The sequence below is a fragment of the Zeus faber genome (genome assembly GCF_960531495.2).
Source record: "Zeus faber genome assembly, chromosome: 1".
NCBI lineage: Eukaryota > Metazoa > Chordata > Actinopteri > Zeiformes > Zeidae > Zeus > Zeus faber.
Window position 1 is genome coordinate 46,270,356 of NC_137193.1, and position 126,384 is coordinate 46,396,739.

At 44.0% G+C, this 126,384-nt stretch overlaps 6 protein-coding genes across 6 annotated transcripts in view; 2 read left to right on the forward strand and 4 right to left on the reverse strand.

The window, feature by feature from the left end:
* The window catches only part of ankrd24 (ankyrin repeat domain 24), a gene marked incomplete at its 5' end in the record, with an annotated part of 14,732 nt that extends 8,427 nt beyond the window's left edge, over nucleotides 1–6,305 (forward strand). The window contains 8 exons of the mRNA XM_079996735.1: nucleotides 589–752; nucleotides 1,220–1,983; nucleotides 2,114–2,430; nucleotides 2,664–2,897; nucleotides 4,348–4,524; nucleotides 5,150–5,350; nucleotides 5,574–5,639; nucleotides 5,931–6,305. Coding sequence (XP_079852861.1) covers nucleotides 589–752; nucleotides 1,220–1,983; nucleotides 2,114–2,430; nucleotides 2,664–2,897; nucleotides 4,348–4,524; nucleotides 5,150–5,350; nucleotides 5,574–5,639; nucleotides 5,931–6,005 — 1,998 coding nt within the window. The 3' untranslated portion in view covers nucleotides 6,006–6,305. The remainder of the gene's footprint in view (nucleotides 1–588; nucleotides 753–1,219; nucleotides 1,984–2,113; nucleotides 2,431–2,663; nucleotides 2,898–4,347; nucleotides 4,525–5,149; nucleotides 5,351–5,573; nucleotides 5,640–5,930) is intronic.
* A 4,071-nt stretch (nucleotides 6,306–10,376) lies between these two features.
* On the reverse strand, nucleotides 10,377–41,756 carry shc2 (SHC (Src homology 2 domain containing) transforming protein 2; the record flags this gene model as incomplete). The annotated part of the gene is made up of 12 exons (XM_080002989.1): nucleotides 10,377–10,505; nucleotides 11,544–11,899; nucleotides 12,386–12,553; nucleotides 13,132–13,225; nucleotides 13,762–13,942; nucleotides 14,958–15,084; nucleotides 15,954–16,005; nucleotides 16,185–16,238; nucleotides 16,373–16,492; nucleotides 16,804–16,864; nucleotides 36,326–36,396; nucleotides 41,019–41,756. 12 exons carry the CDS (start codon nucleotides 41,754–41,756, stop codon nucleotides 10,377–10,379), a joined length of 2,151 nt encoding a protein of 716 aa, XP_079859115.1.
* A 4,531-nt stretch (nucleotides 41,757–46,287) lies between these two features.
* On the forward strand, nucleotides 46,288–49,299 carry cks2 (CDC28 protein kinase regulatory subunit 2). The gene is made up of 3 exons (XM_080003787.1): nucleotides 46,288–46,459; nucleotides 47,988–48,115; nucleotides 48,705–49,299. Exons 1-3 carry the CDS (start codon nucleotides 46,401–46,403, stop codon nucleotides 48,746–48,748), a joined length of 231 nt encoding a protein of 76 aa, XP_079859913.1. The 5' UTR covers nucleotides 46,288–46,400; the 3' UTR covers nucleotides 48,749–49,299.
* Nucleotides 49,300–49,405: 106 nt separating this feature from the next.
* On the reverse strand, nucleotides 49,406–51,620 carry cimap1d (CIMAP1 family member D; the record flags this gene model as incomplete). The annotated part of the gene is made up of 4 exons (XM_080003776.1): nucleotides 49,406–49,901; nucleotides 50,168–50,281; nucleotides 50,731–50,841; nucleotides 51,572–51,620. 4 exons carry the CDS (start codon nucleotides 51,618–51,620, stop codon nucleotides 49,414–49,416), a joined length of 762 nt encoding a protein of 253 aa, XP_079859902.1. The 3' UTR covers nucleotides 49,406–49,413.
* Nucleotides 51,621–56,226: 4,606 nt separating this feature from the next.
* On the reverse strand, nucleotides 56,227–111,067 carry cpamd8 (C3 and PZP like alpha-2-macroglobulin domain containing 8). Its single transcript, XM_079998780.1, has 43 exons — nucleotides 110,914–111,067; nucleotides 108,054–108,205; nucleotides 107,547–107,569; nucleotides 106,621–106,786; nucleotides 105,846–105,898; nucleotides 105,177–105,194; nucleotides 104,431–104,485; nucleotides 104,066–104,179; nucleotides 103,727–103,811; nucleotides 103,407–103,515; nucleotides 102,963–103,190; nucleotides 102,697–102,867; nucleotides 102,360–102,488; nucleotides 101,725–101,923; nucleotides 101,135–101,313; nucleotides 99,696–99,845; nucleotides 99,418–99,579; nucleotides 98,869–99,011; nucleotides 97,974–98,036; nucleotides 96,455–96,686; nucleotides 95,249–95,402; nucleotides 91,712–91,842; nucleotides 91,470–91,521; nucleotides 90,983–91,281; nucleotides 89,799–89,867; nucleotides 89,555–89,711; nucleotides 89,144–89,320; nucleotides 78,236–78,317; nucleotides 73,791–73,947; nucleotides 73,398–73,472; nucleotides 72,530–72,695; nucleotides 72,321–72,407; nucleotides 72,083–72,219; nucleotides 71,741–71,896; nucleotides 70,921–70,983; nucleotides 67,098–67,375; nucleotides 66,183–66,270; nucleotides 63,659–63,733; nucleotides 63,395–63,500; nucleotides 63,098–63,208; nucleotides 62,272–62,481; nucleotides 60,749–60,823; nucleotides 56,227–56,705 (listed from the first exon to the last, which is right to left on the reverse strand). The coding sequence occupies exons 1-43, from the start codon at nucleotides 110,997–110,999 to the stop codon at nucleotides 56,473–56,475; spliced, it is 5,655 nt and encodes a 1,884-aa protein (XP_079854906.1). The 5' UTR covers nucleotides 111,000–111,067; the 3' UTR covers nucleotides 56,227–56,472.
* Nucleotides 111,068–111,853: 786 nt separating this feature from the next.
* On the reverse strand, nucleotides 111,854–120,658 carry LOC307227435 (uncharacterized protein). Its single transcript, XM_079996746.1, has 13 exons — nucleotides 120,578–120,658; nucleotides 120,299–120,360; nucleotides 119,718–119,776; nucleotides 119,326–119,452; nucleotides 118,135–118,245; nucleotides 117,952–118,055; nucleotides 117,595–117,753; nucleotides 117,320–117,461; nucleotides 116,901–117,042; nucleotides 116,349–116,471; nucleotides 113,517–113,946; nucleotides 112,906–113,188; nucleotides 111,854–112,715 (listed from the first exon to the last, which is right to left on the reverse strand). Exons 1-13 carry the CDS (start codon nucleotides 120,640–120,642, stop codon nucleotides 112,249–112,251), a joined length of 2,274 nt encoding a protein of 757 aa, XP_079852872.1. The 5' UTR covers nucleotides 120,643–120,658; the 3' UTR covers nucleotides 111,854–112,248.
* Between the last annotated feature and the right edge of the window lie 5,726 nt (nucleotides 120,659–126,384).

Below are 126,384 nucleotides of genomic sequence, written 5' to 3' on the forward strand. Positions count from 1 at the left end.
CTGAGCCACTGAAGCGGTACCATCCAGACGGCTAGAAACAGAAAAGAATGAGGCATGGTGGCTGTGATGTGGATGTTCATTTCTAACTGGGTCAAACGCTTTTGTCAGAAACTTTTGTTGTGTTTTTGTGTGATGGCTTATTCAAACTTAGCTAGAATTTGTGCTTTAAAGTAAAATATTTGTGACTGTGGGATTTCCACAGAGAGGAGCACAATTGTCTGGCATGAGAGCAGAGGAAGGGTGTTTATAAAAGAGGTCATTGGCCCAGTAAACCGAAACCACAGCATCTGATGTGGTCTCTTTAAAGGACATAGGATGGCCAGGATTATTTGTCTCCAGGAAGACTTCCAGAAAATGGGATTTATCCAGTTCACAGCCTAATAACAAAAAATATACTGTTTTCATTTATTGCATGTGTGCATTTTAAAGGACCATACTGGTGTAAAATTGGGTTTTAGTGGTCAGCAGACACACTTTATATTACCCCTGACCCTTTTCTTGATGATAGCTTGTATTTTCCAATTTATTTTAATATTACTTTTAAAATTTAAGTCAGCCACAATGTATCCTTCATTGTGTCGTTTGAAGATGCTGGAAATGTTTGAGAAGGACGACACCGACATGCAGGGCTCCAGTCCAGACTTTGTCTCCATAGACCAGTACGAGACCCTGAGGAAGGAGTTTGAGAGCCTGCAGGAGCGCTTCGCCCTGGCTCAGGCTTCAGAAGAGACCTCCAGTGTGGCAGAGGAACGGTAATGCACACTCAAATGTGTGTTCATTTTACTTAATTCATGTCACCAAGATTCACTTAAAACTCATCAGAGGCCATAGTTATTCTGGTTCACTGACTAAATCTCAGCTTAATAACACATTTATAGCCTTCAAAAGTTTGCCTTGGTGGTTTCCTCCGCTGTTAATAATGAAAGTATCAGAAACACCTTATGGTATTTGCACAGAAAAGGACTAGACTTTTCCTGCTTAGTTTGAATGATGGTCCCACTATGTGCAGTAAATGTTTGCAGGTTTGGCATCCCAACTCAATCATTTACTCTCTCTCTCTTGACAACTACCCTCGCAAGACCCTTGAATAGGATGCCTAAGCTTTGAGCTGCTTCAGATGAGCGATTCAGTAGCTGATGGACAAAACATCTTTCCTTTGGCTTTCTCTGTATATGATTGATTGATGGATTGACAGACGTTGATGAAATATACTTTGCAGGGGAGATGAGAAGCCTCAAGTGGCAGATGGAGACAGCGTCGAAGTTCTAAGGGGGAAGTTGGTTGATCTGCAGGAGCAGCTGGCCTTCTCCCGGTCTGCGCTGGAGGACCTGAAGGAGCAGATGCGTCTTAGGGTCCTCTCTGTGGAGCCTGATGAGGGCGACACCCCCGAGGGTGAAGCGTTCAGGGTGGAGGGGGCAGACAAAGAGGCGCAGCAGCAGCTGCGAGCAAGGGTGAGGGAGCTGGAGGCGGAGCTAGCCCAAAAACAGGGGGAGGCAGGGGGTCAGAGCGACTGCGACAGTGATACGATCAAACAGCTGACGGGGAAAGTCCAGGAACTCCAAACCGCTCTGGCCGAGAAGCGGCTTTCGAGCGAGGACGGGGAAAAGGACCACGGGGGAGGGGAGGGGGAGAAGGTGAGCCACCTCAGGGACAAGGTGACGGTACTGGAGGCCGCCCTGGCGGAGAGCAGGGAGCGAGGAGAAGGAGCAGGGGATGTGGTGCGTCGGCTTCAGGGCCGCGTGGGTGAGCTGGAGGGGGAGCTGAGGAGGCGCGTGCCTCGGTCTGAGCTGGAGGAGATGCAGGTGACTCTGGGGCTGCAGTGTGAGCAGCTGGCCAGGGAGCGGGCCGAGGTGGCCATGAGGCTCAACACAGCGCTGCTGGAGCTGGAGGGGCTCCGGCCTACCTCACACCGCCAGGGAGAAGAGGAGGAGGAAGACGAGGAAGAGGAGCGCTCAGAGTGCTCGGAGCCTTCAATCACATTCGGTGAATGACAGTCCTGTGTTTGTTGTGTTGGAGGAAGCTGTTGCTAAAGTTATACCACCACAACCTCCATAATCTGTAGAGTTTCCAGTTCTACCAGCTGTTTTAAATTATTTCTGTTTCATCCAATCAGAGCCCTCCAGACGCTCCCTGGCGGCGGTGAGGGAGGAACTGGAGGTGGCGCGTCAGGAAGCCGCTCAGGCGCTGGACTGTCTGTGCGCTGAGCGGGAGGGCCGGGCGCACGACGCCCTGCAGTTGAAAGATGTAGTGCCGCTCTCCAAACACAAGGAGGCGCTGTCTGCAGTGTCAGAGCAGCTGGCCCAGACCCTGCAGGAGCTCCAGGAGGAGAAGATGGTCCGAGGCCAGGCCCAAGACCAGGTCGCCCAGCTGGAGGCCCAGCTGCAGACAATGCAGGACTCCATATCCAAGGAGGAACACGAGACGGTCAAGGTAAACAGGGGGATATGACAGTGATGAAAACAAATGGTTTGTCTATTTTTCCAATTAAAAGTGGAAATAATCCATAACATTGGCTGTTTACATCCAGTATAAGCTATACAGGGAAGCCAACTTCTATTAAGAACCATTTATGTGTCCAAAGGCTACAAGAAGTTGAGGGTCCCTGACTTATATTATACTCAGAAACTCTCTCTCAAGCTACCACTGTGCATTCCACTCTACAGGCAGAGCTGCAGCGCTCCCTGCAGGCCAGCGGGAAGAGCGCAGCGGAGGCCCAGGAGGCTCTCGACGAGAAGGAGGTTCAGCTGCGGGAGCTCAAGTCCCAGAAGGCTGCAGAGCAGGGTCTGATCTCCAAGGAGGACCACGAGGCCCAGAGACTATCCCTGCAGGCGGACATCAACACCATCACTGCTCGCTTCAACGACCTGACCCGTAAGCACGAGAAGACCTGCACCGAGGTGAAGCTGAGTGGAATGAAGGGTGTGGTATAATAAGCTTGTATGTGTTTTTCTTTGTGTGTGTGTGTGTGTATATATATATATATATATATATATAAAATTCTTATTATTATTTAATTTTTTCCCTCAATGTGAGCCTCAATTTGTTCATGTTCACTGTTTTTGGTCCTTTGTTTATGATTTTGGTAGTATGTGTTTGTTTGCATGTGTATAGTGTACTTTTAGTTTTCCGCTATCCACATGATGTAGAAGAAAACAGGATTCATCGGATCAGACCACCTTCTTCCATTGCTCCATGGTCCAGTTCTCACGCTTAAGTGTTGTAGGTGCTTTCAGCGGTGGACAGGGGTCAGCATGGGCACTCTGACCGGTCTGCGGCTACATAGCCCCATACGCAGCAAGCTGGGATGCACTGTGTGTTCACCTTTCTATCATCATTAACCTTTTCACCAATTTGTGCTACAGTAGCTCTTCTGTGGGATTGGACAATACAGGCTAGACTTCGCTCCCCACGGCATCATTGAGCCTTGGGGCGCCCATGACCCTGTCGCCGGTTCACCGGTTGTCCTTCCTTAGACCACTTTTGGTAGGTACTAACCACTGCATACCGGGAACACCGACAAGACCTGCTGTCGTAGAGGTGCTCTGACCATGATGTCTAGCCGTCACAATTTGGCCCTTGTCAAAGTCACTAAGATCCTTATGCTTGCCCATTTTTTGCAACACATCAACTTCAAGAACTGAGTGTTCACTTGCTGCCTAATAAATCACACGCCTTGTAACGAGATGAGCAATGTTATTCACTTCACCTGTCAATGGTTTTAATGTTGTGGCTGATCGGTGAATGTCCATAAGTGTTTTTGCTTCTGTTTATTCTGTTATCTTTTCCTTCTCCCGTTCCTTCTATTGTCTTACAAAGAGAACCATGCTTCAAAGAGAGGTCTCAGTTTTCCTTTCTTCTTTTCTTTCCTTCTACATTATTCATGCGTATATAACTTTCTCTCTTCTGTACCTCCCTGGCTTTCTTATGAGCCCCTCTCTGTTTGTGTCCACTCATGCATTTAACAATATGTTCCTATTATCCTCTGAAGTCTGCTTTCCTGTCCCCCATGGCATGGTCTCCCTGCAAAAATAGGAACTTGAGGTCATATCTGTGGCTTACTTTTTGACTTGAAAATACTTGCATTTAACATCACACAGTTCCCCGTAATTGAAACCAGTGAGGTCAATCAACTCTGTTCTAATTTCCTGGTGTGAAACATGGATTTGGCTGTTTACTGCCAGTAGGTGTCAATTGTTTACACCTACATTCCCCCTTGTGGCTCAGCACCGCTCACTGCTCACTTATCCTACGTCAAGCCAATTTTTCATCCATGTTGGTTAGATAGCTAGGCCGAGCAACAAGCTCCATGTTTCTGACCCGGCTATACTGCTGGTTTGACCGGTCCAGGTGTTCCAGGTCCAGAGGGAGGCTCTGTTCAATAAGAGCGAGCGTCAGGTGGCAGAGGCCCAGTTGGCAACGGTGCAGCAGCAGCTGACCAACCTGCAGAGCCAGTCCAGCCACATACAGGAGCTCCACAAGGACATCCAGGACTCCCAGGGGCTGGTCAAGGAAAAGGACCGCAAGGTACTGCTCTGGGTACTGCTCAGGTTAGGCTCATCGGAGACTATACTTCCCCCTTTATGCCCTGTATTTCCAGTAATAAGTGTGTGCGTGTGTGCGTGTGTGTATGTGTGTGTGTGTGTGTGTGTGTGTGTGTGTGTGTGTGTGTGTGTGTGTCTGTGTCTGTGTGTGTGTGTGTGTGTGTAGCAGGAAAGGTCACAATTAATCAATTATTATTCAAATGTCTGAAAAGATGTGAGAGGTCAACAGTTTGACTCCCTGGACGGGCTGCATTGAGAAAACCCTAGAGCAACACTTCATATCTACTGCGGCACTAAGGTGCTCCTCAGCAAGGCACTTTACCCAGTTTACCCACAAGTGCTTTTAATTCCTCATTGCATCGCAAAAGTGCCAGGAATATAAATTCCCAATCATACAGAGCAGCCCCCATGTGTAAATGTGTGTAACAGTATGATTCTGAAGCTATTTAAACAGAAAATGTCTGTTCAAGCCCTTCAAGCCTTGGTAGGAAATTAAAGTGATGAGATTTGTTTTACATATAAAATCAGCATTGATTTTTTTCCATGACAATGGTAGTTGGTTGCTTCACCTCCTGAGGTCCATGTTCAACTTTTTCCTGTATCCACAGATAACAGAGCTGTCCAAGGAGGTGTTCCGCCTGAAAGAGGCTCTGGGAGCTCTCTCTCCTCCTCTCGGCATCTCTTCCTCTTCCTCCTCCCCTCTCTCCTCCTCCTCGGCCACTCATCATCACGGTACTATTCATCACGGTAACCCGGGTCAACAGGTGGCACTACAGAACAGAGTGGCCATACTCACACAGCAGCTACAGGTAAGACAGTGAGAAGCATTTTATCCTTTTAGGTTAATAAGGTATAATGTAAATCACAACCAAGCGTGTTTAATTTAGTATAATTGTCTTCAAATGAGTGTCATAGACAAAGAAATATTGCACATACCTGTACGTACTTGAAGGATATTGTAAACATTTGGTACAAATACCAGTGTGGAATTCAGCAAGAACAAAATAACACGATATTATGAATTGTTTGCAGGATTGGGAAAGAAAACACAAGCAAGTGGTGACTGTTTACCGCTCCCATTTACTGGCAGCTGTACAGGTGAGTTAAGAAAGAAAGAGTCTTTATCACGCAACACACCACACTATAACACATGCTTGCACACACACACGCACATGCTTTGATGGTGGCCGGTGAAATGGATTCTCTGCTTTTGACCCATCCTGGCTTGTCCTTCCTCCGGGGGCACAGCCAGGAGCAGTGGGCAGCATACGTGGACGCGCCCGGGAACCGTGCCACACAGTTACTGTATGTGCAAATCAAGTCGCAGACCAATGATTAAACTGTGTTATGCAAACGTGCATGTGTGCTTTTTCGGTGTCTTCCTGCCAGGGACGCATGGATGAAGAGGTCCAGGGCTTGTTACTGCAGATCCTGAGGATGACCCACAAGGAGCAAGGCCCCTGACCTCCCCCGCCATACCTGTCAAAATCTGCTTCTAATTCCAACCACAGATCAGGGAACTGACACGCTACGACTCCAGTCTAGCAATCTGCTGCACCTGAGACGACTTATTCGTAAAAAACATAAATTAAAATCCCAATGTGAGCCGTCAGTAGCTGCATGCCGACAGTCCAGTGATCGTACTACAGCCACAGAACCTGAATAGCAAAGCAATATAATTAAAGAGTGCCTTCATGGCTGCATCGTGTGAGGCAGCCAACAAGTCTGTGTTTCTGCATGTTTCAAGCTGGATTAGATGATGATGGAGCGATCAATCAGGGTATTGATTGTCTTCTGAATCTTCTTGTATAATGTTGTTATAATAAATATGAAGAACAAAAACTCTCCTTTGTGGGCTGTTCTTTGTTCTGTTCTCTGCTCGCACAGGGATGGACTGATGATTGTAGCCTTTAACAGGGACAGCTTCGCAACTCTGCCCCCAATCTATTTAAGGGTAATGTATAGTATATGCAAGTTACTACCAAATTAAGACTTTTGGTATTGTATAGTCTATAGTGTACAGTATAAACCTATTAAAGTAGTAAAGTGGAAGTCTTAATTTGGCAGCAGCATGTGTGGACGGAAACCTAAACCTGTGCTGGAGCTGCTGAACTTTAGCTGTTGGTCACAGATACAAATAAGCAAAATGTCCTTTATTTCAATATATTTTATTGTCAAAAAACATTACAATTACTCAAAGAAAAGGTACGGTAAGATCCTGAGACAAAGTAAAAAGCGGTGACATAAAGCCCCTCTGTTTATGTCAAGGCAAAGTTGAAGATGATCTGTTGTGTATTTATATGTGTATTTATATTTACACCGATCAGTCACAACATTACAATAGACATTGACATTGACAGGTGAAGTGAGTAACATTGCTCATCTCGTTACAAGGGGTGGGATGTATTAGGCAGCAAGTGAACAGCCAGTTTTGGAAGCAGGTAAAATGGGCAAGCGTAAGGATCTGAGCCACTTTAGCAAGGACCAAATTGTGATGACTAGACAACTGGGTCAAAGCGTCTCCAAAACGACAGGTCTTGTGGGGTGTTCCCAGTATGCAATGGTTAGTACCTACTAAAAGTGGTCCAAGGAAGGACAACCGGTGAACCGGCAACAGATCATGGGCGCCCAAGTCTAACCTGTCTGGTCGGATTCTACAGAAGAGCTACTGTAGCACAAATTGCTGAAAAACGTAATGTTGGTTATGATAGAAAGGTGTCAGAACACACAGTGCATCACAGCTTGCTGCGTATGGGGCTGTGTAGCCGCAGACTGGTCAGAGTGCCCATGCTGACACTGGTCCACCGCTGAAAGCACCTAGAATGGGCACTTGAGCGTGAGAACTGGACCCTGGAAGAATGGAATAGAAGAAGGTTGCCTGGAGAGTCCGATCCGATGGAGCATCTAAGGGATGTGCTGGAACAAGAGGCGATTAACACCTTTCCTACTGTCAGGAGAAATGCCGTTTATTTTTGGTGCGTAACGTTCAACGTCATGAGCACGTCGGGAAAGGGGCGTGTCATGGTGCCAGTGTGATTGGGAATAGAACAGTAGAGGTGACAGAAACTTAAACAAACAACGACATAAAACATGGATACTCCATCCTGCCGGCGCACCGGTACTTCGGTGGCGGGGAGCGGGGACCATGCCACAGTGTGATCCCCACACTCACAACATTTCATGGTGCCCCATGCGGGAAAAAAGTCAATAACTTCTGATTTTGGATTCTAAATGGGATATGAAATGGTAGAATGATACATGGTGTTCCTGTCTATTTATGTGCCAGCGTCCGGAATTTCAACATGCGTCACATTGTGCAGGTAAAGTGGCTAAAATGAGCGGGTCGACCCAGGTGTCCTGTTCACATCAGAGCCGATTAAAACCCGGGTCTACTGTATGGCTGGGTAATTTGATCTGAGACTGAGACCCGGGCTTTAGTGTCGCTTCCAATGTTGTGGCTGATCGGTGTATATACATGGTGCCAAATAAAATGAAAAGACCAAAAACATTCAAATTCAAAGTCCATTTTAACACAAATCCTATCTGGACACTTTGAGATTGAAATCTAATTCCTGGCTTCCAGTATTTCAGAAAAAAAAGGCATTTGATTGGTTCAAATAGTAATTTAAAGCAGACAATGGCATTCCTGTTATAAGAGGACAGCGATTACTACACTTTATTCACACTCCAAAACAAGAGCAGCTTATAGTATTTTATAGGAGCTTCTTCATCCTGAAGACATTCATTGGCATGTCTAGAAAAATTAGGCATATGCAGAACAGGCATGGACACACATTATGTACAGTTTGTCTTTTCCAAAGTAGGAAAAGAGTCATTTTAGTCATTAAGGCACTAAACACGGAGGGACGGGGACAGGAGGCTTATAGATCTGGCTGTGCTGTGGAGGAAAGCAGAGGAGTATAACAGTATTACTTTGACCACAGAATACAAACTCTATCCAATTATCTGCCACTGCAGTAGATATTCCTTTAGTGATTTATGATGATCCCATACAAACAGAACACAAAAACATGGATATTATGACGAACACAATGTAATGGTCTGCTTTCAAGACTATGTACATGGAAGGGACAGTCTTGGTACTGCTCAGGTTAGGCTCATCGGAGACTATACTTCCCCCTTTATGCCCTATATTTCCAGTAATAAGCGTGTGTGTGTGTGTGTGTGTGTGTGTGTGTGTGTGTGTGTGTGTGTGTGTGTGTGTGTTTGACATGTACGGTCCCCTCAGACTACACAAGTTTTTAGTCGTATACGATTTACACATGTAAGACAATTGGACTGATATCGTGTAGCCTGATGGGGCTACTGCCAAAAAAAAAAGAAAAAGAAAATCCAGCAATTGATATCTTAAAGACTGCCTGGTTTTTCCCCACCGATACATATTCTGTCAGAGCATCGTTTTTTAAAAGACTGCATAATGTGGTCCTGAGATCTTGGTAGAAATCATACAATGCCATGCTGAAAGGGGTTCTATGGCCATGTTTTTCACTTTTCAGTCAGAGGGAAGGATAAGGTTCTAGCACTGCTTCACCTACATTATGGATCAATTGTGCCATCGCTCAGTCAGGAACCTCAAACCTGAGATTGTGTACCAACATGCAGGTTGTACATTCCCAGAAACCCCAAAACATACCTCTGTTGTAGCTGGTCAAAGTTTAAATATGACCGTGTTACCGTTGGTCATTCCATTTGATCTGACATATTGATAACTATTCAGTCGGTCCTGGATTTCTTCTGTTTTGGTTGTAAATTTAGTGGAGCATCATTGAGGGTTTTGTTCTGGTGAAGGTTTCCTTGTGGAGGACTCCTGACTTGAAGTAGTAGAATTTAAGAAGTGTGTTGAAGTCACGGACTTAGGAAGAATTCATTGTCCTATGGATTTAAATCACTGTGAGACTCAAACTTGTTGAACGCGTGTGTCCATCTCTTTAACGGTTTATCATCGAAGCTCTGACATCACTCGCCAAGTGTCTGTGGTCGGTCAGGCGGTGGTTCTGGTAGAAACGGAGGTAGGTTTGCGTAACGACAGCATGCTGAGGAGGTTGGGGGCGGATTGGGGCCAGTTTAGTTTATTTATGTCTTGTTGCCAATGGGGAGAGGAAGTCGATGGATCCATGAGATTCCTGATCAGCCTCAGCAGCCATGTCCCTGGGAAGACAGTGGCATCGGAGTCCAAACTACAGTAACACCCAAACGTCTGGTTTCTCTGAGGTTTGCATGGACTGATGGAAATTCACCTGTGGATCCGGCTGGTAAACAGATGGATGGGTAGATGGATAGATGATAGATAGGCCGTAGATAATAAACAAATAGAATTAAAATAGAAAATTTCCCTATCCCAATATGCAATAAACCAAAAAAGTAACTACAAAATAGAATACACTTTGCAATATACAAGGAACAATTAAATAAACCTAAAAATTAATAAGAAATAAGTAGACGTAAAAATAAACAAGAAACAAAATTGGCAATGTACAAAAAACCTAAAAGATGAACAATAATGCTCTCAATCAACAATTCACACTCACACAATAAGAAATTAACTATGGCAATCCCCCAATAATTGTACTATTCATTGATTAAAAGTCAAAACAGTCAGTCTTCTTCTATTAAAATTATTCCTACTGTCATGGAAAAATATTATAATGAGATACAGTTGGTCATGGTTATTAAGCCCATTCAAGACCCGCTGTTAAGACTAAGATAAGATAAGAAGATAAGACTAAATAGTGAATGGATATTTATATATGATGATTTTCTTCCTCATGCTCACCCTTGTATTTTAGACTCTCTCCCTGAGGCCTGGACGGTGAATCACTGTTTCCTTCTTACCACCTGCTTGAGGTGGAGCTCGCTCTCCGCTGCCACGATGGGAAGCTCGTTCTTCAGGTGGTAGGAGATCAGGTGGCTGATGCTCTCGAACAGCATGTCTTTGGTGCGGACCTGGATGGAGAGGAACAGTGGAGGAGGACAGGGAGCGAGGGAGGGATGATGCTTGGTCAGAGACAGCAGAAGACTTCAATAAAATCCTTTATATTCCAATTCACATTACACAGAATTGGTGTTTTTTAGAAAGTCACGGCAACGAGTTGCTGCAAATCTTTTACAAGGAAAAGCATTTCAGCTTTTTGGGACCGGTTCAATTTTCTACATCAGGAGATTAGAGGTGATTAGATGATTAGTTTACTGATAATATCTATATACAGTATGTCTCAAAGGGCTTTACAAGACCACATTAAATTTTTTTTGTCATTTGTACTTTATTTAATAGTTTACAAATGTGACTGACTTTTGATCGAAAGTAAAACTAAACTGATATTACGGTAAAACCAAATCATCCAAACCAAACTGAAATACCATTAACAGGAACTGAAATTGAATTGACACCGTTCTTTTCTTTTTGTGGATGACAACCAGGAGCCTGAAAGTCATTCCTCCTGCTCCCAATCTGAGCATTATTGTTCATTGTAAATCTTTTTGGCGATGATAAACATTGCCAGCCTTTTTTTAACTTTTATAACAAAAAAACTCTCACCATGTCGTCTCCCTAAACCCCTACCTGCTGGCAGAGACTCCCACACTTTTACTTCCATGTTTTTGTTTCATTCTTTTTTCAAATCTTTTTGCCAGAAATAATTTTTGAAGATTGAACAGTCACTTTACGAGTTGAGATTCATAAAACAACCAAGCTTGTTTGACCTTTGACAATTCAACTTTCATTTATTTTTCTAAAAAATACATTTCTAAAAATACAAACTAACTGAAATAAGTTACAAAGAAAAATCTATTTTTAAATAGAGCTCTAAAACTAAACTGAAACTAAACTGAATATAAGAGTAAATCTAGAAAAAGTAAATAGAGGGGAATTATTAAATAACCTTGCTTTGAATTAAAGCCATTTTCCAGGATTTTTTTCCTGCTTCCCCTGATTTGGAGTGACATAAACCTTTAATGCTAGTTGGATTGTCTTTATGGACTCACCACTCCCTCTGGGTCGACCAGCAGCAGGTGCTTGGGCAGCCCGCAGTGCATGCCCGTCAGGACGTACTGTCCTGGGTTGGTGCTGCTCTCCCGCACCAGGAAGTCTCCGTCCCGCAGCAGCAGCTTCTCCGCCTCGCGCCGGCTCATGCGACCGTGGTACCAGGCCTCCCGGCGGAGCTGCTCCTCGGTGGGGGCCACAGGGGCCCGGCGGCGAGGGGGGCTGGGCCACTGGTCCTCTAGGACCACCACGCCCCCCACGCCTCCTCCGAGGCACTGAGGGACAGAGCCCACAGTCGACCCCACGACTCCCCCGCCGCCGCTGGCCTCATGGAGCTTCAGAGCATCTTCAAAGGGCCCTGTTACCATGACAACAACAACACACAGTTCAAAGACTATTTAATAATTATCTTAGAAAAGTAGCTTAGATAGACAGACAGATAGATAGATAGATAGATAGATAGATAGCTAGATAGATGGATAGATAGATAGATAGATAGATCGATAGATCGATAGATCGATCGATAGATAGATATAGATCGATAGATCGATAGATCGATAGATAGATAGAAATGGGTACTTTATTCATCCCCGAAGGAAAATTGCGATGTAACAACCACTCACACAAACATATATAATAGAAATAAATTCATTATTTTTATATTTTTAACAATATTGTAAGCAATAGCAAGAAAAATAATCCTAAAATAAATGATAACAAGAACAAAAGTCTGCAGCTGCTGAAACAGGCTGTCAGCTGAGCCCACAGTGGAAGTGTTTACAACTATTTAGAGATAAAGAAGTGGTTGTGTCTGTGCACATGAGGTCATTGTTATGTCTCATACTCATGTCGAATATGTCTTTCTTGGGGCTCTCGGGTCCTCGGGCCCCTCTGTGTCCGTCGGGCCCCAGGGCCAGTGAGTCCATGCAGTCCAGACTCCGGGTGTTGACGTACAGATGCTCCTCGTAGTCCCTGCTGCCTGCCGGCTGTCCATCTGCGTGTAGGTAACCGTCTGACGCCGTCCCTGAGGGACAAGTACTCAGACATTTTACTTAAGTAAAAGTACAAATAACTTGACACAAAATGAACCTTTGCATGCATGAGCAGATTAGTGCTCATGTATATTCTGATTATAATTTAAAATAACATAATAGAGGTGGTGTCATGGTCATTTACAAATATATACAAATATAAATATAAATAAATATAAATCTAACACAATCGTTAGAAAGATAAGATAAGAAAGGAATAGATATAAATGTAGTACCTGTACTAAAAGGTGCGGTGTGTAGAGTCTAGTGGCGTCTAAGGATGAGGTTGCAAATTGCAACCCCCTCACCCCTCTCTTTCCAACAACATAGGAGAAGCTACGGTGGCTACAAGCTTAAATTAGCGAACTAATACTAAAAAATTGTATTCTAGGCGTTATGGCTGATAGCAACATAGTCGCTATCAGACATCACTGTATATTCCATTTCTGCAAAGTCCATTCCAATAGATGCCACTAAATTCTACACAATGGTCCTTTAAGCACATTTTTACCCTCTCACCACTATATGTACCTACTAGTGTCACCACTAGATGTCTCACCTGAGCCGCTGCTGGTCTCAGTGTCCCAGTGAAGCTCGTAGCACAGCTGTCCTGAGGAATAGGACACTGGCTCTCTTCTGGCTGGTGAGCATGTCTGCAAAACAAAAAAAAAATAATTATATTTATCTCTAACAGAATGATACGTTTAATGTACATTGTCCCCCACATAATGTTGTTTTGAAGCACTCTTTGAAACTCAAGATACCATGATGTGACAGGAACAAGCTGCAGTGAAATAGGAGTGATTCTTTGCAACCATTAAGCCACGCAGCGGCCAGGGCCTCCGTTGTAATTCTATTTTACACTCTAAATTACTGTGCAGGCACTGTACAGAAACAACATCAGGAACAAACATGAAAATTGACATTGACATCTGTTCATAGCGGAAAAGTCAGAGGTGCATTACATGATTTATTATTAGATATAAGTCATAGACCAAATTATGTTTTAATATACCTTCAATGATGCATTGCACATCAAAATTTCCTTTAATTAGATTAGATTGCATTTTTTGTTCCCTTTCGAAAACGCACCTGCAACCACGAATGAGGGAGGGTAGAGGCGAAAAAAAGGACAAACTAATGTGAATAATGTGACTTGAAGGTAAATCACATTTGTCATCCCTGTTACCTGTGTTGCGGCCTTGCTCTGCGGCTGGGTGTGGATGTGACCCAGGAAGGACCCACTGGGCCTCAGCCTGGAGTCCACCACGCCACCGACGGGCGGCTCCTTCCCGGGGATGCTGTTGTAGTAGTTGTGCTCAGAGGAATCCTCATCGTCTCCCCACAACGGCTCCTCCAGCCTGTGGTTCCTGGGTGAACGGGGGGGGAAAAGTCAAAAGAACCCCAAAAACTACAAGCAAGATGCAGGAAGTCAAGAGAATATTTCTCACGATATGAGGACTGAAACATTACAGGAAATTCTTATTGAAAGTAAGCACACTTAAAATGACCCTACAGTCCAAGGTAATTCAAAGTAATTAGGATTCGGCTGGATTACTGTGTAAATGACTCTGTGATTGTTGTTACAATCAAATTAATAGATACTGAAGCCTCTGCGCCCCATTATAATAAAAATAATTATTAATTATTATTATAATTATTATTATAATTAATAATTATGTTTTTTTTTGTTTGTTTGTTTGTTTTCCAAAAACAACAACTTTGGTTTCTCAGATGGATTTGCGCTTCAGATCAACTTCAGATCAAAAACGATCCTTTGTCGCCGGTGAATTCATGAACCCCCCCTCCCCCCGCTTCTGATGTTGAAAAGCATCAAAATTGAAAGATGGATTTAATGGAAATATGAGAAGAGCAGAGTATCACATCTCCTTCTCATAATCCCGGGAGAAATGAGAGATCTTTGTTTCGGGCCTTTGGTGCCGGAAAATGAAACTGTGCACTTTCTGCAGGATGTGTGCCAGGACACTGGCAACATTTTATTTACCAGCCTGATGGATAGATTAGGTGAGCACTGGAGAGTCTTGTATCTTTCGTTGATGTAAATATTGTTGAATCTTTATTTAATAAAAATACAGATCAAAATTTCTTCTCATTGGTAAAAATGATGGATGTAGGACGTATTCCAGAATACTAAGTAGGATTTTACATTGATATGGAGTAAGTTTTGTGGAGAAAGTTATCATGTGTCCCAGTGTTGTGAAGGCTGAGGAAAAGCATTAGTAGTATAGTAGTAGTAACATTAGTAGTATATAGTAGTAACAGTATATAAACACATGTTTTATGCTATTTCACAGAGGCCGTTGTTTTGAGATGATCCTCAAAATGGAGTGCCCTCAGCTTCAGTACTATGTCAACTGATCTCACCTCTCCATGGACGCCATGGTTTTGGGCGGGCTGTGGAGGTACTGCTTGAACTGCAGCTCGAAGGCTTGGCCGATGGTGCTGATGACACTCTGGGCTAAACCGTCCGAGCACTCCAGGATGTGGCACGCTGCAGGAGACACGGATTAAGACTTTTTGCCGTTTAGAAATCGGAGGAATGAGGGCTACATTTCATGGATCACTCCTTCTAATATAAAAACAAATTCTGTCAAATATCAAAGCAGTGTTATTTTTAAATCGCCATTATTAATCTATCTAAGAGACCACGTTCAATATTAAAATCGAGGGAATAACTAGAACTCGCTTTTTGAGCTGGAAACAAAAATATATGTTCTCTTATGACTCAGATATTAAATGGTGCGGCGCCATCTGCTGGTTGAAATCCACACATAGGTGCAAAGGAGGTTGTTGACGTAATTAGTACTTTTAGTGGCTTTCTACGTCAGAAAATAAAAAGTGTACAAGAAAAAAGAAGAGCAGGGACAGGCCATATTCGGCCTTGACGGAAACTGTGGCCATTTTCGGAATTCACACCCTGCTCAGCACGATTCCTAGCCCACTTCTCTGCATTTTGCCGAATTGTGCTGTGGGTGGAGTGAGGCTCAAACCAAGCAGTGAAATTACTCTTTAAACATAAATATTGCCATTTGATGTATAGTAGATTCAGCTTCAGCTACTTTTCATTTGTAGCCTCTTGGCAGGTGGCAATTTATACATTTATAAATATGCAGTATATGATAGCCAATCCACAATAACAGTCAAAATACACACCACATGTTATAAAATAGACACTGAGGATACAAAGGCGTACACACATGATGTGTGGAAACAGCTGCCTCTTTTTTCACACTGCTTAAGTATTGGTTTCAGAATGAAAAAGGAAAGGATTGTAGAAATCAGTGGCAGAGGAAGTGTCATTGAACCGGTGTTGCACAGTGTTGCTGTTGTTGTCTGGGGTGAAGGAGCAGCCTCAGATACCTCGTTGATTGACCGGATCTTTGGCCACGTATGCAACATAGTCAGGTGTGTCCTGTAAACACAGATGAGGAACAAACTCAAGTGCTGAGGAATTACAGGAATATTACTAAATTAAAGATTTTATTGATTCTTAGGTCATGACTGATGAGAAAGGGATGGCGGTCAAACTGTGACCTGGTCAAAAGTGCAGTCTGCCAAAACAGTTCACTTGAACAACAACATTGCACTCACTGTGTCTCCACCGGAGGCGAAGGAGATGGACTGCATGGGATGGTGGGCGATCACCTGCAGGAGAGATCACCTGACTAATTGTATTCTCTTTAATGCATATTTTTCCTTATCCCAAGACAAGCTTAAGTTGCAAAGGTGAAATCATATTATTATAAATTATATAATTTCTATGTAAAGTGTTATCCAACCTGTCGTGTGGTTGGGATGAGCAAACTCAGGCCCTCGATGGAGATATTAACTGCGATACTCATGCCAGCGAAGCGCAGGTTGCTCTTGCCCATAACAGACTGAAGAGCTTTGTTCAGGATCTGCATGCCAGAGACACAATAAACAATCATGAGTAATAGAAATAAGAATTCACAAAAAGAAAGAATCACAAAAAGTTGTTTTTGTGATTAGTTCCCATAGGATAGAATTATGAACAAAAAGGTTATTATCACATTTACTTTTCAAATAGTCCAGCTTTCTGAAATCCATTGAATTAACCTCTGAATTACCCCCCGCCTGTTACCCCCAGGAGGTTAAATAAATCGAGTTTAAGTCAGATTAACAGGTAAGAAGTGCTATATTTACATTAATTTGACTCAATTTCATGCATAAACTGCACAGAAGAACTAACCTTCTTTCTCCATGCTCCCTTCCCACCGGGCACAGATTCACACAGCCTGTTGATTGCTTCTCTGGTTGGAAAGAAAGAGGTCAAACATGAGAATGGATGGAACCACTTGTTGATCCACGGAGGCAGTTGAAATGAACAGATTATCTTGAAATTGATGCACATTGACGGTGGGCATGAACCAGGAAATTACTTTTCATGTGACTAAAGATATTGCCACCTAATCACAGCATCACAGTTATGGAAAATATTTATTGTAATTAATAACCAAGGTGAACAGCTGCTCTTTGTTCCCTCCCTCCAACTAGGGTCACAGGTCACAGATCCACCACCGTTATAAGGCAACGTTTTCAGCTGCTGTCTTGGGTTAACAGCCAATGACATTGATTGATGTCCTCCACAGTCGGACTGGCCATGGGGCGCACCAGACAAATCCCAGTGGGCCAGTCGCTCTGTGGGCCGCCTGAGCAGCCCATTATACAAAAACAAGAGTGGGGGGGATCAGAGAGATCTGCGTCGCTGGCCTACTTTGATTATACACCAGCCCTCATAATCAAACTGGGCCGACGACACGCATCTCTCTCACCCCAGCACACACACACAATTTCAACAGTCAACCGGAGCTAGTGAACGGGTGGATTCATGACCAAGTTGGTAAAAATGGACAAAAATCTGAGTAAAAAGTGGAAGGGCGGCGCTGAAAAGGCTAGAGATGAATAAATGAAGTCACTTCGAGCTGATGTTACAACTTGCATGCAGATCACAAAGAACTGATATGTTTGCGAGCACGAGCTGCAGCACTGCTGGCGGCACACAACAACATTTGTTTTTCCAAGTTGGGAGGGATTTTTTTTCAAAGGTAGCGCCGCTAGTGTGCTGCTTTACAAGCATTGGAAATATAAATTATCTATAATTTATGGACTAGTGACCTAGTACTAGTTCAAATATATAGAAGCTGGTGTTTCTTCATTTAACTATTACTTTATTGTTTATAAACCAGCAAATACCCTGGCCAGTAGTAATGGTCTGTACCTTAGTAGCAGGCCAAAAAATGTACAGTACTTATTGTATGTTAAATTTTAAGATACTAAGCTCCGGAACTTATCTATTATTCCATCCGGAATAATAGATACATTTTGCTACAATGTTCCAGGATTTTTAACGTAAAAGAACCCCTTCCTTTCACCTGTTGTTTCCGTTGATTTCTTATTATCTATATTATTTTTGCCATTTCTTTATTTAACCTTTTTATTGCCAAGCATTTTAGCTAGAAATAAATGTTTCAACTATTTCTAAGATCGTTGTCTTGTGATATTTTGGTTCTGAGGGATCCCTGAATGAGAGTTACTTAGAGCACACTTTAGGTTATGTTGTGTTGTTTCTTAACCCGCTGACCACAAGCCGTTTGTCTAAAACTTTGTAAACTAAGCTTAGTGTGAATCAGTGGAGTCTATTTATTGCGGCGCTGCACGTGCGACTTAAAGGCCTGATATTGACGGGTTATCGGTTGCTGTACAGCGCCAGAATCTATTTCTGCTTTGCTGCAGACTGTATTATTGTTAAGAGAGAGGAAAGATTCCCCATAGTCGAACTGTAAGAGTGGGAGAGTCCTGCAGTGAGAAAATATTGGACAGCCGGGGCTTGGAGCCAGAGTTCTGTGTTTAGTGAAGTGGACCACTGTAGTCACTGTTCGCCTGTGAAGTCGTCCCCTCTGGGTCGAGAGCGTCACCGAGCTTGAGAGCCTTCAGGGGGCGGAGCTAAAACACCCACTTCCCGATGAGTAAGACTCGCCTTTGACGGTCTTGAATGTGCATAATCCACAGTGCCCTCCCGTGGATTATTTGTTTTAACTCAGTTTGACTAGTACACAATTAAGCTTTGTTGGTTGGATGCAGTGTAATATTGTCAACTTGGATAAAAAGTATAACCCGTCAGGTTAAAACTATTGGATGTTTCAATTAACACAGAATATTGAATGAATTCTGTATTAACCCCGCATATGACTTTACAATGTGATTTACTTTAAGTGTTAGTCTAGTTTAAGATTCCACACATACTTTATACCCTGGTTTCTTTCATGGCTTCAATACCACATCAAACTAAATTCCCTTTTCGTTTGGGATTGATAAAAATTATAATCCAAATGTATTACTTGTGATCAATGTGACAATCAGAAAAATCCAAAAAGGTTCTTTAATTTGTTGTGAGGGATTACTTTAATAACCACGAATTTCTTTAACTATTTAGATATTAATAATTGTTTTTATCCACGAAATTACTTAGATTTTTTTTGATTGATTATTTTTATGATCCAAATCTCTTTAAGCATTTTTTGTTTCACTAGTTTTAATAGTGTAAATTACTTTCATGATTTTTTAACTGATTAATGAATAATCCAAATGTATTTTTCGCTTTGATTCAGCGTTTCTTTTTAACTATTTTTTTTATTCAATCGTTATTAAGGATTCAATCCTATGACAAATTTTCTCTCATGTTCCACTAGTAGAAAATCATTCAATTTATTATTTCAGATTCACGGTGATTAGACTGGCCTGTGGTTAGACTGGCCTGGCTCCAGCCCGTCTCCGCCTACAATAGTGCTCTTCCCCTGCGCCTTCCTCCGGTAAGACAATCATTCAAGTCCGGCGGTGAGGACTTCAGGAACATGCTGCCCGAGCCAAGTTTCAAGAGGCTGCGAAACCTCAGATTAAGATGGCTTTAATCAACGCAACATAAAATCAAAATAAATCATTTATTCTACAGGACCTCCTTGCGTCTCGTGATCTTGACTTCTTGTTTATAACTGAAACCTGGTTGAAATGTGGAGACAACTCGGCCTTGACTGAACCGTGTCCCACGGACTGTGACCTTATCAGTGCGCCTAGGATGTCCGATCGTGGAGGAGGTTAGCATCTGTTATTACCAAACAGCTGCCGCTCCATGGACATCTGTGTTTTCAACACTTTTGAGGCGCTTATTTTCATGATTGGATTGGCTAATCCTCTCTTCTCTGTGTTGATTTCAATCCATCAATCGCACTTTCCAATCTCGCACTCCAATTAGCCACTCTGCTGACAAATTCTCCTCTGTCTTTGCTTAGTAAGGATATGGCTTTCCTGGTCCAGACCAATGATTTAGTCTGCTCCTTTAACAACCTCTGTTTGTCAACCTCAGATTTGGTTGCTCCTTTTAAAAACAAAAAAATACAAACTGTATTTTGTAACATGTCTTTTGTTCTCCAGCCATTCAAAACCATAATGGAAAAGATTGGCTACTACTCTAAGTGTTGCTCTAGCCTTCTCAATTATAGTCCATCCACGTGCTGGAGTTATTCACCCCTTGTGTTTTCAATCCATTTGTTCCGATAGAAGAAGTAACTGTTACCCTGGACAAGTAACAATTCCTGATATCTATTGGTAATGTGGACACATGGCGTATGCACACCAATTATGTTAGATATGCCAATTTACATGTATAATCTGACCAAGACCCATCGAGATGTGCGTGTAAGACAATCAGGAATATATATGTCCGTGACATCGGTTCCAGCTGAGTATAGGATTGTAGGTGGAGCAGAACAATTTTTTACGTCTACATTACCACCGTAGGTACATCTACAGCTTTTAAGTGGTTAAATATCATACATTATAGGTTGTTACTGTTCATTAATACACTATCCTAGCAGAAGAAGCTGTTAAACAAGAATTAACTTAGATCCGTTTGATGGTTCTCCAGATTCGCATGGTACTAGACATAATGAGTGCGGCTCAAGGAGGTGTATGTGCTATGATAGGTGAGTCATGCTGTACATACATTCCTGTCAATGATGTAGAATCAGGAAATTTGTCTTTAGCCATACAAGCTATGAAAGAGTTACGTGATTATTTAATGAGTGATCAAGCTAATACTTGGGACCCTTTTGCTTGGCTAAGAAATGCACTGGGGCCATGGATTTCTACGCTCATAAGGATATTGATACCTGTAGTGGTAGTGTGTTTAATGCTATGTTGCTGTCTAACATGTATAGTACCTATTCTTCGTAAAATGTACCAGCAGATGGGTGGAACCCACCTTTTTAATAACGAACAGGTTGAGACGCTGAGATGCTGAAATATGGAGATGTTTTGTCTAATCATGTTTATCGTTACTTATAGCATTTGTTAGTCATTACGTGCACAATGCATTTCGCTGTTGTCATTATTAAGTGATGACCATTGTATGTATTAGTGAAATCTCTATGTTTGTTTTGTTTATTTCATTATGTGATTCATGATAATTTCCTTCTGTGTGTGTGTTTTCTGGTTAGAATTATAAAATGGCCACACAGGATTTTTCCTCTGTATGACCAGGGGTTTTTGTCCTGTGCATTGTCATAGTATAGTAGATAACCCTGACTGGTCTTTTACTTTCCTTAGCCAAATGTGAGAAGAGAGGTTTGGCCAATTTGAGGTGGAGATATCCTTGAATTATATCTGGAATTGGTTATGAGTTATTTTTGGTAAATTTAGTATTAAATGCGGATATTTATTTTTTTACTAGTAGATTTGAATAAGATAGAATTGAACGATATCTCTGAAGTATAATTGTATTGTATCCAAATTACATTATATGGAATTTAGCATTATTACATTTTTCCTTATGGTGTTGTTCCAGTAGGAACAAGAGGAGGAAATGTTAGAGAAAAATGATTACGATCAACTATTTTGAATGAGGACAAAGGCCTCTACCTCCAAAAGGGGGTTTTAAAACATTTGTGTCTGTCCCCCCAGGAACCCCCCAGAGTTATGTAAAGAGAAATATTTTGCTCCATCAATTCCAATATGAAAGAATCCGATCACACTTGGCCTGTTTACCTTCTATAGAGATGAGGGACACTCGACAGGGGAACCTAAAAGTACATTGTCATGCCGCCTCTGCAGGGTCAAGTTTGCAAGTACCTGTTATTTCCATTGTCTAGGAAGGGGGGGGGGCACCCAGGAAGACAGTTAGGGGGGTGAAGCACCCAGGAAGACAGTTAGGGGGGGGCAGACTCGTCGGAGACCTGACCCAAACCATGTGATATCAGATTGATCCGAGCGCTGCTTTGTAGCAGAACTGAATCTCTCTCTTTATTCTGCAGAATAAATATCTTGAATATTCTCGGTTGTTGTTTTCTTGTAGCGGGCAGATTAACCTCACTGATCTTTGCAGAAGAATTTCCTTCACAGTTTTGGCGTCACAAACCGGATTTGTGTTTGGCTCTGTTGGACCTTTTCGTGCCCAGGCTGTGTGCACAACGGCAGGCAGGAACGGACCGGAAAGACATCCGAGAAGGATTCGTCTGGACATGATTAGCAGATCCAGCAGAAACAACACGAAATTCCCGAACAAATTTAGCTAAATCACCCGCTTTTGATGATTTCCAGGAAGGTTTTTCTGAATATGTCAAAGCACTAACCGCAGTATCTCGAGTTTTGTATTCACAGGTCAAGAACACTGCCCCAGACTGCCCCACACCCGTCATGGTCAGCCCCGGAGACTGGGTCCACATCAAGGTCCACAAACGAAAGTGGCCTGAGCCAAGGTGGACTGGACCTTGGGAGGTAGTGTTGGCCACCTCACATGCAGTAAAGGTCAAAGATAAAACTGGTGCTCTCTGGTACCACCTCTCCCACTGTGTCCCTGCCACCCCACCCGCAAGAACTCTCAGAGAAATGAGGATCCAGCTGAAAGACACAAGCATTCTGTAATTAACCATGTAAAAAAAATAATAATAATAAAAATAATTTTTTGTTTTTTGTTTTTGTTTACCCTAGTAGAAGTCCTGGACCCTACACAGTAAACATATTCTTACCAAGTGGGACCCCAAATATCGTATGACCAGTATATGACAAAGGTCGCAGGCCTATGAAGGACAAATCCTGGCATTCAAAGTTGATTTCTGTTCCATAATAAAGTGTGATTCCACAGGGTAGGAGCAGTACCAGTCGAATGAGAAATATGTGTGGTCCACCAACCCCAGACTAACGAGTGACTGGTGGCTAGATGATATTAAAGGTATCCATATTTATTGTGGGACATGGAGTAATGTGCTTATAAACACAGGAACCAGTAGGAGGAATTGCTACTCCGCTCATTGAGCGTAGAACTACAAGAAAATGCAGGAATAGATGATCACATCACTGGTTGGTTCGACTCTGTTTTCCAAATGAAAAGGCCTCATTTTATCATGCTTAACCAACGTTGCTCTCATTGCTGCTCTGTTAAATGTATGTGGATGTTGTTGTATACCATGCATTTGTACTCTAGTAAAAAATCCATCATGACTGCGTTGGAAAACCAGAAAAACAAGTGTACATGGCATTGAGACAGGAGGAAGGTGGCGACACCTATGTTGCTGTAGATATGGACCCCTTTTTCCCCAGCACCAGGACCCCGACATCCTCGTCCATGATGACTGCATTTAGTTGACCAGGGTTCAAGAGCGAAAGATCACAACGGCCAAGTCAGCACACCTCTCATGAGATTAAGAGCTAAAAAGCTGCGAGATCCAGTATCACACCCAGGGAGACACTGCTCCTAAGAAATTACTCTGTGCTAGTTTGCTCTTTTATTGTAAATGGTCCAGGTGGTGAGTGAATGACATCCGTGCGTTCAATAATACGGATGTTGGCAGGTTTTCCTGCTGAGACAAATGGGGTTTTCCCTACCTTCACTTCCTGGAGCCATACACTGTGCACATCATGCTATGCAGAATTGTTTCATTGTACTATACATATTTTGTTGTGGACACCTTACGGTGTCCAAGGAGGGAATTGTGAGAAAAAAATATATTAATATATACATATACTATAACTATAACATACTACGTATAACTATACTACTATAACTATAACATTACAGCTTGAACTAATCCTCGATAGCAAAACTATATGTTTGTATACTACAGTATACATTACATAAATTTATTTATGTACATTACTATCATTCATATTTTGGGTTATTATAAAATACATTTTCATTGATCAGTCAGAGCCAAAATTAAAACATGTATAAAGACACTGGGTGTAACTACGCAACCAGTTAGAAACCAGCACTGAAACGGTTAATCTGGCGCACACACAGCGGGGAGTCTGAAACTAGATACTCGGGGGAGGGGAAATAGCAAAGGAGGGACTGCCCCGCAAAGGGCGGTGTGTCGCTTGTACAAAGTAACAAGGAAACAAAGTTTGGGTGGACTTCTGGGTGAAATGTCTTCTAAATGAGACATGCAGCTCAGGACTCACTACGTCGACGTATACGTTTTATTTTTTATTTTATGAGAGAGGGAAGCCATGGATTAATGTGCATGTATTAATCATAACACTCTGTGTTTTACTAAATTGCAGAAGAAACTTTTTGAAGGTTTGTCAGATTGCTGATAAAACTGTTTAAAGAGTTGTAGTTTAGTAGATTACTAAATTGCTGATAAAAGTTCTGAGAACTTTGAAGTTTGCTAAATTGCTGATAATATTTTAAACAGCTATGTAATTTACTAAAATTGCCAATAACACTTTTGAAAGCTTTTGTGATATACCAGATTGATGATAAAGGTTTTTGAAGGCTTTGTGATTTATCAAACATTGCTAATAAGGTTTTTGAAAGCTTTTGTGGTATGCTAAATTGCTGAAGATATTTCTGAAAGCTCCATGATACATTGCTGGTGGTATTTTCGAAAGCTTTGGTTTATTGCTGATATTTTCATAAGCTTCGTGGTTTATTGCTGCTATTCTTTGAAAAGTTCTGTGGGTTTATTGCTGATAGTATAAAAAAAAAAGACCTGTGGATACCGCTTTATGGGTACAAATTAGAAGAAAGGTACTAATAAGGACTGCATGGGGAGGTCCCTAAGATAATGCCTCAGAGAAGGGTCTCTTGAGGGTCTGAATGGTTAGGGTAAGTTGTACTTCTGTGATATCGCTTTAAGGAGATAAGTCTAGTTAAAGGTCTGCTTGGTCAGAAGTGTTCTGAAATACTGCCTCACATAGAGAGGGGTCTGCTTGGATAGAATGATCGGTTCTGGCACTAATGAGTTATCCCATGCGGGCTCATAGAATGACGCATCTAACTCTGCATGAAATGCTCACCGGTCGACCCATGCCTGCCCCTACCATTCAAGGACCCCATAAGGGACCTCCGTTGGAGCAATTGCAAATGGAAATAAGGGAATATATCAAACAACTAATTGCCATACATAAGCTTGTATTCCAACAGGAGAAAAACAGGATTCCAGAACCAGAAGAAGGGGGGGTGGAGCCTTGTGAACAGACATGAGTGGGACAAGCCCAGGAGAGAAGGACTATACAAAGTAACCAGAGCAACGCCAACAGCCATCCAGGTGGAAGGGAGTACCACCTGGGAGAAATTGACTATACGTTTAAAGGAAATGTAATTATTATGCACTATAAATATAAGGAAAGTATAATCATTATCTTGCCTACATGCTATATGAATAAAATAAGTGTGGAAAAACAGTGAGTCACCTATATATCTCACCTATATATAAACCTTAGACATTTTGTGGAAAAAGATGTTCCTCTGTTTTTTAAACTCTCAGGTCCAACCTAATACAAAAGAATGTGTGTGTAGTTTTTACAGAGGTGAAAGATAAACTACAGCCATGTACAGAACGTATGTGTAAGTTTCACAGAGGCAAAAAAGATAAACCACAGCCATGTGCAGAGCATGTGTCTACATTTCACAGCAGAAAAAGATAAACATATGCCCAAACAAGGTCAGAGTGCATGGGATGATATGACAACCTGTAGAAGATGGATCTACAGAGCTGAGGATAAGAGTTGTAGCCTGAGTGAATGATATAGCTCTTCTGCAGAACCACTTCTTTGGAGCTCAAGCAACTTTAGAGTCACTTATTGCTGTGGCAGGGGATTGTGGGGAAGGGTGTTATGGGACCCTCCTGCAGGGACTGTAGCATCAGAACAGTTGTGTGTTACACAGCTGAATAATCTCCCATATTCTAGGAAAGGATCAAACCACCTTTGAGTTTATTGACTTACTGTAAACCTCATTTAACAGTAAACCACTCACTCTGTTGTTTACACCGGAACCCTTTTAATTCTAACACTAATAAAGTCATCCAAATAAATGAGAAAAAGTCTATATAGGTTTTATATATTTATTCACACACTAACGTGACAATCACGTACATGCCTATTCAGTGCGCTCTCTGAATTAACAACTGTTTGTTTTCTTTTTGATGTGTAAATAAAAAGTTAAACTCATTAACCAAACCATCTAATACTCATAGCTTATGAAATCAAACATGGTGGACGCTGAAAGCGTGTCTGAACTTTTGAGTGGGGGAGACCCCCACTATGACCTAAAATCATTACTGGCAGATGTGACCCAAGAGTTGATACCTGGCTTTGCAGATGAAATCCAGAATACCGAGCATTCTCAACTTGAATCAGTAATGTCAGAACTTATGGCCACAGCACTGACTAAAACACTGAAAGATAAGAAATTTGCCTTTTTTTTTTGGAAATATGGCAATTGTGAAGGCTGCACAACTCAAACACTAATCAGAGTTGTTAGAACAAACAAGGGCTCAACTGAAGCCCCTTGAACATGAGGCTACACGACTTCAAGGGTAAACCAGAACCCGCTAGTGAGTGAATTTTGATGATGCAGTTGATCAACAGAGGCTAGAACTGTCCCTCCAGGAACGTGAGCAGGACCTAGCAGCAACCCAAACTCAACTTGACAGGGTGACCAAGAGACTAGTCTGAGCAACTCCTTAAACTGGCGACATCGGAACTAAAGAGCTTGAAAGCCCAGGTCAGAGCCCAGACTAGACCAAAATCAAAAATCAGATCATTAGATCAAAAATGCATACAAGATACAGAGCAACAACTAGTTGAAGCTAGAGACAGTATGGAGGAGTGCCAAGGGCAACAAGAAACACAAAGGGAAGACGTTAGATGGGAACTGCAATACTCCCAGGAGCAGGATCAAACCTGACTAGTTCGGCTTGACAAACCTCTCTCCCTAACTCCACAACCCTTTCCACTGTCCCCTTTGGAATGGGGTTCTTTTTTTTCGGGATAGCAGGACCCTACCTGAACAAATAAGTATTACCCCTATTCAACAATCTCATCCATCAAGACCCGGATAGGATTGCCCACAACATAACGCACTTTGAACCTTATACAGGTGGCAATCACGACACCAGCTTCTACCTGAAAGAAATTGAGTACCACTTGCCTAAATTTCTGAACGCTACGATTAAAGAAAAAATCTACCTGATCAAGGAAACCTCGAGTCGGGACGTTGGCAGCTTCTTTGAGCACCAGGCTAACTACGGAGCCGACTATGGCCTCCTCTGTGAGCCACTGATCTTGAAGTTCTCCGACTTTATATCACAGACAGGCTTAACCGCTGCTCGAGCAGTCAAGCAAGAGAGACAAGAATCGCCTCAACAATACTATAACCATCAGCCTACTTTGGTTCCCGAAATGAATCAGTGATGGAGGAAGGCTTGAACTTTAAATCTCTCTTTATTCAGAAACTCCATCCCACCACCAGCCATCATCTTGGCATTATGGCACAATAACTAGCCAACACCAAAGTGAACTAGCTGTAAAGGGTTTTGCAAAGCAAAGGCAAACCATGTTTAAGCATTCGGAACTCGCTGTCTTGAGCCTTGACACTAAATCCTGGCCTATGGCGCTAGAAGGGGCTTCGGGTGTCGAAATCAAAAGAACCCCCTATGCCCCCTTCGCAAACTTATTGATGTAACCAGGATCAGAGAAACTCGCTGTCAGGGCTCGCCCGGTTCCTACCAGCATCAGCCACTAGATGCCGCCAGTACTGCCTTTTCAAGGTTGCTCTGCTTCACCTATTTCTGTTCCTGATTACCCTGCCTCATTAGGTTATATGTTTCACCTGTGTCTCGTTTGGTCGTCCCTATTTAGACTCTGTCGTTTGTGTCCTCAGGCACTCAGTCTTGAGTTTGTCTAACCTCATGACAACGCTCTTGTCCCAAGCTCCCGAGACTTCTTATTTGTTTTTTGCCCAGTTTTTGTACTTGTTTTGAGTAAACCTCTATTTTTGCCACCTCGCCTCTGCCTTGTTCTCTGCACCTGGGTTCACTCAGCATACCCCCGTAACAGCAAGACTGAGCCAACAACATGGACCCAGCAGAGAGTCGTCCTCCAGAGGTGGAAAGCCTGCGGGTGGTCTTGACGCACCAGGGGGAGGACCTGGACACGCTCATCGATGCAGCGATTCGGGTGGACAACCGCCTCCGGGAGAGACAAGGGGAACGGTCTTTCCCCGCTTCACCAATACCAGCGCGCAGAGCGGCTCTGGGGACGAGGCCTCCCGAGCATCTCCTGGCTATCCCGAGCTCGCCTCCAGCATCAAGGGAGGAGCCGATGCAAGTAGGCAGCACACGGCTCTCTCGGTCCGAACGTGACCGGCGGATGAGAGAGCGCTGCTGCTTGTACTGTGGGATCCCGGGGCATTTCCGTTCTTCCTGCCCTGAGCTCTCGGGAAAAGCCAACTCTCGTCCAGGGTAGGGAGAACTGCGACGAGGCCAACCTTCTCTCCCGAGCTCGAGGCGACCAGGGTCCTGCTGGCTGCCTCCCTCGCCTGGGGAGATCAACATCACTCCCTCCAAGCTATGGTGGATTCCGGCGCGGCAGGTAGCTTCCTGGATGTAGGGCTAGCAAAGGCCCTAAAGCTCCCTGTGGCACCTCTAGAGCACCCTCTCACGGTGACAGCCCTGGATGGAAGACCACTGGGTTCCGGTAGCGTGTGCCATCTCACCGCCCCCCTTTGGCTGTCACTGGAGGGAAAACATTCAGAGGTAATCCAGCTCCACCTCATCCACTCTCCTGAGTTTCCACTGGTCCTGGGCTACCCATGGCTAGCCCGTCACAACCCACATCTGGACTGGGCCTCCGGGCGTCTCACCGAATGGGGCCCTGCCTGCAACAACACCTGTCTTCGTTCTAGTCTGTCTTCTCACCCTCTCTAGTCTCCAGTCCGTGTCCAAGCTTGGGCCCCTTCCCAAGCCCCTGCCCACTCCGGAGTTCCTGTCCGTGTCCTGGCTCCAGTCCGTATTCAAGGTCCCATCCATCCCGAGTTTTCGCGAGTGCCCCACGAGTATGCCGATCTGAGGGAGGTCTTCAGCAAGAGACGGGCCACCACGCTTCCTCCCCATCGGTCCTATGACTGCGCCATCAACCTTCTGCCTGGCACCTGCCCTCCTCGAGGACGTCTCTTCTCTCTCTGCCCCTGAGACTACAGCCATGGAGGAGTACATCCGGGGGGCGCTCACCTCAAGTTTCATCCGCCCTTCTACCTCCCCGGCGGGCGCAGGGTTTTTCTTCGTGGGTAAGAAGGATGGCGGCCTGCGTCCCTGCATTGATTACCGTGGTCTGAACAAGATCACGGTCAAGAATCGCTACACCCTTCCTCTCATGTCCACATCTTTCGAGCAACTGCAAGGCGCCACCATCTTCACCAAACTCGATCTTCGAAACGCATAAAATCTCGTCCGCGTCCGCGAGGGGGATGAGTGGAAGACCGCCTTCAACACACCTACCGGCCATTATGAATACCTGGTCATGCCTTTTGGATTGGCCAATGCTCCCGCTGTCTTCCAGGCCTTTGTAAACGACGTCCTCCGTGAGTTTCTCAACCGCTCCGTGTTCGTCTACATCGATGACATCCTCATCTTCTCCAGGACCCTTCCCGAACACATACAGCATGTGAGACAGGTCCTTCACCGCCTGCTCGCCAATGGCCTCTATGTGAAGCTGGAGAAGAGTGAGTTCCACGGCACCACCGTTCAGTTCCTGGGGTTTGTCATCACCGAGGGTCACGTCCAGATGGATCCTGCCAAGACCGAGGCCGTCCGGGACTGGCCACCACCCACCTCGGTCAAACAGGTGCAGCGCTTCCTCGGGTTTGCCAATTTTTACAGGCGATTCCTTCGGGGTTTTAGCACTGTGGCGGCTCCCCTCACCGCCCTCACTAGGACATCCACAGCCCGCTTCGCCTGGACTGCGGAGGCTGAGGGGGCGTTCAGGGCTCTCAAGACGCAGTTCAGTGCTGCCCCTGTCCTGGCCACACCAGAGCCTACCCTACCCTTCGTGGTGGAGGTGGATGCTTCCGATGTGGGAGTGGGGGCCGTTTTGTCCCAAAGGACTCACGATAAGAAGCTCCATCCATGTGCTTTCTTCTCCCGTCGCCTCACCCCAGCGGAACGGAACTATGACATAGGGAACCGGAAGCTACTGGCAGTCAAACTGGCGTTGGAGGAGTGGGGGCACTGGCTGGAGGGGACCCAACACCCATTTGTCGTCTGGACCGACCACAAGAACCTGACATACATTCAGGATGCCAAACGCCTCAACTCCCGTCAAGCCCGATGGGCCTTGTTCTTCAATCGGTTCAACTTCATCCTGTCGTATCATCCCGGGTCCAATAACCTCAAGCCCGACGCTCTCTCCAGACAGTTCGACCCTCCTGAGCTGGTTGAACTCCCCGAGCCCATTCTCCAGAGCTCCTGCATCTTGGCTCCGGTCCGCTGGGGAATCGAGACGCAGGTCCGTCAGGCCCAAAGGAGGGAGGCGGATCCCGGCAACGGGCCCCCGTGTCACCTGTTTGTCCCGAAGGCTGTCCGATCACAAGTCCTGCAATGGGGGCATTCATCCCGCCTCACTGGCCACCCGGGGATCTCCAGGACCCTCGAGTTCCTCCGCAGGCGTTTCTGGTGGCCTACCATGGAGCAGGACGTCCGGTCCTTCGTCGCTGCCTGCACCATCTGCACCCAGAACAAGAACCCCCGGTCACGTCCCATGGGGCTGCTGCATCCCCTTCCCATCCCCAGTCGGCCCTGGTCACACCTCTCAGTGGACTTCATCACCGGCCTTCCACCGTCTCGGGGCCACACCGTCATCTTTGTCGTTGTGGACCGGTTCTCCAAGGCTTGCCGCTTTATTCCTCTGCCCAAGCTCCCCTCAGCTCTGGAGACTGCTGAGCTCATGGTGCAGCACGTTTTCAGGGTGTTCGGCCTGCCCCTGGACGTGGTGTCAGACCGCGGTCCGCAGTTTGCATCCCGGTTCTGGAAAGCATTCCACCAGCTCCTCGGCGCCTCCGTCAGCCTGTCCTCCGGTTTCCACCCGCAATCCAATGGCCAGATGGAGCGGGTCAACCAGGACCTGGAGACAACACTGAGGTGCCTCGTGTCCTCCAACCCTGCCTCCTGGAGCGACCATCTAGTGTGGGCGGAATACGCTCACAACACTCTGCGCTGCTCTTCCACTGGCATGTCCCCGTTTGAGTGCCAGTTCGGGTACGTACCTCCTCTGTTTCAGGAGCAGGAGGCGGAGGTGGGAGTGCCGTCAGCCCAGCGGTTCGTCCAGCGGTGCCGACGGACCTGGCAGAGGGCTCGTCAGGCCCTGCTGAGGACATCCCGGCAGCAGCAGATCCAGGCCAACCGACCGCGCAGACCAGCGCCTATGCTCCGTCCGGGCCAGAGGGTCTGGTTGTCCACCAGGGACCTTCCATTACGGGTGGAGTCACGCAAGCTCGCGCCACGGTATGTTGGGCCCTTCAAGATCGTGCGGCGGGTCAATCCTGCCGCATACCGTCTTCTGCTCCCCAGGTCCATGAGGATAAACCCCACCTTCCGACCGGTGGTCACCAGCACCTTGGCGCCCACCACGAGGCCTCCTCCGGCGCCTCGCATCATCGACGGTCAGCCCGCCTACGCGGTCCGCCGGCTCCTGGACTCCCGCCGGGTCCGCGGGGCCCTGCAATACCTGGTGGACTGGGAGGGTTACGGGCCGGAGGAGCGCTCCTGGGTTCCGGCCCGGGATATCCTGGACCCCTCTCCGATCCAGGATTTCCGCCGTCGCCACCCGACACTCCCTGGAGGAACGTCAGGAGCCGTTCCTAGACGGGGGGGTCCTGTCAGGGCTCGCCCGGGTCCTACCAGCATCAGCCACTAGATGCCGCCAGTACTGCCTTTTCAAGGTTGCTCCGCTTCACCTATTTCTGTTCCTGATTACCCTGCCTCATTAGGTTATATGTTTCACCTGTGTCTCGTTTGGTCGTCCCTATTTAGACTCTGTCGTTTGTGTCCTCGGGCGCTCAGTCTTGAGTTTGTCTAACCTCATGACAACGCTCTTGTCCCAAGCTCCCGAGACTTCTTATTTGTTTTTGCCCAGTTTTTGTACTTGTTTTGAGTAAACCTCTATTTTTGCCACCTCGCCTCTGCCTTGTTCTCTGCACCTGGGTTCACTCAGCATACCCCCGTAACACTCGCAACCACAGCAAACTGTCATGGTGGTGGAAGAACTTAACTTGGGCCCCGATGAACCTGAAGGTGCGCTGCCCCAAGGTCAGGTCCCAACAGTCCAAACCGGCACATCTGAACAGTCAGACTCAGGGAAGGAGGAGTCTGTACCTCCTAGTGTAGTCTTGGTGGTTCAGTTGGAATCAAAAGAAGGATCTCCCCACCAGGATCCTTTATTAATTCAGGGGGGTCCACCTTTCCAACAGTTATTGTGGAACCTTGCTGAGAAAGGTGTTTTACGGAAATTCGACACTTGAAAACGAATTAACACATGAAGTCCTTCTTGATGCGACCGCAGATATCACCTTGATGTCATCAGCACTTTTCAATGAGCTGCAGGCAGTGACACGTCGATCAAACAGGGACCTGAAACTGAAGAACTGTGGGCTGTGGACTGCAGAAATTTGGGCGCAAGTCCACCGCCCCTTGCCTATCTCTCTTTCCCAACACACTAAAGCTCAGTACTATGTCCTCAAGGCCAAAATCCGGCACACAAGGCACCGCCAGACCAACTACTTATAATAGAGGTAGGAGAAACACCAGGCACGGCTACCAACACATCACCAATGCCTTCATGGCCCCAAGATGAGCTTTTGATACAATGAGACACCATCTTGTGGGCCTTCATGGCGTCCACTGCAGCAAAGGAATGTTGTCCACAGCTGGTAAAAGGCATCACACTCGAAGAGAAAAGTTGATGATGTGGTCTTGGCCCTCCGGGCTGACAAATCTGCCATCAGTCGAGAGCTGTATGAGTCCCTATCACAAGGGGACCCTAATCTTCCGTTTGTGAAGACATTCTGAGGCTTCCCCTTATACACCATGCCTCAGGTGACATTGATTGGCAATTGAATCTGCGCCTTGAAGGTGCGATGAAACCAGAAGGAACTAATTCACTTCTGTCTCATAATTCCCGATGTGCCACACCCTGCCTATGTTGGCAGTGATATACTTGATTGTATGTTCAGTTGGACAATCAACAACCTCCTGTGGTCTCTGGCAGGAGCATGGGGGGACTCCATCGCTCCTGATCCTGAGAACATGAAATCAAGCACATAATTACTCAAGCTTGCCAGGTGGCCGATGAACACGACATTGTGATTCCTGCCAACACCAAAGAAGTGTCCACGTGCTTGTGTCAGGATTCATCGGTTCCAGCACCGAAAAACTGTGAAACAAAAAGAGCTTTTTGTGGCCTGCTATTATCTGGTAAATACACACGACTTGCAGATCTACTGGAAGAAAGTCCGAGGTCACACAAACAAATAATTGAGACCGGGCTGACGCTTTTGCAACACAGTCTTTCCCTGACCCTCCCGGCCCCAACAGTCTGTCTAATCGGAATTGAGTGAGTACAATACAAGGTCCAAACGGTTAATTGAGGACTGCTAACTGCAGTGATGGCCACGGTGTCTCTTTTTAACATGGACTCTCCACATTCAACACTGTTAGTCTATCCACTGTCAAACGCCACGTTGGGGAATTGCAAGCTGAAAGCCCTAATATCAAGGCCCAGCTAAACAAACAGCAGATCCAGAGAATATACTTAAAGAGATCGCTTCTCAGGACAAGGCCCCGAGTCAACCCATAGCTTATGCTTGGTCCACCCCTAACACAGTGTTAGCATTCACTATCGATTTACAGTACCTTGAACTTTGGCATTACTTTACCTTAACGCTTAGCTTAACTTTTTTTTTTTTAGTTATGAAAGGCCAACTACGTAACTTGCAAGTTTTTTTTTAAACTAGTTAGATATAAACAGTTAAAGCCTCGCTCTCCACCTACCAACCAAAACATCGAGGCTACCTACGGTGTTCCACCACCCAACACTGTAGTAATGCCCCCAAACGGGACGAAGGTAGACCCGAAATCTGCACCTCTCCAAACCTCTGACTCTATGTTCTGGTGGATTTCCCCGCTGAAATGTATTCTGTCCCAGGACGGAACCAAGCTACAACCAGAAGGCTTCCCCAGCAGCTTAGCAACCAGGAGGACGACCCGTTACAAGTAAAACCCACAAAAGATTCTTCTGCTGGTCTTTGATTTAGAGTTGGTGTCAGAATAGTTTTATCATTAGATTAAAACCTAGAAACTCCATTTCGTCTTTCATTTCATTCATTCTTTACAAGTCACACAACCACCATCACTGCCAAATCATTGCCGAATGGTTTACCGTTGAGAACCCCTTCCTTTTACCTGTTGTTTTCGTTGATTTCTTATTATCTACTTTCTTTATTTAGCATTTCTTTATTTTATTTGGGATGGTAGTTCAGGCGGTAGAGCTGGAGGTCTAGTGATCTAAAGGTTGCTGGTTCAATCCCAGGCTCCTCCTGCTAGCATGCTGTAGTGCCCTTGAGCAAGACACTTAACCCCTAATTGCTCCTGATGGCTGCGTCTGTCGGTGATTGAACAATTGTAAGTTGCTTTGGATAAAAGTGTCTGCTAAATGTAATTTATTTTTTCATTGCCAAGCATTTTAGCTATACATAAATGTATAATATATTTCTACGGTCATTGTCTTGTGATGTTTAGCTTCAAGTAGTTTCTGAGGGATCCCTGAATGTATGAATGAGTAACTTCACACTTTAGGTTGAGATTGATGATTGATTTGCCTCAAGTAAATTTGATTAGGCCCCCCAGGCAAAGGGGGTGGTGCCCTGACGAGACAATTATTAAATATTAAAGTAGGTATTAACGCTACAGTGGCAACACCCGCCCTTGCCCCTATCAAGTGACTGGTATATTTTTAAAAAGCTGTCATGGCCCAAATCTTCATTCAAGGTCTTCTCTGGGATTTGATGGAGATGAAATGGGCAGTAATTGCATGGCAGCTTTAATAACCCTTTAACACACCGTTGCTCTTGTTTTCTTGCACTGTTTTATAGGCATCTTTGAATTGTGTTCATTTGCAAATTCAAGCATAAAATACGCTGTGATGACAGTTTGCTCTGCGCATCTTGGATACAGTCCTCTGGGCAGATGAGATGTTCTTTGTTTTATAACGGATTCGGAGCCTTGTGCCCTTAGGATCAGTGGGAAACTCAAGGGTTCTTTTGTAAAGAAGCCATTGCGAATAGGCTTATACAAGCTGCTGAACGGAAAAAGCTTTAATTAACATGGAATGAAGGCAATCGTTCCAGGAAAAATAACTAGAGAGATGTTTTCGAGACAGAGCGCTGTCTCGCAATCAACAGCCTCCTCCAACCGATTTACTCCACCATGTCGACCCATTCTTCTTCTTCTGATAAAATGAGTACAACTTAGATTGTAGATATCAAAAAGCTATTCTCAGTATGTCCACAAGATAATCCAATGTGTTGAAGTATATTTTTCTGTCTTTAGTTTCACCCACAGGAGTCGTTCTGCAGCAGGGAGCGTCCTGAGGACCGGCCGCCCTCCAGCATCATTATCCAACATCATCAATAATACATCTCTAGCTCTCCACCTCTGGTGCCTCCACCCTCTGCACTTAAGCCCCGGCTGCACGCGGGGCTTGGATTACCGCCGATCAATGGGGGGGGGGGGGGGGGTGAAATAGAGACTAATCAGGCTTTCATAACAATAACACCACGTGTACTCCCCTAAAACACACACACACACACACACACACACACGCACACGCACACGCACATGCACACACACAAACTTTTAGAAATCTCTGAGATATGATCCCTGATCTGTCCTAGCAGAGACCCCACACATGCATCAAATTTGTCACTTTGATTTATTTTAAGGACATTTTGTGAAGTTTGGCCCTGAAAAACCCATTTACAATACATAGAACAAAAGGAAAATAAAGACATGTAAGACGAATGCACAGATGTCAGCAATAAATTACATTTTCTTTTGTTTTGTTTTTTATCTTTTCATCAGCCAGACATGTGGTGACATCATGTGTTTTTAATTATGCTTCTCAATGTGGTATCACTTGATAGTCATGTCTGCTGAGATCACTCATATATTTCTTCCCTTGATGACTAAGAGGTCGTCTGATTTACCCATGTAAACTCAGGTCTCAATTGTGGTCTAGGTCTCAGGCATCTGATCGGTATCAGTCATTGATTTCATATCAATGTTGGCTGAACCTATAATTCATCCTATACCTGGTGTATCAAATGTCCCTAACTCCCCAAAACAATGAGAGATCACAGATAATAGAGTTAACCTGGATCTTACCTCGTCACCTGAGTCCTTGTGTTGAAGTCCAGCGAGCGCATCGACTTCAGCACCTCGATGCAGCCCATGTACTGCACAGAAACACACCAAGAAAAATGATTTACCCAATACTGTTAACAGTTCAATAAAGTTTATCAGTGAATTTACACACAGTTGAGAATATCAAGATGTGGCACAAACCAGAGATCCAAGTTTTTTTCAAAGCAAGATATCGGCCACTTTTTGATTTACTTTCAATCCACCATCCACCAGACCGGAATGGAAGGTGACAAAGCACTACAGGACCCAGGCTTGAATTGAAAAACAGACCGTCAGTTGGAAATGCATCAAGGAATGTCAGTGCAGACAATAGGAACGTGGGTTGATCCTGTTGACCACACAGGCACAGAGTCTGTTTTCCAAGGAATTCTGAGTAAATAAGGCTCCATGCATTCAACATAAGGCCCGTCTACTTTTAGGACGGAGAGTATTGATGGATCTGGATATTTCAGAATGGGGGCAGAGGTGATACATTCTGTTTGAGTTTGGAAAATGCCTGGTCAGCCTGATGAGACCACTGGAGCCCTGAGGTTGGTCTTCAGGGTCTTCCACCCTGAGGAAGAGTTTCTGTCATCTGGTAATTGTCGGTTTTTGACCGGGAAAATCTGTCGAAGTCCAATATATTTAACTCTCTCCGGTCATAATGTACGGTGAATATAATTCCTTCCAAGCAAAAGTTGAATTTGTGCTGGGTGGATCATTTCGATAAAAAAAAGTCTGCAGATCTGTTCATTTGCGCGCTCGGCAATTTGCAACGGGAAGCCAATCAGTTTGGATGATCAAACGCTGATCTGAAAGCTTCACCTCTGACCAATCATGTTTGTCGATAGAACTAAGCCCCACATCCTCCCTCTTGGACAGGTTGCGCTTGTAAACAAACGCACAGGGAGCGGAGACAGCGGCAGCGTCTCGAACTCTGAGGAGAAACAGAAAGACGATGTGTCGTTGGGACACACACATCTGTAGTTTTCCATTGTTTTAATATTTAAGTTCTGACACAAAGCAGATGGTAAATATTCATTGTGCAAAATATGTCGACGGGATGTCTCGATGAAGACGGACAACACCCCAAACGTTATTATTTATTTAGACCTAATTCTAAATAATAATAATAATTTTGATTTGATCAAAATGTTATTTTAATGAAATGTTAACTAAAGCAACTGCACTTGTTACTTATTGTTCACGAACGGAAATTATTTGATTTCAAGTAGTAATATTCGTATTATTAATTAATAATTTTTTTAAATGGCGTTTACTGACGGGACTGATTTTATTTTGAATATTCAATAAAAAATATTATACATTTAGTACCTGCCTTGATGATGTCATTCTCTATATAGCCTGCTCATCAATTGTTTTTAAGCTCAATAAACACAGATAATATTTGACTGGAATCTCTCCCATTTGTCTGGGAAATTGAAATCTTCCAGGACATGTGGACCGGCACCAATTTTTTCTAATGGAAACTCTGGCCTACGAGTGATCTGCCTTCCACTTATCACGCAAGCATTTTTTTTTTAATTAAACAATTCAAGTACACTGAATCCCGTTTGATTAAGAAGCATTTGAGTGGGGATATAGTGTTGTGAGAAATGTGAGACAGGATAAACAGAACTGTCTCATGTAGGCCATTTAGTGTCCTCTGGCCAGCTGAGCGGCTTTCTAATGGCCATCAGGTTGGGGTGCTAATGGCGTCCTGACCACATTAACAGCACTAAGAGCTTCAAGGTAGAGGCAAACTGTGACTTCTCAGACCCCAGAGGTGCATGGATGTGTGTGTGTGTGTGTGTGTGTGTGTGTGTGTGTGTGTGTGTGTGTGTGTGTGTGTGTGTGTGTGTGTGTGTGTGTGTGTGTGTGTGTGTGTGTGCCTTTGCTTTCCTTTTGAAGTAAATAGTACATACTGTTAGGATATGAATATATTGCCGTGTGCTGATTCCCTTCCCAGAGACCTCATACCTCATAGACCCCTAGACCTCATTAAAATGTGTTGTTGCCAAAAAGAGTCACCCTCTACACGCACTAGTATGTAACACCAACCTTGATGTAGTCTAGTCCTTCTACATTAAAATTAAATTCAGTGCTGTATCGATTAACATCCTGTCCATCCTAATGGTTAAAGCTCAGTCAATGTCATATCAACACACTGTTTCCAAGACGTTTGCTGTTGTGACTACTTGAGATGAGCAGCTGCTAATCACACTCACATACACACACACACACACACACACACACACACACACACACACACACACACACACACACACACACATACAAACACACACACACACGTGGACACACTGCAAGCCATGGGTCTGAGCGCTTAATGAGACTTCTAACCACATTATGAGGCAGAGGGAAGTATTCCATCAGGGAAATTGTCTCTCTTGCTCTCTTTCTCTCCGTCAATGCCTCCATTGTCACAATCTCTCATGCGTCAAAGCAATGCATCACCTCGTCTCTCTTTCTATCCGCACAACTTATTCTCTTTTGGGCATAAATCCAAGAAACTATTCCTGTAAGCAGGGAATCAGGCTTTCCAAGAACTATTTTTCAGAAATCAAAGGATATGGGCATTAACATTTTCAACTGGTCATGTTAAATACGCCTTTCATGAAGGAAAGCATATTTATTACATTAGCTTATGTAGCCCGCATGAGTGAGTGCTGCGGAAAACATCTTGTGCCCAGTTTGTTATCTAATATCTGTTATCTAATGTCTGGCTCTCCCCTTTGTGCTAAGATGCAGAGCCAGACCAACGGCCAGGCAATCTGGCCTTTGGCAAAGGGGGCAAATAGATTAAATAATGCGTGGGTTTTTCTTATAATTGGAAGGGAACTGTGCAACAGTTAAATGCATTGGTGTCTATGTGGTGTGTGAAATTATAGCAACCTGGTTTTGGCTCTCTACTGTATAACCTGACGGTTGGCTGGGTACTGCAGGGGATAATTTGAGGGAGCAATGCAGTGTTGTGGCTGTCAGAGCTTTCAGACACAGATGCTGCTTAGGTTGTGCTTGGGGCTTCTTGCTATGACCGCCTGGGCACAGGGGGCAGCAGGACTACACTGTAATGTGTACATTTATGAGAAAAATAACAGAAATATTGCTGCTGATGGTGGCTGTGGAAAGAAAAAAGGCACAGCACAACGGTAATCTACTGTAGGTTTGAGGCGACTCATTGTGCTGCAATGCTCCTCGCTGCATAGATTCATCACAGCACGCCAATACAGTAGTTATTTTATGCATTATCTCACTCTAGCCATCTGCAAAGTTTTATACTGTTTTTGCAACAGACTGCAATGCTGATTGCATCGCTAATGAGCTAGAGTGCTAAAATATTAACAGTCTTCAGATGTGAGACTACCCCTACAACATGGAGGGGCTGATGTTATTGTAAGTCCAGGCAAGGTCGTATGATATGGAGACCATGATTTAAACTGACCCCTCCCAGATCCCGGTGAGCCAACCCTCATCATCTACATCACATGATGCAAATGACTGTGATTAAATGTAATTGAATATTTGAATGAATGGTGGCTGTGTAATGCCATTAGAGAGCTGCCTGGCCCTAAACTGGGTTAATCAAGGCCATGTCATTAGGGGGGGGGGGGTAGTGGGGGATCGCTGAGGGGGAGATCATTGCCACTGACATCAAGGAGTCTGTTTGGGATGCTAACCCTTCATGAGCGAAGGGAGATTCTGTTTTCACAACATAAAAGAGCACTTCTTCGTTCATAATCACTTTTATCTTTCAGTCGAGATCAGTGGCTTTATTTACTATCTTTGTAGAACTGATGTTATTCATGATCATAGAATGGAGGTTATATCTGCAAGACTTCACGTCAAAACGTCACAATGTGAATAATTAATATGAGGAATTAATTCAAGTATAAATCTCATGCCTATGGCTAGTATTGTATAAACTCACTCCAAACATGAATGCAAATTATCAAGCAGCCACACAAAGCATGCCACGCCCACCCACATCCTCATATCTCAGCTAGATTTAGAGTGTTTTTGAGCAATTGGATCATTTGGCTTTGATGATCTTAAGGATTCAACACATCACATTGTAGACCTACTGCACAGTGACTGCTATGCTTTTAACCTTAGCCTCCATTGCAATGCATGAAGCTATGTAAACAATATAGCAAAGTGACAATTTTCCGTATCGCTCTCAGGTGTAACCACGCACTTCATTGTTGTTCCGACTGGAGCCTGGGGCCTGTGAGCTGTGCTGACGCAGTCTCTCAACCGACCACGCCATGCTTTCTATTTAGATTACATTATGCATTCCTCAGTCTTCACCATATGGGCCGCATAACAAACTGCCTGACACTGTTGTCCTTTGTTTCCCACCTTAGTAGAGGAGCCTGCAAGGGAGGTAATCAATAATGTATAATCCATTTGTACCCTTTTGGTGCAGCTGTGCGCTGTTGCTGGGTCCTGCACAAGCACTAAGGTTTGACTATGAAAAAGTACTAACATTTGATGGTTGGTTTGAAAATCACAACACAAGTCTTTACAAGAGACAACCTTAAAAAAGAACATTGTGGAAAGAAACTGAACTAATTAATTATATACTTTCCGTTCATATGAGTACACAGAGGAAAAACAACAGGATGGAAGGTTGAAGGAGTGTGTTTGGACTCACTCTGACAATGTAGGAGGCCCCTGGTCCTGCAATCTTCTTGTCGGGATGCAGCCAGCCCTGCGAGGGCTTGTGGATGAAGCTGCCCTTCTGGTTGAAATCCTCTCCCCCTAGCCACATGCCTTCCACCCGGATCCTGCGACTTAATCCTGACCTGGAGTTGCTGGAGCCCCCCGGGCTCCCTGTGATGTCTGTGGCACCGAATCCGTGCCCCCCCGGAACGACCGAGCTCACCCCCCCTCGCTGACCCCGGATGGCCTGAAGGGAACAGGGGGTGACACACACAGGGTCACAGGAGTTAAGCACCGCAGCCAGACTGGCCACGGGGCCGCTGGCCAAAGTCGCACCACTGTGCCCGTGCGAGGATGAGGAGGAGCCCTGAGACGGAGCTGTCGCCGCCTTGCCCGAATCCTTGCTGGAGCTGGAGCTGGAGTTGGAGGGGCTCCGGCTGAGGAGGGAGTTGGAGAACTTCCACTGAGGCATCTTGGGGATGAGCATGCAGAAGGTCGTGGTGGCGTCCTGATCCCCATCCAGGCAGGGGGACTCAGCCAGAGCCGCTGCCCCAGCAGAAGAGGAGGACCTGGAGCTAGGGTCCAGGGGAGACAGAGGCAGGCTGGGGGTGGAGGAGGGGACCACCGGCGTGCCCACCACTTTGCCACTCATGGCTAAGCTCTGCATCAGGTCGTCGGAGGAGGTCACAGAGTCGTTGCGAAAGCGGTCATACTTTGGCTTTAGCAGCATGCCCCACAGGAGCCTCCTGGATCAGGGGCTGCGGGGGATAACTGACAGAGGATGGGGGGGAAGGGGAGGGGGAATGGTGCAGTGGTAGAAGGGGAAGATCTGCAGAGAAGACCCCCAGGGCAGACTCCTGTATCCGCCTCAATGTCGACTTAGTGCTATCCAGTCCTCTCCCGCTCACACACACACACACACACTCACCCACTCATATGCCACTCCTCTCTGCATCTGAGCTGGCCTGCTCCCGTTCGCTGCCTTGAGCTAGCTCGCTCCTCTGCTCCCCAACACACTCTCTCTCTCTCTGTCTCTCTGTCTCTCTCTCTCTCTCTCTCACTGGATGATGTCATTGTGTTATTGCTTGTCTTTTAGCCCTGCCCTGCCCAGCTGCTCTCAGATAGCGTTAGCTAAATCATATCTGCCGGGCCGCCCTCGACACACGCACATATCACTTGCACGAGAACATGCAAACACAATAAAGAGCTGGGATGCACCTATAAATGCAATTTTATTCAGGATGATAACACTGTATTTAGTTTCCTTGCATGAGCTGTCATCCTGGTGTTGAATGATCACCGTGAGATAAATGTTTATTGTTTCAGTGTTTGTGGAGACTCAGCAGCAGTTTAACCTACTTCATATGTCTCGTGTCAAGACATGTTTACTTGCATTAAATAGAGGGACTTAAATTTAAATAGGACATTTATTGAACTCCTTGCAGAATATACATCTCAGATCGGAAATATCTATAGTTTTGTAAAATATCACAACTTATTCTTTTTTTTTTAAACAGTGTAACCATTCGGAATATTCCCCTTTGGTTTTTATCAAGTAATAGTGTTCTTGAACTGATATAGAATGTTTTGGAATCAAATGTTTTATATATTTTATGTCAGTAGATCAAAACATCAGAGGTGGATCTGTAAAGGAATGTGCATCATTAGATAACATTTGAACCAAACACTATCCCCTCACAAAGGTCCTACATTCCAACATGATACAGTAGTTCCCCATACACACTATTAACAAAATCAGCATTGGTTTCGTGACTACCAGCATGAAGTCTAACATTTCAGAATGGCCCACTTCAAGGTCAAGTTTCAGAAAAAGATTGCGCAAAAAGAGTTAAGATCATTTGGTCGTCTTGTGTAAACTCTCGTCTGGACTTAATTTAAATAATGACTTGCTAAATTGTGACTAATTAAATTAAAAAAAAAAAGTCTGTCTTATGTTTAAAATATATTTTTTATTTCAAAAAGCAGTGTGGGATTTGGTGCCTTTAGATTGGTTGAAAATCTGTCAACAAGTACTGGAAGTTAGATTGGGTAAAGAGTGAGTGTGTGTGTGTGTGTGTGTGTGTGTGTGTGTGTGTGTGTGTGTGTGTGTGTGTGTGTGTGTGTGTGTGTGTGTGTGTGTGTGTGTGTGTGTGTATCTAGGCTTCTATATGTGCATAGAAACCAATGCCATTTACAGAAAACCACCCCGCTATACTGGTAAAAAACCAACGCCCCTGAAAACATCCACGCTTCCACCCCATCCCTTCTGCTGCTCTTCTCAAATCAACGCCCATGTCTTCCCAGCATCTCCCCAGAGAGCTATCCACCATCTTCTGGAAAGCAAAAGCCTTTTAGCTCCACACTCTGCCCTCCCTTCTTCTCTTTAATAATTCTAGCCGCTCTCTCTCTCTCTCTCTCTCTCTCTCTCTCTCTCTCTCTCTCTCTCTCTCTCTCTCTCTCTCTCTCTCTCTCTCTCTCTCTCTTTCACTCACTCCCTCTCTCAGACCCCACATAGGTAAAGTATGGCCAGGAACCAGCTGGATGCTCGGTGAAAAAAACATGAAGTGGGTTAAGCAGAGATTTGTCATGCACACCTTTAGAAAAAATCCACATGAAATCACCAACGCCGACCAACTCTCTATCTCTGTCTAGTCTAAATAACCTTCCTTAACGCAAGGTCAGATCCAGCATGCAGGAAGCAGAGCACAGAGTATTTACAGGAGTCTGACATCTGTAATTTATTGTGTCAAAAATATACATCTTTGCTGGGAGGAGTAAAGTCAGTTTTTTGGGGGAATTAGAACTAAAAGAAACTTGAAAATAGCACCGAAATAAAGCCAAGCCACGTGCTTTGGAAACAAGAGTTTGATGAAAGAAAATTGAGATTATAATTACAAAACAGTGTTTGCATGGTGAAATAGTCTAAGGAACAATTGTCTGTTTTTTTGAAGAGAAGTATATGAGTTGAGTGAATAATACCACAAAATTAGCCACAACTAAGTAAAATAACGGTAATTAATGAGCAATTCATGTCAATATATGAAATCGAATGTATCTGACGCCTAGAAAAACTTAAAATTAAGTTAAGTAAAGAGTAAACAATGAAGCATTTGAAAACTGTTTTCATAGATAAAAACAACAGCAACAACAACAACAACAACAACAACAAACATTGCATAAGTGATAATAGTAGTGTTGGCAGGAGACAGGTACCTGTAAACTCACAATATTAGACACCTCTGGGGAGGAAGAATATAGTAAAATCCAGTCATTTTTTGATTTTCTTTTTTTACAAATAACAAGAAATGATATAATAAATGGCTGAGTTGGAGAATCATTCCATGACAATAGTCAACATAAATCTAGAGAACGACCACATACACGGCAAACAAATAGCCACATGTCATGAAGATCAGCCAACTCCCTCCTCCGTACAACATCCAATCACCACATTCCCTTTTTGGGGAGAAGTTACTGATAAACCGGGTGTGACGATGTATTGACTGATGCATGAGATAACCGAGCGTCCCCTTTATGGATTAACACACATAGTCACGTACTGTCTGTGCTGCTCGTAAGAACAAGTCGTATAATGGAAAATATAAGAAATGAACACTGAGCTACTCCAAAACCAAAAATAACTTTGAAACTTTTGGAAATGTGTTCATACGCAATTCAGCACCACCACCAGCACCACCACCAGCACCACCACCACCACCACCAACAACAACAACAACAACAACAACCACAACTACAACAACTACAACAACTCCAACAACAACTACAATAACAACAACTACAACAACAACTACAACAACTACAACAACAACAACTACAACAACAACAACAAAAACAATTCCAACAATAACAACTCCAACAACAACAACTACAATAACAACCACAACAACAATAACAAAAACTACAACAACATCAACAAATACAATAACAACAACAACTACAACAACATCAACAATAACAACAACTACAACATCAACAATAACAACAACTACAACAACTACAACACAACCACAAAAACAACAACAAAAACAACTCCAACAATAACAACTACAACAACAAAAACTACAACAACTCCAACAACAACAACAACTCCAACAACAACAACCACAATAACAACAACAAAAACAACTCCAACAATAACAACTACAACAACTCCAACAACAACTACAATAACAACAACAACAACTACAACAACATCAACAATAACAACAACTACAACAACATCAACAATAAAAACAACTCCAACAACAACAACAACATCAACAATAACAACAACAAAAACAACTCCAGCAATAACAACTACAACAACTCCAACAACAACTACAATAACAACAACAACAACATCAACAACATCAACAATAACAACAATAACAACAACATCAACAATAACAACAACTCCAACAACAACAACCACAATAACAACAACAAAAACAACTCCAACAATAACAACTACAACAACTCCAACAACAACGACAACAACAACTCCAACAACAACAACATCAACAACAACAACAACTCCAACAACAACATCAACAATAACAACAAAAACTACAACAACAACTCCAACAACAACAACAACTCCAACAACAAAAACTACAACAACTCCAACAACAACAACATCAACAACAACAACTACAACAACAACAATAACAACTACAACAACAATAACAACTACAACATCAATAACAACAACAACAACAACAACAACTACAGTAACAAATAAAAAACTCATACACGTTGACTTTCAGCGTTCTACTACTTTAAACATAGTGACAACTGTCAATACAAACCCATCATCTGTACTCTCTGGAGGCTCAGTACGCAGCAGTGTGAACATTTGAGGTCATGCTCTGAGTGCACCTCCATTCATTACTTCAACAGGGATTCCAACACGGGGCTTAAAACCAAAGCACATGAAGACATCTGAGTTTTAAAGTGGAAATGGAAAGTTATACCCTGTTGTAAACGTACATTGGATGATATTATCAATATTACATATTCGTTTAATAGACAAATAATACACGCAATAGGATAATAAATGAACATTTTTCACCGTTTATCACCCAGGATCGACCATAAAGTACTCTGTGTTTACAGGCACCACCTGACGCCCCTCGGGAACATCGCCGCGGTGCGCGCGCGGCTCCTCCGCGAAAAACCCTTTTTGTCCTCGCGCGGCTCCCGTCGGGCACGCGGAAGGCGGGACCGTTAGATTTAAACCGAAATCAACGGCAGACGTCGACGCTCCTCCGGGCCCCGAACGTCGCGTCGCTCGTCTGGTGCCGTCGTACAGCGCTTTTGCTCGTAAAAAAAACAAAAACAAAAACAAAAGCAAAACACCGAGTTTCCTTGGAAAATGTCGAAAAAACAAATTTACTACTCCGACAAATACACCGACGAAGAGTTTGAATACAGGTAGGTTTGTGGACGGGAGCTGGTGAACTGGTTTCCAGACGTTTGTCGCGTCAATGGCGCTTGGCCGCTGATTAAGCTTCAGAGTTTCAGAAATTCGCACGGCAACAGGATCGTTGCAATGGCTGCTACCCATTACGTTGTTTATTCGTTTTGTTGTTAGTTTGTGGTAATGCCAATGTTGTCACGTCTGTGTACACGAGCTAAGAACTTCAAACTATTTTCTTCATTTCTATTTCTAAGTATGACCCATAATACTGGATGGAAGCAGACAAATAGAACAACATTCAAACCATTCCGGGCGTCGGACCTCATGAGGTTGTTGTAGCTTGTTTGTACAGCACATTTCACACACATGGGCAATTCAACGTGCTTGACATAAGGCATGGCTACGGACCAGGCTATGGACCTACAAGATTCAAGAGGTTTATTCGTCACATACATATACATACATATATGCAGTGAAATGTCAGTGCAACGCACCCGGTGATTACACACAATATGTTCTAGACTGAACACAATAGCTACCTAAGAATTTATACTTGACTAACTAACTGATTCCTAAAACGTAATGCAGTAAGTCGGATGCTATAGAATAAAATAAAATAAAATAAGAACTCAAGGATAATGCCTGGTGAGGGTACAGAATAGATAAAGGGAATAGGCTTATGTATATGGGATAGACTTGTGTATATGGGATAGGCTAATTATGTATATACAGATATGTGCATTAAAATGGCATGTGAATAAAGTGTAGAGGTAGTGTGATATATGCAGCAATACGGTTATACCGAACAACCCAGAACAGTGACACAGTATGTGGTACAGTATGCTACATACAGTACAGTAGGTAGTGGAGCCTATGTGTATGGCTCAGTTAGGACCCCTGGTGAGGTCAGCATTGACAGTTCTAATGGCTTGCGGGAAAAAGCTCTGGCTCAGTCTCTCTGATCTCGCTGTGTGACTGCGGAGGTGCTTGCCCGACCGCAGCTGGAACAGTCCGTTGTTGGGGTGGTGAGGATCCTTCATGATCCTGCGGGCTCTGCTACTACACCTCCTGGTGTATAAGTCCTGCAGGGAGGGGAGTGTAGTTCCAGTGGTACGTTCAGCTGAACGCAGGGAGTGATGTTGCCTGTCAGGATGCCCTCCACTGCTCCAGAGTAGAAGGACTTGAGGATCCTCACTGAGACCCAGAATTTCCTCAGCTGCCCGAGGTGGTAAAGACGCTGCCTCATCTTCCTCACCGGAGTGTGTTTGTAAAGTCTATGTTAAATCCTCTGTGATGTGGACTCCCAGGTATTTGAAGCTGCTCACCCTGTCGACAGAAGTCCCATTAATCGTCCTCGGTTGTAATCCACGCCTAAAGTCCACAATCAGCTCCTTAGTTTTTCTGACGTTCAGGTGTAGGCTGTTGTCCTGGCACCAGAGTGACAGGTCAGCCACCTCCTCGCGCTAGGCCTTCTCATCGCCCTCAATGATCAGAAAACGTTTTAGCCCTCTCACCTATCTTTTGTCTTGACTTTTCTTCCAGACATGTTGTGCTCCCAAAGCAGTTGTCTAAACTGGTGTCCTCGTCAACCCTGATGGCCGAGGACGAGTGGAGGGGTCTGGGGGTCCAGCAGAGCCAAGGCTGGATCCACTACATGATCCACAAACCAGGTGAGACCAGGACAGACCCCACATCTTTTACTTACTGAGTAACAACAAACTGTTCTGAAGATGTACGTTGACCAAAGAGGGTAATTACGTTGCAATCGGCAATTTAAGATTAGTGAGGTTTTTGTTGTTGTTTTTTACTTGTAGTTATCACTCATCACAATGGTGGAAGAAGAAATCAGATATTTTACTTAAGTAAAAGTACAAATAGACTGACACAGAATGACTCAAAGGGGAAAGTACCACGTTGACATTTCTATTATTGTGAGAAAGTCCTTGCTCTTCATTGTACTTGAAGTATTGAAAGTAAAAGTAATGTAATACAGCATCAAGTACTACTGTACCTTTTTTTCTGCAGATGAGTGCTCATGCATATCCTAATTATCTACTAAAAATAAATAAGTAAAGGTGGTGTCAGTAATTTACAAGGACATGGACCTAATCATTGATTTGGCTTGGATTTGATCAACATAAATATAAATCCAGAGAAAAATAAATAAATGAAGTAATGGGGCTGTATTAGAAATGTAGAAGAGTAAAGAGGAGTCTCTCAGAATACTGACATATATTATTTGTGTTTTTTACTCTTCAGAGCCACATATTCTACTATTCAGACGACCTCTTCCAAAGGATTGAGGGGGATTCCATCTTATTCTGTACTATTTCTGTTGATATGTAACTGTCTTTAGACCTGTCGTCTCTACCAAGTGCATCCCTTTATGCTTTGATGTGTAGTACAGTCCAAAGTCCTATTTGTTGTTTTTCATCTAAAAGCTTTCAGAGATTATGAAGCAAAAAGGAACTGAGAGCTGAGATGGAGTGCGGCCATCCGTACAGATGTCAAACAGTTATGCTGTGATTCACAAGCTTACAATAATATGAAGGTAGATGTTACCCTGTTAAAAAAAAAAAAAAAAAAAAAAAAAAAAAATCTCATTGTTTTATTACACATGATTTCTGATTGTTATATATACTGACAGGTCATAGCTTGAGGGTTCTGTTTTTTTATGAATCCAAGCATTCATGTTTTCCGAAAAGCCTTTTCTGGTCTTAAGCTCATTTTTCTTTAATAGTATTGTTATTGACTGCCTTTCATGTGCAATTATTGCTGCAAGGTATTTATGTTTATTTGAGGAGTGCTTTGTGACAACACAGAGAATAAAACAAAATGCTTATTTTACATGAAACGTTTGTAAATGGACATTATTTTGCTACTCAAATACACCATTATACTTGAATTCCCTTTCATGCTATTAATCACAATCCTAACCCTTTTATAAGAGCCTCATTTTGACTGATGTTCATTCAGTGAAATTGACGACCAAAGGAGTGACAAACTCTGAGTGTCTGATGCCCAGGGAGTAGGCTGGAGCCTGGGGTTTGGTGATGGTCACCCTCTCTGGATTGTGGGTTCCAGGGCCGGGTTTCCTGGTGGTGTCCCTGGGCAACATGTGCCGTCCCAGCATGGAGAATGCTGGCTGGCGGTGCAGATAAACACTGGGATCCGTGCTGTTGTACTTGCATGGCCCAGGACTCTTCGACAGGTCCTCAGACGGCCCCCCGGTCTTGTAAAAGCCTGACATGGTGTAGCTTGCGCTGGCTGGTTTGTTTGGGACTTGGGGACCGAGGAGTGAAGGGAGCGAATACCTGTTGGGGGCCGGTACTGGGTCCACGGTTCGGTAGCGAGTTCGGGACCCCATCGTGTAGGAGGGCGGCCTGCGTTGGGTGTTGCATGGGGGTGCAGATTCAGGGCTATATGCCCCTGGTCCAGGTGTCTGGAATACCACCTCTAGACAGCGGAACAAAATAATTATTTGCAAGCAGGAACCAATATTAAGTAGTAGTATATAGAGTGTTTTGTATTGAGAAATTCAGCCAACTCCAGCTGACTGAAGTACAAGAAGTGCTGTCAAAAAGAACATGGTCCCAAAAAGATACAGGAAGCTAATGAAGAATGACAAAGCAGGAATTTCATAAAAAATAATTTTCGATTCGATTTTTCCACATATGACATGTCACTGTATTGTATTGTATTGTCTTTGATTGTAAACTTACTTTGTGCTTTCATTCTGCCCAACATTGAGTATGCAGGGTTGCTGTCCCTTCCAAAACGAGTGATCTTTGCATCAACATAGTATCGAGGCCCAGGACTGTCGTCAACACTGTACACTATTTAAAAAAAATAAATAATAATAATAATAATGAGCAAACAGAAATCACTGCCTGCCTGAACTCATGAGGTTTACATTTCACCTATACACCTACACAAATACTGTACTGTATGTGCACCTGCAATGGCTATCGCAATAGGCGATCCTGACATGTTGTCTCCCCCTTATGGGTAAACATTGACATAACTCAGTTCCTGGAAAGGAACTCCTTTTTTTGGGGAGGGGGCTATAAGAGGTAATCTATTTAAAGAGATTAAATCATCAGCGAAATCTGTTGAGACCTAGAATTTTAATTTTGTCAAAAGTAGTCTTTTTGCAGTGGTTTTTTTTTTTTTTTTATTTGCATTACCAAGATAAGAGATGAAGTCATCAGACACATTCAGGCACGCACACACATACACACACACACTTTTATTCTGCCTGTATATATGTATTCATTGGCCTCACTGTTGTTGTTCATCCTGCCATGGAAGGAGTAGGCCGGGCTCGTCAGCTTGGTGAAATCATGGCCAATAAAACCAATGGTGGGTGGCAGCGCATAACGCCCAGGTCCAGGCCCTGGAGGTAAAAGAAACAGAAAGTTGAATTTACACACACATACACACACACACACACACACACACAAGCCATGGATGTTTATTACTTCTACACAAATGTGGGAATACGACTTCTTCGCTTGTGTGTAAGATACATTCAATGGGTTTCCATATACATGTACTGTATATGTATATATTAAAAAATAATAACTTTATATATATATATTTATATATATATATATATTTTTTTTTTATATAAGGTGAAATGCTCAAGATGGAATGTTTAAATAATCTTCAACATTTTCTGGTTCAAAAAGTTCTAATTTCTCAGTATAATTTAAAACTGGCAACCCATGCCCCTGGAGCTCTAGGTCTAAATGAGTGATTTACATTTGATTGGTACATGTCAGACATGTGGCTCAGAGCAGCAACTGATGTTCCTCGGCTACAGGAGGACAGTGCTGGAGGCAGAACTCGGCTCCCAGATACTGCATCACATTAGAATACTGGTGTTGGGAGGAACATCTACAAGCTGAGAGAGCTGGCTCTGAGCTCCGTGCGGCGCATGTTAAAACAGACTGAGCAAGTCTGCAGACCTTGAATTCAACTCTTTAAGTCTATGCTCTTAAAATAACAAATAAAGTCTGTGGCAACAGAACAGTTGACTTATAGTGCATTTGAATAGTTGAATGTTTCATTAGAAATATGTTGTGATTTATTAAGATTGTAGAACTTTACTTTGTGGGACTCACCTTTCTCTCTGCCTGCGATTATAGGACGCTTTTTCATCTCTTCACTCATGGCAAAATGGCTGAATTAAAGAATCCCAAAATGCACCAGGATATTCAGCAACACACAGATATTCATCAATTAAAAAGTGTTTGCATAAAAATACATAAAGTTTGCAAAGATCAACTTATAAAGACATGACAGCAACCAAAAAAGTATTCAGCTTTAACAGTCTTATTGTAGAGAAATGTCTTCTGAGGGTGGCTCCATTACTTCCAGTAGGAAGTAAGTTTACGGGAGCATTTTGAGCAGATAATCCTCCCTTCTTTCGAATCCACGTCCTTTTGATGATCACCCTTCAGACAACGTTATTAGAAAACCTCCAAGACCTAGTACCTGCCGCACCTCGCAGCTAAAACAAACACAAGACCAAGACGCCATCACTTTGCTTATTCCTTCAAAAATGATCAGGCGAGCTGCGCCATAAACCAGACGGTCGTGACAGCGAACATCATGTGCAGTTCAGTGGTTTGTTTGCAGCCGCTCCCAAGGCTTCTCTCACAGCGGAGCAGGAAGTGTGTGGGTGCACTCAGGTGGTGCTCGGACACAATGTCATCACTCCAATTCAGGCTGGTGTAATGCTAGCTCGCCCACAGTGATCCATGAAACCAAGATCCCCCCCCCCCATCCATTCTCTTTCACTCTCTGTTCATCGCAGCGTGGAGAGGTGACATCACTCTTTTAGCCAGAGAGAGAGCATCCTGCACAGTCTGTCCCGGGGAGCCAGGCCCCCTGCACCGCGGCCCCATTGTCCTTCAAACATCCTCCGTTCATTATCACTGTCGCTGATTCACAGTTGGGGGTGAATTGTTTTCAATTGATGATAAGAATAAATGGACAATTCAAAATTTCCCAGGGGACTTTGGGTGTTTTTAATGTAGAGTTATAGACACTGAGCTTTCCTGAGTTTTTCCAGCCCTTGCATCCCTGCTGGACTGCAGGGCCACATGGAGCACAGCATCGCCTGAATCTGAAAGGATCCGTTGATGTCATCAAATTTCCAATGTACCAAAAAGTGGAATAAGCCAGGAAACTGAAGCAGTGCGCTTCGGCTTTCTCATCCACTTTATTAAACCTCAAGGGCGAGCCGGCGGTTAATCCCCTTTTTAAGGACGAGTGCTGCCGGGTGCTCACGGGCCATAGCGACTGAGCGGCACGGACAGAAAACCAACATTAAACATTAATCATCTCCCCCGGGGTCGCACCTCAGGTAACCTAGAAACAAAGAAACACATGCAGACATATTGATGTGCACATAGAAACTGATACGGATGTATGCCAACATACACACTATGTACATATATAATAACCCCCCTTCATAAATATGTAACTATGCAGAGTCTATTAAAACAATATGACCACTACCGACTGAAATCATCTCCAGACATCACCGGCCTCTCAAAGGAAATGGAGCAACGCAGCTTCCATAAACAACTGAATGTGGATCTACCGGTTATATGCATCATTCTCCAACTCCAGATAAGGAAATGTCATCCATGCATCAAAGTAAAAAAAGGTGAAAGAAGTGAACGTTTTTCCCCCTCTTCACACGAAGCTGTCCCAGCAACACCACAAAGTCGATTTTATACAAACTTTATTCTGTTTTGTTTTTTTTTAAAAGCACTTCTGTTTATATGGATAGGGAATAATAACATTGTTCAAATTTGGTACATTTACACTAATTCCAAAAACTTCATTCTTAATTTTACACCGACTGCTTCACAAATCAAAATTTGACAAAGAAAAGAAAAAAAATAGCTTATGATCTGTACAATTATACCTTTGTTTGCTCGACAGTAACGTGACAAGGAACCGAAATATAGCTTCAGTGAAGATGTCTCGGTTATGTGTTGGTAGCTCGGTAGGATAATTTGAGAAAAATAAAAATAAAAAAAGCTTATATTTCTATAGAGCATATGAAAAGCATATGTCTTTTCCAGCAGGATATACGGATACTCATAGAACATCTCAATAATTGGGTTAAAGCTTGATTGGAAGGAAAAACTGATTTCATGAACGCGTACGCGCGCACACACACACACGCACACACACGCACACACACATGCACACACATACACATATGTAGCAGTAGGTGAAATATAGAAGATCATGACAAATAAATGGCGCATATATATATATATATATATATATATATATATATATATATATATATATATATATATATATATAAACATAAGCTCTAGCTACAAATAAATACCACAGATAGAAAATATAACAAAACGTTTCGCTTCCACTTGGGTGTAATCACAAACATAAATACTTGATTATTTTAACTAGTGATTATAAAGGCAGTACTGTAAGTAACAAAAGGGGCTATAGTGTCTATTAGTGACTAGGAGGGCTAGAAATATGACAGAAAAATGGAAATATACGGTTTGGAGGAACCGACACACCCAAACTGAAGCACACATGCGCACACATACGCACACATAGGCACACGCAGGCATGCACGCACGCAGCACGCAGGCAGGCAGGCAGGCAGGCAGGCAGGCAGGCAGGCACGCACGCACACACACACACACACACACACACACACACACATTCAAATCCGAAAACACACATGTTTTAGAAAGACACCCAAACACAACCCAGACCCTCTTGTCTTCCTCCAGTGGGCCGGCCAACTCTTGAATGTCTCAGCTCTCTCTCTCTCTCTCTCTCTCTCTCTCTCTCTCTCTCTCTCTCTCTCTCTCTCTCTTCTCTCTCTCTCTCTGCCCTCACTCTAACATATTCACAAATAATGTACAATTTGGAGGCTGGGGACGCACTGAAGCTGAAGCATTTCTGTGAAGGACAAGACGGAAAGACAGATATTGGTTACACAACAAAGTTTTGTAGTATTGCCCTAACTGAAATAATAATAATAATAATAATAATAATAATAATAATAATAATAATAAACATTATGTGAATACCACAATTCATACAGAAGTTCTCATCAAAGTGCAAATAAATAAATACAAAAAAACCCCCACACAAGCAATATATATATAAAGAAATTATATATATATATATAATTGTAAGATAATTTTAAAATAAATAAAGTTAAAACAATTGATTGAGCAAAGAGCAATTGTCGAAGGACCTACAAATGATTATTAAAATCTAAGTTAAAAAGGTATGTTTTCAGCTGGCACTTATTATGAAATTCAATGATGAAATGATGAATATTGTTATGATGATTTCCTACAGTATGTAAGTGCAGTAAAGAGTTATGTAAGTGCAGAAAAGAGTTATGTAAGTGCAGTAAAGAGTTATGTAAGTGCAGTAAAGAGTTCCTTATGCATGTAAAACTAGTTCCTCTGGATTCCAAAGGCATGAAAACATTCTACAGCTTCTATAGTGTAATTTAGAGGTAAATCTGGAGCAGGTCAGTTACTGATAAACCCATTGTATCACATTAATATTATATTTAACAGACTATCGTACTATTACCGTATTTTCACGACCATAAGGCGCACCGTACTAAAAGGCGCAGTCTCAGTTATGTGTGCCATTACTGTATTTAACACACACATAAGGCGCACCGGATTATAGGGCGCGGGTTTTATATACCGGTACATATCCTCTACTACGTTTAAATACCTCTACTGCGTATTTAAAAATAGAGCGGGAGCAAAACTGAGTATGTTTGTGCTTTATTCATGTATTTATTACAAAGTATTAATCAAACCCATCGAAGTCATCATCCTCTGTTTCTGAATTAAACAGCTGCGCTAAATCAGACATGCCAGTTTCCCCTTCTTCGCTGTCAGAGTCACTTTCCGTGCCGTGCGGCTCCTCGGAAATGATGCCGGCTTTTGCGAAAGCTCGAACAACAGTGCCAGCAGACACGTTAGCCCAAGCATCTACAATCCGTCCGCAAACTGTGGCGTAAGTTGCCCGGCGCTGCCTTCCACTTTTCGTGAAACTGTGGTCTCCGTCGGTCATCCATCGCTCCCACGCCGCTCGCAGCCTTACTTTGAACGGCCGGTTCACACCGATGTCGAGCGGTTGAAGTTCCTTTGTCAGACCTCCCGGAATAACAGCAAGCACAGCGTTCATTTGTTTCACCTTGTTTTTCACATCGGCTGTGAGATGGGCACGCATGGAGTCACAGATTAACAGCGATGGTGATGCGTGGAAAAAACCACCTGGTCTCCTTACATACACCTCCCTCAGCCACTCTTTCATCATCTCCTCATCCATCCAGCCCTTTTCATTTGCCTTAATAACGACTCCAGCTGGAAAAGTCTCTTTAGGCAAAGTCTTTCTCTTAAAAATCACCACAGGCGGCAGTTTCTGTCCATTTGCGTGGCAGCCAAGCACAACAGTAAACGACGCCTTTTCATACCCCGTTGTGCGTATCGCTACCGTGCTGGTCCCCTTCTTCTCCACCGTGTGATTCACCGGGATGTCGAAAGTGAGCGGCACCTCGTCCATGTTGGTGATGTAGCTTGGCTGGATGCGTTTGTCGGCGATGTGTTTGCTGCAGTAGGAGTGGAAGCTCGCCAGCTTTTCATTAATCCGCCGGACGCTGCTGCGCTACTGTAGTCCTGGTCCGGATGGAAAAATGGCACCGTTTCATAAAACGAAAGCACCACGACGGACCTCCTTGAAAATGTTCAATTTTAATTTCTTCCGCTAGCGTTACTGCTTTTAGTCGAACAGTGACCGTCGAAACGCTCGCCCCACTCGTTCTTTGCTCGATGATCCACCGCTCGAGTCTCTCCTCCAAGTCGGGCCACCTCGCCTTATGTCCGCGGAACACACATAGGGCGCACCGCACTATAGGGCGCGCCGCACATTTTGAGGAAAAAAATAGACGTTTATATGCGCCTTATAGTCGCGAAAATACGGTATATTAAACTGACTGTATTGCATTTAGGGGACTGTACCATCGCTCGGGGGTGTTTTTTGTGTCCAGCGTGGTTTGCTGTGTGTCGGCTGGAAACAGCAGCTTGTGTTCGGACCCGTCTCCCACGGTCGGAAGCTCAAAATGCTCTCCCTCCGCGTCGGCAAGGAAGGGCTCAGAATCTGGGTTGTAGTCGTAGGAGTAGTAGGACACCTCGGCCATGGAGCCCTGCTCCTCCTCACCTGCAGGAGGCGACCAGAACCAACAAGCAAATGAAAGCTTAGTGCAAGAGCATTTAAAAGTACAGTCGGAATCAGATATAGAGATAAAGAGATAAAGTCTTTGCAAGCCGACTACATATCTTTACTTTATTCATCCCAATAGGGAAATTGCAGTGTTACAGCAGCTCACACCAAACAATAGGCACTAATAATAAAGAAATTAATTAAAAATAGAAATAAATTGACAACCGGAACCTTAACAATTACAAATAACAAGTATATATATATATATATATATATATATATATATAAAGCATCTGTGATTTCAAAATTACTCGACAAGATAAAATTTAAACTCACTGCACTGAAAAACTGCTTTACTCCACCTTTGTGGGCTGTTTGGGAAGCGACAATGATCATGTCTCTCTGTGTCCAGTAGGGGGAGCGCCACGCTCAGAATTAAACTTCAGATCCACATCCAACAAACTTTTTCAAAATCAATTCTTTCAAATAATGCGATTGCATTCCATTGAGTTGCTTTAATAGGAAAAGCCACTATCAGACCCTGTTTATGACAGATGATAAATGCTATGTATTTACAATTTGCAGCATTCTTAACATCTCTGTGGAAAAAAGGTAATGGCCAAGACTTGTTTGGAATTTTTTGTATGTAGTATTTGATTAATAAAATGATCCACATGAGTAACATTTAACTGAATGGTTGAGAACCTGGGACTGACCCGGGCAGAAACACAACGTGTTGTCCTCTGCTGCAGGAGAGACAAGCCTACACAAGGAAACTAATTCCAAGGCTTCGGTTTCCTCTCCTAATCTATTGAAAACTGTCAGTTCCTTGGCACACGATCCTCCCAGCCACTACACTACACTTCAAACTATACTACGCACTACACTACACTTCAAACCATACTACACACTACACTTCACTTCAAACTATACTACACACTACACTTCAAACTATACTACACTACACACTACACTTCAAACTATACTACACACGACACTACACTTCAAACTATACTACACACTACACAACATACTACACTTCAAACTATACTACACACTACACTACACTTCAAACTATACTACACACTACATTTCAAACTATAGTACACACTACACTACATTTCAATCTATACTACACACTACACTACACTGCACTACACTTCAAACTATACTACACACTACACTACAAACTATACTACACACTACACTACAAACTATACGACATACTACACTACAAACTATACTACACTACACACTACACTTCAAACTAAACTACACACTACACACGTCACTTCAAACTATACTACACACTACAATACACTTCAAACTATACTACACACTTCAAACTATACTACACACTACACTACACTACAAACTATACTACACACTACACTACAAACTATACGACACACATCACTAAAACTATACTACACTACACTTCAAACTAAACTACACACGTCACTTCAAACTATTCTACACACTACACTACACTTCAAACTTTACTACACACTTCACTTCAAACTATACTAGACACTACACTACACTTGAAACTATACTAAACTACACTTCAAACAATATTACACACTACACTTCAAACTATACTACACACTACACTTAACTTCAAACTATACTACACACTACACTACGCTACATACTACATGCACTACACTACACACTCCACTTCAAACTTAACTACACTTCAAACTATACTACACACTACAATACACTACACTTCAAACTATACTATACTACACTTCAAACTGTACTACACACTTTACTACACAACACACAACACTTCAATCTATACTACACTACATTTCAAACTACACTACACACTACACTACACAATACACTTCAAACTATACTACACAACTACACAACTATACTGTACTATACAACACTTCAAACTGCACTACACAAACTATACTCCACACTACACTCCACTTCAAACTATACTCCAGACTATACTACACTACATACTACACACTACAATACACTATACCCTACATTTCAAACTATACTCCACACTACACTACAAACTATACTACACACTACACTACACTACACTATACCCTTCACTACACTTCAAGCTAAACTACACACTACAGTACACTTAAAACTATACTACATACTACACTACAAAACTATACTACACATTACACCTCAACTATACGACACTACACTACACTACACTTTAAACTATAGGACACATCAAACTACTCTATACACTAAACTTGAAACTATACTACACACTACACTACACTATACTTCAAACTACAGTAAACTACACACTACACTAAACTTCAAACTATATCACACACTACACTTCAAACAATACAACACACTACACTGCACTAAATTCTACACTATACACTACACTACTCGCTTCAAACAGTAATACACACTACACTACACTACGCTACACACTACACTACACACTACACTTCAAACTATACTACACACTACACAACGCCACATTACACTACACCCTACACTACACTACACTTCAAACTACACTACATTAATCCACATGATAACAGTTTACAACGACATCATTCTAACGGTAATTTATCAGTGTAATTAGCCTGGGGGACATTATAGTTCATATAGAAGCGAGTATGTCAATGCAAGGTGTGAAAATGTTGGTGTTTGAAGTGTAGTGTGAATACACGTGTGAATACGCTTGCACGGCAACACAGCTTTAAGCATTTTTAAGCATTCCTGTGGCGAGCGTGAAGCCTCATCCTTTGTACTAAGGAGACCTTTGACTGAACGCTTTGTGCACTGCAGCTACTGAGAGGCAAGTCAGTACAGGCCGTGCCCCATCACACACACACACACACACACACACACACACACACACACACACACACACACACACACACACACACACACACACACACACACACACACTAGTTTGCACTTGCACAGGCAAGCACACACGAAAACAAGAAGTAAAGTGATACATTGGCAATATGTGACTTGAAAAAACCCCCACAAAAAATGCATACATGCAGACTTCAATATATATATATATATATATATATATATATATATATATAGAGAGAGAGAGAGAGAGATAATATTGATATTAAATACATAAATATTTGATATTTACATACACAAAAGCATACATGAACAGAAACATACACCCATGCTTCGGACGGCTACTTTTCTGATGTTTGCTGGAATTCAGTTTTTTTTTTCCTATTCTGATCTCTGGTATCAATGTGAGAGCGGTTCTGATCAAAGCGCCATAGAAACAGTTACGTTCTGCCTCCCACTTCACTCACAACACCTCCACTCTACTTTCTTCTCTGTCGGAACCTTCTCTCTTTTGCTCATTCTACCATCTTCTTCCCGATTTTTCTCATTCCCTTTTCATTATTTTTTTGTTTTCTCCAATTGCTCACCCATCCTTTGCCTTTACTTCCTTTTCTATGTGTCTCTGGCCTCATTACATCTCTTGCGGTTCTCACACACACACACACACACACACACACACACACACACACACACACACACACACACACACACACACACACACACAGATCCCCAACGGTCCCTTTCTAACTGTCTGCACATGTCAATATCAGGTATTGAGTCTCCGTTCTCTACCTTAAACGTCTTGGGCTGCTGCTCCCTTTTGACTTCTGTTTATATGTGCACATGTATTTTATTTTATTTTTATTATACTTTTTCTTGGATTTTTTTTTGCATTGTTCTGTCAACTGTTCTGCTGCTGAAATGCCCGAATTTCCCCAGGGGAATATTAAAGATAAGCATTATGTTATCTTATCTTGAATTACTTAGAAAGTTTTCAACATTATCTTCATCTATCTATATTGCAAATAGTGGGAGTGCAAAGGCAAAAGAATCAGTGTTCAGGCTAAAGAAGTCTAAAGAACAACAACAAATCTTTCTGTTTAAATAGGAAGTGACACTTAAGGCATTAGAGAGGATGGAGGGCCATGGAAGGAGAACAGTGTGCGTGATGTCTTGTTTGTGAAGTGTTTGCTGGAAAATCTGGGTGAACTCACCTGTTTGAACCGGCTCCGGAGCCGGCTCGGTTTCCTGTCCTGACATCGTCTTCCTGTCCTCAACTGTGCTTTCCACTGGGAACACAAACACACACACACACACACACACACACACACACACACACACACACACACACACACACACACACACACACACACACACACACACACACACACACACACACACACACACAATACGTAAATGCAAATCTTCTCCATTTAGTATTACATTAACAGCACAATCTGCACATTAATGTACACCATTGTTTTGCCTGTTCTCTATCGGTGTTGGATTTGGAGACATTTGGCCTAATCTAAGTATCTAACTACTATTATCCTCATTATTGTTTACAGTTTTATATAACTTCACCAGACTATAGATAGATATAGGGGGATACACATATTTACTATACCAGCTTTTCAGATACAGAGTGGGGCTAACTGCGGCTGTGGGAGCATTATGTGCAAACAAATCAGCTTATTTTCCAATTTTCAGACAGAAAATGTGGGCACGCATTTCCCCGACAACCACATACAAACAAACAAGGGCAAGGAGGTCTAAACAGAGATATTGTTCTCTTGATAATCCACAGCATGAACCACTTGGCACAAACTGAGCCTTTTCCCCCCGCTGAAAAAAAAAGTTTTGTCTGTGCCTTTCCTCAATCAGCTCAACAACATGAAGGCTCCTTTGTTGTTGGTCTGTGCGTCGGAAAGGAATGTGACAAGGTTTTTCAAAAGGCTGGACAGAAGCACTCTGTCATTTGGAGAGTGCCCTGTAATAGAGAGAAAGAGAGAGAGAGAGATAGAGAGAGGAAGAGAGAGAGAGAGAGGAAGAGAGAGAGAGGGGGCTCTCTTCTCACAAAACTCATCCAGTAATCAGCACAGCACCTGAACAGATGTTTCCACAACGTAGATCGGTGCGCGCACACATGCACATGAACACACACACGCACACGCACACGCACGCACGCACGCACGCACGCACGCACGCACGCACACACACGCACACACACACGCGCGCGCGCGCACACACAAGCCCATATACGCGTGGGTGCTGGCAGATTGTTGCAATGTGGACGATAAGGTGATCCACAGGTGGTACACTTGAAACATCTCAAGTTTCTGTTTGAAGCATAAACGCAGTACTTCATCAGTGGATTACAGCATTCTACTAAATGAGCTGCATAGTAGCTGCAAAAGTGAATTCCTGCTCTAACTCACTCTCTTTATCCAATCAGCAGTGTGTAGAACTAGGCCAAATAGTTCTTCAGCATAGCCAGAATTTATTTTGTTCCCAAACTAATAATAGCTCAGCGTAACTGTTATTGATACACGCTGTGAAACAATCCACGGGACAAGTTTAATGTGTAAATCAACATCACAACTGACTTTTGTTCATGTTGGTGGTTGTATGGCATTGGAGGCACAGAGGTGACAGTTTATGACCCCTTCATAGCACATTCACCACTTAAGGTCAGATTTAAGGTAAGACACGGTGTGGAGAGAGACAAAGCTCTTACTCTGTGGACACTGCGACAGCTGCACTGGTTCGATGCGCGTCCCGTTGCGACAGGCGAACACCTCCATCTGACACTGGTTCTGGTAGCGCTGTCCGTCTGAACCGCACACCGGCTCGCCGTCGTAGCCGCAGTCCCTGTAGCAGGTGCAGCGTTCGTACTGCTCCTCCAGGCAGCCAAACACGTTGTTGCAGTGGTTTCCCTGCGCAAAACCTGAATGGACAAAGAGTAGAAAATGATTTAAATCACTTGACTCGACAGGCACTAGCTGGTATTTTATTCCGCTGCATTAAGGTAATTCACACCAGCCCTATGCGGTCTGACTTCATTGGGACGCCATTCTAGACCATTGACATTAGCACAGTTAGTATAGTGCTATAAACATTTTCAGGTGTAAAACTGTAACTGTAACTTCCCTATATGTTTCCTCAATAGCACAAATGGCATTTCCAACCTCAAGCCATTTTATCTTAGATGGCCAGTAATTCTGCTTCATTGAGTCTGAAAGGTGTACTTGGCAATGCCAATGGAAATACAATTGGCATTATAGACATTGAGTTATCACGGGACGTGCATTTACAGTAATTATAACCCTTTGGGTGGGGTTATTGATTTATTAATCAGTTATCTGAGCCTGGTACATTCCGGGTCACCACGGCAGTTAAAGATGTACACTCCTCCACCAACCCTGTGGTTCCGAGTTAGTGGGTCGATGGGAAAGGAGCATTCTTGATTCCAGAAACGCAGGACTGACAATCTAGCAATCGGCGGTACTCAAATAAAGAAAAAAGACCGAATGTGAGTGACAAATGTCTTGTGTGTTTCTTACCGATCCACTGATTGGTCGAGCTCTCCACCTCGTTGCACGTCGGTCCATCGCACAGCTCTCGCGCGAGTGGGCTGCTCTCGCTTACGTTGTAGAAGCGCGTGGCCTCGAAGGCTAAACAACACAAACAACCACACACAATCGTGTTAAACAATTATGACACTGACCCCTAACTAGGCCGGAACGTGAAAACAAAACCCTTGGTTTTCTTGAAGAGAGGCCGCACCATAAATCACGGCGAGTTGCATGACTGTGTTAGTCTTTAAAGAGCGGCGCTAAATATATTCATCAGAGGAACACCTGGTTCGTAGTAGTCATAGACCTTGACCGGAACAGGTGCTGTCTTGCCCACTATGTATTCCCTGACAGCCTGGAAGCTCACACACGTCATGCACTGACTGGGGATCTGAGGGGAGGTGACAGAAATAAGGACAAAAACAAATGTGTTGGGACGTTTGCAAATGAAAAAATATCACAAATTCATCATAAGCAAGACACACATATGCACACAAACATGCACATACACATACACATGCACAAACTCAGTTCCTGATGTGAGCCGACCTCATCAAAGTAGAACAGAACCTTCCTGCCGTCCAGCTCGTATCTCTTCAGCCCGACTCTCTTGTCCATCAGCAGCTGTTGGGAAAGACACAGGTCAATGGGACTCAGGGTAAAAACACAAGAAAGAAAGAAAGAAAGAAAGAAAGAAAGATACGGGGTATGAAATCTGTGCGAGCCGTGTGTGTCTCTCTCTGCCCGATGCTACCTGTTGCCAGGACCAAATTCAATATATATTTATTAGGTAAAATCAACAGAGAAGCATAGATTCCACACAGATCAGCGTACCGAGACCATTCTGGGTGCTGCTGCCAGTTTGTGATCTCAGTCTGGCAATGGAGCAGTTTTCGGGCTCTGGACGGACTCTACGTAATGTGGTTGGATGCAGTTTGGAGGAAGCTGTTTACCGCGTGCAGCCGGGAGTGTGTACGGAGGACCAATCGTGTTAATTTCCCCCACTGGAGGAGTTCTCATTCTGTCAAAGGTGGCAGCCTTCGGACAGCAGGGGTTTATGAGGTGCTCAGCCTGAGCTGGCGCCACCAAGACACATGCACACATACGCGCACGCGTGCACACACACACACACACACACACACACACACACACACACACACACACACACACACGCGCGCGCACGCACACACACGCATGCACGCATGCACACACACACAAACCATCACATCACTGACGTTTTCATAAAACTGGCCTCTCTCTGTTTACAGAAGCCATTGTTTGTATGACTAGCGGTGAAAAAATGCCAATGAACTCCGGTAGCGTGTAGCGGAGCATAAAGCGTGTTCTGGGTCGTTTAAGATGGGTCGTTATATTGGGCGATAAGAAGCCGTGGCTGAGTCCAGTGGTCCAATCATTCCACGCTCGTGGAATCAGAATCAGTAAACAACTCCACACAGCGGTGGAAGCCAGGCCTGCCTCAATAAATTGAGGAATGTAAATGGTAGTGGGACGGGCAGCAGTAAAACCGCCAGGGAGGCAAGCGGGGTGTAAACTGAGATTGTTAGCCACTGCAGCTCGGGGTCAACGCTAACCAACCAACACACACTCCTGTGTCCCTCCTGGCACTGCAGTGTGTATGTGAAAGTGGGCTCGTCTAAATGTGTGTTTGACATCTCCCCAGATAGGAGTGGGGGGGCTCTTTATGGAGGAGGGAGCCTGTAGACTTAGCCTCCATAACTGTGCAGTAATGAGGGACAAGCTTGTGATGAGCGGCTGGGGACGTGACCCGAGCCGGGCCTTAAATCTGGCCCCCTTCCTTTAGCTCCTGAAGTTGCTAGAGCCATTCATCAACTGCTTTGGAGATGCTGGAAGGTGTATTTCCCTCATTTCACATGAGCTGGACTAGTTGATCCCCTCTGCAGCGATGCATTGAGCTAACACGGTGAGCAGAACTGGAGTATCCCTTTAATAAGAAGATAATATGGTATCTTTATATATAAATATTGAGTGAAAGCCCCTGTGATTACTGTTATGACATGTCTTCCCATATTGCCCAACGCCCATCTGGTCCACCACCTTTTCCTGAGGATGACTACATCCCCCCTTTCCTCTCTACTGTATGACTAACATGGGCGCTCGCCAAGTGTGTAGCTCACTGGGGGCACAAGGATTTATGTGCAAGTGCGCTGGGGGTTTGGGGGGTGGGAGGGTTGACCGGGACCCCCAGCTGTGCCCAGGCCTAGTGGCATTCCAACAGACCCACAGAGGTCCAAGTGGCCCCCAGCCCTGAGACGTTGTTACCCCACAGGGCCACAGTGAGCCGGCCTGGCCCCTCTCCTCTTGTACTTAAACACCGCCATAAAATAGACCCTCGCCCATAATGAACATCCCCATGCTTTAACAACACACACACACACACACACACACACACACACACACACACACACACACACACACACACACACACACTTCCATTTGAGGGGAAGTTAAGTCCTCGAAGGAGGGAAATGTTTTGGGCTGTACGTTCCAAGGATCTTAGCACAATGAAGGGAATCTCAGGTAAACACTTCACTTCTTCCTGCCCTGAAAAATACTCAGCACCTCTCCACAGCACTGGAGGGGGGTATTAGCGATGTGTTTATGTAATGTTTCTGTGTTCAGGCATCCTGTCTCCAAGTGTGTGTGTAAGTGGATGTGGATTTCTACATGTATGATGTTGTACATGACATTGGGAATGTGTGTGTATGTGTGTGTACAAGGCTATGTGTGTGTACCTGGGTTTGGATTTGAGTCTCTCAGGGAAAGCAGGCAGATAAATTCCATGCCACGTTGCTTCTTATCAAATGGTCTCCAGATGTGAATCCCATCCACCAATCTATTTGCCTGTCTGCCGGACAACATGGCTGACCACTTGCCTTTAGCTATCTGCATTTCTGACCTCCTACCCGTTGACTACTAAGATCTACTCCATCTCTCTGACCACCAGGACTTTATAGATTTCTGTGGCTGGGTGCCTTCATGCTTCAGGGTGGAGATGATGTGGCACGCGTGTTTAAGTTTGTGATTGCCATACCCTCTCGAGGCTTTCCACATCTGCTCGGAAACCAGACAGCATGGGAACCTCCAAGACAGCCATGTTGGAGGATCCAGAGTGGAGCCACCTAAAGACAGTTGAGGCGGAATGGGGGGCGTTAGTGGTGGTGGAACGGAAAGAGGAGCAACCTCAGCAGCTATTTGCAGTTGTTAACAAGCATGCGCTTTGAGTTCACAGAGGAAGGACTAAAATCATATTTGGAAATCAACTCAGAAATTACACCTGACCATCTACCCAAGTGGAAGTATCTTCAACTACAAGGTGCAGTGGGGGTATTTCGGCATAAATCCCAGGCATAAACTAAATCCCCTGATTGCATCACATTGGGACAAGTGCTTGTTAGAAAGCCAGGTTTCTAAATTAAGCATACCGGAATCTATAATGAAGTCATCAAAAAACATCAGACCTCCAGACTATACTCATCCAGCGAAGGGAAACACCTTAATATGGTATGGGAACACTCATTGGTAATAACAATACAAACATCAGCCAAAATCCATCCATTTCCAACCGCCCTCTTAGCAAAAAGCAAAAGGAGTTATGAAGTTGAAACCAGTGGTTTGTCAGTAACAAGTTAGCATGTAGCCCCTTGACTTAAAAAGTGAAAAGCTGTAAATTAACTTTACAATCCAAACAGTAGGTTGTCCAGATGGTGTAAGTTGACGCCACCGTTCCATAGTTCCATAGTACTGAATTACTGAATAATTTAGTGTATATGTCTGACGCGGAAAAAAAGGGGAATATATAACAGTGTCAGGTCTTTGAAGGTGGTCCATAATAGGATTCTATTCACGGAGACGTTAAAGAAGCACAAACACAAGCCCTGGAATATATGGTAATCTGAGCTCCAGCCAAGCTTTGTTAAACCGCCATTTTTAACAAAATGAGCTCTACCTGGCGCAGGCCTCCAGTGAGATGCGGAAGTCCATCTTGTCCTGGTGCGCTGCGGGGTCTTCGTCGTCCATGGCCGCCCTCCTTTTGCGGTTCAGCTCCGATCGGTTGTCAGCGCGGCTCCGGGGCCAAGGGGGGGGCGGGTGGCGGGCGGAGGAGGTGGAGGAGGACGAGGGCGAGGAGGGCTGCGGGTGTCGTTCCTGAGCCGGCTCCTTCAGGTTGACCTTGAGCTGGAATGCTGGCTTGGCCACGGGGTCGGGCACGTTGTAGGACACATCGATCTTTGGCCACACAGAGAGCAGCGCGGGACATAATGAGTAAAACAAAACTTTTAACCCCTCATGAAAAGCACGCTGCCTTTGTAATTACGGCCTGAAGAGCTGTGGGACAATCCTCCCTGGGCCTCAGGGCTCACAGAGCTATTATCGCTTTTATTGTGATACTCAGTTGATCTTCAAAGAGGAGGTCGGAGAGAAGGGTTAGCTGCAGGATGGGAGAAAAGATTCTTCTGATAAACTCCATGTGGCAGGATTTAACTGAAATTAATTTGTATTTGGTCATTTCTTCAACATGTAAAAATGTTGCAGCATTATTTAACATTAGTCATTATTTAAATAGCGTGGTGGCGCAGTGCACTGTACTGCTGCCTCACAGCAAGAAGGTCCTGGGTCTGATTCCTGCATGGGGTGCTGTTGGCACGGTGCTCTGGTGGGCTTCTGTGTGGAGTTTGCATGTTCTCCCCGTTCTCACATGGGGTTTCCTCCATATAACACTGTAAGAACCCCCACTTAAAACATGCACCGGAATCAGCGTCTGGCCAGCAATGGACGCTGAAGTTTGCCCCCAGGCGCAGTAAGCTACCCACCACCCCTGGCCTGCCCCCTGGAGGAAGGACAAGCCTTAATGGGGAAAAAGTGGAGAACACATTTCATGGCTTCCATTAACTGTGTGGGTGTGTGTCGGCCATCGCAATATGTATCTGTGGGCAGTGACTATTAAAGACCAGTTAAGCTTTTCCAGGATTGCATATAAAATACACTTTCGTGAGAACACAAAGTCTGAGAAGAAGAGTTGAAATAGGGGATAGGGGTTCAAATCTATAAACATTTGGTAAAATCAGCCTTTATCGGAGAACAGAAACAGAGATGGGGAAAAACAGCTACACAGGACTGCAAAGTCTGAGCCATAAATCAGATTCATGAGACACAAGACACTTATTTAGCGGAAGATCTACTATTTCAGCCTCTGGGCCAGTGTTTTGATCTTCCTTTTAATTTTGTGATGGATTATTGTTCCAAGAACCGTACACCTTTTGAACAAATCATCCATTCTAATTTGAGGCCAGAGCAAAGCCTTTGAATAGGAACATGAAGAAACCCATTGGACATAACACACACACACACACACAAACACACACGCAAACTCTCTCTCCCACACACAGTCACAGACACACAGACACACACGCACGCACGCACGTATGCACGCACACACACACAGACACACACACACACACACACACACACACACACACACACACACACACTTTGATGCACACAGGCCACTCTGATTGTTCCGCTCTTGTATTTCATTAAAGCCCAGGTGCTGGCGGCCCTGAGGGGCTGTCAGAGCATGGGTGGGGGGGGTGCTGACACACCGAGAGGGGTGCAGATGGAGGGAAGGAGGAGTTTAGGAAGTAGTGAGGGAGGGAACGTATGGAGAGAGGAATGGTGAAAGAAAGGACAGTGTGCTTGTGTGTGTGTAAAGAAGCCTTTGGATAAAGGAATAACCCTTTTATTTCCTCCAGATTAGGCTTCAGATATAGAGATTTATACAGTGAGTATAGATTTGCCAATGACTAATACTAATATATATATATATATAATATACTAATATATACTAATATATACTAATATATACTAATATATATATATATATATATATATATATATACAGTATATATATATATATATTTATATATATATACACACAGACACACACACACACACACACACACACACACACAAACCGATCAGCCACAACATTAAAACCACTGACAGGTGAAGTGAATAACTTTGCTCATCTCGTTCCAGTGGCACCTGTCAAGGGGTGGGATATATTCGGCAGCAAGTGAACAGTTAGTTCTTGAAATGTAGCAGTTGGAAGCAGAAAAAATGGGCAAGCGTAAGGATCTGAGCGACTTTGACAAGGGTCAGAGCATTTCCAAAACGGCAGGTCTTGTGGGGTGTTCCTGGTATGTAGTGATTGGTAGAAGGGCTGCAGGAACAAAATTTGAAATTTGAACAGAAAAAAAGCAGTATTCAAATGCTGAAATTGCAATTTGATTGGGTATTTATTTTTAGGATTAAATAACTGATTATAAATGTTTTGGCTAACGTTAGCGAAACAATTCACATATGATGAGCAATAAAGTTCAATATAAGTTGATCCAGTTTGTTGCACATTGAATGCATATTAGAGAGAAATCATCCGGTAACTGTGCGAAATCCCGTTCGCAGAGACACGCGAATGCCTGGTGCATTTGCCTCTCCTCCGCCATTTCACTGTGCGTACAAGGAAGAGTGCGACCAAAATGTCCAGTAACAGTTCTGGTCCACAATGTGGCGATGAAAGTGGGAAATAAACAGAGGTCCCCTGCTGGATGCTGGACCGTGAGAACAGGGACAAGGAGCGATCTGGGATGTGCTCCACAGCGGAGCAGAAGCAGGAAACGGAGTAAATTAAGTACATCTAGAGCTTTTATCTGCTTTGTTTGGGGAAAAGATCGCTCTGATCTGTGCTGCGGAGCTCCAGAACCATGTGTAACCCAACCCCCCTATTTTTGATTTGAGCATTAAAAATTTGAATATATTAGAATATTAAAAATAATAAACCATACAAATTCAAGAGGAATATCTACAGCCCTAGTTAGTACTTACCAAGAGTTGTCCAAGGAAGGACAACTTGTGACCCGTTGACAGGGTCATGGGCGCCCATGGGCTCATTGATGGCGTGGGGAGCAAAGTCTAGTCTGTCTGGTCTTGTCCCACAGAAGAGCTACTTGGCACATGTTGTTGAAAAAGTTAATGCTGCTATGATTGAAAGGTGTCAGAACAACAACAACACAGTGCATCACAGCTTGCTGCATATGGGGCTGCGTAACTGCAGACCTGCCAAAGTGCCCGTGCTGACCCCTGTCCACCGCCGAAAGCGCCAACAACCTGGCGTGGTCTACTCCACAAACCTCTGAAGGTCGCGGTTCACTGATTGTCCTTCCTTGGACCACTTTTGGTAGGAACTAACCACTAGATATAGTGTGTGTTATATGTTATATAGTGTGTGTTATATCTACCCCACACTATTAGCTATATTAGGTTAAGTTTAAGGGGTTTAATGTCGGACAGAGTTGACATCCACTTAAGAAGAGATTAAGTGGTAAAGAAATAAGAATGAGAGGAGCGGAGAAGAGATAAAAGAAGAGGGATGGACAGCAGAAGGGGAAACAGGATTTCAAGGAAGAGCAGAGCATGTCCCTGAAGTCGAGAATGAAAAACCTTTTGGTTTTTTTTGAGACAAGGTGTGAAAAATGTAAACAGCCTTCCATCCAGAGAAGCCAAAGCACTTGGAATAGAAAGGAATGACAAAACATTTTCCAAAAAGGAATTGCTCAACTCCACCAGATTGTCCTAATTTACAAGGTATTGGGCATTAGGGGAGCTTGGGACGTGGGAGCTATAACCGCTTGATCCCTGCAGGCAACATGTTCTTAAAAGCCAACAATGCAGGAATAGCATTAACACATCTTCTCCTCTGGGCACCGTGAGCATACCTGCATGAGACAGCAGCCTTCTCCTTTAGCGCTGACAAAAAGACCGGTGGGAATACTGGGAATCTGAGGAGAATTAGAGGGAGGAAGAGAGAGAGAGAGAGAGAGAGAGAAGGGAGGGAGATGGGAGGAGATGGGAATTGGGGGCAGTAAAGACAATGGACAAAGAGAGTTAAATGATTCATGTATTTACAAAATTAAAATCTCTAGGTTGCTGCACCGCCTTCAGGGGCTCCCTGGCCACTGACCAGCAGACCTCAAACTGCCCTAAATTAAGATGACCCCACTAATCACAGCGGAGGAACACGCCTGGCACGGAGAACATAAAACACTTTTTAACCTGAACTACACTGACTTTGGCTTTTAACACAACATAGGTCTAAACTGGACAAGCCAGGGCAATTTGTGTCCACGCCGTCAAGGCCATAATGAGTGTGCAAACAGGCCGGTACAGTGAGGTTATTAAGCACAAGTTGCGTTTGGGTTGGTTTTGTTTGGCAGTGGAAACATGGCCCTGGCTATGACACAACAAGGTCTAGAAACTGAGGGATTAATATCTAAATGCTAGAATGTACTGTTGGTACAGACTGTAGAATCAAACCCTTGGTGAACTGCCATCAGGAGAAAAAGGTCTCCAAATGTAGTGAAATGTTGACTCATAAATATTGGTTATCACAAATGGGGCATTTTCATATCATACTGACCAATGTTAAGAATGGTGTAAACATATTTTGTAATCATCAAATTAAAAGTCAGACTATAAGCTTACTTGTCGCCCTAGAAACTATCTAAGGTGTCTATACTGCCCTTTGGCTCTTCCTACCTTAGCGCTCTGAAGGATCTTCTGGTTTTCTCTGTGCAGTTCGAAGGTCTCCTGAAAGTCCAGGTTGGTGGAGGCCAGTGAGATGGTGAGGTTGACCCCTCCTACGTATGACAGGATGGCATACTCAGACAGAGCCTGCAGCGCCACGCAGGTATCCTAGCAGGGACGGAAAAAGTACATTAACCTTGCAATAAAATTTGATTTTTAGCTGCATTATAGGGGACACTGGGACGTTGAATGATTGAGAGCTTTGACCTCAAACTCTGAAGTCTATTTTTTTATGAACCTTTATGGCGTTGTGGACAAACAAGGCGTTATAAGATACTACGGTGGCGGGTCTACCTGTGTGGAGGAGAAGCCTCCGAGGGCATTCCTCTGCTGGGAAAGCCATTTGACAACAGGCAGCGCAGAGGCCACGTCGCCCAGCAGAGTGTACGTCAGGAGGCCGTAGGCTGTCATCTCCACTTCTGCTGACACAACTGGCAACAAGGAGGGATAGATGATATGTGGAGTACTCAGACCTTTTAACTTAAGTACGGCTTAATGCTTAAATATTGTCGATTACACCTTAAGAAGTTACCTGACTGAGAGAGGCCGTCGCTAAAGCCCATGAAAGTGTCCTCATCCGTCACCGTGCTGCCGGTGAGACTCCAGTGCGTGAAGCCATCTATAGCAGGAAATACAGAGGGAAGCGCAATGTGGAAATCAAAGGCGGAACAGGGTTCTAAATCCAGCATGTTGGGACAGCAGAAATAAGGGTGAGGGGGGTGAGGAAGGCAGTGGCGGTACCCTGAGTGATGGCCATGTGGTTGAGGCGCCTCAGGGCCAGCGGAGCGTAGGGGCTGCGGAGGAGGGCGAGGGCGTAGGCCGAGAGCGCCGTGGTGTATGGGTCGTCAGCCGAGTAGGTGTTGGTCTCCAAGAAATCCTTGGCCTTGGCCACTGCGACCTTCTCTTCCTGAATCAGAGGACACAAACATTGCAGACACACACAATACAAAGTTACGGATCCACTTTCATCTCAGCCACATGCAACTTTCTTCCTATTCTCTGAGATGATTGGCTCAGGTATAATATATATTGAAGATATGGATAGATAGACAGATGGGCAGAAGCCAGGGAGCACTTAAAAAATGGTTGGGTGGCAATATAACTTCAACAGAAAAATTGGTCTTGCGGAACAACATTGTAAATACCTCTTATCGATAGTGTTATTACAATCAAGGGATTATTTTCAAATTGGTCATTCTGAATGGAAAAATAAATTAAACAGAAACTTGACAAGAACAACAAGAACAAGAACTTTTTTTAAATACAGACCAGTTGAAATAGGGAACTTAGGGAACTTCCAAAAATAGATTTTGAGATTTCCATGTGTCTAGCTAGACAGCCTCTAATTGATGCATTCCACAACAGGTCGTATAGTACATCAAGGTGGAGAGGAGATCCATTTGGATCCTTGCATCCATTTACTGGATCTACTGTAGTGAGCGCAGCATTCAGACCTCGTGATATTCCTGATAGGGAGGAAATGTTTGTGGGATTCCTTAGTGGGAGTGAGCCCGTAAGCCGTACTGGACTCTTGTTTAGACAGCAGAATCCTCAGAATAATGTTTTTTGTTGGGTTGGCTGTGGTGGTTTGTCAGAGTGAACTGCTAACCTCTGTGGTTATCCCTGTTTCCAGTAGAGCTGCGACCACATAAGCTGTGAGTGATATCTTCCCATGGATCCCGCCCTACGGAAAAATGCAGACATTAACTTTTCACATGATTTAACGCTGCCCTCGTAAAAGTACATACACAGGGATATATTTTACATTATATTTTCCAAAATTTCCAAAAGACCGTATTGAAACAAAAAAAAAAGAAACCTATTGAACTTACAATCCTCCATTCATCTGCATCTTAACTTCATACCATCTGGACCAATAGAGGAATAGAGCTTTTGCCTGGATTCACCTGCCCCGTCCATTTCAGTTTATGCCATTCATATTCCGACTCATCAATTTGCACCCAAAAAAGCATAGGTTCCCACAGCGAATCAACAGCTTTACCTGCAGATCTTTGTTGAGGATGCGTCCCATGGCGGGAAAAGATCCCTCGTCCCTTTGGTGTTTGATGAGCCATGACTTGGCAGCGCGCAGCTCCTCCGGGTCGATGAAGATGAAGCCCCGAGACTGAGCGAAGGACTTCAAAACAAACGCTGTCAACCTGGAGAGGAGAGAGAGAGAGAGAGAGAGAGAGAGAGAAAGAGAAGAGATGGAGAGGGTGTAAGATAAGAAAGGTAACCATATAAAAGTAGAGCCAGAAGACCTGACTTCAAAGAAGCTTATAAGCATGTTCTAACGTATCCCAAATCATTCTTTTAGCCTGTGAACTTTGCAAATTCACAGCCCATAAACTTGATTTCAGCGGCATGAAAAGTTTCCAGTTCCACATTCTTTCAATGTTCCGACCATGCTTGGCGAAATGTTGAATGCTGGGTGAGGAGGAAAGGAGTTGAGACTGACAAGAGCAGAGCTGATAAAAGCAATGTTTTGTTACCGATGGTAAAAAGGAAAGTCAATGTGAAGAGGTGGTGGAGACTGGCGAGATGGGGTTTAGAGAAGGAGAGCAGTGGAGTTCTGATTGCCACCGCAGGATGTGGCAGCTGCAGCCTTAAGGATGTGGAATTTAAGAAAGGAGAATCACATAAGTTCCTGCATGTAAACCCGGAACATCCCGTGTAGGTTTTCCGCAGCTTAAACAAACATTTGTCGTGGTGGCGGATGCTATGAATCTGCCCGACCTTGGGAGTGTGACTCAAAAGTTTATGAATGGCGATTTCAGAGGGCCGCGGTGGAGGGAGACACAGGAGTAGGATGAAGAAAAGGCCAAAACCAGCCACGGCTTTGGCCGGCTTTTTGAACTCATGGCTGAGTTCATAAACACACGCTCATCCATAAACAACAGGCTTCCTGGTGGTGGTCAAACCCCTTCAGCTCCTCAAAAACAGCGAGATGTTCCATTACCATGCCACTGCCTACGATGGCCAGAGGATGACACAAGCTGCTTACCCCAAAACTAAAGAAATACAAGGGGAAAAACCAAAACAAAGAAATAAACAAAGAGAGGTTGTGCTCTACAGTAGTTTCTCAAACAAAGCCCAAAGGTGAGAGAACAAGCCAATGGTGAGTAACAAGGGATGAGAAGAGAATTAGCCCCTGGTCTCATGAAGCCGAGCATTAAATCTTCCCTCGCAGGCAACTAGACGTTGGCCTCCCTCGGAGGCTGGAGCCCCAAGTGCACAAGAATTTTTATAATGTTACGTAATATAATGTCATTGGCCTTAAACTGCCTTGGCCCTGGGAGAGGCACTGGGAAGCGTAAATATGATTTAGTGGGCGAGGAAACGCTGTGAAACAGCCTCACTTCCACCACTCGGCCCACGGCTGAAGTCACCGCTCCAGGGGTACATCCCCATCGAAAAAAAAAAAAAAACAACTTCCCCAATCACTCCCCCCACGCTGCCCTCTTCTTCCAGCCCCAGCTCCCAAAAGGTAGATGTATGTGGTAGATTTTACAAATGGAAATGTTTAAGCCCGGCTTCAACAGCTTACAGGAAAGCTAAGGAAGTGGAATGTGGGAAATGTTTTCCAAAATCTGGCACCAGACTGACTTCAAAGACGCTGCAGATGGCGTCGATTTGTTGTTTTGGACGTCAATCAATAAATAATATATGATAATAGCTAATATATGATATTTCCCTCCCTTGGTACATGACTCAATATAGGTTAAGCAACTTCTTGCCATAAAACTATTGCATTTTAAAGTGAAGAATTAGGTCATGTCAATGTTGGAAATGTTGTAACGGCTGTAGGAAATTAAATCAGACTGGAATCAATGTCACGGTGCTGACTTAAGATACTGAATGAGCCAATTTGTCAGATCGAGAAATACCTAAGTAGTCAATGAATAAATTTGTCAGGCAGCGGAATAAAAATATGTCCTACCATGGATGCAATACATACTAGGTGGAACAGGATAATATGGAAAGGTTGAATTTGATCTTTTCCAGTAAAAGACCAATGGAATTCTACATTGCTCATCGTCGATTGTATCAAACAGCATAAATATTTTTTTTATAATATTAAATAATCAACATCAGCATGCTAATGGTTTCACAGATCCTAGAGGCCTTAGAAAAAATACTTATCCCTGCCAAAACATCTTACTTTGGTATGACATTTTGGCACAGGAATGAAAATTGTTTAATACATCACTGCTTATCAGCTCTTTTTATCTCTGGCATTTAAGCACCATCCCCCTATTTCCAGCTCACGCTGTCAGATCCATCTCTGGTAGACGGGGATGCCATGCCAGCCTAAACATGTCCAGCCAGGGAAACATACTGCCGGGAGTAAATGAAAAAAAACACGCTCACTCTCACTCTGTTCAGCACAATATGAAGAGGGAATGAATTTCGATAAAACTCCTGTTATGAGATTACACTTTTGCGTAAATTTGAGATTGTCTGCTAGTAAAGAGTTACTGGGGTCAGACTTTCAGATGGTTGTGGGGGGCTTGTTCATCTCTTAGTGAGGTAGATTGTTCAACAATTGTTTACAGTTTACTGATTGAATCCAAACGTGGCCAATAGCTTTGAATATTGAGGTTGCCATGTTGGACAATGTTTGATGAAATGTCCGTCCTGTGTGTCCTGGCAAAAAGTCTCCCTCCTTCCAAATGAGAGGGAGTGGGTGCATTACTCAACTCATAGTCTCTTTTCCTGGACGAGATGTATTACAGTATTAAGTCCTTGGAACCAGGGAGAGCCAGCACTGTACATGAAATTATTACTGCCTGGCAATGTCATTATGTTAATTTCTTCATTAGTCCCTGACAATTTCCGCTGAGATACATTTTTACAAGCTGGAATACATTAACACTGCATTAAGGGCACTTTTAAGAGCGGCAATAAATGCACTGATCCACCGGTGAACTCTGGAACAGAAACAAAAGCCGGGTTGTTTTGGATGTATAAACACATTGCTGATGGATTCATAAAGTGTTTGATGCGGGTTTACGGAAGGTTCACCATCTGTGTTGTGCCCACAAACCACGCTCGTTGCCCTGGGCTTTGGGAAAAACTCAACAGCGACGCTTGTAACATCTGCATATCCTCTCCCAGCCATCTGAGGAAAGAGCTCAAGGTTTCCATAGGGCAGTTTTAATGTTGTCCCACAATCCAACAATTTAGATACAACAGGCCTGCTTTGGTCAAGATAGGTAGAGAGTGATTCGGTGAGGAAAGTGGCTCCAGATGCCTTAAGCTGCCGTTTCCACTGGTGGCATTAAGAGTTGACAGAAAAGCTCTTAAAACAATGAATATGAACCTTTTTTACCTACAAATAATTCACAATCCTTGAGGTACCCAGGGGATCCAATTATGTTGTTTGTTTATGAATGTCTGTGGTTTATGTAACCAGCTATTTCACAGTATCAGCTCTATTAAATATCATAATACCCACCTCGGCTTATAAATAAATCAGTGCTATGTGCCTTGCCCTTGGGCAAGGCATGCCAGCATTGGAACACTGGATCTCCTCATTGCCATTCCAGATTCCGTTTTCTGAAGTTTATGAGACAGTTTTGGCTCCCTGACTGCCCCCAAAGGAGGTAAACACAAAATAAACACCCAAAGAGCAGAAAACTTAAATAGATTTTTAACTCAGTAACAGGAATGCATTAATTTGACACACTGTAAAGCTGACCAGGGCTTTGTTTCTTGGGCTGGCAACCTACTTCTCAGTTTGGGCTAAAGAATGCGATTAAAGGTCGGCTTGTCTTGGTAGAAGCTGCGTGATCTTTAAAGGAGCACTCCATTTTTTTAGGATACTCACTTTTCGTTTTTATTTCTGCTTGTCATTAAGATGCAAGATGTGTCGCTTAAACTCATTGTGGTGTGGGTATGGTGTGGTTTGAGCAGCCACACCTGTCCTGGGTCTAGGTAATTGGGATCCAGAGTGGTTACATACCTGTTGCTCAATGGGTGCTCTAACGAGCAACAGGTAAAACCCCCATCCCCACACACACTCAGGAGAGGAGCCCTTGTTATGACACATGTCCATCTGCTCCTGGGCTTATTCCAACTAGCCCGCTCTCCACAATAAACTGTGTCTGGAACCCCGCAATCTGTGTCTCTGTGCCAGAGGTCCCTGACAACGCCACTTGGGTGGCGTGTGGTAAGCGAAAATTGCCACAATCTTAACTTCACTGGAGCTAGGCTAGTTTATCCCCTCTGCAGCCATGCATTAAGCTAACATGGATAGCATGCAGCCTGTCACACTCACGGTAACGGACACACAGCAATGACCTTCAGTATTGACCTTCTCCTCTAAAACTTGGTAAGGTAGACAAAAAAGTTAACTTCCCCCGAAAAACTGGAGAATCCCCAAGTATTAAAAAAATGTTTTGATAACATACATGTGAACATAGTACTGATTTATAGGCTTCTTACCACATACTGCCAGAGGAATCCCTCTCCCCAAAGGCGCTGTAGGAGCCATCCTGACGCTTGTAGGTCAGCTGTCTCTGATAACCTGTGAGAGAGATAGGAAAATACAGATGGAAAAAGGAGGACAGCTTAGGGAAAGGATGGGATTCCTGCAAATTTTCCAATTTACAAATTCCATACCTTTCAAAAAACCCAAGTCGTTTGATTAAATTTGGAGAAATTTGGTGTTTTTTGATGGAGAGATAGGATGTGTGGTGCCAGTGGTTAGGCTAAATGACCTTACATTTCCATTGTTTCCCAACCTGGACTGGAATACTGATTGAATTAATGAAAATGATGACTTCCAGCTTTAGTATTTTCCACCCGTTAGTACAGATGCTCAATGTCAGTGATGAATAGCAGCCGCTCACAGCTGCTATTATTTACAGTATAGCATTCCTGAGGATCCGTTCACATATTGCAGGATGCCTGTCCCTGCAAGAGGTAAATTCAGAAAAAAATGATGCTATAAAAGTTCACTCTGAGAAAAGGTTAAAAGTAAAGGGCAAAAGTAAGAAGAGCAAGTAAAGCTTTTTCTTGGTCTGGGGCTCCTTTCAAAGATAACAGTCTTTATTTATTCTGGATTTCTTCCTGGTTTCCGGTCTCTGTAACTGAGTAAGTGGGTAAGTGGTAAGTGACCTGAGGTGATCAAGTGGTGGGCTTTATGTTGCTATTACATTGTGACTGGTTAAACATGGTGAGATTGCAATTTCTAACGGTGTCTACAAAGACAAGTGCATATAAAGCTATAGCCTTCAGTCAGGAGACTATTTATGATCATTCCCAGTCAATATTAGGGATTTGATTCATCAGCAGTAACCACATTCAACCAATCACAGTCTGCCAGTCAGACTGCTGACCAGTATATGTGCTGTGAACCCCAGTGAAAACCCTGCATTCAGATTGCTACATCTAACTGAATTCCTTATGACCGAGAAACACTATGAGGACACAAAACTAAAAAGTGATGTAAGGGTTGAGGTTAAAGTCGCTTTATTACACATAAAACGCTTGTCATTCAACTTTTTTTCTGATTGTGGATCAGAACTTCCATCCCTCTCTGCTACCATTTTCCTTCAGTCCCTAAGACGAGTATGCAAGAAAGTGAGGAGTTTATATTCGGCAGCTGTATCAATGGAACGTGCCCTGGACATTCAAGAACTCAAAGTCAAGCTTAGAGAAATATGAGGAAGATTTCATCCGAGTGAGGTGTGTCCCAAAACTAGCAGAGTAGTAATCTGTTCCTACATGAGCGTTCTACTTCCTCCTCCTAGGGTGTCTCCTGAAGAGGAGAGGTCTTCTCTTCAGGGGAGAATACATGTTGGTAGTCTCAGATTGGCGGTCTGTGTTTTCTTCTTTATTGAAACTAGTCTTCCCTCAACTACTAGGTGAACAAAAGCTTAAGCCTATTAGTAGACTGTTATCTATGGCAATGCAATATGCATTACCATAAATTGTCTAACAATACCATCTTCTTAAATCTGTATGAATAGGTCCGGAAGACAGTGAAATCCTCATATGTTTGTCACAGCCGTGCCGTTCCGTCCCCAGGTCTCCTTAAGCGTCTCTCCTCCCTTTCCCTCTTGTAACTAGTATGTCCATGTCTATACCTGACAGTGCCGCGTGGGTGTGGCTCCTGGTTACAGGCCTGGCTGGCACAGCTGCTCCTTGTCACACTCATCACCACTCTCCATAAGAACCCCGGCTCCTCATCCAGACCTCGTCTGATCGTTGGATTCTTATGTATTTGTTGCTCCTTGCCTTGTCTGACCCTGTCTGCCCCTCGTCTCCAAAAAAACCTCCCTCATGCCAGCCTGCCTGCCAAATGTCTGTGTTCTGCTCTTCCTCCTGTTGAGCCCACCTCTGTCTCTGTCTCCCCTGTTACTCTGGACCTGTCTGTTGTACCTCCTGAAAATCACGATTTAGGGGAGGTGTTCAGTAAAGAGTGGGCACTTTCTGCCGCCCCGTCAACCGTATGACTGTGCGATTGATCTACTGTCTGGTGCCTCCCTGACCTCCAGCCGTTTCTACAGCCTGTTCCGTCCTGAGCGTTAAACCATGGAGAGGTACAGTACATCACATCATCCGACCTTCTTCTTCCCCCGTGGGGGCAGGTTTCTTCTTTGTAGCTAAGAAGGATGGGTCCCTATGACCCTGTATTGATTATCGTTGACTCAATAACATCACAGTTACAAACAAGTATCCTCACATCAGTTCTGCCTTTGCACCCCTGTATGGAGCGACAGTCTTCAGCAAGCTGGACTAATGTAACGCCTACCACCTGGTCCGCTTCCGGGAGGGGGACGAGTGGAAGACGGCATTCAACACCCCACTACGCCACTTTGACTATTGAGTGATGCCTTTCGGCCTCTCCAACACCCCCGCTGTCTTCCAGGCCCTCGTCAATGACGTGGTGAGTGACTTCCTAAAACCGCTTCATCTTTGTCTACTTAGACGACATTCTGATCTTCTCCCGTGACCTCAGAACACAAGCTCCATGTCCGCCGGGTGTTCCAAAGGCTCCTGGAAAATAGATTTGAAAGCGTGAGAAACTGTGAAAGCGGAGAAGTGCGAGTTGCTGAATGGACGATTCACTCCACCCGCAAGAATCTGCAGCAGTTCCTGGGCTTCGCAAACTCCTACTTGCCTTTTATTAGGGACTACAGCCGAGTTGCAGCACCTCTCACCAGACTCACCTCCCCCGCGGCTTCCTTGGCCTGGACCCCTGCTGCTGAAGAAGCCTTCTGCCGGCTCAAAGAACCCTTCATTTTAGCTCCCGTCCTGGTCCAACCCGATACCTCTCGGCAGTTTGTCGTCACGATTGACGCCTCCGACGTAGCAGAGGGGGGGCAGTCCTCTCCAAGCGCTCTGGTCCTGACTCCAAGCTTCATCCCTGTGCCTTCTTCTTACGTCGCCTCTCTCCGGACCACAAGAACATTGCCTATATTCAGTCCGCCAAACGACTGAACTCGTGTCAAGCCCGTTGGGCCCTGTTTTTTGGGCGATTTAATTTCTCCATCACGTATTGCCCGGTGTTAAAGAACGTCAAGCTGATGCCCTCTCCCACCAGTTTGACTTCGGAGAGGCTCCACCTAGTCCCGACACCATCCTGCCCTGCTCTTGTGTTCTGGGGGCCCTGTCTTGGGAGATTGAGTCGTGGCGCGGGATGCTCATAGTGCCAAACCTGACCCTGGAGGTGGGCCTCCCAACCGGATGTTTGTCCTGGTCTCCGTTCGTTCCCAGGTCCTCCAATGGGGGCACAACTCAAGATTATTTTAATGTCACTCCGGTGTGTGATAGACCTTCTGAGAAGAAGCTTCTGGTGGCCCTCTATGGCTACAGACACCCAGAAGTTCATTCTGGCGTGCACCATCTGTACTCGGAGTAAGGCCTCGCACTGCCCCCCGGCGGGCTAACTCCCTCCCTTACCCACTCCCAGCCGCCCCTGGTCACACGTTGCCCTGGACTTTGTAACCGGCTTGCCCCCATCCGCGGGCAACACAGTCATTTGTTTTGCCCAGTCAGCGGACCCCATGGTCTGCCATGTGTTCCGCCTGCATGATCTCCCGGTAGATATCATCTCCGACCGCGGCCCCCAGTTTGTTTGCCAGGTCTGGAAGGCGTTCTGTCGGGCCTTGGGAGCCACGGTCAGCCTCTCATCTGGCTTTCACCCACAAACCAACGAGCAGTCGGAAGGCACCAACTAGGACCTCGAGGCGGCTCTCCACTGTGTTTTCTCCACCAACCCCTCCTCTTGGAGTTCCCAGTTAGCTTGGGTAGAGTACGCGCACAACTCCCACTCATTCTCTGCTCCTGGTCTCTCTCCCTTTGAGTCCTCCCTAGGTTACCAGCCCCCGTTGTTCCCGGCCCAGGAGGAGGAAGTGGCTGCGCCATCGGTACAGCTCCATATCCTGCGCTGTCGCAACGTTTGGAGGGACACCAAGACTGCCCTGCTTCAGACTGCCCAGTGGAACTAGCGTCTTGCAGACTGCCGTCGGGTGCCAGCCAACAACTATACACCCGGTCAACAGCTCTGGCTCTCATCACAAGACCTCCCTTTGAAATCCACTTGCAAGAAATTGTCTCCCCGGTTCCTTGGCCCTTTTGAAATAACCTGCATAATTAACCTCACTGCAGTCCAGCTCCCTCTCCCGTGCACTATGCGCATCCACCTACCTTTCACGTCTCTCAGGTCAAATCCATCTCCACCAGCACCCTCTGCCCTCCGACCATTCCCCTGCCACCCACCCGGATCATCGAGGACCACCCTGACTACACCGTCAGACGGCTCCTAGATGTCTGTCACCACGGCCGGGGCCTCCAGTACCTGGTGGACTGGGAGGGCTATGGAGCTGGGTGCCACGGCGCTCCATCTTGACTCCATATTCTCTCGTCCGGGAGTTCCACTTGGCCCACCCAGGAAGACCTTGTGGGTCGCCTGGTGGCTCCCATTGGGGGGGGTACTGACACAGCCCCAGCTGTGCCTTTTTGTCCCCTGGTCTCCTTATGTGTCTCTCCTCCCTTTTCCTCTTGTATCTAGTATGTCCATGTCTGTACCTGACAGTGCAGTGCTTTCCCTGTGTAAAAAAACCTTAAATACTTTCCCCATGGTGTGTGCTGTGTCTGGGTCCGTCTGGGTAATCTAGCCACTGGGGGTGCACAAGCCAGTGTATCATCAGTGCCGGTCCCAGGCCCGGATGAATAGAGAGGGTTGCCTCAGGAAGGGCATCCGGGGTAAAAACCATGCCAAATCAAACATGCAGACAACAAATCTGATTTCCATACCGGATCAGTCGAGGCCCAGGTTAACAATGACCGCCACTGGTGCCATTAGCCAACAGGGTACCAGTGGAAATTGTGCTACTGTCGTCCTAAGAAGAAGAAGAGGGGGAAGGCGTGTCTGGAGACAGCAGGAGAGGAAGAAGGCTAGGAGAGTAGAGTTGAGAGTAGGAACTATGAATGTTGGTACTATGAAGGGTAAAGAGAGAGAGCTGGCTGACATGATGGAGAAAAGGAAGGTAGATGTACTATGTGTACAAGAGACCCGGTGGAAGGGGAGTAAGGCCAGGTGTATCCGAGCCAGGTACAAACTGTTCTACCATGGAGTGGATGGCAGGAGAAATGGGGTAGGGATAGTCTTTAAGGAAGAATGTGTCTGTGTGTTTGGGAGGTGACGAGAGTGTCGGACAGAGTGATGAGCATGAAGCTGGAAATTGATGGGGTGATAATGAATGTGGTCAGTGCATATGCTCCCCAAGTTGGGTGTGAGATGGAACAGAAAGAATAATTATTTTGTGAGCTGAATGGAGTGGTGGAGAGCGTCCCCAAGGGAGAGAGAGTGGTCATTGGAGCAGATCTCAATGGGCATGTTGGGGGAGGGATCAGAGACATAGGTGACAAGAAGGTGATAGGTAGGTATGGCGTCAAGGAGAGGAATGTGGAAGGACAGATGGTGGTGGATTTTGCCAAAAGGATGGAATTGGCTGTAGTGAATACGTATTTCAAGAAGAGGGAGGAACACAGGGTGACATACAAGAGTGGAGGAAGGTGCACACAGGTGGACCACATCTTACGCAGGAGGTGCAATCTGAAAGAGATTAGTGACTGCAAAGTGGTGGGAGGGGAGTGTGTTGCTAGGCAGCATTGGATGGTGGTCTGTAGGATGACTCTGGAGGCCAAGAAGAGGAAGAGAGTGAAAGAAGAGCCAAAGATAAAATGGTGGAGGTTGAAAGGAGGAGTGCTGCATGCAATTTAGGGAAGAGATAAGGCAGGCAATAAGTGGGAATTAACGGTTACCAGATGACTGGGAAACGACTGCAGAAGTGATGAGGGAGACGGCCAAGAAGGTACTCGGTGTATCATGCGAGAAGAGGAAGGAAGACAAGGACACTTGGTGGTGAATGAGGAAGTACAGAAGAGCATAGAGCAGAAGAGGTTGGCGAAGAAGAAATGGGATAGTCAGAGAGATGAAGAAAGTAGACAGGAGTACAAGCTGATGCGGTGCAAGGCGAAGAGAGAGGAAGGAGAAAAGGACTTGTACCCATTGGCAAGACAAAGTGACCAAGCTGGGAAGGATGTACAGCAGGTTAGGGTGATGAAGAATAACGATGGGAATGTGCTGACTAGTGAGGAGAGTGTATTAAGAAGGTGGAAGCAGTACTTGAGTTGATGAATGAAGAAAATGAGAGGGAAGAGTGGAGTGGAGAGAAGAGTGGATGATGTGGGGATAGTGGATCAAGAAGTGCAGCAAATTAGCGAGGATGTGGTGAGAATAACATTAAAGAAGATGAAGAGTGGAAACGCAGTTGGCCCAGATGACATACCTGGGGAAGCATGGAAATGTTTCGGTGAGATGGCAGTGGTGTTCTAACAGGACTGTTTAACACCATCCTGGAAAGAGAGAGGATGCCGGAGGAGTGGAGAAGAAGTGTACTGGTACCCATCTTCAAGAATAAGGGAGACGTACAGTGCTGTAGTAACTACAGGGGAATAAAATTGATCAGCCACAGCATGAAGCTATGGGAAAGGGTAGTGGAGGCTAGGTTAAGAGGAGAGGTGGGGATCACCGAGCAGCAGTATGGTTTCATGCCAGAAAAGAGTACTACAGATGGAATGTTTGCTTTAAGAATGCTGATGGAAAAGTACAGGGAAGGCCAGAGGGAGTTGCACTGCGTCTTTGTGGATTTAGAAAAAGCAAGAGTAGGGAGCAGGTTGAGGAGAGCCTGGGGAAGCTGAGGCATGCATTAGAGAGAAGAGGAATGAAAGTCAGCAGGAGTAAGACAGAATACAGTACATGTGTCTGAATGGGACGGTGGGGGGCGAAAAGCTGAGAATGCAAGGAGTGGAGGTGGATAAGGCGGATGAGTTCAAGTACTTGGGGTCAACATCCAAAGCAGTGGAGAATGCGGGAGAGAGGTGAAGAAGAGAGTGCAGGCAGGGTGGAGTGGGTGGAGAAAAGTGTCCGGAGTGATCTGTGCCAGAAGGGTTCCAGCAAGAGTGAAGGGGAAGGTCTACAGGACGGTAGTGAGACCAGCTATGTTGTACGGTTTGGAGGCGGTGGCACTGACAAAAAGGCAGGTGGCTGAGCTGGAGGTGGCAGAGTTGAGGATGTTGAGGTTTTCATTGGGAGTGACAAGGATGGACAGGATTGAGAATGAGTTCATTAGAGGGACAGCTCAGGTTGGACAGTTTGGTGAAAAAGTGAGAGGCCAGATTGAGATGGTTTGGACACGTGTGTAGGAGAGATGAGAGTTACATTGGGAAAAGGATGCTGAGGATGGAGCTGGAAAGAGGAATGCCAAAGAGAAGGTTTATGGATGTGGGGAGGGAGGACATGCAGGTGGTTGATGTAAGGGAGGAAGATGGACAGAACAGAAGGTATCGGAGGGAGATGATCTGCTGTGGTGACCCCTAACGGGAGCAGCAGACAGAAGAAGAAGATACTTTCCCCGTGGTGTCTGGGTCCTATCCGCCTCGCTCATGACAATGTTTCCTTTGAAAGGTGTTTTACTTTGCAGGAGCAACTGATTCAGAACATTAGGGCAGCCCCTGACTAAAGATTTTCCTAGTCGTCAGTTCATTAGTCGACTAATTGCGCGTTTATGATATTAATTTAATTATTTCAATATATGTTTTCAGGGCATAAAAAAATGGTTTGAGTTACAGGGCTGAGAAACAATGTTATAAGTAACATTGTTAACTCTGTGCTACATAACAGATAAATACTATACCTAATAACCAGACTTTTAAATATAAATTAAAAATGTACAAGCACTGCATGCAGTGCCTTCTTCATCCCTGGCCCCCTGGGACTCGGGCATACGGTCGCTTGCCGGCCTCCGCCCGGTCCGGCAGAACTTTTAAAATACAATTTGGTTATTGAAGAATGTGATTAACGTTTCAAATGGCTCTCATAATATACACAATATTTTTTATAATATACGCAATATTTATTTCTGACTTTTATACTAGTCAATTAGTCTAAAGTCTTCTGTTTCAACGTCAGGGAAATTAGTTGTAAGGAACATCCCTATTGTGAATTATTTTTGTTTCAAATTAAAAGCCCTCCAGCGTTAATACACCGGTCCAGCCATATACTGTAGGTTTTAAGGTTAATTTTGACAAGGTGCAGCTCCCGAATGGAGATTTTTTCTTCCTGTAACCAACCGACCAATGAAAAACTGATGAAATACGACTAATTCTCTTCTCGTTGATTAAAGTTTGGTCGACTATTTGGTGGTAGCCCTACAGTACATTCAACAATTTGTTCTGCAAGATAGGCCTTTATAGAAATCCTATATGGAATATCAGGTTACATCCCCGAGGGTTAAATTTGTGTATGGTGCCGTATCGTGGTTTAGCAGCTCGGCTATTCTGCCCAGCAGACGCAGATTTCTCATGTGAGCATTTCTCTTTTGAGCCTGACCATAGAAACACATGTAATGTGGGCTTGCAGGTCTCTTGGTGAACTTTCAAAATTGTTTGAGGTAAGCGTCCATGACATGTTTCTAAGGTTGATTCATCCCTGAGTCACAGAATCTTGGTTAAGTCGTTAATCTATTTTGCTTAATATTGGCAGTGAATCCTCTGAGTGCCAAGTTGCATCCCCAACAACCAACACAGATTTGAATCAAAGAGGTCACTGAGTTGTAAAAGGGGAGGAGAGGGTGGGTATCCTAAGGAAATGTTCTTCAGGTGGAAGGTATCTTCACAGAGGTTTAGGGAGGCACACGTTCAAACTGGGGAGGAGAAGATATGGGAAAGGCAGAAGGCAGAGGCTCTATGCGGGGTAACTCTAGTAACCCTTTCCCACTGCACCAAAAACCCGGTAACGCCCGCTAACAATCTGCATTTGTCACCAGTGGGAAAAGAAAAACCCAGGTCTCAGTCCCGGGTCAAATGATCCGGCAATAGACTCCAATCGGCTCTGATGTGAACAGGACATCCGGGTCAACCCGCTAATTTTGGCCCCTTTACCTGCACGATGCTATGCACGTTGAAGTTCTGGACACTGGCACATAAATAGACAGGAATATCCATGTATTAATCCATCATTTCATATTCCATTTAGAATCCAAAATCAGGAGTTGTTGACTTTTTTCCCCATGTGGGACGATGAAATGTTGTGAGTGTGGGGATCGCACCGTGAGGAGCACTACGGAGAACCACCACGCTCCCCACCGGTCCCCGCTGCCGAAGGACCAGTGCACGCACCGGTCAGTGCACACTTCCGCACCGGCAGCATGGAGTATCCTTGCCAGAGTTTCCGTTACAAAAAATCGGTGCCGGTCAACGGGTCCTGGGAGATTTCAATTTCCCGGACAAATGGGAGAGATTACGGTCAAATATTATCTGTGTTTATTGAGCTTAAAAACAATTGATAAGCAGGCTATATAGAGAATGACATCATCAAGGTATGTAAATGTCCACTATTTTTTATTGAATATTCAAAATAAAATAAGTCCCGTCAGTTAACGCTATTTTTAAAAAAGTGCACCCACTTTAATTAACATTTCACTAAAATACAATTTTGATCAAATAAAAAACAAAATAAAAATGGCAAGTAGGTCTAAATAAATAATAAAGTTTGTGGTGTTGCCTGTCTTCATCAGGACGTCCCGTCGACATATTTTACAAAATGGATATTTACTGTCTGCTTTGGGTCAGAACTTAAATATCCAAAAATGCAATGTGTCCCAACGACACATCGTCTTTCTGTTTCCCCTCAGAGTTTTGGATGTTGCGGCTCTGTCTCTGCTCCGTGTGTGTGTTTACAAGGGCAGCCTGTCCACGAGGGAGGGGCTGGGCATATTTCTATATCCACAAACATGATTGGTTCGAGGTTTCGAAGTTCCGCTTTAGATTGTCCAAACTGATTGGCTTTCCATTGCAACTTGCCGAGCACGGACTTTAACAGATCTGCGTATTTTTTATCGAAATGATCGGGTGTGTTATATTTTAACATCAAGGAAAAAAAGATCTTGATAATTAACGTTATCGTTTCATCGCTCAGTACTAATTCAAATTGTGCTGAGAGGGAATTATGACCGGAGAGACATTATGACCGGAGAGATTTAAATATGTCAGACTTCAACAGATTCAGAGAAAACGGTAATCATCGGATAACGGATACGCTGATCCGTGTGCGGGTGCACAAATTTTACAGTTTTATGTCGTTGTTTGTTTAAGTTGCTGTCTCCTCTACTGTTTTGTTCCCTATCACACTGGAACCATGACACACCCCTTTCCCGACGTGTCCGGGGATCGAACGTGATGCACCAGATAAAAAACATTTAAATTCAGTTCATTTCAAAAACAAACAAGCATTTCCCCTCGCAATAGGAAATGTGTCAATTGCCTATTTTTGATGGGTTGAGCCAGGTTTCAAAAACCCAAGTCGACCCGCTAATTTTGGTGTGAAAGCAGCTTTAATGAAGGTTTCCAGGTCATTATTCAAAGCCATGATCCAAAAGAAAGTTGTTGCCAGCCAAGCCAAAGTTACCTGGTGTCAAGAAAACTAAAGCCAATGTCCCAGGTAAATTTCAACTTCACCATTTCCAGAAACGGCACAGTATCCAACCTGCGATCAATCAGTAAATCAGCCAAGCTATACTAGAACATCAGAAATACTGTATATAGAACAAAATAATATGAAATTATTCAGATCATAATGTAGGTATTTTGACCTTAACTAAATTAGGTAAATAGGTCTTCCAATTAATTTTTGTCTTCGGATAACTTGTAATAATTCCCATATGTTGTCTCAAATGCCCTGCCTTCACACATGCAACGACAAAAGAGTGAAAAGTGAGTTATAAATCTGATTGGAAAAGGGCCAGGGTTAAGATGCTTGTTTGGAAACAATATTATTACCTTGTAGCAGGTAGTCAGTGGCCTCGTTCTCAACCTCTGAGCTGAGCTGCCTGGTCTTCTGCAGGTACTTGAGGACAAAGACGTTCGGGGCAAAGTGGATCATGTTCTGCTCTCCACAGCCAAAGGGCAGTCTCAGGAGCTTGTCCAGGTTATTCAGGGTTGGCCCCATCACATCCCCTGATCCAGGTGAACGCACACACACACACACACACACATACACACACACACACACACACACATACACGCACACACACACACACACACACACACACACACACACACACACACACACACACACACACACACACACACACGCACACACACACACACAGAAACAATATTTCATAGATTCGTATTACAAAAACCAACCGTATTACAAATGTTAAAAATGCTTTTGGAAAATGAATGTACCAATCATGGATGCCGTTGCCCTCTCGGATCCAGGAACAACGTTGTGAGGGACCCCCAGGGTGAAGGCCTCATTGTGGTTCTCATCAGAGTCTTCCTTCCTCCAGATTTTAAACTCTCCTACTGAACCCCAGCCAGTGGAGAATCCTATGTGACGTACCTGCATGAACAACAAAACAATGGCTGAACTTCTGCCCATAACCCCACTTTGACCACCAGATTAAAAATGCTACAAAAAACCTCAAACCTGGCCAGGAAGAGGGCCTGCCCACTGGAGAATGAGCGATTCATTGGATTGTTGCAGACCATGGCCTACCTGTAGCAGATCACATTGTGGGAATATTTGTAATTAATAGTGTTGATCAAATGGTGTTTGAGAACATTTTGGTTGTAACACCACTACACAGGCCTTGTCTTTCTTCATTCAAAGAATGACTGTAACTGTGAAAGTCAAAAAAAAAGAGCAGGATGTAATGACTACATAAAAAGCAACTGGTGTTGTTCTTGGATTGCGCCATACTGGGCACTAATAATGTCCATCTGCCAAGCTATGGCTATGCCAGTGTGATTCACTCACCTCCCACACACAAATAACGACAAACACAAACACACACAGGCCCATTTAGAACACATTTCCTCACTCGTATTTCAGGGTTTCATTTCGTAATCACATTAAACCAAAGAGCGTGCACAGCTGAGCCCCACAGCGCATCCAACCCAGAATGCAATCGGACCCTAAGAAAATAAATGAATCCTACTGGGTTGTAACACACGGTGCTCTACAGCGGGCTTTTAATTGCCCCCTTTGATGAACGGAGCGGGGCTAATGCTGGGACTGGGGCTGGGGTCAGGGCCGGTGTGCCAGCCAGCGAGTGCCATGCAAGCACCGGGCCATGGATCACTGAGTGTCCTCACTGACATCAACCCTGTTAAGCGTGACCTCACAGGCAGCCCTACCAGTAAAAGTGGCGCCAGTCCTCCTAACACACAGACCCTATGGCCTTATCAGTCTCTCACTCTCACTCCTCCTTAACGGCATCCTAGCATGCAATCGCTATCCAAACCGAAATAGTTGCGCTCCCTGTTGCAGGGCCCTCGGTCTATCAACGCTTTCTACATTTTTTCCCCCCATTTCCCTTGCATAGTCTGTCCATTTTTGCGAGCCTATCCCAATAACCGATTCCAAGTAACAGAATGAGTTGATGGATCGAAATCTCTGCACATATAATGGCCATTTTAGAGTTTGAAGTCGAGATCTTTATGTTATGTAACAGTCTATCCAGAAGGCCCCCTTCAAAGATCACAAAGGAAAGGGATCTTTTAGGGTTGTTTCGGAAGGATCACAACCCGATCGTCTGTCAGAATGGGTTTTTCTTAATGTTTCTTAATGACTTTCCTTCATCTTCTTATCATCATTTTGGGTGTTATTACCTGCACCACACCCCCATTCCAGCTTATCCAGAAGCTGCGGAACTCATCCCAGGACAGTACGCCTGGCGTAGGGGCACTGACGAGTGGTTCGCCCATTTTACCCAAGGATATCCAGGAGCGGGTGTTCTGCCGGCCCCCGAGCACGATCTCCAGCATCTCTGCACTGTCATGGGGACTCGCGGAGAGAGCAAAGTGGGCGTCGTTGTGGGTCTTCACGGCCACCTGGAACTGGTTCATCCGGGCTGGCTTTTTTACATACTGGTACTCATACTTGTTAGGGGTAGAGATGTGGATCCTCTCTATAGACAGAAAAACGACTAAAGTTACTAAGGACGAGGTAATAAAAGGTATATGTTTGGAGTTAGGCATAGAAATGATGTTACGGTAGAATAATAGAGAACATGATCAGAAAAGAAAATAAGGCAGTACTCCCAATCCCACCAGATATGATTTACACTTCTACACTTTAAGACACAAGGGTACTTACCATTCGGGCAGAAGAAAACACTGTAAGTGTATTCCCTTGGCAGTCCTTCTGGCTGCAAGGAGAGCCACAGGCAACACAGAAAATAGATAGAGGTAAAAAACAGAGAAAGGATGAGAGTTGATAAGAAAACGGTTGCAGAGGTTGCAGGGAGGACTGAATTACTTCAAGAATGTCTTTACCTAAACTGAGTTTAGAACCTTTAGGTGTTGACTTCCATTCAGTTCAACATATTGCATTCCTACCTCCACCAGAACACTCCTACGAACGTAGTCCAGGCCAGTGGGCGTCCTTCTGTCCTCTAAATCATTGCTGATTTTGCCGGTCTGCAGCCCATCAGAGCAGCAGCTTGGTTCACTGTAGGCGATTGCACGGGCTGTTGAAGCAGAGAAGTCTTAAGTTCAAGCTCCGCAAAATACTCTAGTGCAGAGATTCTCAACCTTGTCTAATATCAAGGACCCTCAATTTGATACGGACTAGGGCAGGGACCCTGTTTCACAAAATGTTGTCTCTGGGACCCCAATCTGAGAAATGTTTATTGTTAGATATGATTTAGTCCGAACTTCCACACCTGTCTATACTGAACTATAGTTACAGAGATAACAGTGAAACCAGAATCAAAACAGTCTTCAGATGATGATGTGTTCATGTTTTTGGTGGGGGTCCTTGCTGATGTTAGATGGAGGAAACCCCATGTGAGCACGGGGAGAACATGCAAACTCCACACAGAGCGGGTTATCTCCCTAATTGGGAGATAACCCGCCGGAGCACAGTGCCAACAGCGCCCCAAGCGAGAATCGAACCCAGGGCCTTCTGGCTGAGAGGCAGCAGTGCAATGCACTCTTACATATCCCCTCAGGGTACCGGACCCCACTTTGAGAACCACAGCTCCAGGGGACACTTTTTCTTTGATTTCTCGAAATTGTTACCCTTGATCCATAATCATATAATATGAATTTAAACTTATTTAATGAAGTATGGGCTACTGTTATTAATGATATAACTCCATTCATCAAGACCTGAGTCTTCCTGAGTCATGGTATGTCAGGGCATGTGGGGATCTCTCAGGTCGCACTGGGGCTCTGCGGTCGGGGGGTGCGGCTGTGGGGACGTCCTTGGTGCTGGATGCTGTAGCCATGGTGGAGTCCTGGGCCCATCTGAGGTTAGGGGGAGTCGGGGAGGCGTCTGCCCTTGTCTCTGGGTTGAACCGGTTGATCTCCGAGTATGTGGGGGGGCTGTGTCCTTGGGGAATGCTGAGTGTTGCTTGGGGGCCGGGCTGTGGGTGGGGGGCCGTCTGCCCTAAGTCTGTTCTGTGGTCCGCATGTGCGGAGGCTGGGAGCTGGTCAGTGGCTGCTGGGGGCGCAGAGCCGCCCGCCATGGTGGGGGCGCATGGTGCGCCGCTTTGCGCCTGTGGCTGGTCAGTATGGGTTGGGTGCCTGCTCGTGCTGGGGGGTCCCTGCAGCCGCTGTGGTGTCGGCCAGGCCTGTGGTCCGTGCCTTGCGCTGGTGGATCTGCGATTGTGGGTGCGTCTCATGCCTGGACATGGGGGTTGTATGTGTACGCCTAAGGGTGCAGGATAACGTTGTGCTCTCTGAGACTGGTTTGTGCACCTCGGATCATGTGTGGGTGTTTCTCCACGGGCTCCCGGCTTCTCTGTTGGTTGGGGGATCTTCTGTGGCTGGGGTGCCTTGTTTCTCTTAGCTTTCTTGAGGTTGCGGGGTGTCTATACGGCTGCAGGACTGCTTCACTGCTAGGTGGCGCTACGATATAGTTCTCATCCCATACACCATAACTAATTTGAAAAAGTCCTGTGAATTCATTGGTGAACACATCACACACACCCATACCTATACCCACACCAACACGCTCAGACACAGACACAGACACAGACACAGACACAGACACAGACACAGACACAGACACAGACAGACAGACACATACACACACGTGGACTCATCACAGGCACACACACACTACCAGCATCTGCCTCAAACACACCCCGGAACACCCTCCTGGTTACATCCTTTTCCCTTTCTTTCCTTGATTTCTATAACTATCACAAGAAGGGGCCACGTGCCATAATTGCTGTTCCAATTTTCGTCGACTTAATAAATCATGTTCTGTGAAATACATGTTGTCGCTGGATGTTTCTATGTTTATGTTTTGTCAAGTACATATTGTTGTGTGTCTCTATGTTTATCTGTCTCACCTGTGGTGATTCCCCCCCTCTTAGAGTAATAATGATGATTAGTTGTTTATTGATGAAAACATGGTAAGTTCGTTCTCCAAAGTGGGGGATTGGCTGCCGTCTTGTATAACAAAAAAAGCTGTGCTCTTGTCATCCCACAGGCCGTCCACAGGACAGAGTTATTGCAAGCAGTTCTTGATGATTAATAAAGAGTGGCATTGCAGGTTGAGAATTTGAACTCCACTTTCAGATTAACTCTGTCTTGGATGCAATGGCATGAGCCCCCTGTGTTGTATGCCAAGCACGCTGACACCACAGGTAAGATAAATAAATAAATAAATAATAATAAACAAACAAACAAACAAACAAACAAACAAACAAACAAACAAATAATTAGAATTTGTGTCTTTTTTGCAATACCATTAAATAGCGTCCTGAATCACAGCTACAACAACACTCACTTGTGATAAAAACCCTCTCCCAAATGGGTTTTTATAATCATCAACAGCTTGGAATGACCACACCTTTGATGTCTCTTAGTCAATAACTTATGGCTGTAAATCATATATGTATCAAAACATACATCACACGACACAAACATGTCCGCCAGAGGACTCCCCGTTCTCTTGGGGCGGCCCCGTGCCTGTGGCGTCTCTTTGTGTGTGTGTAGTGAGAGGGAAAGTCCAGGGGCCAGGGGACAGGCAGAGGGCCCGTGGTGGGGGGGGGGGCTTATTGACCGCCACTGACCCACAAACTCATCAACATGCCACTGAGTGTCACAGCAAGACTCTGGCTTCTCCCCCACTGCTGCTGGCCGGCTTTGTTCTGACATGCACTCTGGAGTGGACTGTTTGTAGCTCTGGGTGGGTGACGGGATCACACACAGGCCCAGGATACACGCTGTCCTGGGCTGAAGGCAGCGCACTGGGTGGACAGCAGCCCAGCAGAAAGGGCGCTATTGTTTGTTGTGGAATGCCACTTAAGAATTCAAATTGTTATTCTCACGCCCTAGAACAGTCAAATCTGTGTTTGCTGACGTGGACATCATAATCCTGATTAAGGGAATACATGATCTAAATACCCGAGCAATGAAAATAAACACTTTATATAGAGGCAATACAACAATATCTAGATTTCTATGTATTTCTTAACAAGACAACATTAAATTAAAATCGTGATGAAATATTAATCAAAAAAAGTTTCCAAAATTTCTACCATTTTAATATGTTCTCGTAAAAAAGGAAAAAAAAAAAAACATATAACATAAGTAAAATATTAAGTACAAGTATAGGCAGTTTTGGGTGATGTTGCACAACGTGATCTAATCTTACTGCCATCTCCTGTCTGAGGAAGGTGCCACTCAGGATGGGTGTTTAGGGGCTATGATTACAAAAATCAAGGATCAAAGATATTGGCTGCAATCCAGAATCCCGTCAGGCAGAGGGGTGGATTTTTGAGAGGAAAATGGTTCCTTGGGTAAGACAGATTTCACAGATTTCTTTCCAGCTCTATCAGGACTATTAGGACTATATTTTGTCAGGATATTGTCTGGACAAGCTCTTTTTTTGTCCCACATGTGATTGCTTCTGGTCACCTGTGATGTTAGCTGCTCCCAGTTCAGTGAAGGATAACACAATGGATGTGGGCGTCGCCTCCCCTGGAGCCACACACTTCTTCCTGGTCAGGTGGTGCTTTCCTGGATGGCCCACAAATTTGATCCCCTTAGGAACCGAGACTTTAATGTGTACCTGTGAATAGACAACAGAGCAGGATTGAGGAGGATGAGAGGCCAGAGGCATGGAGAGGAAAGGTGGAGGTAGGAGAGGAAGGGGAAGGTAAGAGAGGGGAGGTGAATTTAGGAAGGGAGAGGAGAGGTGAAGGTAGGTGAGGAGAGGTGGAGGTAGGAGGGGGGAGGAGAGGTGAAGGTAGGTGAGGAGAGGTAAAGGGAGGAGAGGAAAGGATGGGTGAGAAGAGAGGTGAAGAGAAGAGAGGTGAAGGTAGGAGAGAAGAGGGGAAGGACAGATCTCCTCTGACGGGCCATAATGGCGTCATATGTTCCCAGCCTACTCCCTCATATAGCGTGTCCTCCTCCGAGCTCTTAAAGCGTTCAGGGAGAATCTCTAAATCGCACTGAACTTGGATTGAATTTTCTATGCTGACTGACTCATGCTTCTCATGCTCCCCAAAGGATTAAGTTCCACTCATCGTCCAATTTTCACAAAGAGCTCAGCAACGCAGCCGGATCTTTTCACTGTTCTTCATCCACATGCCACAAGTCGTAAATAACTTTGCAGAAAATATAAGAATCACATGTTGTCGGGGCAGACATCAAAGGAAGGTCTGCAATGGTTTGCATAATCACCTAACATGACATTACGGCGGCGCACGCACAGGCCATTTAATGGGCTCATCTGCAAACAACATGATATCATCTCCGTGAGCCGAAGGATGGACCCATTTAAGGCCAGGACACAACTAAAAAGGGTCCTTAAAAAGAGAGCCAAGGCATAGTTCTGGACAGACCTCATGGTTTCCCATTACATACCTATGCCCCAATGGACTCCATTACTCGCCCACACCCCACCAGCGTTCCCATATCATCAATCATCTGTTGTTATTATTTTACACAGCATGGATCTATTCAATAGAATGAGTCAAAGGATGACCAGTATGTCGCTCTCATTTTGACGGCGCCTCAGCCCACTGCACATCATCTGGTTTACAAAAACACACGTCTGAATTTAGGGACGGTAGTTGGCTAAGGATCGGCCTTAACGCTCGTCTGCCCTCTTCTCCTCACCTCAGCGCAAGTTGTCAGGTAGTTGTAGACGGTGAGAGGAACCTTGGTCTGCTCCCCTCTGATCACGCTGTAAGGCAAAGTGAAGTCCACGAAGAACGGCTTGAAGGTGCGGAGCTCCGCCTTCTTCGCGAGGCCCAGCCCCTTCCCTTCCGACAGGCCGATCGCCTCTGTCACCCAAGTGGTGATGGAGTCCGGAACGTCTATCCGCAGCTCGGCTTCTCCAGTTGCAGTGCTGCCACAGGAGAAAAGCTCACTATATTGTACAGCAACGTGAGGATATCAGCCCCGTGCTTCAGTAGGTTCTGAAGCATGGCAATTCTGCCGTATTTATAATATGTGCTGTTAATGCGAATAACTCTTAAATAAATGACATTAATTATCCTCTAATTGTCTTTTGCCAGCCTGAACAACCTCTTTTCATCTGATCAGAGAATACCAACAGAGTAGGCACAAACAACAGGTCAAGTGCGGATAAAACCCTGAATATTACTTTATGTGGGAAACACCTGTGTAAACACCAGCACCTGTGCCCATATAACTACTATAAACACTCTATAATAGATAGGTGTCACGAACAGTCAGCTGTTGACCCGATCTGTGTTTCTTTTATTTTTTTATTTTTTTTTACTGGAGCGGGCTGAGATCATGGCAACACATATTTCATGTTGGTCTTGGAAGACTTCACAGGATATAATAAATGTTCCAAAAAATTGCATCTACGCCCCATTCCTTTTCATCAAAGTTGCCCCTAAACCCACTTTAATACACTCAATATTTGTAATTAAACCTCTGAACTGCATAGGGAATTGGGGAGAGCTTGCATCCTGCCCAGAGAAATTAAGCATATGGAAATCTATGGGCAGTTCATTTATATTGGCTGAAAATGAATGGAGGGAGCTGTTGGCCTTTCCAAGATGGCTCCGCTTAAATGAACCACATTCACACCCAGTGGGAGGAAATGTAGCACGCTGGCAGCGCAATGAACTCTCCCACTCGTTCTCCTTCATGAGGGATTTACCAAACTCCTTCATCCTCCTCATCCTCTTCATCTTTAACTTCTCTCTCTTCTCTCTTCAACCATCCAAAATTTAAATGTCCCCTCCACCGTCCACTTCATTTTCTGGCCTTGCATTTCCTATTCTCCATTTACCCTCCAATATTTTGTCTATCTTCTATTTAATTTATAGGTTTGTTGTGCTGTATATTGACAATTATTTCTAGTTTATTTTGGGAGTTTATTTTATTGTTTAGGTTTGTTGTGTATTGTCAATGTTGTATTGTTTATTGTTAGGTTTACTTGTATTGTTTATTGTAAATTATTTTTAAGTTAAATGTATATTCCCAATTTTTTCTATCTATCTATTGAGATTAAGTAATTTATGTGCTTGCCACTCATCTCTTAATTTTTTTACCTTGTTTTCAAAAGACATCAATTCCCTCAGTCATATATCCAGCGGTGTGTCTCTGTCTAACATACGCACACACACAAATAAGGTCTAAAAAAAAAAGACCAAAATACCTGACATTAAGGCAGTGCCACACCCAGGTCTCTGGGAAAAATGTCCGCCTGCGCTTCTCTGCTCTGCAACCAAAACACACAGAGAAGCTGATCTCAATAAAAGGCTTCGGCTGTTTGATAAGAAATAATAATAAATACAAAGTGATAACTGAGAGATGTATTACGCCATAATCCACGCCAACATCTCTAGAATGGAAGCCACCCAAAAAAACATGTATTCATGTGTTTCCCGTGCTTTTCTATTTCTCAGTTCATAGACCATATTGAACCCCAAATTAATGCAGATCAATGGGATTAATGGCATTATACTGCACGGTAACGCTGTTAACATATTACACCTGTTACTCTTTGAGAAAAATGTCTTCACAGCCCAAATACTAATTCAGTCCAGAACAAGTCATAGATGAAGCTGTTTATTGGGATCTTTTTGCGCAAGTAGAAAATTAGTTCGTATACACTACTGGTGTAGAAGCTTTGTATATATATATATATATATATAACAGGAAATATTAGCGGTAAAGCTACGTTGCATTGATTGCAGGGAACAGGGAGGCTTAATTAAAATGCCTGAATCATGAGGAAGTTATCCTGCTGTTTTTGGCCTCCATTCATAATAAAATAAACAATCCCAAATTAGGGTGGACTTAATAATTTGATTATGGCGGCGCCCATGGTTAGAGAGACAAGGTCATTAAATGGGTATACACGTGTATACAGGGTATTCTAAAGCAAAAACAGTGTACTAAGCCCCTGGAAGTTGCCTAGAGTCTAATGTCAAATACAGTATAAGAATGTGGTGTGTGTGTGTGTGTGTGTGTGTGTGTGTGTGTGTGTGTGTGTGTGTGTGTGAGACGAGCTGACGCTCACTTCGAAGGACTAGACCCTCATCTCTCACCTGGGCACGGAGCGGGAGTGCAATGCCGCCACTAAGGTGGAGGAGTGAGGCTGGAAGGCTGGAACTGCCTCGTCCGTGTACATCCCTCCACTCTGCCGGTGGTTCAGACTCACCATGTCTGTCATCACCACCAGACCTGTTTCCTGTGGTAAACGCGCACGCACACGCACACACACACACACACACAAACACACACACACACACACCATTTAAAGAGCTGAATAGCGTTAAATTCCTTTGCGATTGGATGTACTCCAATAGCAAATATTACCCATATCCTCCAAGGTCAAAATAAAACAAACATTCTCCCTTGTCCATCAAACAGCATAGTTCCAGTACAAAGTAGATATGGAAGAGAGGGTGTAATGTTTTCAGAGGCCCAGAATCTTTGGAAGAGCTGAGATACGGACTGAGGGAATATAAAAAAAAAACAAAAAAAAAAAACACTTGACCTTCAGAGGAAGACAAGATCACATAGTTCTTTCATATAGCACCGAATTATGTGATATACACAGCCTGACTGGGCTCGCCAGGGAGAAAACCTCTCACCGTGAAAGCAAAGCGGGCATCTTTCGTGATGTCCCAGTGCCACGGGAACACGGAGGATCGCTTCCTCCTCCTGGAAGACAGCTCGGGCCACCAGAAGTGTCCATCGTCTTTGGGAATACCGAAGGCGTCGGACACATCGAACTCCGCCAGCTCTTTAAACACCTGCGGGACACAAAAAGACACAAAAAGTACCATTTTAAGACTAGAAAAAAATATTCTCTTGAGTTGGGTTGAGTTGTTAGATTGAAGTTGTTTGTACACAAATCCCGAAGACTGACCTTGTCTGGGCTGAGCTGGAAGTCCGGCTTCAGGAGGTAGAGGCTCTTGTCAACGGTCGCCACACAGACGCAGGATCCCCTCTCTGCTTGGACTCGCAGGGTGACCGGGTCACCCGGCATTGACTCATTGGCCGACAGAGAAGTAGTCACCTGGAAGCAGAGCCGAAAAACAAAACCCTAATTTTTAATGTCTATAAATTGCAATACAGTTGATTTATTTCCAGAATTACCAGCAAGGAATCCATCGTAGACTAAATACCACGTGCAAAGTGAATAATCATATAATAGTGATCCTTCAGTCCAAATTGATAACCCAAATCTTAAATGAGTTTAAGATGAATTATCAATATAATATTGACCAATTTCTTTTATCAAATGCCTTTAATTATTTATTACATTTATTAAATGCATTTTACTTGCTTTGCTTTTTTTGTTACTATTTGATGGCCTTCTTTTAATGTTAAGCACTTTCAGTTGCATGTTGTGTATTAAAAGGTACTGTACAAATAAAGGTTATCATTAATATTCTTACTATTATCAATACATTTGAAGAATAGTAGGCTAAGCACATCAGCATAAGCCATTACAACAAAATACTACAACTAATTATGCAAGAACCAGTCTACCAGTTAGGACCAGTAAGCAGAACATTTAATAAACACAATAACACAAGTAGTCGTGGTTTGGTGTGGACCATGGGAAGCATTGGTGCACAGAGTGGAAAAGTACAAGCTTTGATAGAGGACCTAGAGGGAGGAAGGGTGAGAGTCAACCATTAACTTTCACGCATCAAAACCTTTTTTTTTTTTTTCTCAGCAGCGCGCAGGCTCAAATTAGCGCTGTTAATCGGTTCCGCTGCCCTCCTTTCACCACTCTGCAACCTGTCATCCCCTCCTGTCACGACCCCACTTATCTGCTCACTTGTCTTATCATGTCCACACCCCTCCCCCCAAGACACACACACACACACACAGACACACACACACACACACACACACACACACACACACACACACACATGCTGTAATGGCATACCAGTGTGTTGTAAAAACTTCAGGGAGTTAACTCTGCCTAATACAGGCATAAACTGGGGAGCTCTCCTAGGCCAACGCAGCTGTTTTGTTTTTTTTACAGATATTAAACCTTGAGATTAAGGGGCGGAGATGCACTCACCTCCAAAATGTACGCATATAGGACGGAGGAGCTCAAGTCAGTGAACCTTCTTTACCCACTTATTCCTTTGAGTATAGAGGCCTATCCCAAATAACTGAATGAATACACTTAATGGGATGCCAGTCCATCACTGGGTCACCAACATTCCTTCAAACACACCATTCAATCCTACGGACAATTTAGCACTGGCAATTAGACCAATTAGCCCAGCTGAATCACCCTGGGGAAGCCCAGACAAATACCTGAGGTTTTCAGCCCAAGAGTACCTTGTTCTCGAAGCTGGGCTGGACGGGGATCTGCAGGCTGTCCGTGACGCCCTCGCCGTTCTCCCTGACGTAGTACACCAGCAGGCGGCTGAGGGGCGCCATGCCATGGCTGATGGGGAAACGCAGGTAGGACACACAGCTGTCCGTCTCTGTCTGGGTGGAGGAGGAGCTTCCAACACCTCGAGAGGGGAGAGGAAGATTTTCACATAGCAGTCAATTGATGGCAGTCAAGACAAAGAGAAGGTTGCGATGATTATTTTTTTGCTCTGGATCGCTGGTCATTGCTACTGCTGATGCAATTCAACCATTAGAATGGTTTTAGGTCAAATAGTTTTAGATCAAAGGCCAAATGCACAAAGCTCTCAATGAAAAAAAAATCTAAATTTACAGACATTTTACAGACAGGTCTCTTGGGGACACAGAACCAAGGTGTAGTTGAGGTGAGCTTTTGGGCTGTTTATCTTGGGGATGACAACTTTCTCCTCCATATTTACGAGCAACATAGGCATGACACAAGATATGTTTTCAATGCTCATAATTCATCTCTGTTAATGTCAGAAGACTAAACACAGCACAACAGCTGTACTCACTGGAAGCGGGTGGAGGCGAGTGGGTGGTGTGGATGTTTTTGTCGAAGGTCACGGCCGCCCTCCGCCCTCGGTGTAACGCCGTGAGGTTGGCAGCCTGCTGCCCCGACAGGACGATGTTTCCTCGGGATGCCACCTCGTAGTGCAGCGTGAAGTTACACACACAGGTGGACTTCAGAGCGAGCTCTGCCTCCTGGCCAACCTGCAGCGCAAACGCACGCACAACACACGCACGCACACACACACACACACACACACACACACACACAGATAAAGCAAAATACAGCCCACATTAAGAGTCACCAAAACTTAACCCTGGATATTCAGCACTTGAATAGGCTTTATACTGTGGTTTGAGCCCTGTATAACATGAATCCAAACTAAATTTAATCCTGGGCAAAACAGGAAACACTTCTGACTAGAAAACACTTCTCATCCCACTCAACATGGATTTGTCCTTGACAGTGGCCATAAATCTCCAGCAGCCTTAGTGGAGAAGCCTCAAGGTTGTGGTTATGCTGGACAGCTCCCAGATGTGAATTTGTGTAACTGCTTAAATGTGTAGCAAGGACATACTGAAAAAAAAAAAAGGTATATTCAGAGGACTTTCAATGGCCCCAAAAGATGGCGGTGTTTACCTTGAACGAGGTTCCAGGGCTCTGGATCTGGATGTGACACTTGCTGGGAGAGTACCAGCTACTGATGGACAGGTAACTGGGCAGGTACTGGTCTCCCACTGGCCGGCCCTCAATGGACGTCACTTTGGTCTGTACCAAGCAAAACAAAATATTCCAAGTCATCGAAATGCAATAGGATGCATTAAGATTTTGTGCCCTTGATCTTTCTGACTATTTCCTTATCGATATTCTTTCATCTCTATTTGTTACAATTAATATATCAACAAACATTCAATACGATAGGAGAATTCTCCGCCCCAACTACTTCCCTTCTCTTCTGGGCCGAGAAGCCACTGACCTCTAGCCAGACATACTGGGCGGCGGTGGGGATGGAGGGGATCTCAAAGGTGGCCTGGCCGTTCTTGGAGGTCAGCTCGCTGGTGTAGACGTTGTCCTTCGGGGTGAGCTCGGCCTTCACGCGAACCGTCACGCCGGCAGCCGGGCTGCCGTCTGGGAAGGAGACCTCGATCTGGTGTTGGGGAGGGGGGTAGACATCATGATTTAATGGATAATAAACTGGATGATGGACTTGGTGAGACCACCATGTTGGTATGGTCTTCTCACCTTTCCCTTGTAGGGCAGACCAGGCTTGAACTGCTTGCGCGTGTCCTTTGAGTATTTGATGTCGATGAGCTGCTTGTGAACGGGCGTGGAGTCATCGAACGTGGTTTGCCTGGTTCCATCCACACTGGTCACCGTCGCCCACATGCTCACCGTCCCGCGAAAGTGATCGGCCAAGTCCAGGGGCATCATGTCCTTCACACACAGGCTGAAGGTCGCAGAGCCTTTGATCTGATGACAGGATGATATTTGGTAAAAAAAAATAATCACTGGAAAGATGTTAGGGCTCTGTTTCCTATTGGGGTTAAGTGTGTATTCAGCTGCTTTAATAACTGGTTGGTTCCAAAAGTATTCGCTCTTTTGGATCCTCCTCCAAGGGATGACCGATGCTAAATTCTCTCCACATGCGCTAACTACCAGTTTTGAACAATGGGATCATCCACTCACATCCATAGATTTGACCACAGGCTGGCCCATCTCGTGGCGATAGTAGCCGACTCCATTTACCGTCATATTCACTGTGAGCTTCCCTGTGACTGGTTTGCCAAAGGTATACCTGGACAAAGATTACAAAGTCATAGATTATACAGTGTGATCGAGGATCTAGTGAACATGAGAGAACATGTTTCCATTTGATCATGTTACACTGATTGGAACTTGGTGTGTACAATAGCTAAAAAGACACAATCACATCCAATATCTAACAAAATCCAATCCTACAGCATCTTTAAATCTTTGCTATAGTGTTGAATGTTTGAGTGACTGACCTCGCTCTGACAGTGACCTGTTCACAGGAGTTCAGGTCATGGATGTAATTCGGTGGATCGATCACCAACTCAAACTTAGGCATCACTGGAAAAAATCATTAAAGTAATATTAATAATCATTTAAAATCAAGAAAAACACATATATTATAGGGGTTATGTACATACAGAAAAAAAAAGTTTAAAATGACAAAATAAAAATAGTTCAAATTACAGAAAGAGTTATAAGAGGCAATCCTTAATGCCTAAAATGTGAACGTGACATTTCATAAAGCGGAGTGTTGACATAGAGCCTGGACAGTCAAGCAGATCCCTGGTAGTATTCTCGGTGCCAGTGCTCACCATATTTCTGAACTTCAAACGACTTGTTGTAGGTGTGTCCATGCAGCTCGATGAAGATAAGCCACTCTCCAAACACCGGCTGGTCGGACAGGGGGAAGCTCATGTTCACCACCCCTGAGGAGAGGAAAAAGCAGCTTCAGCCGGTGCTATGCTTGTGCAGCGCAATATATCAACGGTAATACTTCCAAATACATAACACTTCACACACAATACCACAGTAAGAGGATCTGTCACCCTGCATGAGATCAAAATCTTTTCTTTTCAGTGAATGCTTTGTAGTCTTAACCTGTAATATGCTCTAAATGGTTATTTGGATTGTCCTCCAATGGATAATTAAATGTGATAATTAAATCTCTAGGGCTCACCACAGCATATTGATTTGAGGCCTTTCCACTGGACCATCCTGGACCCTCTGGGATCCTGCGACATCAAATGCCCGAATTAGAAAAACACCAGTTGCGTTCCCCCTTCTCACGTTTAAATGCTAGTTCCAGCTTCTATGACATAATATTGTAGTATTTCACTCCATTCAGCATGCCGCTGTTTGACACTCCCAATGAACTTGACTTTGAGACCTCGCTCCGGGTCCAGGAACGGTGTTTAAAATACTTTTGCAATTTTTTTTCCTCATGGTAATCACACAGCGCTGCCTCTATGTGCCTATCATTAGCCGTAAGTCATGCATGGACTTCCCTCTTTTGACCTAGCCGCCCATTACCGGCCTTGAAGAGCAAGAAAAGAGATACATGCGAGATACATGAATGGGAACAGAGAGAGAGAGAAAGAAAGTGGGCCAAGAGAGATGAAAGGATCCGGGTGAAAGAGGCACCGAGAGGAAAAGGAGAAATGGGAATAAGAGTGTTTCTAGTGGAGAAAAAAAAGTGAGGAGAAGAGAAAGATCAAATGGAATAAGAAGATGAGAGAAGAGAAGAGAAGGGAAGAGAGGAAGAGAGCTCCTTTCATGTTGTTTATCCCTGTACGGATCCGAGCGGCGCCCTGTTATCAAGGTGCGCGGCCCTGACTCCTGCTCTGTAATCTCCTCTGGGGCTGGAAGCTAAAAGCTGTCACTGTCCTCTCCTAGCCCTGGGTGGTCCCGCCGTGCCGCACTCACCACAACATATGCCTCAATCTGGGGAGAAAAAGGGGAGAGAGAGAGAGAGAAAAGAAGAAAAGGAGAAAAGGGTCAAGGACAGCACACAACGACACAAAAACAAAACTGCGAAGCCGGAGCTTCGTCCTCTCCTCCTCGCCTCCTGGCCTCCTCGCCTCTTCTCCTGCTCTATCCTCCTCCTCCCGTCCAACAATCATCCATCTGTGAAAGTTTGCGCTGCGCTTTGCCAGCAGCGGAGCTTTATGGCCACGGACATCAATAAACTGTCTGTCTGCGGAACTGCACCGTATATTTGGAGCCGCTGCGAGCATTCCAGCAGAACGGACTGCAGCTCCGTCTGTAAATAGGTGACTGTACATTTCTGTGAGTTGAGTTTCGGGCGAGTGAGGTTCCCCTATTTTCACACTAACTACAATGGAAGCCATTTTCCACTTCAAATAGGACATATACATGCCATACGGACATATAGTAAATATAAATTAATATTGAAAATGGATTACTGCTGTCGAAATGTTTCCTTGATTGAACGCACAATAAAAAATAAAATAAAAATGATATAGTCAGAGATCACTTCATTCGGATGGTTGACAATTTCTTCTTCTCAATCTTTGTCTCTAAAGATGTGCAGCGTGGCGTTTGAAGATTCGAGGGCAGCGATGTAAAGTATACCTTGTCGTTGACCGGCCTCAGGTCAGGGGTGACTGTGTAAACATTGACGAGCACTTTGAAGCAGGAGGAGAAAAGGATTTTGGTTAAAACTTGCATTAGGTGACATTTAAACATGAATCCATTTTAACGCTGCAATGTAGTCACATCAATTTCATTATAATTGTACAGTGTATAACTTGAATTTCAACACCTGTAAGACAACTACAAGGGTTTCAAGGGCTAGAGGTGAAAATACAAAACAGCAATCACCTTATAGTATTATACAGTATTATAGTAACCAGGGTGATATAAAGAAGTTACAGGACCTGCCTGTTGATAATTAATTCAATCTAGAAGTTTGGCAATTTTCCAACTTAAGTACATCATACACACACACACACACATTATATCATCCGGTTAATTCCATTTAGCTTAAATAATCAACTCATTAACCAGCAACTGATTTAATTAATTTGCTATTAAATAAAGATACTGTATGGTGTTCAATTTAATAAACACATAAAATAACCTACAGAATTGAAATCAAATTATATTTAAAAAGCGTCAGTGACTGAATACATGTTAAAGTGATTTCAAATGATTTGGGGATTCTATCTTTCTCCTTTCTTTTTTTTTTTTTTACGTCAAACCGATTGAATCAGTCGGTGGTTTATCAATTTATTATTCCATAAGATTGAGTTTTAACACACACACACATTTAATTTAATGGCATTTTTAACAATTTAATTTCTGTTATGGCTCGTGTGCTATGGACTGCGTTGTGCATTTGTGACACCTTTGTGTTTGGGTTTGTAGACGGGCTTGTCGGTCTGGATGAACACGGCGGTGCCTTTGCTCTCCACCGTAACCGTGGTGTAGTTGTGGAAGACGTAGCCGCCCTCCTTCAGGTAGCGGTTCCCCCACACCTTCAGATGGGCCTGGCCTCGCAGCCCGGGGGGAACCTGGGAGCAGAGAGAGAGAGAGAGAGAGAGAGAGAGAGAGAGAGAGAGAGAGACAAGAAAACTCAGGAAGGATCAGGGCTGGACTTGCCCGGAACCGGGAGTTCATTAATCTCCCGAAAAACGACACGACCGCAAAACCAATGAAACGGCTTTGAATTTTCACAAGCTGAACCGGGCATACGAAAGCGGGAACACCTGCTCGGTGGCTGGCGGAATCAACAACTTCATTGAGGAGAATTTGACTGGTATTGATTCTACATGGACATTCTTTGGGCCAGAGCGCACAAACAAACCAGACGTTTCAAAGCGCAGCGCAGGATGCTGAGCAATAACACAAAACACTACGCATGACTGCGTTTCACAAAAACGAGGGCAGAGATTACAGGGAGGGGAAGAGAGGGGAAAGGAATATTAGAAGTCAGAAGGAAAAGAAAAGGGGAGGAATTGAGTCGTCCTCACTAGATTGATCTATTCCAGCCTTTAGGGGCGGTGGACTATACATGCACGTCCACAGCTGTTGCATATTACATTGAAGCTGTTACCTTATTCCCAATGAATGTGCGGAAACAGCTGTTGCATTGCAAATAATGTTAGTGTTGATTTGCATTCTGCCTCAGGAATGCGCTCAAAATGGACAAGGGGGGCTTTCACTACTGTGCAGCTGTCACCATTAAACACTGTTGTGTTTTGAAATGTTTCAGGAAAGCAGCACGTCCGTGGAGGAATATCTATCATACGATCACCAGACCTGAAGACGTACCTTTAGTTTGATGGTGCCTTTGTCTGAAATAGAACACAAGACATAGAATGACCAAGATTTCCATCCAAAGCGCTTTGATGTTTTAGCTAAATTTATTATGCATTGGACATTATTATCATTTTATTTATCGGAGCAAAAAGTAATCCACCTTCCATCCATCTACCACCCATCTATTAAATCCTTATGTTTGATGGATCCAATTGGCATGGAGTTGCTCAGTCTGGCTTCTGCAGGTTGTCTCCATTCAAACTTAAAGGCACCGTCAGCCCTGTCCATGTGTCCAAAAAATGACATACGTGTGTGTATACACTCTAAAGGCCTGCTGGGTAGGCGCTACAAAACTTCCAATTAAAACCATGGTAGTGGCCTCCAAGGGTAACCCTGGACAGTCTTTTAGGCTTTATACTCCATAAATACAGTATGTGTGCGAGCTCATCTGTGCCTGTGTGATAAGACGACCCCTCAATAGCTTCACATCAAAATATTCATGAGGTGCATTTTCCTCACCAAACATGGTGCCGTAGCCGTGAGCGGCCATCTCCCCCTTCACCGACAGCTGGACCTGCACGTGTGTATCTGCCTTGGCGTTGAAGATGGTCACGCTCACGCTCTCCTCCATGCCCGATCTGAAGACTGACGGGGCCGCCACCAGGTATCCCCTAGAGAAGAGAGAAGAGAAAATGGAAGAGAAGAGGGAGAGAGGATGATACAAGACGTGGGAACACAACAGCGGAACAGCAGATATAAGACATGGGGATATAGAGACGACATGGGAATGAGGAGGAGCGGGTGAGTTGAATCGAAGAAAAAAAAAGATTTGAGGTGACAAAGAAGAAAGGGAGCGGTTTGATGTTGGTGATGGGAAACAATATCAAAGATAAGAGAATGAATAGATCATAAAGGGTCATAAAGTTCAGGTCGTAAAGGGTATAAGACACACATGCAGTGCCGTCCTTGGAGCCCTGAGAGCTTTCCACCAGCTGTTGGAGGTCTGGGGCACAACGAGAGAAATATGGATGAATAAGTGGAAATTTAAATTTTTTGCTCACTCACTCTTTTCCTGACATACATATGAGCACATATAAATAATCAAATTCCACGAGGGTTTTTGCAGCAACTTTTTGCAATACCTCAATATTACTCGGGACAAAGTACCTGGGTGCCAACAAGCTTTGTGCCTCTCTCTGGGTGGTCTGGCACCTCTGACACAACCTTGGAGACATAACGACCAAGATTCCACATCATCCCTCTGACATTTAACTGAGAGAATGCGGCTGTCACAGAGTGTGCAGGACAAAGGTCGTCCTTTGATGCATTTAATCATTCTGTAAAGGCTGAGACCTTTGCGGCGGGGTGACAGCATGGTGTCCTTCGGTGTCCTGTTCCGTTCAGTGAGTAAAGCACAGTGCAGGTGCCCAAGCTACGGCTTGCTTCCCATAAGGTCGAACAAAAACTATACGACCACCTACTTTACGAGCAGCACTTTGGATAAAGGAGTCCAGCCAAAGGCTTATATTATGTTTAATGTATAATTCAGCTCATTAGTCCATGTCATGTAGACTAAAGCAGAAGCGGTCCAACAATGTGTTGGAGTATTTAAACCTCACATTTGAGGTCAACTGCAAGTCTGCAACTCCACTTATCAGTTTTATTAAATGTGTTACAGTCAATAATAACGAACCACCCCCATCTCCCCCCAAAAAAAACCAAATTGGAAAAAGGTGAGAAACCTTGAGAGATTTGCAATAATGTCTTTGTCGGAAAACCACAATAAAAATAGAGCATCCAACTGCACAGCAACTCATCATGTTACAATAATCAAATGCCTATGATTGTGTGAGGAATATAGGCTAATTGGCCATTATATCAGGTTTCCCCATCCAGAGTTCTGATTCAAAGTTCAGTTGAATTTATGTGAGGGGACCAATGTTGAAACACTCCACTGAAACTTCGCTTGGGATCAAAAAAAATTAGGCCTGGAGCACTACACCGATCGCATGCCTGGGAGTGGGATCAGGTGGTTGGCATTACCGCAGTGGGAGCCAGAGGCAACGGTGGTTCCTGAGAGAGAAAGTCATGAGAAAATCGCCTGGAAAATAAGGCTTTGAGAAGAGGAAGATAAGACGAGGAAATTGACTCGTTTGATCTGCACCAAGTTCAACCAGCTCTTTGATGACTCGGGGATCAGGTGCTGGTGACCGCGCTTATTTCAATCACACGGCTTGGCGCACCCGAGCCCTCACTGTTTTTGGCCAACTTCGCCTGTTGGCCGAGGGTTTGTTGAGCGCCTTCAAAGGATTTGTGTTATTTTTTATGAGTCAGGGTTCAGTATTGTAAGCCCAGCCGGTGTTTTTACCAGGCAGGAAAGCTTACAAACCATTCACAATCGACACAATTCTTCAAAGTGCAGGATTAAGTTGCACTGCATCAGCTTGTCGGACAGTATCAGAACCAAAAGTCGAAAGGATCTTTTTGACCTCTGACCTCTGCGGATGGATGTGCTGAAAGATTATGTGTTGTTTTGCCAAAATCCATTATCTCGATGGACACGAGGAAACCTCTCCAACTGCTGCATAGTTTCCACTCCTGGGCAACCGACAGAAATAACTGAATTATATCAGTTACTATATATCACTCTCACTATTCGAGCATTTTTTTTTTCCATTTTATCAGTTGTAGTTACTGGGGTTCAGTTTTGGACATTCCACTTTACTCTCTACTGAAGTGAAATATCAACCGAAATAAATGCAAACAAAACCTGGATTTTCAGGCCCTTTGACACTATGTATTTGCTGTAATAGTTAGTAGTCAACAGTCTTTGAGGTGAACCAAGAGGTCATGAAGTAGCCTAGAGCAGTGGTTCTCAAGTGGGGTTCGGGACCAGCAGGGGTCCTTCAAGAGGTTCCAGGGGGTCCCTTTGCAAAATGATTAATAGTTAAACTGCACCGTTGTTTAATTTACAAGACATTAGAGGAAGTACAATTGCAATAACAAACAATGCCTGCTTTGATCATAGTTTCACCATAACAACAATAGTCAGCAATAACAAATCTTCTCAGATCGGGGTCCCAGCGATATAATCTCATCAAATTGAAGGTCCTCGAGGCTGAGAATCACGGAGCCAGTGAGGAGAAAAGAGCAGTAGACTTACATAAGGAATAGGTGATGTCAGGTGAGAAATAAAGGTACATTATACAAGAGTCATACAAGTCCCTTCTACCATTATATACGAAACAATTCATTAACACCTGATACTTCTGAAGATTAGCAATATTATGAATAATAATTATGAATGCAAATATCTGATCACTGTATGGAACCAATGCATTAAACTCCAAAAAAAAAAAACAAATGGACCCAAACTTACTGTCTGTCCTGGGCATGACTTCTGCTCACGGTGCAGAGGAACAAAGTCCATAAAAGACCCAAAGTTGTGAAAGATAATCTCATCATGTCGCCGTCTCAGTGGGTGAGATGCTGGTCGACGTATCGCTCTCCCCTGCAGAAGAGAGGCTGAATCAACGAAGTGGAACTAAAAAGTTGCCCCAAACAGCCTTTTGCGGTCTCTTCAGCGCTCCATCCATTGGCGCCTCAGAGCACAGAGTCGCGCCCGTATTCGACGCCCGCCGACGGGGGTTTGGGTGATCGGACCTCTCGACGCGTTTTTATCCTTTAGAATGAAACGCACGCAACGGACGGTCCTCGTTCACGTGCATCGTTCTCTCATATTTCAGCATTAAAGTTCCGGAGTGGCCTCCCACTTTTGGCATGCGGGAATATTTCACTGTTGGCGATGTTTTGTAGAAAAGAAGAATTCCCCACTTCTATTTCCCTCTCTGGTTGTGGTTGGTCATCTCCCTGGAGCTGCTTCTGTCCTTGCCGCTGCGCGTCGGCTGGGTCACTCACACACACACACACACACACACACACACACACACACAGTCACTATTATCTGTGTGAGTAGCTCAACTATGTGTGTGTACTCATCTTCAGTAGGCTCCAGTACAAAAACCCAAATAAACCTAAAACATCTGGAAATACCCACAAAATCTTTGCATGGAAACATTTTTTTTTTTTCATCCTATCTTCCAATTTTATTTAACCAACTTCATATAAAATGCGATCAGAGTTTGGATGCAAAAGAAGGTGGCGAAAAAATCATCACAGTAGGAATAACGCCAGCGTAGTTACTGCTGAGAAGTTGCACATGTGGTTAGCGCCCCCGTGAGGTACCTTTGAGTTATGACTAGTATTGAAATAGAAAGAATGCAATATTCCAGGCTTTAAGTATGTCAACATTTATTGAAAAAGAAATCACAAAACCATTGCATGGCACGAAAAGAACATTAAAACAAACAAATAAAAATACACAGCTCATCTTAGCTCAAGACAGATAAAATCTGTCTTTTGAAAAGAATACAGTACTTCGGTAGGAAATATGTAACGCTTCTCATCAAAAATCTGTGAAAGTGTCTTTCAGTTATTGACTGAATGTTGGCTCTATCTGTTCTGTAGTTCTTCTGTTTTGCAGCAGCTCTCCAGTGATCTCATTTAGAAGGTAAGCACCAGCAGAAATGCATAACAAATATACACACACACACACACACACACACACACACACACACACACACACACACACACACACACACACACACACACACACACACACACACACACACACACACATATACACTTTGCTATTTCAAGCGAAACCATGAATGATGCTTCCGACAATGTGGTCTTTCTGCTTCTCAGCAATAAAGCTGTGATAGTGTGGGCAGTGGAGCTTTGCTGTCTCAGGCTCAGTGAACCTGGCCTTGGAGAAGACCACACAGTCGTCCTGGTTCACCTCCAAGCTGTAGGCTTGACAGAGCTGAGCTGCGGCGGGCAGGTCCAGCACCAGGAGCCCTGCCAGCTTGTGGAGAGGAAAGCGACAGTTGCGGCTGTTGTGACCGTGGCTGTAGATCATCAGCAGGTCTCTGTGACAGGCCACCAGGTGGCGGTGGATAGCACAGCTCTGCAGGAAGTTCAGCCTCTGGGCCAGTCGTAACAGACGTACTGGGTTTCTTTCCAAGAAGGCTCGGTTGATGGACAAGGCAAGGCTGACGGACGGAGACGTGCGAAGACGCTTGGGAAGTTCCATCGTGTGCTGCATGACGCGAGCTGAACCTGGGGAACAGGAGGAAAGAAGCCATCTTAAATTACACCAGAAACTAGAAGACGTGCAAGTTCTGAAAAGGTCAAGCTCTTCCTGTTCGTCTCCCAGGAATTTCCCATTGTTCCAATCGAGAAGCATAAACTGTCTCTGAAAAAGTACATAAATGCAAGAGACCCCCCACATCGAAGCCAAACTACCCACCCATGTTGAAGAGCAGACTGAGGGCCTGGAACTCCTCCTGGTTGCGATGATGTCCCGTCTCGGTGGCGTAGCAGCTCAGGAGCCAGCTCAGACTCTCCTGAAGGTGCGTCTCATTGATGCGGGGGTCGTAGAGCCGCAGGGGTTCTCCACACAGTCTGTAGGAGGCGTAAATGAGGAAGCGCACGGTCCGCTCAAGAATAGCCAAGCCGGCCTGTCCAGAAACCCGCTGGATGATCATGTCTTGCCTCACGCTGCGCAGTCGGTCAAAGACAAAGTCATAAACCTGAAAGAGCAACAACACTTTCTTTTAGGGATATGGGTTCCCTAGTTTTATTATGGTTCCGTTTACACAAGGATATCCACCTCCACTACTCTTGACATTACGGTTTGGATTCATATGCACCACTGTAGGAAAAATAAAACATCAAATATATATATATATATATATATATATATATAAAAACACAGGCCAACTTGGGTTTCAGGATCAAGACAGATAAAAGAGAATTTCTAGGCTAATGTTTGCATGTAGAAACATTTAAAATCTCCATTTCCATTACAACTCTCTAAGGCCACTGCTCGAGAACAATGGTCAAGGACGCATTACTAGCCTCAGTCCAGGGCTGCAGACTGGGGGAGGCAGCAATGTCATCAATCAGGTAGCACACAGTCTTCAGCAGCATGGCGGGTGGACGGAGGTCGCTTGGCCGTGTGGAATCTTTCCCTGCCGCTGGTCTGGAGTACTCCTTCACAGCGCGAGACGGGTCTGCCCTCGGATGTCTGTTCCTGGTGGTGCCTGCCAACATCTCAAAGCGGTGGAGTAGGTTCTGTGACTCTCGCTGCTGCAGCTCCCGACCCGGGCACATGTGCTGGCAGGTTCCCCTGGGGGCCGATTCATGTTCTTGCTGCCGCCCAGAATTCTGTTGCTCTTTGTCCCAGTGCCCGTCTCTCTCCTGGGGTCGGTATCCTCCGTCACCCCATCTTCCTCGGTTCTGTTTCCACCCTCTCCCTGCTGCTGACCCCCTCCTCTGAGAGTGGGAACTGAGATGGCAAGAGATGGGCTTTGTTCTTAGTCAAACCAATGCTAGAATTTGATTCGTGTTTTGTCATGTTGGGCAGAGGTGGAAAATTCAGATTCAGAAAGTGAAAATGCACGCCAGGATTTTGAGTCAACTGTGTGGATTTGCTGATTAGGACTCGGGCAGTCACACTCATGATTAGTTGACGATTTATTGTCCTTTTTTGTTAAATTTATGGAGCCATCATAGTATGATCTTATAATACAACCCATCTTCTGACATTGAAATTTGGAATAGAAAAAATGGGCTAGGCAGTAAAATTCCCTCAGCCCAACTGTTGGAAACTCTCCCAATTCACATTTTATTTACTGCAACATTTCTGACATTGGTATGAAATCCACCTTTAATTTGAATGGAAACATTGGATTGTGGAATCTAATGATTTTGTCAAAAGACTGCAATCCGCTCAAATAATTGCCATCAGGAGATTGGCAGCTCTAATTAGAACAATAACAACCCAGAGGGTCCAACTACTGAGTGCAGGGTTCATTCTGGCATAAAAAAAAAAATGTAATTCAAGGGCTTTCAAGTACTTTTTTCAAGCAATATTTCTTTCATTTTCAAGGGCTTCATGAAAAACAAATGTAATCAATTGAAATTTGAAAATTAAAATACCATATCATATAATCTTGGTCCCATCATCTATGTCTATCTATCTATCTATCTATCTATCTATATATATATATATATATATATATATAAATATTATAATAAATATCTAGAATCTACTATTATAAGTCGATTTCAAACCATGCTGGATACATTTACATTTCCCTGGCATAATCTTGTAAAAGCGATTCTGGAAAATTACGATTGCAATAACACCAAGGGGGAATATCACAGGTGTTCAACGATCGCATCTTTTCCAAGGACTTTTTAAGCACTTCGGCACAAAAGAGGCTATTTTCAAGGTATTCCACTACTTAAATATTCCGAGGACGAAATTCAAGCACCTCAAGTACCTCGGGGACCTAAGGGTAAGAACCCTGTGGGTGAAATCAGCTGCATGAGTTCACGCGTGGACCACCAACATGGTAACGGGACTTTGACTTTCTAAACCTGGAGATATCCATCTCTGTAATATTGGCAACTATGAAACAGAGTTTTCATTTACGTCCCGGCCCTCGAAATAATAGAAAATATTCACGTCCCATTCACCCGTTCTGTTCAGATCCCACCCTCAGCCTAAAAACGCCGGTGCCACACTGCCTCGCAGACGTTAGCAACTCCAGCCTCCTCCTGCCTTGGAACAGGCTCCACGACGCTATCATCTCACATCGCGCGTTTCGCACCTTTACCAGAGAACTCACGTGTGACGAGGTTCTCTCCTGTTGTTCATTGTATTAGCGCCGTGTCCACGTCGTCACTCTCCGGGATCTGCTCCTGAATGAGAGACTACCGGGCCGGGTTTCAAACTGCGCGCCAGCATAATGTCGTTTTAGGCTGTTTATCAATTGCACTTGGGAGCAGCCATCACCCCAGTCCCAGCACCACAGTCCCAGTACTACACCACCGGCACCACACCACCGACACCAACACCACCGACACCAACACCACCAGCGGGGGTTTACGGTGGCGCATATTTGCAACGTCACATCCTGAATATTGCTGCATTCCAGTTTGGTCTGAGCTCGGACAAATCCAACCTCCTTCTTGGAACGCCGAGTCGGAATTTCGTGGCAAATCTCTCGGGCTTTTCCGAGATAGGCCAGTTTTGTTTTTTTTTGTTTTTTTTTGACGTCTAACTTGGATCAAAACCATCCTGTAGTTTACATGTTGTGATAGCGTTTATTGGTTCCACGAGCTTGCCAAACAAACAGATTCACTTCGGGAAAACACGCGGAGCTCAATTTTAGCTGGGGGTGGGGGTTGCCGACGCAGGAATGAACGATTTCCGAGTTCGTGGGAACGCGACATCACAAACGCTTTTCGCTACTTTGTTTTACGAATTTAAATAATTACTATGAATGAACAAGACTAAATCACATCTCGAGATTGAAACCTGCCATATTTTCTGAAAGTACGACGCTATTGTGATTTGGCTTTTAGATTTGTTTCCCGACTTCATTGAGAGAAATCCAAAGGGAGTTATTCATCAGAACCCTGCAGCAAAGTTATAACAGCAAACACACAACAGTATATTGCAAAAACTTTATTTTATTTTTTTACAGATTATTTTCATTGAATTATCAGTCCTATGGGAGACCCTTAAGTTCATGAGCTTTCAGTAATTAACAAAAAAAAAAAAAAAAAAAAAAAAAAAAAACATAAAATCAAAACACAAACACTAATATAGAACCATCCAATGATATGAAAAGTGCTTATAGTTTATTATGCCATGTAATTTCATGTGGTGCCCTTCAGTGTTTGGGGCAGTAGAGCTCCTGGGTTCTGGTCGTGCTGAGCTGTTCCTCCTCAAACGCCTGCTGGGTGTGGATAGTGTGGCGGCAGACCAATGATGACAGCTCCAGCAGCTGGGAGAAGGTCCTGGATGAGAGGTCACAGACAAGCTATTAAAACCAAACTCTACCAACAAATCTCTGAGCTGCAAATTCACGGACTTTTTCAGTACCTCAACCCAAAGCATTAAATACAGGTTAGTGAATAATTTCTAAACACTTGAATTAAACTTTTACCCCAGGAAACAGTTTAAAATTTAAAATACCAACAATCCATTGAAAAGAAAACTATCAAACAAGGTTACAAATAAAACACTTACAATAAATATTAAGTGAAAGAAAATGTATGATGAAATTCTGAGCGAGAACATAGCAAGACAAACATGGGAAGATCAAAAAAAAAAAAAAAAAAAACACTCATGGAAAAGGAAAAAAATAAAATTGTAAAGGAACAGGGGTCTTTAAATCATGAAAGCTGGCTTATCAAAATGAGAACACTATCTCAGTGTGTACCAACCCAGAAAGCTGCTGGCTGATGTTATTGGAAGCCGTTTTCATGTTTCTCAGGCCCTCCAGAGAGAGGCCATTTTCCTTTTGATCTCCCAGTGCACACTCCAGCAGCAGCTTCTCACTTTCCTTTAGACGGGACTCTACTTTATCTGAATGGGCGGAAGGAACTGGTTATCAAAATCACCCCAAAAAACAAATCAAAAAAACAACAACAACCTTTGCATGTTAGACAATACCATAAGTACATGGTTAGCAGCCATGTATTCATGGCATTGTATAACACACAAATGTGATGAAACATAGCCTGTTTTCATTACAAAGAGAACAACTAAGTTAGTGCTACAATAAAGCAAGTCAGATGTGTAGCATAAAGTAACATTTCCAGGCACCCCAGCTAAATGACTGAACCGAAAATAGCCTCCTCACCCAGGAATTCCCTTCTGTCTCCGTCAATGTGGCAGTTCTTGACAGGAAGCTCATGTCGTGTGGTGTCAATGGCTGCGGCCAAAGTCTTGTATTCTCTAGTGAAGGGCTTGGAAGTTTCCGCTATTGGACTCAATGAAGCAATCTGACAAAATGGAATGAAAGACAAACTTGTATTCCATTAAATATGCAGAGACATAAAACATATCTATTTAAAATGTAATACTTTTCCCCACCCCCAAAATTAAATGTTCTAAAAAAAGAACATCTATATTCACCTGCAAATGGAGGACCTCCTTCATCTGCTTGTTCCTCTCTGTGAGGAGCAATTGGCGTTTCTTCTGGTGGACTTGATTATGTAGCTTCTCTTCTTCCTCAATCACCTCCAGTATCCTTGACTCGGCCTCTGCTTTGAGCGTCGCAGTATTGCTCTGCATCTTAAGTCACAGAAATGAAACCATATCATATGAACATAACATTTTTACTTTACTAAGTAACATTAAAACATTACCAAGGGGACGAAACAAATAATTAATTATAAAAATTAACTTAATATTAACCAGAAAAACAATTGTAGATCATACACCTGTTAGCCTTAGATATAAAACATTAGTTATGAAGTTAAAATACCATACTTTAGCTGTGAGGAAAGCCAACTGGAAGGTCTGCAACTCAATGGTCCACTTGTTATACTCAGAGTTTCTCTCAGACGCTCCTGCATTTTGCATCACAGTTCTATCTGATATAAAAATAAAAACTGTTAGAGTGAACAGATATATTTTCGTAGATTATCCCAAAAATGAGTCAAATCTGTTTACCATTAATTACGGAAATATCAAAATCTGGGCGAATGCAGGGTCCGTCTGAGAAGGTGGATTGAAGAAGACTTTTCCCGAACAATGACCCTTCTAGAAGACTAGTGACCAGAGCTGTAAAGACACACCACAAGCAGAAATCAATAAAAGATCCCATTCCAGACATGTAATTAAATTGACAATAGCATAGAATTGGTAATTAATGAACTTAAAGCAACACTATAACCTTTTGACCTTAAAATAACAGTTTCAGAATCATCTTGATGGTACACTGACTTGTAATATGGAGAATGGCACCTCTCATTTCCACCCACCCCCCAGGACGCCTGTTCTTGCACTATGTAACTTTGTTATTCGGGTGGGAAAAGTAAGCTACTCTTTTTTTGCCAGGTAAAATGTATTCTCACACAGACAAACACACAGACAGACACACAGACAGAAACACAGACAAACACGATGAGATGGGTCAGATGGGTCGCCCAGCACTCGCATCTCGCCAGCAGGCACCTGCCCTCACTCTTATTGCAATACGGGGTTTGTTTCAACCTCTGATTCGCACGTGCAAGCCGATCTGCCAGACCGAAGGCATCTGGTTCCTACACCAGTAGCCGAGGCCCGATCCCTGCTTCCTGGAGCCGTGGACTGAGTGCTCACTGAAGCGGCGAGCTCCGTGCAAGGGCTGCTGTAACCTAGGTGTACATTTTATCTGCGTTTGTAACAAAGACTGTTATTGAAACGTGACCAATATGGCTCAAATTTGTCCGACAAAACAAATTATTTTTACAAACGGGACCGGGTTTCGCAAAAATACTAAAAGCTACACAGTGTTGCTTAAGCAGAACATTTCAGAGCAGATAATTAAATAGAACCTGAACTGTTCCCCCCTCAGGGGGGATTTTGTAAGCTTGTATAAGGAAGGAATGTAACTATAAATAATAGACAGAACTGGAGATTTTGAAACAGTATTATGATATGTAAACATTAACAGTTTTAATTTGGTGAATGTTTCCCCTTTGTTGTGTTCTATTATCTTCATGACATATGGCATTTACAAAGTGACAGAACAACTTTTCCATATTAACAGCATGCTCCCACAACTAAAGGAATAACTGTTTTTAAATTCACAATATCAAACACGGCACGTGTAATTATTTTTGTCACAAACAATTCTGTCAGAATATATAGTTTACTTACGAGTTTGAGGCTCCTGCGGAGCCAGTGAACGCTTTGTGGCAGTAGCAACCTTTGATTTGATACGACTGGGTGTAGGCGAAGAGGGCCGCAGAGGCACCGCGAGTGATTCATTGGTCAGCGAGTTACTCTGTTAACACAAACAGTAAGTTAGAACTCAACTTCAGTGTATAATATGAATACGGTCACCGCAGCAAAATGAAGGATAAAGATAACTCAAAAAGAAAAACAATTTCCAGAATGCATATCCTAAAACACTCTGTATGTAATGTAAAAAGAAAACACGAACTGATACAATTAGCCAAACAGAAAACTTTCAAATGATCTGTACAGAAAAAAAAATGTAAAAACATTTATTTATACAAACGATTGGTTGAAAACAGGTTCAGCATTACCTTTGAAGCAGACTTCTCAATAGACTGCAGATAGCGTGATTTTACAATAGTCCCACTGGCTGAGAGGAAATAAAAGAGTGAAGGCATTGTCTTAGTAGCTTTTTCACACTAGTGGAAAGTCTAGTAGAGAGCCAGTGCCTCGGCCAACAAGCGCAATGATAAGAGTGTGTACCTAACATGCCGAGGCGAACACTTCAGGTTCAGAAAGTCCTGTAATATTTTATTTTTAAGATATGATTTATTCCAAAATAACTATGTAGACTAGCAGAAATACAAAAGAAACAAAAAAAAAAAAAAAAAAACAGTCAATAGTGGTGCAATTGAACTACATAATTTTGCTGGGGACCCCCTGGAAGCTCTTGAATGACACTCTGGAGGTCCCTGGACCGCAGCTTGAGAACCACTCCTCTATGCCGTTGCCATAAATCGACCACAATCTTCGGTTGGTAATCGGAAACGCACATTGACGTAGTGACAGCACGTGTTTGCCTCAAACAGTGTGTAGTTAGAAAGCAAAAACGAGAGGATTGCTACAGCATCCCGAGTGATTTACATATTCATTAGTCGGTTTGTTTACTTACATTTCACGATACCTTTCTTCGCAGCTCCACTGTTGTTGGCGTTGACATTTCCACCCTTAGAGCTGAACAAAAAAGCGCAGTCAGTTGTCTTATAGCCGCTTATAAATAAATTCGCGAAAAAGCAATACGCGAATGTTTATGCGAGTATGTTTTTGCAGCCGACGGAGCTACCGAACAAGCATCGAATGCTAACGTTACGGTAAAACAAGATCAGGATCTGACTGAACTCGCTATAACGATCCTCACTAATAATTATGCATCAAAGACGTTAATAATCACCTTTTACTGTCAGCAGGCGTATTCTTAAAACTATTTGGACCCATGGTGGCTCTTTTGGACGCCATTGTCTTTTCAACTAAACCGCCGGTACGCGGGTTTTGCTTCACGGGCGAAACAAATCATACGAATTTCGGTTCCGCTTTATAGTCCCGTGTTTGTTGTAAATATAAGTTTTCATTCGAAAACCGCTGTATCGGTATAATCGAACACAATATGCTCAATATACACACATTTGTTACACGCTCTCACTGTTTCATTTGTTTAAAGCAATGGGTTATTTAAAATGCTGGGAATTAAAATATTATGAAAGAAAATTCTCAATAAATGAACCAAACTAAACTAAACTAAACTAAATAAATGTTTTATGAATTTTTGGCAATCGGTATTTGAAAATTTGGCTTTTTAACACTTATGGCAAATATTTCCAATTTTAAGTCGTTTCCATTTACCTATATAAAGTAATTGATATTGTTCTCTGGATATGATCTGGTTTGTAAATATAACAAGGTGTCAACTATCGGTTGCTTTCTCCTCAAGCATTGTTTAAGCCTCTGCGAGGCATTCCTGCCCCCACCTCCATCCAGCAACCTATCCATCCTCCTACTTCTCTAAAATAATTCTGAATTTTACATCTAAATTGTAACTACATATCACTTTGTAATTTCCTCTTTGTGCTGAGTGTGATTTAAATGTTGTATTATATATTATGTTATGTATAATGTTATTATGTTATTATTATTAATTAAATAGTAATTATTATATGTGAATTATTGGATTTCCAAGTAGGCCTATAGGTCTCCGGGGTAAGTAGTAAGACGTCATTATACATAAGACTGCAATTCATACAAGTAACCACTAGAGGGCCGGGAGGCTGCCTTGATGCCTTCGTCAGTAGTGCTTCCATAGGGTAGTGTGTCATTTGAGGAAGCAGGTTGTAAATGAGTGACATTAACTTTGTAAAATGGACTTTAATGTTATCTTTTAGCGTGAAGACCATTATACGTTGTAGATCACACCAATACCAATTTGCCTTCTTTTTCAACAACCATTTGTTTAATTTTTGTAGTCTGAATTACCATGACATCTGAAATGGGATCCTGAGTGTGTACGAAAACAAAATAAAGTTTCTGTGTGTGTGTGTGTGTGTGTGTGTGTGTGTGTGTGTGTGTGTGCGTGTGTGTGTGTGCGTGTGCGCGTGTGTGTGGAGGGGGTGGGGCGTACATGTGGCTCCATCCTTATGTGTGTGGTGAATGCTCTTACCTGCAGTATGCTGTCCATTTGTGTGCCTAAGTCTTCAGGAACATAATGGGCTCTGATCCCACCTGTCTGAGAAGGGCTTGGGCGGCAGGGAGGACAATAGGGGGAGGAAGGGTGTGGGACTGGGGGGTAAACACTGACGAGTGAAATTTGTCCCCTGCCATCAGTCATCTTCCTTGGACAAGAGTGGATTAGAGAGAGAGAGAGAGAGAGAGAGAGAGAGAGAGAGAGCGAGCAAGAGAAGGATAACAAAAAGAGGAGTATATTAAAGAGAATGGGAGAAGCCGATAAGAGGGGAAAAAAACATTAATTGGGGAATGTTTCTATTTGTTGGATGCATGAAAGAATACATGCTTCCGAGGTAGTGTTTTATTAAATGAAATTTTAATGAGCAGGCCTTCTTACATGATCTTTTTTTTCTAGTGACATTTCAAATACATTAGAAATCCCAGACATTCATTTAATACTGGATCATTTAACGAATACCTTCAACCCAGTGGTTAACAAACATGCCCTGTTTAAAAAGCAATAACTAATGACAGGTCTAGTTCTTGGTTCACCTCTGAACTATCATCCTTATTCAAATGAAAGAATAAGGCTTGGATCCCACTGGCTTACTTTTAGGCATTTAAGAAAATTAAAATGAATTTTAATTCAAATGAACATTGTCGGTGAGGAAAGCTAAATCTGATTATTATTTAAATACCATCTTAAGTTGTTATTCAAATCCAGCCAAATTCTCGAAGACAGTGAATTCAACTCACTCCACACTTGCAAAACCTGGTCAATGCGAAATATCTGATCACAAGGAAATATGCACGGATTTTACCAACCATTTTGCTGCAGCTGGTCACCTATTTGTAAATGGGAGCGCGGGACGTAGTAAATCTATCATAAATCCAGAAATGGATGTCTCTGTACATACTGTACTTTAAGTCCTGTCCCTCAGTTTTTTCCTCCTCCTTCTCACTCCCAATGTAGTTTCTCAAGCACTTCTTGCCATTGACTCCAAGAAAGCAACTGGAGAAGAGGGTCTGAATGATTTCTTTCTCCAGCTCTCTGCCTTGATGGTTTGATTGTATAACACATATTTTTAATTTATCCATTTTATCAGGTACAATTTCCAAAGTGTGGAAAGTTGCTCACGTTACCCCATTGCATATAGGAGGTGATAATAGTGATCTTAACTATCGTCCCATCTCCAAATTGTCCTGTCTGTCTAAAATACTGGAATCAATATTAAACGATCAACTCATGACTTTTCTAACCAGGTATTCTGTGTTGATCCCTCACCAATCCTGTTTTGGGACCAACCACGGCACCATCTCTGCAACATCTTTCATTATAAATTACGTATATTGTGGTATATTGGTGGATAAAAAGCAGCATTGTGCTGCTCTGTTCATCGACCTATCAAAAGCCTTTGATACAGCTCATCATTCCCTGCTCTTAGACACACTGCTAAGTATTGGCTGTGACACGAATGCTTATAGATTGCTCCAAAACGACCTCTCAGATAGACAGCAGTGCGTGAGAACGGGTAATGTTCAATCTGCATTTTTATCTATAACAAAAGGTGTCCCTCAAGGTTCGGTTTTAGGACTGGTCCGTTTCATGATTCATATCAATGATATTGTCCAGTTTGGCAGTTTCGCCTACGACACGCCATCCGAATGGCGTTTTTTAGGGCCCTTCCGCATAGAGATACAGACAATGGGGTTGAAAAGACACCAGTTTATTGTAGCGAGTAGGCAAGATGGAACAAGCCCGGAGCAGATGGACAGCATGTCATGACATGGGAACCTCTCCTGCGTGTGTGGGGATGGGGGTTTTACTTGTTGCTCATTGATTATTAATGAGCAACAGGTATACAGCCACCCTGATCCTGGGACCAATTGCCTAGACCCAGGACAGTCGTGGCTGCTCAAACCACACTATCCCCACACCACATCCGGTCTTTCACTACCCGTAGTCCCGTAGTAACTGTACGCAGATGACACTATCTTATACTGTTGGGCTGACTCCACACAATTGGCTATTTACAATCTGCGATTTTCTTTGAATATTCTTCAAGAGGCACCTTTCGATGTCAAACTTGTGTTAAATTTTGAAAAAGGGAAAAAATATGACATTCACAAGAGCTTAGGAAATAGACTATAGCGAACTTCATAAAAGCACTTTACTTGGTACTGCCATTAAAAGTCCCACACTATAAATATTTAGGCATCTGGATTGATGATAAACTCACTTTTAAAGTTCATGTCGATAAACTGGTTGAAAAGCTGCGGCCGAAACGTGGCTTTCTTTATCGACATAGAAGCTCCTTTCCCATGTATAGCAGAAAAAGAATTGTTGAGGCTGTATTACTTTGTGTCTTGGACAATGTTATTGTAATATACAGACACGCTACTCTTACCACCCTTAAGCCCTTCGACACTATATATCACTCTGCTCTTAGATTTATTACTGGTGATGCCTACACTACCCATCATTGCTCTCTCTATGAAAAAGTTGGCTGGCCCTCTCTCTTCCAAAGAGATCAACACTGGAATAACTTTATTTACAAAGCACCTTTATTTACAAAACAAGGATTAAGGTGCGAATGCTGAAAATAGCCCGACTTTCACGTCTGTTCATTTTCTTGACCTTTCTGTTCTAATTATCTTTCACCCTGAAGGTGAAACATTTGTGCTTGGCTCTGGGACAAATCCATGTAGTTGAACACGCTTCCACAAGGGGTTGTGTGTATATTTTGTGTGTGTGTGTGTGTGTGTGTGTGTGTGTGTGTGTGTGTGTGTGTCTGTGTGTGTGTGTGTGTGCACTGCATGTATATGTTCTGGTGACAACCAATTGATCTGTGTGTGTGTGTGTGTGTGTGTGTGTGTGTGTGTGCGTGTGTGCGTGTGTGCGTGTGTGCGTGTGTGTGTGTGTGTGTGTGTGTGTCTGAGTGTCCTCTCACTTCATTGCTCGTGTAAAGTTCTGTTCGATTACTGCTCTCCCTCTCTCTCTCTCTCTCTCTCTCTCTCCTCTCTCTATAATAAAGTTTTGAGCTTGGCTGCTGTGTGTCTTCCCGTCTTCTGGCCGACTGTCAGTCGTCACCAGGCAATGCCAGGACCAAGGGGGCCTCGAGGCGGGATAGCACTGCTGGTGAAGGTGATAACAGCAGGATGGACCGGGCGTAGATTCAATCAATGAAATGGCTGATTTTATGTATATTTGGTGCTGTCAGGTGTCCTGAGGTCCCATTTCTGTGCTTTTGTTCCTTTAGAATAGTTTTGGGGCAACTAGGTGTATCTAGTCCAAAGTGGGAGTCACCCTCCACAAGTTGACGAGGAAGTCACGTAAACATGTACAGTATCTATGTGCTGTGTTCCCTGTCTGAGAGCGCTGGAGGATCAGAGGATCGGGGAGAGAAGTGCACGTTGAAAGATAGCGGCGTGAGGAGCCGCGCAGCCCGGCGTCTCAATGAGCGTCTTTGTCTCCCTCTCGAGCGCGTCTCTCTCTTTACCCTCTGCTCTTCCTTCGAAACTCTGACGTCCGGCGATGCGTCTGGCCGTGTCAGCGTGCCCTCACTGATACTCAAAAGGTGCAAAAGCCTTCCATCCAAATCCCGAGGAGAGAGAAAAATCTCCACTTAGAGAGGGAATGTTTGGTCTTTCAGCCCCACCACACACACGCACGCACACACTGCCCAGACATCCCGCCCACAGCCCATTTCCTCATCCCTTGTGGTAAAGTATTACTCACCAGTGCTCAGCCTGACAGTCTCTTCCACATCAACTCGCAGGAATGCCTCAGACACACACAGCAGACGATATTCGTGGTGTTTTCTTGAAGAATAACCACAAATAGAAATCTATTCAGCTCCAGTACTGTCTATTAATCAAAACTGTGCTTTACATATACTTGTTCTTTGTTTCTCTCCTTTTTTTTTTTATTTTTTTTTTACATAATTTTATGATACGATAACACTTTACTAATCAATTTGATAAAACAGTGAAAATGAAATTAAATATTTGTACACAACATTGAGCAACAGAAAATAGGGACTAGTACTTACTGACTTGTTAAATTGTGAGCCAATATGGGAATATGATGGGTGCACTAAAGTCGAATAATATAAAGCAACAGCGTATATCCAGTAATATGTGACGATAGTACTAAAAGCTATAGTTGTTTGTTGAAATATGCTGTAATATTGTAATATGCTGTTATTACATTTCACTGCATATATGTATGAAAGTATGTATATGTATGTGACAAATAAAGAATCTTGAATCTTGAATCTTAATATGGTATAATATGCTGGTATAGATGGGTTGTATGGTAAATATCTATCTATCTATAGACTGGTGACATAGCAGTAACAGAAATACTATTACTACTACTACTACTACTACCACTAATACTATGTATATTTATACTACTACTACCACTACTACTACTACTACTACTACTCATACTATTACTCCCGCTAATACTATGTCTCCTCATGCTACTACTACAACTAATACTTCTACTACTATTACACCCATTAATATTACTAATAC

Coding starts and splice junctions, on each gene's coding strand:
- LOC307227435 (XM_079996746.1), bottom strand. CDS start 120,642: ATGGCGTCCAAAAGAGCCACCATGGGTCCAAATAGTTTTAAGAATACG. Junction 120,361..120,577: donor ACGCCTGCTGACAGTAAAAG/GTGATTATTAAC, acceptor TTTTTTGTTCAG/CTCTAAGGGTGGAAATGTCA. Junction 118,056..118,134: donor TGATATTTCCGTAATTAATG/GTAAACAGATTT, acceptor TTTTTATATCAG/ATAGAACTGTGATGCAAAAT.
- cks2 (XM_080003787.1), top strand. CDS start 46,401: ATGTCGAAAAAACAAATTTACTACTCCGACAAATACACCGACGAAGAG. Junction 46,460..47,987: donor GACGAAGAGTTTGAATACAG/GTAGGTTTGTGG, acceptor CTTTTCTTCCAG/ACATGTTGTGCTCCCAAAGC. Junction 48,116..48,704: donor CTACATGATCCACAAACCAG/GTGAGACCAGGA, acceptor TTTACTCTTCAG/AGCCACATATTCTACTATTC.
- cpamd8 (XM_079998780.1), bottom strand. CDS start 110,999: ATGATGAGATTATCTTTCACAACTTTGGGTCTTTTATGGACTTTGTTC. Junction 72,696..73,397: donor AAACAGGGATAACCACAGAG/GTTAGCAGTTCA, acceptor CCTCTGATTCAG/GAAGAGAAGGTCGCAGTGGC. Junction 70,984..71,740: donor AGATCCTTCAGAGCGCTAAG/GTAGGAAGAGCC, acceptor AATTCTCCTCAG/ATTCCCAGTATTCCCACCGG.